At 42.4% G+C, this 106179-nt stretch overlaps 10 protein-coding genes across 14 annotated transcripts in view; 5 read left to right on the top strand and 5 right to left on the bottom strand.

Moving 5' to 3' along the window:
- The window catches only part of adamts15a (ADAM metallopeptidase with thrombospondin type 1 motif, 15a), a 14016-nt gene extending 9319 nt beyond the window's left edge, over window positions 1–4697 (bottom strand). The window contains exon 1 of the mRNA XM_053442423.1: window positions 2976–4697. Within this exon, the coding sequence (XP_053298398.1) occupies window positions 2976–3905 (930 nt within the window). The 5' untranslated portion in view covers window positions 3906–4697. The remainder of the gene's footprint in view (window positions 1–2975) is intronic.
- Window positions 4698–7195: 2498 nt separating this feature from the next.
- On the top strand, window positions 7196–14579 carry stk36 (serine/threonine kinase 36 (fused homolog, Drosophila)). The gene is made up of 20 exons (XM_053442385.1): window positions 7196–7627; window positions 7708–7848; window positions 7938–8015; window positions 8356–8486; window positions 8583–8832; window positions 9408–9501; window positions 9623–9810; window positions 9897–10078; window positions 10167–10272; window positions 10415–10546; window positions 10638–10814; window positions 10905–10996; window positions 11108–11171; window positions 11287–11397; window positions 12101–12202; window positions 12314–12431; window positions 12535–12661; window positions 12752–12929; window positions 13136–13998; window positions 14304–14579. The coding sequence occupies exons 1-19, from the start codon at window positions 7544–7546 to the stop codon at window positions 13733–13735; spliced, it is 2955 nt and encodes a 984-aa protein (XP_053298360.1). The 5' UTR covers window positions 7196–7543; the 3' UTR covers window positions 13736–13998; window positions 14304–14579.
- A 632-nt stretch (window positions 14580–15211) lies between these two features.
- Window positions 15212–20075, bottom strand: atf5a (activating transcription factor 5a). The gene is made up of 4 exons (XM_053442384.1): window positions 19841–20075; window positions 18727–18981; window positions 17239–18415; window positions 15212–17149 (listed from the first exon to the last, which is right to left on the bottom strand). The coding sequence occupies exons 2-4, from the start codon at window positions 18866–18868 to the stop codon at window positions 16963–16965; spliced, it is 1506 nt and encodes a 501-aa protein (XP_053298359.1). The 5' UTR covers window positions 18869–18981; window positions 19841–20075; the 3' UTR covers window positions 15212–16962.
- Window positions 20076–25653: 5578 nt separating this feature from the next.
- phldb1a (pleckstrin homology-like domain, family B, member 1a) lies at window positions 25654–53158 on the bottom strand. Of its 4 annotated transcripts, XM_053441866.1 has the most exons (22): window positions 53018–53158; window positions 50674–50772; window positions 49933–50056; window positions 48857–49027; window positions 46981–47115; window positions 44495–45594; window positions 41283–41519; window positions 41061–41192; window positions 40344–40481; window positions 39675–39803; window positions 37980–38135; window positions 37786–37896; window positions 37567–37656; window positions 35757–35897; window positions 34685–34783; window positions 34525–34594; window positions 34132–34276; window positions 33709–33799; window positions 32352–32498; window positions 30828–31047; window positions 27205–27290; window positions 25654–26651 (listed from the first exon to the last, which is right to left on the bottom strand). In XM_053441866.1, the coding sequence occupies exons 1-22, from the start codon at window positions 53018–53020 to the stop codon at window positions 26511–26513; spliced, it is 3765 nt and encodes a 1254-aa protein (XP_053297841.1). In that variant the 5' UTR covers window positions 53021–53158; the 3' UTR covers window positions 25654–26510. The 4 variants fall into 4 exon arrangements, with proteins under 4 accessions (XP_053297841.1, XP_053297843.1, XP_053297844.1 ...); XM_053441868.1 differs by lacking the exon at window positions 39675–39803; XM_053441869.1 differs by lacking the exon at window positions 40344–40481.
- A 5770-nt stretch (window positions 53159–58928) lies between these two features.
- LOC128457058 (histone H2AX) lies at window positions 58929–59541 on the bottom strand. The gene has a single exon (XM_053441572.1). The coding sequence runs from the start codon at window positions 59482–59484 to the stop codon at window positions 59056–59058; it is 429 nt and encodes a 142-aa protein (XP_053297547.1). The 5' UTR covers window positions 59485–59541; the 3' UTR covers window positions 58929–59055.
- A 431-nt stretch (window positions 59542–59972) lies between these two features.
- c2cd2l (c2cd2 like) lies at window positions 59973–76989 on the bottom strand. 2 transcript variants are annotated; one of them, XM_053442319.1, is made up of 15 exons: window positions 76709–76989; window positions 75968–76412; window positions 67649–67744; window positions 67313–67432; window positions 66642–66752; window positions 66011–66124; window positions 65819–65912; window positions 65597–65729; window positions 65396–65460; window positions 65025–65146; window positions 64191–64362; window positions 63997–64089; window positions 63443–63576; window positions 62551–62764; window positions 59973–61851 (listed from the first exon to the last, which is right to left on the bottom strand). In XM_053442319.1, the coding sequence occupies exons 2-15, from the start codon at window positions 76331–76333 to the stop codon at window positions 61601–61603; spliced, it is 2085 nt and encodes a 694-aa protein (XP_053298294.1). In that variant the 5' UTR covers window positions 76334–76412; window positions 76709–76989; the 3' UTR covers window positions 59973–61600. The 2 variants fall into 2 exon arrangements, with proteins under 2 accessions (XP_053298294.1, XP_053298295.1); XM_053442320.1 differs by having other exon boundaries at window positions 76721–76989.
- A 1440-nt stretch (window positions 76990–78429) lies between these two features.
- dpagt1 (dolichyl-phosphate (UDP-N-acetylglucosamine) N-acetylglucosaminephosphotransferase 1 (GlcNAc-1-P transferase)) lies at window positions 78430–82918 on the top strand. Its single transcript, XM_053441052.1, has 9 exons — window positions 78430–78902; window positions 79039–79159; window positions 79246–79459; window positions 80036–80182; window positions 80402–80486; window positions 80617–80805; window positions 80917–81004; window positions 81593–81748; window positions 81834–82918. The coding sequence occupies exons 1-9, from the start codon at window positions 78736–78738 to the stop codon at window positions 81897–81899; spliced, it is 1233 nt and encodes a 410-aa protein (XP_053297027.1). The 5' UTR covers window positions 78430–78735; the 3' UTR covers window positions 81900–82918.
- Window positions 82919–83465: 547 nt separating this feature from the next.
- hinfp (histone H4 transcription factor) lies at window positions 83466–87400 on the top strand. The gene is made up of 9 exons (XM_053441250.1): window positions 83466–83916; window positions 84435–84661; window positions 84881–84992; window positions 85157–85309; window positions 85405–85482; window positions 85895–86015; window positions 86108–86246; window positions 86342–86466; window positions 86551–87400. The coding sequence occupies exons 1-9, from the start codon at window positions 83757–83759 to the stop codon at window positions 86879–86881; spliced, it is 1446 nt and encodes a 481-aa protein (XP_053297225.1). The 5' UTR covers window positions 83466–83756; the 3' UTR covers window positions 86882–87400.
- A 137-nt stretch (window positions 87401–87537) lies between these two features.
- Window positions 87538–90182, top strand: si:ch211-117m20.4 (sushi, von Willebrand factor type A, EGF and pentraxin domain-containing protein 1). The gene is made up of 4 exons (XM_053441251.1): window positions 87538–88621; window positions 88721–88888; window positions 88963–89163; window positions 89353–90182. The coding sequence occupies exons 1-4, from the start codon at window positions 88414–88416 to the stop codon at window positions 89364–89366; spliced, it is 591 nt and encodes a 196-aa protein (XP_053297226.1). The 5' UTR covers window positions 87538–88413; the 3' UTR covers window positions 89367–90182.
- A 6737-nt stretch (window positions 90183–96919) lies between these two features.
- Window positions 96920–105902, top strand: abcg4a (ATP-binding cassette, sub-family G (WHITE), member 4a). The gene is made up of 14 exons (XM_053441695.1): window positions 96920–97148; window positions 101622–101739; window positions 101860–101992; window positions 102075–102125; window positions 102738–102883; window positions 102985–103108; window positions 103338–103452; window positions 103526–103659; window positions 104601–104699; window positions 104793–104961; window positions 105042–105142; window positions 105220–105378; window positions 105459–105577; window positions 105674–105902. Exons 1-14 carry the CDS (start codon window positions 96920–96922, stop codon window positions 105900–105902), a joined length of 1926 nt encoding a protein of 641 aa, XP_053297670.1.
- The last annotated feature ends 277 nt before the right edge of the window (window positions 105903–106179 follow it).

The following is a 106179-nucleotide window of genomic DNA, read 5'->3' as shown; positions in this document are numbered from 1 at the left end:
GACGACCTTGAGTGCTGTGACAAATCATTCCTAGAATAAACCACAAAAACCACAATTGTTGGTCGTTGCAAATCTAATCCAGATGTGCTTGTGTGCAGGGTTCATCTGTACGTTTGGGCCATTTATGAGAAAAGAATTATATAAAACAACCCTGCAGGACAAATGTTGGAGAAGAAACAGCTATGTCAATGAGTTTGTTCTTTGTTTGGACGTATTTCCCACATCTGTAATGTATCTTTGTGTTTCTGCAATTTAAAATCAGTACGTTATCTCAGCAAAGAAATATGTGCATTTTATTTTGTGTACACATTTACAAGCTTTTAACTACTCTCCAGGCTGTTAAAGTTTGTGTTTTAGATGCATCTTAAAACGTATCGTAGCCTCTTCAAGCACTTTCTAAACTAAATGACTGAGGAGTGGAAGAATAGGTCTGACTCAGCAGCTTCGCTGACAGGGTTTATGACATGCAGACATGTTATTTGGGTGTATATATTCTTTCTCAACTCATCTATTATGAAAGCAAAAAGAAACTATGCTATGAGTTAAAGAGGTACCACCCCTTCTTTCAAGGGATACATCAGTCAGATTTACAGTTGGATTTAATCTTTTGGAGGATGGCTCTTGTACGTACAATGAACTTTTTGAAACAAGTTCACTTGCAACATTCTTAACACAACAGTCACGCCAGCTGCAGAATTTAAAGACAACCGCAATTGCCTCTGGACAACTCTGAGTGGGTCTTCATAAAACCCTACAAATTAGACTTTGGGCTAGTAAACAACATATACTGGACGTGCTTTAAATACTTATTGAAAACTATTGTAAACCAAAACAATACCACGGACTGAACTGACCAAAGTCCAAGTCATCAAGTCGAGAATCAACAGATTTGACTGTTTTGACCTCAGCTGATTCTTTCGATGGACATGTGTGCAGAAAGATATCCTATAAGCACCTTCTATGTAAGGTTAAATTGAAATATCACTTCTATGATCTATTTACACGTTTACTTGAGTTGTAACTTAAAAGCAACTAGGTTTTTTGGATGATGATGAGGGAGATGTTGAAGCATGACAAAACACTACGTAAATATTTATGTTTCCTGTTAGTTGTACATTCTTGAATGCTGCTCTTTGCACCTACACAGTCACAATATTTACCCAACTATGGCTATTCTGTTTTTCTTGCACTATTAATGCAAGAAGGTCCATCAGAAGAAATGTGTCTTTTTACACTACAGGTTTATGGCCAATCCAAGTGAATGCAAGGTCTCCTAAATTGACTACAGATCGAAGCCACACTGGTCAAAAAACCCACTGACACCCACTAACATCTGGCTTTTGTCTGCAGTGGGAACAGATACAATCAGCATTTACTCCCAGGTCAAATTACTCTCAGGTTATCAGCTCCAGCTCCTCTCGCCAATTTCTTCTTCTTTATTTTGGCAGTCTCTGAACGTTTGTGTACTCATTGTTTTTTGCATCAGCAACAGGGTTTTGTTTTTTTCTTCGTATCATGCAAGATGGAACCCTGACGGCAAGTTGGAGAGATTCTCAGTTTCCAGTGCATTTGTGACGTTAAGCGTGAGTCACCAAGGGAAAAAACAGAAAGGAAAACTCCGACTGGCAAAGAGAATGGAGTGCTTTGCGTTTTTGTTTAGCCATGTTTTAAAACCTGTGTATACCTGCTTATGTTGGTGTCAAATAGGCATAACCTCAATTCTGCTAGTGAAGTGAATGATCCCACAACCTGGCAACACCCTATATGTCTGCTTTCTGAATGTGCAAAAGGAGCCTTGCAGCAGAAAAAATGAATGAGAGAGAGGAAGTGCATGACAGAATGAAAAATGTGCTGTAAAAGATGCATCTGTGCAGGCTGACTGCAGCTGTGCAGAGCCGCCCCTCTGGAGCAGCTTGTTTCAGAGGTGGGGCGAGCAGGTGGGGGCATTAAACACAGAGGGATGTGACATCGCTGACATCAACATAGGAAACCCCCCAATCCCCCTTCTCCCTCCATCTCCCTCCCTCTCTCTTCAGGGGCCTGTTTAATGAGGAGCAGGCAATGTGGTGGGAAGGACTGGAAAACCCACAGCTGGAGGAAGACTGAGAGAAACAAGACACTTCCTACCAGTGGATCTTAGAAGAAACTGAAAGACATTATATTTGGTAGTTACAGGTCTAACTAGTGCCTAATTGAGGTTTTATATGATTATGTGTCATATTTTGGTAGTGACACTAGCCAAAGCTCATTCAACGCCTTTCATTCTAGGGGCTTGGATAGCATCTGCAGTTGAGCCTTTGGCTGCAGAGTGAGCATAATATTCAGTTTCTCAGTGATTGAATCTGCATCTGTCGTGTTGATCTGTCCGCTAAATTCCAATCTTTAATACCCCAGTTAGATCAAACTGGCCCACGTCCATCAGGCAGACGTTTCATCACAGTTCCGTGGGTTACACACTGACCAACGCATGTGAGCAATTTCTTCATCTCTGACCCTGTGGCCTCTGCCAGATATTTGGGAGTGTAGGGAGACTCTCCACTGCAAGGAGGGTTCCAAGTCTACACCCCCCTCCCCACCCCACCCCCTCTCTATCTCTCTCTTTGCATGCATGGCGTCCACAAAGAGCAATCAAGATTGTTGCTGTTTTCAGCTCAAGTAACTTCCTCTGGGACTCAGCTATTCACTGTGAGGTTGCTCCCTGATCTCCCCGAGGTGCAGAACATGTTTTGAGCGCAAACCAATTCACTGACCCAGCAGGAGTGATGGAGGGGAAGGGTGACATGTCAAGTCTTCAGCATTAACCAGTTCCCTCTGTTATCAAATCTAAACATACACGAGGAATGTTCGATCATCATCATAATCCCATTTCATTCGAGATGCATTTCTGTGCGTAATCGAACTTGATAGAAATGCGTTTTTGCTGCTCTGTTGTTACGTCACACTCTGCAATTTGAGTTGAAATAAATCATTGTTACCTGTCTGGTGAATAGTATTGCCGTGTCCCAGTAGTCTGGATGCTTGTCAACGTTTTTGTTCAGCTTTTTTTGCCAAGTGCAAAAGTTACGCAGCGTCATGGCTGCGTTCCCGGACACCTTGGGTCCTTTGTCCTCCTCGGTTATAACCACGATCTTCACAACTGTGATGCTGATGGAGTTGAGGATACTGGGGTGCTTGTAGAGCCTCGCTGCCACTGACATTAGTGTCAGGAGGTAGTGTTTGAGGTCATCTCCGTGGAATTGCGCCATGGACTCGTCCGCCACTACGAGCGTCTCCACGTATCGGGGGACGGAGGCGAATCGTTTGGCTCTCCCCATCCTCCTCAGCATCGTTTCGGTCACATTTCTGTGATCTGACAGTCGCTTGTATTTCTCCAGCGATTGCGCATCCTGGACACTTATGTCGCTATCCACTGCGCACCTCGAGGTCGAATTGAGCTTCAGGTTGTGGCTGGCCCTGCGCCGGATGATGTGAGCGCCTTCTATGCTCCTGCTTTCGTTTTGCACCGGGCTGATGAAATATTCCCATCCCTGGAAGCCAAATGCACCGTGTAAACCCTGACAGAGGCTCAGAGCAGCGTACGAGTACCGATCATCGTTCACATACCCGGAGTAGAAACACCGGCTCAGGTCAGTTGTCACATCGGAGCTGGAAAGCCAGACTGCGTCTTGGTTAGAAATGGAAGGCGCAATGAAATCAGAGTCCTGATGCAAATCGATCACTAACTCCTGCTGGAAAGCTCGTATCTTTAGGAGACATTTTCCACTGGGCACATGCACGTCGTTGTCAAAATCCCTCCTGTCATGGTTTTCCAATCTAACTGGGAAGCAGAGTTCACTTTCCAAGCAGCGCACAAGTTTTGGGAGTGAGACCACGAAGAAGAGCAGAAACGTTGCTCTGATAAACATGACGATGCCTACATTCAGGGAAGAATGCAATGAATGACGAGCGGTGGAAACAAAGGTGATGGTGAAGCTGCGGAACTCAGTGGAAGCGGTGACAGAAGAGCATGCAGAGCATAGTCCAGCGCGCAGGGACTCTACAGCAGTGCAGGTCGTACAAGTCCACTCAGAGCAAACTCCTCCTGGTCATGACCCAATCCCATCCTCCACCTGTGTGTGAGTGCTGAGTCGACCGCTGCCTTCTGAGGACTTAATGCATTTTCGTCATGTGTAAAAATATGGAAACTCAAGCTCTTTTTTTTTTTCTGGAAGGAGGAAGGGGGCCAGGCTTTAGACTCGTTCATTGGATGCATGCAGGCTTCTTCTGCGGCCACTATCACCATGTCCAAAGTTAACGCACTGTGGTGGTTGAGTTCATCTCACACTTCCAGAGAGAGCTTTAGACTTCATGCTGCCTGACTCCACGTAATCTGCATAAACCCGTCCAGGCAATCGCTAGGTCTTCTGTCCCCAATTTTAATGTACAACCAACAAGGATGCTATTATAACTTCCACATGTTAAACATCATAGAGCTGCAGAAAAAGCAAAGGACTATGCACTTCATCACATTCATATCTGACATCTAGTTACTAATTACGGAGCAGATAAAGATTGAAAAAATCGAATATGTTATGGTCTAAACCACCCATCAGTACATAGTTAAATTAGCTGTACTTGATAAACAAGAGTAAAATCACTTTAATATTCATCTATAATATAGACCAAAAGAAAATATACTTTACTATTATTAAGCACTCCGGATGGGGGCATTCTGCACAATGAGAACGTTGTTAATATGAAGTTCCTCCTCAGTTCAAAACTGTGTTTTAGTCTTTGTTACTTTGATTCTTCTGCCACCCCTTGGTATGAGGGAGTATCACAGCTTCTGAAAAGTCCTGCCCACGGATGGCTGCAGGGATTTACTCTAATGAACTGATGGAGAAACTGTTCATACAGTAGAGATAAACTGTGGACAACAGCTACTGTAACACATATTTCCTTTTTTTGATAAATACACCTTGAAACTGATGTTCTTGCTTTAAACACAAACTTTTTAATACAGACTAATGGGCCTCTTACTGTAGATAGATTAGTTAAAATATTAACATTTCAATTTCTATTCCATTATTTTAGTATTTATTTAGTCAGTTCTTTTCCATAAAATAACGAGAGTCGCATTTGATTTTGGAAAGATTCGTCAATCAAAAGTGCAAAATAATTATCTATCGCTCACAAAATGCTCCAGTGATGCATTTGGCTGAGGTAGGAAAACAAATGTAAGCCCCAACCATTAATATATCCCTAATGGTTTTTATCACACAACAAATATGTGAACAGAGCTACACTGATTTTGCTCATAGTGCAGTTGAACTTAAAGTTTGGCCATTTGGTGGCACTAGAGTAGAGCTCATGTTGAGTCCAGAGAGGAATTGGTTGAATCTGACAGCAGACACAGTTAATTTGATGCCATGTTTGGCTACAAAAAAACAAAATATATAAGCAGAGTTCAAGTTAGATTAACATTAATCTTAATTCTATAGTGTCCATGCATATAAATTTGAGTTTTAAAGTGTACTTCAGATGTCTCAAGAGGGTGTTTTGACCTTTATTTCAATCAATGGAGAAATATTCTTGGACAACTGGTCGAACCTTTTACTCCTCCTCTTGAATAATTTGATTATTTGCTGTGTAATTTTGATTTATGTGATTATAAATGAATAAACATTCAATACTTGTTACGTCCGCACAGATGTCTTTCAACATTTGCACCGATTTCTAAAAGGACAATTCATGGATCTTGATGGGCAAAAAGCAGGCATGTTTTAAGGGGACTGATGTTTACGAGTGTGTGTGACATTTGGAGCAGATCCCAATAAAAATGTGCAACTATTGAGTTTAGATGTGGTTTCATCAGGAGCCTGGGAGGTATTTGCTCTACTGAGAGACAATCTAGTTTGGGCCTACATCTGTCCCTACATGCTTACAAGATGTGTAAATGTACCTGATTCAAAACAATAGTTTTATTGTCTGCTCAACATTGATGTATAGTGATTGTTTTGTGAGTAGATGTCAGTGCATTGGAGCTGGAGACTCAAATAGGATGACAGCAGAAAGTTAGACAATTATGTTAATTATTATATTAATAAATGTTTCATCTAGTTTGAAGTTTTTATTTGCTTGCTTTGTTTTCAGTTGGCAGGGAAGCAACAACGGTTGCTAGGGCTAGGGACAGTTGCTTTGCCAGCTGACACTCGCGTCTCTGTGGTCAAATCAGCCGCCACAGAAATTCTACGGCGCGCATATACTGACATTTATGGTAAACGCATCCAAAGCGTTTTTTTCAAAATAAACTGTTGACACGGAGCATATACAAATTGCATAACATAATATCACTTGTCATTTTTATAAATAACATTTTGACGATCAATGTAGAGATTTTACAAAATAAAAGTCACATTTTAAGCTTCAAGTAGCTAATCTCTGGATATTTCAGAGTACTGTAAAAACACTTTGCTCAATAATTCCAGAGAGAGACTGATATGCCTGTGTTCAGGACCTCTCTGACTACCTACATACTGAATATTAAACATTTTGACTTCATAGATTAAGAGATTAAATTCTATAGAGTCTATACAATAAAAAAAAATATATATCCAGATGTATGAATTAGATATGTTTCATATTCAGTATGTAGGTAGTCAGATAGGTCCCGAACACAGGAATATCAGTCTCTTTCTGAACTTATTGAGCAAAGTGTATTTATAGTACTTTGAAATATCAAGAAATGAACTGATTTGATTGTACACATGTTGGACTTTACTTACTCTTAATCTATACAGTGAATATGTTTGATCTTTAGTATGTAGATAGTTAGAGACGTCCTGAACACGGGCATACCAGTCTCTCTCTGAATTTATTGAGAAAAGTGTTCATATAGTACTTTGAAGTATCCAGAAATTAGCTACTTGAAGCTAATAATATGTGACTTATTTAGTAAAATCTCATAATTGATACTGTCAAAATGCTATTAATAAGAATGACACAGGAAAGACGATATATACTTCTTGTGGATTTAATCCAAGAAATTATTTTTTAAGTATGGATTTTGTACAGGCTCCATGTCAACAGTTTATTTTGAAAACCGGACGTATGCCCACATGTGTTCTTCCTCTAACTTCGAGTACTCAGTTGCCGTCCCCTTTCTGGGCGGTTTGGATGCGTTTACCATAAGTGTCAGTGTATGAGTGCAGTAGAATCTCTGTGTCGGCTGGCTTGACCGCAGTCTGTCAGTTGCCACAGCAGATCCCGTCCTGAGAGAAACAGTTAGGCCTGAGTCAACTGAATAAACCACAAACAGCTTCAGTTGCTCTGAGACAGTGTAGCGGCAGTGACAAACACAACAGTCGCAGCTGCCTCCATCAGTGTGGCAACCGTGGCAGATGCCAAACAGTGGAGCGACAACGGCCGCTTCCTTCCAACAGCGTGGCACCTACCAGAGGCGGCTGACTTTACATATCAGTGTCAGTTTGTGTTGACACAGGAAGCGTCTCTACGGGTTACCGTGGCCATCATTTGAGTTTGCCCTAACTGACAATTCGTCGACATGAACTCGTACCGCGTCCAGGAGCTGGTGGGTGAAGGCTCGTTTGGTCGAGTTTACAAAGGGAGGAATACATGCACGGGTCAGGTGAGTGCAGCTGTTTGGATTCAAGTTTGACCGCTGCTTGTCTGTCTGGCCACTTGGTTTGAACCGTGCGTTTCCTCAAGGTGGTGGCCCTGAAGTTCATCCCGAAGGTGGGTCGATCCGAGAAGGAGCTGCGGAGCCTGAGGAGAGAGATCGAGATCATGGCAGATCTTCAGCACCCACACATCGTCCAGTTCTTCGACAGCTTCGACACGGAAACTGACGTGCGTGAACTGTCGTGTTTTAAAAACGCACTCAGATTAATATTGTCTCACAATCTTTACAATCCGGTGACTGAAACCCTTTGCAACAGGTTGTGGTTGTGACTGAGTATGCAGAGGGGCAGTTGTTCCAGATTCTTCAGGATGAGCGGAACTTCCCGGAGAGCCAGGTAGTCACTGTCACTGAACCGCTAGACTCCAAAACAAGCACGAGCAGGTTTATATGAAGATGAAAGATCCTTAATATATTGAGCAGTCAGACAAATAAGTGCCCTATAAGTCATTAAAAGACACTTAAAATCTAATTCTAAAACGTGATGGAAGCCAGCGTAAAGAAGCTTCAACTTTTCTTTTTAAATTTTATGTAAAGTGTCTGAGCATTGTTAAAAGCGCTGTACAAATATAATTAGTATTAGCATTGTTATTTTTTGTTAACATTATTATTATTACTAGACTAAACGTACTGTAGTTTTCACCTTAACCTTTTGCTCCCCTTTCCTTCCTTCTCAGGTGCGTGAGATCGCCTGCCAGCTGGTCTCAGCCCTGTATTATTTACACTCCCATCGCATTCTTCACCGTGACATGAAACCACAAAACATACTCTTGGGGAGAGGTGGGGTGGTGAAACTCTGTGACTTTGGGTAGGCACAGTATATAAAAAAAAAATTTGAAGCAAAAGCTATCTGTATTAACTCTTTCCACACAGGATAACAATACGTGTTGCAATCTTCCGGTAGGTTTGCCAGGTCGATGAGCACCTCCACCTTGGTGCTAACTTCTATCAAGGGAACCCCACTGTACATGTCTCCTGAGCTGGTGGATGAGAAGCCATATGACCACACGTCTGACCTCTGGTCTTTGGGCTGCATTCTCTACGAGCTCCACACAGGCACACCACCGTTCTACAGCAATTCCCTCTTCCACCTGGTGCAGCTTATCGTGAGAGAGCAAGTCAAATGGCCAGACACGATGAGCGGGCCCTGCACGGTAGGGTAACGCTACATTTTAACAATGTTGTGTCATGTCTGGATCAAATCCAACAGCTTCACTGTATGAAAATCTGATTTCCAAAAGAGCTGATATAACAACGTAAATAGAAAGTCTTATCAGTCCTCTTTACAGTGAGGTTACTCAGACAGGTTCTCGAAGACAGGATGTCCCCATAGTAGTCAGATATAAGCTGTTTTTAGACATAAACTCTGGAGAACGTCAGCACAACAGGGTCGAGACTTCGACGTGTATTGCAACAATTCCATTTCATATTTGCATTCATCATCTGTTAAACCGGTCCACTCTCTTGCTGTGATCCTCCTGCTGTGTCCTGCTGTATTCTAGCATGGGTCAATTCAGACCTTATTCAGAGTTTTTACAAGTGGGCGCACAAGAGAAACGCTGGAGAAGGTCTTGAGCACTGAACTGGGACATTTGTCTTCTCACAGATAATTTGAAATTCAGAGCACGTCTGAAAGTGACTATACTAAGAACATAGCCCCAGTATCTTCGGTTGTAGACCTGCTGAAGGGGGACAGAATACATTGACTTATCTAATATTTTCCCTGCAGAGTTTTCTGAAAGGTTTGTTGACCAAAGACCCTGAGAAGCGGTTGTCATGGCCAGATCTCCTGCACCATCCCTTTGTTGCTGACTGTGTTCTAGGTGAGGCTTTAAACTTTAAAGAAATTGTGAAATAAAAAAATAAAATCAAATGCATTGTATTAATCTACCTTTCTCAAATAATTCTGATATTTTTTATCCCCATTTTGATGTGTTGGTAAAGTGTTGGCAGAAACAAACGTTATCAGCCCTCTGACCATCCCACCCAGCCCTGACATGATGGCACTTAAACTTCAGCAAGTGGCAGCGAAGACTGTACGGACCCCTGGACGTAGTAGATTACTGCGAAATGACTCGGAGCAGAGGGACAACAGTGGCCGAGAGAAACCAGTAGATTGTGGTAAAGCTAAAGTGAGAAGCCAGTTCATTTTCCTTCATTGAATTAGTCCCATTGAAATCCATGGGGGAGCTTTAAACGGTTTTGTTTACATTACTAGGTTACAAAGCATGGAGTGGGAAATATAAGGGTCGACCCGGCAAAAGCGACAAAGCTCCGCAGAGCCACGCCCCTCCCCAGTGATGGTTCTGTAACCTCAGGTGATTCTGTCAGAGCTAAATCCGGAGCTGCCAATCAAGTCCTCAACCCAAAGACTCATGCCTGTGTGAGATCAAAACCCAGGTATTTATGGAAGTTTGGAATAGAGATACAATATATAACCAGTGCAGTCTTAAGTGTGTGATCATGGTTATGGGTTTTTCATCTGCAGGGGTCAGATCAGCATAGACTACGAAAAGGAATTTCTGTCTGTGAAGGTCGGCCCACAACTGCTGAGTAGACGCAATGTCAACAAACAGACCAGTCATAACCAGCAGGTCAGTGCTTTTTGTTTTCTGGTGATATAAAAACATTTCGTATTTAGTGTCTTGTTCCATTATATATGTATACATTCTCTTGCACTGGCAAATGTGCCCTTGTTATAAATGTAGTGTTTGCTGTCTTGTCTCGCCCTTCCAGAATGCGGACAGTGTGGAGTACTGGGAAAAACTGGCCCAAGAATCTGAGCAGAGCAAGCAGCAGAGAGAGCAGTTTAACTACAAACCCATTATACCTCAACTTAGAGCCAAGATTCTGTTTTTTAAAATTCAGGTAATTAGGTAACATTTTCAACTGTGCATAAATCAACACTTCCTCAGGGAGAATTTTTAAATTAATCTCTTCTTTATTGTTGTTTGGTTAGTTAACAGGTGGCGCTGTTGAAGACGCATGGCAGATTCACCATCCGCTGAAGGTCTTGCGCAACCTGCTACAGACCCCTGACCTTAAGGAGTCCAACTACATTGGCCAGGAACTGGGACTACCCCATGTCCTCTTGGACGTTGTCCACGTTACTGTAGAAAACCCCGACTACATCCCGGTTAGATACATATCACTTAATCATGAATGCATTGTCAAGCATCAGTTCACAATATTCCTGAACTTTCTGGTATCTGTCTTTTCTCCTCAGCGACCGTGGAGTGTGTCAGCACTTGGAGAAATGATTGCAGTCATCATGATCTACTGGGATAAACACCCCGACTCGATAGAAGAAGATCACAGGTGAGTTGTGGTCTTAACTGAAGCTGATTCTGTTCATGTGTTGAATACTGTGTGTCTCATACAGCACAGTCCTTCATCTAATGCAGCTCATCAACTGTTCTCTTACTCTAGACTGGAAGAGTTCACCAAGCCCTTTCTCGCAATTCTTAGTCAACCACACTTCTTCCCTTTGTCAGTAAGTACCCACTCAAGTTAATCCAAAGGAGCTCTGAACCATGTTCACATATCATTGACTAAGACTCTTGCCAGTTGTCTGATATATTGTAACTGTGTCTACTTTTGTTTTTTAGCCTTTGGCTGCGTCTGTTTTGTGTCTGTTTACACAACATAACGTCGATGTCAAAGCTGATGTGAACAGTCTAACCTCCCTGCTACAAAACCTGCTTTCGGACTCATATGAGGTCAGTGTTGGGATGTAGCAAAGTATTTTTACATTTACAATACTTCAGTAACTTTTTAAATGTGTCTGTACCTGGGTAGATTTGATTTCAGGGACTGTTTTAATCCACCACATATATCAGCAAACATCTGTACCCATCTGCATTTTCACAATATGATGTGTTACATGTTCTTATTGCTTTATATACTTTTAAGAGTAACAAATAGCAAGAGGGGATTTGTTGCACTGATCCAGTCAGATCAGACAATTAGACCCCGCCTCCAGCAACAGCATCACTGGTGAAGAAGAAACCCCTGAAATGGATGTAGAAGAGACCAGTGGCTGCTTAGATTCTGCCATCAATTAATACGAGTGTTTTCAGCAGTATCAGCAGCAACATTCTCTATTATTGTTTTATGAAACAAAATATAGAGTTAATGATGTAGTAGACTGTTGCATTAGCGAATATAACACACTAGGGAAGTACTTTTAATACCTTAAGTGTATTTAAAAGCAAGTATTAGAAGAACTTTTACTCAAGTAAAAAAGTAACATGGCATTGCTACTTTTACTTGAGTCCATATTGGTTTAACTTGTAAAATGTTTGACTACTTCCTCCAACACTGTATGAGGTACAGAATCAGTGATGAGTGATTCATTTACTCTTCAGTATACTTTTATAAGTTTTTGATGCAAAGTTTAAAGTGATCCTCCTCTGTTTGAAGTGCTTCCCTCTCCTCGTGTCTCGTCAGCCGCTGCTTCCTCTTCCCTCTGGCTGGGGCCTTTGTGATGGTCTGCTGTCTCTACTCCTACACACACTCTCTGAGGTCAGACAATACCTGTGATGTAATTTAAAAAAAATTATGCGATGAATCCCAAAAGAAGACCTTTAATATTTTCCTGTGTTTTCCTTTTGATGTTTCTGTTTTTTGTAACAGCATGAAAATGGCTCTGGATCTTCAAGTTTAGATCCAGTTGTGTTTCTGGATTTGTGGAAAAAAATTGGAACTTCACTAGCACAGACAACAGCAGTCACAGACTTCTGTTCGGCAAATGGTAAATATATTCATCACATGAGGTCCAACCAATTAGAACCACAGACTGTACATTAAGATGGCTACATACATAATACATTTCTGTTGTTTTCTCTTTGCATCAGGGCTGTTTTCCTTTCTGTCTACTGCTTTCTTCCTCTTCACCGGGGATCCACACTCGTGCATCCCTCTGTTTTCTGAGAGGGGATCGAGATGCGTATACACTCTAGGTCGGATGCTGGGCACTGACTGGTAAATGACTTTATCTACTGTTTCATGTAAATGTTCGAGTTGCACAGCCACTCCACTCAGAGCTAACGATAACCCTTTTATACCCTATAGTCTTCATTTGTTTGCTGAAGATTGCAGTCCCAGGAGATTGGATCTGAGTCGCCACAGCATGACCACATTGAGCTGCCACTTGCTGTGTTTTCCATTTGCCCTGGACCTGCCTTCACACACTATGTCCAACATACTCCAGCTGTATGACAGTTGTGGTATTGTCGAAAGCCTGACGCAGGTTCGAGCCTTCCCATTCCTCTAATAAAGACCTGGCTGACAAACTCATTCTCTGATGCAACACAGCACAACTCTTGCTCACATCAGACACACACTACTGTACATCTAAATGCCTCTGTACTTTTGTGAGAGGATTGTCTTGTTTGTTGTTGGCTGTTTGATGTGACAACTTGTCAGGATGTTTATTTTTTTTTCTTGCTTTGGCAGGTTATTCAAACTCTTCCTCCTCTGCTGTTGGAGCTGCCTCTCTCCCTGCTGAGCCGTTTGCTCCTGTGTGACCCAGAGCGCTCTGTCCCCCGCCTCAGTAAAGCCGCCTGTGGTCTGTTCTCACCACCCAGGGACCGACAGCTCACTGCCTCCAAACACCAGACTCTGTTAACCCGAACTGCCAGTTCTCTGCTCTTTGACTTGCTGCAGCAGGATGAGCTGTGGGACTCTGCAGTGGAGCTCTTAACTCTTCTGTCCCAAGTAGCCCGTTGTTCGGCTCGGCCTGCCAGCCTTCAGCTTCACCTGGACGCCTCGGTGCTGCACCAGGCGCTGGCTCACCCTCATGATGGCGTCAGGGCCACCACGTGCATACTCTTGGGCAATCTGGATCCGTTCAGGCCTAATACCCTGCCGCCTGACATTTTCCAAAGCATGATTGGCTGTCTTGATGATTCCTGCTTGTCTGTGCAGCGAACAGCTTGTAGGACAGTGGGCAACTGGATGGGATGTATTGCAGCAAGGCCAGGGTTTAAAATGGACATGGACAACAAGGTGGGGCGACGAGAAGAAACAAAGCAGAAACAAATATTCAGACAGTGAGCCAGCAGGAGATCTGGAAACGGACGATAAGGAGGGGGGAGGTCGGGCGTCAGTGTATCATCACTGACACTGATTCCCTCACACGGCTCCACTGTTGCGTGGCCCTGGGAAACCTGCTAAATGTTGACGGCGCTGTGTCCTTGTTAAAGAAAGACGTGTCCAGTTTACATCTGAGAGCTTCATGCACGGATTCCCATAATGCAGTGACATGAGCTGCCATAGCAACCCTGTGCCTTTACAGCGAGCAGAACACAATCCGTCAGGTAATGAAAGGGACAGGGGACAGTATAGACAGTAACGTTGAGTCGGTTTCTGGTTTGAAAATTTTTCCATGTCATTTTCATGTTTTATTACAGAAAGTACACACACATGAGCTTTTAGAGTATATTTTTCTTTTTTACATAAGAAATTTCACACTGAGATATTTCTTTATTAGCAAAATGTCAATACGTCGTTGCATCTTCTTCCTCGAGTTATTGAAATATCTGTTTTCAATCTCTCACACTTTTGTGAACGTGTGTGAGCACTTTAATTTCAAAAGTGACTTTTCTCTTGTGTTTGTTTGAAGGTCCTGCTGTCCCTCGATGCCGGTGAGAAACACCTATCAGCAGTTCATTGGACAGCTGTGATTCAATCCGCTTCATGAATGATGGCAGGGTGGTAAAAAAACACCCTCACTTCTTACTTTACAGCAGCCCGTGACTTCCTCCTGTCTCAGAATGATGTGGATGAGGATAACAGACAAAAATTTGTTATGTTTTGTCATTTTTCTTTAGTGTCTTATTTTATTTAAAAAATATATATAGTTTCGAGTTTAAATGATGCGAATAAAAACTAAACTTGTGTGCTTTGTTAACTGAAGTAAATTTTCACGACAATAGTGGGTCCAATTCAATAAATGGAAGTGTTGCACAGAAATGATGGTAGAATTTCTGTTTAATTAGAGAGGACTATTTAAGAATTTCACAGTAACATAAAACATTCAAGGTGCCAAGATGACTGACAGATTTAAAGGTCTATACTCTTTATTTGTTTTTCCTAGCCAAAAACAGGTTTCAAGATTGAAATGACCTGATTTTAACTGTCATAGAAACTGCGCTTAAAACACCACTATTCATTTTCGGGAGGTCGGATGTTAAATAAGTGAAGTCCATCTGAAGTTCTCATTTTGCAGCATGGGCTAAAAAAAAATTGTTTTAGTGAAGATGGATAAATGTGTTGGTTCCTCTCAGTGAGTGTGTGGGATTTGTCCGCGACCAGGCCTGCGAGCTCAGGTCAGACAGGAGAGGGAGTCCGTCGGGCTCCGGAGGTCTGAACTTTAACCAGAGGAAAAATTGATTTAAAAATCTTTAAAAATAAAACTTCAAATTCTCATTGTGGTGGCACCTCATTATTTTGTAACTGAGTGTTATCAGTGGCAATAATCTTTTTTTATTTTGCTCTGAGAGAAAAAACGCAGAATAAAACACAAGGCACTGAGTTTGACATTTTATTTTGAAATGGAGAAAAGTTGACGACACACAAATTAATATGGATAAATAATTAAATTAAATAAGATTACAAACCCCTATAATGTGCTTTTAGATTTGCTGTCATCAGGCTACACGTGTATTTGGTTTTCACATTCACAGTTGATAGTACACCGCAGGGCGGGGAGGAGGAACAACAGTGTGACACCAGTTTTTGTCAAAAACTAAACAAACAATACAAAACAAATGTCTTCAATACATTTGGAAAATAAAATATTTTTTTTAGAATTAAGCGAGAAAAGAGCTGGGAAAATAATTTAGATAGAATCCTTTCACACCAAAGCCAACACTGCAAAAGCTTTGACAAACACTCTAATGAGATTTTTCTTTAGGTTTCTACAAAGAAAAGGCTGAAACACTCCACTCCCTGATACAAAAGTCATTACAAATTAGTGCAGATCAGCCAGAGGCCTAGAAAACGTATTGCCTTAACAAGCAGTTTAGAGAAACTCATTTCTGAAATCCTACATTTTCTATTCCAGAGCGAAAAACATGCAGAATGAGATTGTTAACTACTACCACTACTTACAATATTTGTACATGTGGAAAACCCTTTCTTTCCACTGGGAAAACCTTTAAACCTGTCAAATCTTTCCCACGTTAAATGAAGAACAGAGGAGCTATTTTACAAGTCTGTAATCTCCAAATGTCTACTGCTATTTGTAAGGATGTAGGATAAGATGCTGCATATCCTGAGTGGCAAGAAAGATTGTAGACATTTTTATGTGCCAGAGAAAAATATCACAAATTACCACAAAACGATAAGATATCAGTTTCCACCTTTGAGACAGGAAAATATTAAAATAGTTCTCATTTGGTGACCGAATTTATATTTTTGGAAAACATTTTCAAGCTTTTTTTCAAAAAAGGTTATTATGTCCCATGTAATGCAAACATCAAAAAAATCAAATGGATGTAATGTTAACATAGCAAAGTAACATTTCCACCAAATCTAGATGCTTGACCTTCACTGGATAAAAAATGACAAGCTTGAAACATACAAATCCCATCGAGGAAATAAAAGTTAGGGCTGCATTGGATCTTAAGTAAATAAAATTGTGCACAAAAGAGTAACAATAATAAAATACATTTTTGACAAGTTATTTTCATCATCTGTATGTCACCGGATCCTTCAGTAAATACATTTATAATTTCAAAACTATCACATTTGAAATATCGTCCTCTGTTCAAAGGTGGATTTGAAATTACTCTATAAAAATATTTGGTCTGAAAGATGTCTTTAATAAAACGATGCAGTTGACACAACATATTCGACTACTTCTACTACTGAAAAGGGCGACACAGTCAATGCAATTAAAAGATTAAAGTAGGAAAAAATATAAAAATTAAACGCTATTGCTGACATCAATTCCAATTCAAGGCTATCAAAAATATTAAACCTGCATAATAAATTACAGTAATTATTCAGAAATAATTTGTAGATTCATTCGGTGTGAGACCTATTCAAAATGATTGTCGTTTTTAAGCATTGCAATGCCACAGTGCAGGCTCAATTGATTGGAGTGCGAAAGCAGTGGACGCATTGGACAGTGTTAATTTAAGATGAAAAATGAAAATCACATTAGCGAAGCATGCAGTTACCCCTCTCAACGTGGAAAAACAACGTTAGAAACATTCAAATAAGCTCCACATTTTCCCTGTTATTCCCTTTTTAGACGGACTTGCTCGAGCTCGGTGTTACGCTGTTGTGTCCTGCTTCAACCTCTGGCTACGGGCTTTGTAAACTTCGATCAGCAGATCTTTAACGTACTGGATTTCACGTTCTACGGACTCTGCCTTGTCCCGGAGCTCCCGGTTCCTCCCTTCGAGGCCGTGCAGCTGTTCCTCCAAAATATCGAGCTCCGCCCTCTTTCGCTGGCGATACCTGCGTTCAGGAGAAGAAAGATTAAATGGAGATTTTTTTATGCTTATGTCCTTTTTATGTTTGAAATTCAAATTGAAACTATAACTCACCTGTGAGCGGCAGTTTTGTTCTGATCTCTCTTCTTCTGTTTGCGTTCCCCGCCTTCACCCGGGGTGATGTCCAGGTCGAACTCTGCGTCACAGTGGTCTTCCTTTAGCCTACATGCTTGTCTGTGCCCTGACGACTCCAAGTCCAGACTCTCCCTGGCCATTAAAAGACACTCTGGGGCCTGATCCTCGAGGAAATTACAGTGTAGATCATGTTGCCTTAACTGCAGACTCTCTGATTTAAGCTGTTCGTTGACACTGCCTAAGAAGCTAGGATAGGCCTCGGGCTGCGGTGGTGGAAGATAACAGCCCTCGTTGCTCTCGGTTTTCCAACAGACAGAAGCTTTTGTCACCTCTACGCTGCTCTTGATACTGTTCAGCATGTCGTTGCAACCAGCCATTCCACTGACCTCCCTCATGCTATACATCAACAAATCCTCTCTCTTGTGATGGACATCCAGGGATCCACCAAAGCCAAAACCTCCACCAACAACTTTCCCCCCGCCGATAACATCTTGACTGAAACAGCAGTTTTTGTCCTCTTTGGCTAGAGCAGCACATCGTCTGACTTCAACTGCACTACCCAGGCAATAGTTCTTTTCTACCAGCTGCTCGTCTTCTCCACAGCAGTAATTACCTGACAGGTTCACCGCTGAGTTACCTGAGTTGCTTGCTTTGGAACTGTTATCATAACCTTCACTGAACCTCACACCATCAGGGACTCTTTTCCTACTACACCCACTGGGGCGACTGCAGCTGTACGGGGCGTGTCTTGGAATTTTGGATCGCCCAATGGGCCCGCCACAGATACTCAGCAGGTCCAGTTCTCCTGTTGCCAGGGTGACAAGAAGTGGGCTGGTGTCCGATTGGTTGGGTGTCGAGTATGATGCGTATGGCAGCTGACCGTACGGCTGAGGACCCGCCGGCAGACTACCCCCGTCGCATTTCCCTAGCCTCTGCCCCTTTTCGGGCACTGGCTCGGACAGGAAGTAGTCCTCTAGTTGGGCGAGTTCCTCCTGCAGCAGAGAGGTCATGACCTCCAAGTCAGAGGGCACCTGGATATCATTCTGAAGGGGTGAGGGGGGAAGGGAGGCATTGGTGGAGGAGGGAGGGGAAGGGGGGTTTGGGAGGTATGAGGAGAAATCCACTTCTTCCGTCATCCAGTCAGTGAGACCATCACCTATTGAAGAGGGTAAAATATTGTAGTCGTTACTAGCTGTCGGGTGAAGAAAAATGTTACAGCAAAAAAAGTGTTCGTAAAAAATATAAAATAAACATCAGTCATCCAACAGCGCACGTCGCAGTTTCCTAATCCCTAATCGAGTAATAGTTCTGCAAAGAAGATATATTTATGAATAAAGTTAGAAACTATCGGTCGCGTATATTAGACAAAGCTAGTTTTTACCTACTGTTCGAGAAGGACGTATGTGCTGCAGTGCCGAGCCCACCTGAAATGAGAAAAATATAAAAAACGTACTCACTGCAACTCACCAATTAAGTGCTGACTCTCCTCTGACACCTCCCCCCTGCACCCCTGTGATTGGCTGTGGTTAGCCTGTGGGTGAGAGAGAGCGAGGGGGTCTGCCGGGCAGACACGAAAAGCCTTCCAAACAGGAGCTGATGTTGCCATCATTCTGTCTGCTGGTGCCGCGATTCAGGCCAAGTCCAAGTCCAAGCATGTGCTGAGAGCAAGCGGGGTCTGACAGATGGGCTTCAGAGAGCAGGGCTGGGTGAGCATAATGAAACCTAGAGGACAAACGGAGAAGGCGTTCAGAGACAAAGAACAGATCCAACTTGTTCAGTCGACGTGATGGAACCAGGAAAATCACTCCTGACGTTTTCGGTGACTTTTTTCCGCATGGTTCAGCCTGTTGTGATGAAAAATGAAGATGTCATGTAGTAGGATGATGGTCTAGTGAGCAATCCTAAATATACACATTTATAGATGGAACCAATGATTTCAAATAAAATTTAAATAAAGAAGATTAAAAAAAGATAAAATAAAAATGGTCAGAAATAGCAGTGAGTGATGCGGAGGTGAGAGCTGTGACCTGTGGGACTTTGAACATCCCCAAAGGAAAATGCACTCAAAGCACGTGGGACCTAGTGACGCTGTCAGGGGCCCAACTGTTGATGAGGCTCCAGACTCACAGCAGATATACAGCATATCCCTCTAAGTGAGACACACCCTGATCCTTAAAATCGGATCAATGCAGATCAGCCGCTCCCAATTACATGTTCCTTTTTAATCAATTACACCGGTTTGATCACTTAAGCTCTTTAAAAAGGTCAATAAAGTGGTTTCTATGAGAGGGGACAGAAAACTGAGAGTGACAGAAACGTGACGCCGTCATCCTCCATCGTGACATCACTTCTAACACAACACTCTGACAAGAAGACGCAAGAAGAGACTTTGACCCTAAAACCAAGTAAACAACACTGGAAGGAACCACAACAAATAACAAGAAACTATTCAGACAAATTCAATGACTTGAAACAGAAGTTACTGTAGAGAAACCAGCCAAATAACAAACTCCTCCACACACACACAAACACAGACACACGCACACACACACTGACACAACAAACTACATCCACGACTTACTCCATTCTTGCAGGAAAAGGTGGAGAGCACTTGGGGGTGCGTTGCTGGAGCAAAGCACGTTTTCTTCTCGGGTCCTAAAGCTTCACGAATTCAAAAAGCCATTGCCGTCGCTGTTGCCGTTGTTGTGTGTTTTTCAGCTCGGGGGAAAGATCCGGGAAACGGCGAGTTGTTGCTTTGTTGTGTTCGAGCAGTAACCTGAGGAGCAGCTTCATCGTGGGGAAGCATCACTTCACTCACACCTAGCAACCGACTGCGTCACGGGGACAACACCAGATCGCTCCGCCCACTCCCGCTGAAGGACGTCCCACCACCTGCTCGCTCGCTCCCTGCTGCTCCGCCACAGAAGTTAGAGAGCTGCCTCCTCCCGTTAGTTTCTAAAGTAAACCCGTCACTTTAATGACCCGTCTTACAGCGAGTGGCCATTGATTCAATCACTGTGCTAATGTTGACACAACATGGCGATTTCTGTCCACTCAGCTCCTGCTAGATAACAGGAAACACCAGAGGCATTTTGTAAGCACATGTGACATGAGTTACAAAATTATGCTATAGCGGAAGTAGATTATTGCCTAGAGTGTATAGATGGTGAAATATTATGAATTTAATTATATCTTCTGATATCAATTAATCAATTTAATAGTTCGATTTCAAAGAGGAAAGTGTAAACAAGACCCGTTGCGAGTTTATAAATAGAAGTGTATCCGTGGTAATCTGGCATGTAATCAGATTACTGTAACGTTTCAGTTTGTAATCTTTTTTCTCTTGTGGTCCTTTGTTGCCAAGGGAGACGGCATGGAGGGCAGATGCTTGTCACAGAGCAGACTCACACCCTGAAAGTGACGTCACAACCTGGTTTTGGTTTACGTGCAAACGACCCTCCAGCACAAACCAGTAGAATTCAGATGCTTTATAATAAGGAGGCATGGTGTTGTTTTGGAAGGGGACTATTTGATTCACAGCACTTTGTTGTTCAGGTCTGTTGCATCTCCGTTGCATCAGTGGTCCACGCTCAGAGCCGATTGGCTGCGCGTGCTGAGGCTTCCTGGCTGCCATTGGATGGATTCTGGTAGATGTGAATTGTGATTGGCCGATGCTCGGCAAGGCAGCCAGAGCATCACTGTGTTTTTTTTTCCTCCTGCAGTGCAGAGTGTGCACATGTTTGAGGTAAACAAACCGGGCGTGGAGCTCAGTGCTGCGGCTATGTAGAATACAACAGAGCTTGTTTCTTTTCTTTTGACGTAACAACATGTGGTCAATAAGTATTTTAAAATAAAAGTCTCTGATTATACAGTAGAGCAGGTAAATAGGTGTAAATGAAATGAATTATGATCTCACTTTTGATTTGCATTTGTGTGTTGATTGAAAATATGTTGTCGTCATTGAAATATAGTCCAGTCTGGCAATAACTTTATTAGGCTTTAATTATGTCTAAATTGTATTTAATACATCTTTTTGCCACATTCACTCAGTAGTCGTCAGCTCGTAACTTCACTGAGACTTTGTTTGATAAAATGACTGAGTCTATGTACAATTGAAGTTAAATCATCGCTCCATGTTGTCGACTCTTTTTTTTCCATTGCTAAGTTAGTGAGACCCATTCATTTATTGGTAAAGACTGTCAATAACAATTATGTGATGAATAAAGCTTTGTTTTTCTCCTTCAGCTGGGTGAGTGTGCTGCTCTCCTGTTGCTATAGTAATAGCGGACACTGCCCCCTATTTTAGACTTGTTTTCTGGTAGCTGTTGCCATGGGATTTGCATCTCTCTCTCTCTCTCTCTCTCTCTCTCTCCCCCCCCTCCCTCCTCTCTCTCTCTCTCTACCCCTCTCTCTATCCCTGCCGCCTATTTTCCGTACCCCTCCCGGTCCAACCATTCCACCGACTCATTTGCTGAGTTGCACGTCTGTGACATGATAATTTGGCCCCAACTAATGGCCTTATTTCCAGTTCTGCTGAATTTGCATGTTGATGGGACACTGTAGCGTCTAATGGACTTGTTCGCTGAGCGATGAGTTTGTGTATCAAGTGAAAGTCGGGACTCTTTTAACTTGAATTGATTGCACATAAAGACATTATCCAGAATGACTGCAGAGGAGTTTTTTCCACTCAAGTGAAACACGTCCACTAAATAATCTACAGAACCTCAGTATTTGTAGATTAGACTGAATCAGAGTGAAATGTTCTGTTGTTTGTGTTAATCCGAGTCATTTAAAGAGACGGCTCTGTTACAGGGGAGCTGCTCAGCAAATCGCCCACCGTGTGATCGCTGAGTTTGGAGCGATTTGTAGAAAGGCAACCTGATGCAATCTGGATAAATGTGGTCGTAATGGAGACCAGATTGAAACAGCAGTAGTTGGTGAAGTTGAAGGGTCTCCCAGGAAATCGCTGACGGCTCTCTCCGCCTGTGTTAATTGGTCCACAGAGGGCTTCCTGTTTGTGCATCATAAGAATAAGTCCAAGGTGCTGCAGCGTTTCCCTGTTGTCTCCACGATCAGGTTCAATTTCCCTTTTCATCATTCAGGAAAAAGTTGTGAAATAAGTCAAAAAACCTTTGTTTCTCTCTTTTAATTCTCGTCAAACAAATCATCCAAACTTATTTGCCGCTGAACGAAATGAAGGATGTCAAATTTGGATCAAACTGAACATCAAATTATATTTGAGGTGTTTGTTATCACGTTTCTTCAGCAGCACAAGGGTTGCCCATCAAAATTATAACCAAAATTTATTGTCTGAATATTGTGTGTGAGCCCAGAAGTCAGAAAAGTCAATGCTGCATGCCAAGCGCACGTATGGCGCGTTAGTGAGGGTTACACCATCATTTCATCACCATCTCCCTCCGAATTTATTGTCCTCAACTTTTGCCCCTCTTTGAACATATGAGGAAAACACGGAATTCACTTACAACTTGTGAATGGGAGCCGCTCGGAGGGGATCATCTGTGGCGGTTTTCATGTTTGTGTGTTCAGGCTACAGCTCATTCTCATTTGTTTCTGGTACGAAAAGTGATAATCAAGCCTCTATAAAGTGACAAGCATAAGATACGTCTTTTATTCATGAATGTTTATACAAGGGTAAAGTGATTTGCACAAAGCCATGACGGATCTGAATCAGTCAGTCACATAGTTGTGTTGATTTTACCGTTCCTCAAGGACTTCATGGTGAAACAGACGTGTGTACTATGAAGGACGACAGCCTCTGTTGTGTCTTTGTTCTGGGATGTCAGTTTCTAGACCATCACTCTGAACTCGCTCCAACTCCTGCAGACATTTTCATAAAGGTGTTCAGGACACATGAATCATAGACTGATGGACACTGTAGTTAAACAATTGAGTGTTATACAAAAAATAAGGTTGGAAAAAACATAGAATTTAAATAAATGACAAATGAAGCATAGAAAAACAGAACATCCTTTACAACAGAGTAATCAGAGTTTGAGGTACATTTACTGATCGTGTCTCACTTGTGCCTCTCATGTTGTTTTTAGCGAACACGTCTCAAACATGGCGAACAGGTCCCGGGGGGGTTCCTCTGTGTCATTCGCAGCACTCAGGCTGTGTCCCGCCGCTCTGCAGAGTCGTTTAAACCCCAGAGGTTGGACGTCTGTCACCTTTCAACTTTTACACATCTTCATTCACGCAAGGCGCTCCTCCACAGTTTATACAGGGGTGCGATGTCACAAAGTACATTTACTTTATTACTGTACTTGCATACATTTTTTATGTTTCTGTACTTTAGGTAACATCACGCTGATTGAGTCCGGACTGGCTATACACTGATACAGCTCTAAATCTAATTCCTACTTTACTTAGCTCACAAGAAAACAACATGTCTGAGGGCAAAGGTCAAACCCATAAAAGTGACCGAGTGGCAGACAAGAAATTCTGAAAAACCGAGCTGGTGTAATCGATCATTGTCTGATTTATTGGCATTTAAATTTAGAGTGTGAAAAATATGTTGTGGTCTAAAAACTGGACGTTATAAAGACTGAACTCACACAGTGTGATAGTTCCAATTTTCTATCTGCAGTGAAATTTGGGAGCACTTCCCTTTCATTGCTTTTAGTCAATGAAATAAAAAGTAGTTGGCTGCAGCTGTGGTTTTACAATTTTTATTTTTGTTGGCTTCATTAGGTCAGTGCTGGCGCTTCTCTCCTCCGGATATTTTTCACATATCATTGTTGTTCTTGCCACGAAACTCTCCCCTCCCCAAAAAAACATGTTTCTTCTATTACAATTTAATGATCTGTATGCCACGTACCCAATTCTGAATTAATGACTGTCATTTTACATTCTCCTTCAAAGAGAGCGGAGAAGGTTTGTTCAAAGCGGTGCACATTAGGAGCGGAACTTTCTCCGCCGCTTCAGATGCATTTAGATTTATTTGGAGGCTTTCATCTGCCGTGCGTGCGTGCATGTGGACATGTTTAGGGCTGGGCAGGAGATTTTTTTTTTCCCCTTTAATCTCCTAAATTACTCTGAACGCACATGTGGATATGAAAACGTAGAAATTACAAACGTCTGTGGTGAAATGTTGTGACGGGTGAGGGAGCGCGAGGATTTGACAGGTGATTTAACTATGAACTTGCCCTCCGAGCCGAGAGACATCTCCATTTCATCAGAGCGCTTGAGCTTGTCTTCAGACGAGGTTAATATCCCCCCCCCCCCCCCCCCCCCCTTTAATACTGACAACACCATGAGAGACCTTCACTAATTCAGCACCTGCACCATCGTGCTCAAGCTCCGGAGGCCTCAGGGAGAGGCCGGTCTGCATCTTTAACCGTGATCACCCTTGGCTCATTAATATTTCACCAACAATAAGGCTGGGTGTCACACATGCTCATCACCACGGTTATGAGCTCACGTTGATCTGTTTATAATTCAGACAGGCGCACCGGCGACTCAAAGACACTGATGATAGCAGCGTGTGTGAACGTCTCTCCCAAGGTCAGAGGGACGCGGATGTTTGGAGCGATGTCAATGAAGCTGCAGACACTTCTGATTTTTTAAACACCTGAATTGGATGCTCATTTGAATCACTAAAACACTTACACTATGGAACCAGGGATTTTTATATTTCCAGTGCTGAGTCTAATCGGCACCTGTCAGGAGCCAAGGTGTGTTTCAGTGATAACATCTGTTAAATATTTCAACAATCACCGCTATAAAATAATTTAACGGCCCCGCTCACATATTATCATCCGTCTGCACCTGCACATCTCTATCATAGTTTTGAACCGAGGGGGTGAGAAGATAAATAAAACGTGAATATATTTTTAGCAAGCAATTAATATTTAAAAAAAACTTGTTTATTGAGAATTTGTGTAAGACGTCTTCTCCGTGACGTGTTTTTCCCCCCCCCCTCACGTGAAATTTCTCGATGTTGAATCATACATGTTAAGTTGCATGTAATTTCACTACATGTTTATTTTTCCTTCTCGTTTTTTAAATAGACTATAGTTCAGGGCAAGACATCAAATGAATTACACTGAGCCAGAAACACATGACTTCAGTTCTCTAACAACAACTACTACAGTTAACGAGTTAATGAGATCATTAACTAATTCCACTACCTGACTGTGGGTGTGTAAATAGAGGCGTTGTATTGTCTTGAAGCGAACACCTTTTGTGTGCTCTCCATTTAACATGAAACGTGTGGAGCGTTTAAAGGCTTATGAGGTTATGTAAAGAAAGATGGAAAAAATGAATGACTTAATTGTGAGAAACACTAATTAAGGAAGGAGCTGGTTTGTAAGTGCACGTGTTCAGTTTAGCCGATTTGTCTGGAACAAATTAGTTTGTCAGATAAACAAAGCATCAGATGCATCACATACTTTTATTCATTAGATATACACGGTAGTTTTACAATATCATTACAGGACTATAATATATGATTTCTGTTAAAATGCAAATATGTTTTTTTATAATACACATGAATGCTATTATTTATCTGAATGAAAAGCCCTTATAATATTGCACTGTATATTGAGTGATATTAAAATTTGTATTGTAAAAATCAGATAAAAACATTTCATAAAGTATTTGGCACCAAGGCTGCATAATATATGACTCTTTAAAAATATTTTAAGATACTTGCTACAAAACTCTGTTTTCCTTTTAGTGTTTTGGACATATTAAAAGATACTTTTTTAATCAGAAGGTTAACAAACTGCAGGGAAAGTACAAATGTATCAAAAAGAGAGAAAAGTAAGATTAATACTGCACATGCACAGATCGGCTTCCGAGATGTAAAGAGTTTGAGCTTATGTGAAGTAAGAAATATTCCAAGTGTTCCTCCAGAAACCTCCCGAAATCATATTGTAAGTATTGAAAATACATTTTGGTAATAAAACGAGTTTAATACGGTTTTGTTTCTAGAAAGCTTCCCTTCATAGATCCAAAGGCAGGTTGCTCAGTCTCAGTCCAACTTGGGAATTCTTAAAAAAAAAAAAAAGCACCTATGTCAAGACTCAGCCTTCATTTGCACCAAGGCATCAGGCTTCTTTTATATGAGCACCAGATCAAGTGTCTCCTCAGACGTCCATCCGGGACACATCTGCCGCGTGTCCTCTACTCCAGCCCCAGCAAGGGAGCAGCTCAGGTTGCCTCGCAGGTGTCTCAGTGCTCGCTCAGTCCCCATCATCCTCCCAACCTGTCACCCGACACATGGTCCCTCAGCTCATGAACTGCGTGTAGCCTTCAGCGCCCGTTACTATGACATCCATCCAGATCCTCATGGCCTCCGGGGACGGGGCCACCATGTAGTAGAGCCGGTCGTGGGTTTTCACGCAGAAGGTTAAAGAGGGATTGGGGCTCTGGAGGATCACAGGGGGACAGAGAGGGAGACGTTATAGACCAGAGTCTGCAGCTGCACCTGTTGCACCTTTTTCCTCCAAGACGTTTATCAGAAAAAACTACATTAAAATACTAGCTGACACATAATTGTCTGTTTCAAAATAATGTTTGTAAATAGTCTATACACTTTGGGATAATAAGATAATAAGATTAATTTATTGAGGTTAAAAATTGCAAATCCATCCAAATCAATTCAGAACCTGCCAATTTGTATGTCCCACAGACATTCTTTATTCTGTAATTATCATATCTTCTATTTAAAAAAAAAAGAAGCTAAATTATATTGTTCAAATAAGCTTTAACATTAGTAATTTTAAAAAGTTAGAGCTGTTTCAAAACCTTAATTTATAAATGATGGTTTCTAAAACAGAACATCTGTGATTTAAAAATTACTCTATATTTCCCCCCCTAATTTGATTAAAAAACATTGTGAATCTAAAGCCCTCAGATTTGATTCCATTCAATCTATGATCTATTAGTACCCTATTCTAAAATAGAATAGAGAGTGTTTACCTTGGTGGCACTGCGTAGGTGATCATAATAAACCTCTTCAATCGCCTGAAAGTAAATGAGTCCTTTCAGCTTGGTCTCATGCTTGTCTGAGAGGAGAAAAAGAAAAAAAATATATTAAGAAACATTATATTACGTCTTGTACTGATGCAAGACCTCTGCCAGTCTGAGCTCCAGACAGAACAACCAGCCGCAACTGTGGGAATACAGTTCATGTTTGTTTTTGGACAGATTGTCAAAGCCTGAATTCCTTTTAAAGCAAATATTTATCATTTCATAATTAGGGCCGTGGATCCCAAAAAACGTGTTTAAAATTTCTACGTTAATTTTAGCCGTTTTATAATGAAATAAAGGCAACTGTAGAATAATCTCACACTAGTAACAGCTGACTGTGATCCAATGGTGGACAGTTTAAATTAAAACCAGAATCTGAATACGTAAGAAAAGCACAAGGCGAGAAAAATATATTTAGTTTCTTACTGGAACAACTGCTCAGGTCAAACTGCATGTGAGACGAGGCCTAATAGATAAATTGCTATGTAATGTCTAACACAGTTTCCAACAATTTACAACGAGTCTCTGCAGAAATAAAAGTTGTATGATCTGCTCATTTATTCAAGATAAGATTGTTATTTACCTAAAATGTGACTTTAGGAAGGATTCTGGGTAAAATCCAGGACACTTATCTTCTTGCAGATGTCTTATTCCCCATCAGTCTTTAAATTTATGATTAAGCAAAACTTTTATTAATTTAATCATTAACAGTGATTTCATTTCAATAAGCTGAATATTGCCCTCAGGAGTGAGCAGTTCAACAGTGAATAGCATATTTACTTGAATGGATGAGTATTGTTTGTTTCTGCCTTAATTGGTTTACTTTTCAAAGTAATATTGTGTCTTTTTAAGTTATTTTTTCTCTCCGTCTATTCTACCAGATGTAAAATTTATATTATTTGAAAAATGGTGGCAGTCTGAGTATAACAGAAGAAGAACAAGTGAAATGTGGATGGGGAAACCAGATATGAAAAAAGGAGAAAGGTGTTTAACCCCCACTTTTCCCAGCAACACACATACCCCATGAATAGGTATGAGCAGCAGTGGATCAGAGTAAAAGTTAATTAAAAGTGCAGGTCTATTTCAAGCTATGCCTCAAGTCTTTGCCATCCTATTAATTTGACTTGTTTTCTTCAGTCGTACCCTTTTTTATTTTTGTCCCCGCTGGCGAGGTTGAGATCTTTTGTAAATCTTAAAAGGAAAAGCCTCTTTTGGATTTGATCTTCAACATTTTCCCTTAAAGCAGGTCAGAGCTCGTGTCCAGTACACAGGGGTTTGGTTCTCTGTTCACGGCATGTACCTATAAGCAGTTTTAGGTCACTCCAACACTGAGGAGCTTCATGTTTCCGTAAATTTGGTGGATGGATCTCAGCGGATGCAATCGCAGGATTGATGTTTTTTTTTTCTAGTTTGAGGCTAAACTAAAGGCGTTTGAGTGTGAAGGAGACTCTTTTCGTCTCATCTCAGATCAATTTCTTCAAATTACCTCAGTTTAAAGAGTTTCTGTCTGATTCGGGTCTTATTCAAACAAACAGTGGCCCTTTTCTTTCTGTCTCCTCCAGTGCGCGCTGCGGTGCCCGGCTCAGAAACAAACACCCAGCGACAATTAAAAGGCAATCTTTTGAAATACGTTCAACACTTTCTCTCGTTCTCCCTCTTCCATAAGTCAAATCTGCTTAGTAATGAGATAAATGTTTTTGAAATGTGAGTTTCGTTTTATTAGTCACGAACAAGCCAGGAGCTAGCCTCCTCCCCAAGAAAAACACATCCAGAGAAAGTATTGCATCTTATTTCATCACCATCATCACCACCATCATCTTCGTCAGGAGTGAGGGGGTGAAAAGGCTAGGCAAGAGAGGAGAGAGAGGGAAAGAGAGGGGAGCGAAGAGACGAGGGGCGTCAGTAATGAAAATATCCTCGGATTGTGTTTCGAACTTTGTGTCTCAAAATGTGACGGTCAATTATTCAAACTAAATGTTCTCATTTCAAACGTCGGGGACAGTTTAGATGTGAGTTGCCAACTAATTTACAACAGCGAGGGCGGAATATTCCACTTTGTGCAGCATTATTCACTGTTTGGCTCCTGATGAATAAAGAGAAGCGAGGACAGCCACTACTTAGACAGTGAAAACAAGAAGTCAGGACTCAGCCTCGGGAACAGAAGGAAAGTTTTCAACAAAAAGTTTACGCATTGGCGGATTTAGAAATATTCGAAGTCAGGGGCCACAATTTACATTTAAGTAATTTCTTGTTTACTGTGAACTTTGAGCAAAACCACACATCATTAAAAACTTAATAGAACTTGAACATTTCTTTACGGTGAGTTTAAAGAGTTCATTTCAGTAATGAAGTTTAGTGGAAGCTCCGTCAGGGACACTGTCTTCTTGTCTCCTGAATCACATGCACAGTGCTCACTGTCTCTACGCTCCCATCAGCTCATTCTCTCTCTTCGTCCAATCACAACCTGACTCCCTCGCCTTGAGCAAATCTCATGTGAGCTGTCAAACTTTTCAAATGTTCTGTCTCCCTCCCGTCATTCAGCTGTCAATTATTCCAGGTGCCACCTCCACCCCAAACCGTCCAATCAGAAGCCTGCATGAGCCGTCCCAACTTCTTGCTCCTTCCTCATCACCACCACCACCAAGTGTGGAGGCTCTTTCACATCTGAAGCATCTAATTCAGAGGACTGGTTCCATAGTGGTCTACTCTATAGGCTCCATAGTCTATTCCTCCGGTTCTCAATACATTTAATTTGATTCTGATTAACGCATTCACACTGGTTTGTCTCCTTCATCCTGTTCAGTCCTGGTGGTGCAGAGAGAAGTTTCTAACACGAGGAGAAACTGGAGGCCTCAGGGCCATGACAGAGGAAGGAGGGGGGGATGTTTTTACTCGAGCTGTTCTGCAAACGTGCAGATTTTGAAATGCACTTTGATGTCACATGTCACATGTTGACAATACAACTTTTCTCAACTGATTTTAAAAGCACAAGTTCTGGTTTGTGGGGTTGGGTCATCATTATGAGAGCTCAACATATATTATAAACATAATTTCTTATAGAGGAGTTCCAGCTATCAGGAAGAAATATGGACATTTCATTTTCACATGAGGTGAATTGACCCACTTTTCCAAAGCACTTGAGACTCCTGACAGAAAGAGTGAGTTCACACAATCAGGCAACCAGAACGAAAAATACATTTCATTCTATGGAAAGACACATATCTGAACATCAAGCGTGTTTAGTGTTTAAAGGGCACAAGAAAGAATGTGTCAGAGACTGAAAAAAACATCATCATATAGAAAGATTTTGACAAAAACGTGATGCCTTTATTATATTCAGGTTTGTTTGAGGATGTAAACAACATTCTGAATCGTACCTATTAATGGGACTGCATTGTGCTGTGGGATATGATTTGTTCGGTCACTTTTTCCAGTAAGGACTTTTGTTTTCACCCGTCCATTTTACCGGATTGATTTCCACAAAAACTTAGTGAACTGATGTAGTGTGTGTTTTTTATCTATTTAGACAAGCTTAAATTTAGCCACATTTCGGAAATAGAATGTATCCTCACCCGCGTAATAACAGAAGTTCCTCTTGAGACGGTCAAAAACGAACCAGCGTTTCTTCCAGGATTTGATTTTGCCGCCCATCTTCACCAGGTGGCCCTTACACATCTTCTCGGTGAGGTTGACGAAGGGGCAGGTGTCGATGCTGTGGCCGGACGACTCCACGTGGGCTCGCAGGTCAAACTCCTCCTTACGGTTGGGCAGGTAGCGCGTCATTGGACGAGCCTGTGAAGAAAATGTTTCATGTTGATCGAGCACATGTTGGTTGAGCACATGTCAGGGCCCAATATGTTGCAGCCCAATTTTAAGTAAAGAAGGTGTTTAGGTAAATGAATCAGGGAAGAACACATCAAATTTCGGATTCATGGATCTACCTGAAAAAAATGTGATATTGATATTTATGAGTGTGTGAAATTTTGCGCAGCTATAGATTTGGAATTTAAGGGAACTATTGGATCTTACTGAGTGACATTTTAGTTGTAGTTATTAACACGAGTAAAGATTTGAGAACACTTTCAAGTTTCAAGTCAAAACAAGTCTTGGAGCAAGTAAGGTGTGATGTTTCTCTTTCTGTGACCTAAACCAGTGCTGGCCACTTGGTATAATACTGATATACTGTCATATACTGCTTTCATTTGGATTTGAAGGATAGTAAATCTAATTTCTTTGTGTTCATCATCTCCTAAGGGAGTTACCTTTGTGCGCTATAGCCTCTGATTCTGCTGTATAGTGTTAAGTGCTGCTGTATAGGGGGTTCTCCAGAGTAAAAGGAAATGTGCAGTGTCTGATCATTTCACTGATGGAAGTGGTAAGAATGCACAAACACAGTGAGGGCAGACAAGGAGCTGAAAGACATTAAATAGCGGCGGGAGATGTTCTGGGTTCAGTTTGAGCAACAACTTTCACATTAGATCAGTTCATCACCTGTTTTATTCCACTTTCTTTCACCTTGAGAGCATCTTTCATTATTTTCATTGATTTCTCAGAAAATAATAATAATGGAGGAAAGCAAATTAGGCACTTTTAAGGGTATGATATTTATGGGTGTTTGCAATTTCATGCAGATTCGAATAAAGACCTGGAACTTGTGAATTTAAATGTGGTTTCCTAAAGGACTGTTGGGCCTTGGCACAGTCTAAGTGCTTTTTTAGTTTGATTTGTTATTGATAGTAAAAGTGTTTTCTAGAACTAATAATACATTGAGCTATAGGTGTGTTGATATTTGATCATATTTGTTTACTACTCAAAGAGAGAAGCTGGTAATTAAACACAATTAGATTAAAATGTGATGTATATCATACATGTTTTTTACTCCTCTCAGCCCCATCCATTTCTCACTGCTCTTTCTCTCACCCTCTCCTCCCTTCCCTCCCTTCTCTCCCCCTTTGTCTCCCTTCCCTGACAGTCTTTGATCTTCTCATCCACTCAGCCTCTCTTTAGTGCCTCGCCTATCATCCTTTCCCCAAAGTCTCCCTCCCTTCCTCCCTCCACTTCTCGCCGCCGTCATCTCCTCCCGCTGCTCCACTGACCTGGGAGAAGTGTTTCTCTCTCATCTTCACCTCCTCCTCCACCAGCCTCTGCCTGTGGGCCGTCTCGTCCAGAAGCCTTCTCTCGGCCTCCTCTCGCCTCCTCCGCTCCTCCTCCAACATCTGCCGCCGAGCCTGCACCTCCCTCTCCTGGGAGCGTTCGGAGAGGAGAGAGGGAGGAACAGATGGGGGAGAAGGGAAGAAAAATAACAGAGAGACAGGGAGAATATGTTAATGGTAGGCAAATATTGCGATACAAAGTGGATGACTGTCAGAGGAGGAACATGAGAATTCAAGTCCCAATCCAGGGTTTTGTAAAATATATCCCTCAAGTTTGTGTATATAGAAGCTTTGCTGATGTAAAATGATCCTTTGCTGTTTTCAGACACTTTCAACAAGATTGTTCAAACACCGCTCACAACTTCACTTTGCCTGATGATCACTGATCACCCTCAGACTGTTTTTAAGACACACAAAACTTTTACCGAATTCCACCTTAAGTAGACTTGGTAGGTTTTGTGATTGGATGATCATATAACATCTTTTATAGAAATCTGTCTTTTAAAAAAATTATTTCAAACAAACTAAAAACTCACTGTGTTGTTAAATTATCATTTAGATTTTTTTTAACCAGTGAAAGATTGTTGTAGTTTTTAGAGGGAACATCAATTTTGATGAGTTAAATATATTTTTGGCATTTATTTGTCGATTAACAAAAATAGTAATAAAAGTAAACCTTGTATAGCAGATTTTAAGACACAGTTACATAATGGAAAATTGAATCGGTTGAATAATATATATCCTGTTGGTATACACTAACGTCTTACAAATAATATTCTGATAGACTTTTGATAATCCATATCAGGATATCATCATAACCATAAAAATACGAATACGATAAGTCATCCTATAGAGAAAATATATTTGTATACACGCGTGTAGTGTAAAACTGTGTAAATGTTTTCCACTAGCACAGCTTTTGTTATATTACTTATTACCTTATATCCCCTATCAATTAATTTATCAATCTCATTAATCCATCTTCAAATAATCAATTTAATAATTTAGTTTGAAAATGTTGGTTAGAAACTATTGAAAAAATGCCTGCTCTAATTTGAAGGAGATTTTTTTTCATAATCCTTGCTAAGATAGCTTGTAAGTTTTTTTGATGTTTTATTTTGAAATGATTCAAACTATCAATCATCCAAGCAGTTGCCAAATAATTCTATGTCCATCGACATATTGATTAATCCACTAATTTAAATGATCATGGAGATGATGTTTTGGACGCGTATATTTAATAACTGACGTTCAGTTGTGTTCAGGTCCAAACTCTGCAGCACCAAAGCCGGTCACTCACTCTGTTCTCCACCAGTCGGGCTTTCTCCTGCTGCGCCTCCTTCAACATCTTCTCCATCTCCTCTATCCTCTGGGTCTCTAACCCGCAGGCACTGCAACACACAGAGGGGAGCAGCCTCTGATGACACAGCTACATGACACAAGGCCTTGGATGAAAAAAGTACACAGACATGCCCGGAGACCAAACACAGGAGACAAAGGTTTTTCTTCATGAAAAAAAACACTTTCTTTGAGTCTTTGAACTTCACAAAAAAACTTGAAGAGGTTGGCATGGCAACAGACAGTGTACTTGTAGTCACGGGAGCAGACGTGTAACGGAAACATGATGTCACTGGGAAAAACAGTGACCCTTCTCCTGGAAGACAGGGCAGACTGGAGTGTTCCCATGGTAACAGGGCCAGCCTCTGATTTCCCAGTCTCTCACCTTTCCGGGGTGCAGGCGGAGTTGCCGGTGGAGACGCTGGTCTCCATGCTGTCGGAGCTCTCCAGACTCAGGGTGTCGTACGCCTGGTTTCCGCTCGGTGGCGACTGGTGATGCAGGATGGAGTGATGGACAGTGGGAGACACGTCTGTGCGGGCAGAGAGGCAGAGGCAGCCGTCACAGACTTGCAGTGCCCTCTACTGATGGTGCCATGTCACTGCTACCAGTTGGTTAAAATCATATAATCAGACACAGATCATGTCAAACTAAGTGGAACTACTACATGTTCCTGAAAAAAGGACCACAGCTTTCCTCTGGTTAAAGTCACATGATCACACCCAGTGAAAGTCTCCACTCTACTAAATGAATCAGATGAAGACTGAAGGAGTCGAGTACCTTTGCTCTGTACAACCATCTGCCTCCTGGACTCCGTGTCCAACATCTCTCCCAGAGCTAACTGTAACCCCTGAGAAACACACGTGGAGGGCATCACACTGTGAACTACCTTTAAAGCATTCATTTAGAGATTACCTTTAAAGTCAACAGACAGACTCACCTTGGTGGATGCATTTCTCTCATGAGCGCTGGAGTGTGGCAGGGCTGGGGCCCATGACGCCGCCAGGCCAACCTCGCCATCTGATTTGGACTTCAACAGCTGAGGGGAGAAAGACAATTCAGTTTTTTTTATTAAAAAATGTTTTAATTTGAGATTTGAGACCAAAGACAAAGAATTTTATATTTGACTTTTTGGGTGACTGGAAAATCTGAACTTAGTAAATGTATAAAATCCTGCAAGTAAATGAACGGGGTGGTCTTGATAGTTGAGTTCAGCACCAATCTGACCTTTGACCTCACTCTTTCCGGTTCTCAGCTGATCAGTTAGTGACTTGGGTCTGTCCTCCCAGTTGCACCTCTTCAGCCGAGTGCAACATTGACAGACTGTCGTGATGTCAGTCATGTGAGCTGAAAGACTTCCTTATCCTGCTCACTGTATTTCTAACAGGGCCTTTCATGTGCTTCACTTTGTGGCTTCGTAATCTAGTACCAGATTGAACATTAAACTTATATCAATGTCTCTCCTTGACATTTCCTTTTCAAACCATATCTGTCTTTGTAACAGGAAATACATGAACTGTCTACTAGAGGGCCGCCTAGTTTCAGGAGCAGGGATGCATTTGGCCTCTCACTAGCAGTATTTAGCAAGACACTGAATTACAAGATTGAAAAGAAGCTACATTAAAACATACATGTTGCAGTTGTGTACATTCCAAGCTGCAGGAGGATCTGAGAGCAGATGGACGTGTTTTAGCCTGGTTTTGGATTAAGTATAGTATTAAGATATTATTTTATTTCCTCTATGCAAATCAGTTTATTCCACGTTGTTTGTCTGAATTTTTGTTTGATTTATTTCTTCTATATAATGTACTTGTTATAGTTTTTTATAACTTTTAAAATCTATTATATGGAATTTCTTTGTGAGCATTTTTATTGGTCTTGTCCTTTCTTGGCTTATCAGTCAATAGCTGAACCGCACTAATCTGAATGAACGTTGCTCCTCAAATAGAATTTGTTTTTTGACAGAGACAGACATAAAGAGGCGAGCAAGAGAGTGACAGTGGAGATTTTACCTGCCCGTGTCTGCGTGCGGAAAAAGACTTGGCAGGCAGCGGTGGAGGACACGACTGAGCCTCTCCAGCCGCCATGATGTCCTGGTACCAGCGCTCGAGATTAATAGGAGGCATTGCATTCCTGCTCAGCTCAGGCTGACTCTGAGGTGATGAGAGGCAACCAGCCAAAGAGAAAAAAGAGGAAGCGGGTAAGCAAGAGCATCAGTAAGAGAAGCATCAGGCGGGGAGGAACGATCGTTGTGGATCAGCTCGGATGGCATTCTCAGATCAGAAATATAGAAACTCATTAAGCATCATGAACTGGGAGAAAAACAAACCTGTGCAGAGAGAAAGGAGGAAGGGCCACATGCAGCTGAGTGGCACGAGAAGACAGATTCAGAAGAGGCAATGTGGAATGATGGAATAGAGGCAGAGGAGGAGGGATTCAGTCTCTGCATCCCAAAGATCTGACTTAATTGACTGACTGTGATGTACTCCTTCACACAGACAACATACACACACGTGAGGGAGAAGAAAGTGGAAAAGAAAGTTAAGAGGTTGGGACATATTTCGAGATGATATTGATTTGCTTCTGTGGTTTCAGTATTTAGCACTTAGATCAGTCAGAGGAGGATGTGGACAGTGTGGCAGGAAGCAGGCGGAGTGTCTACCTCGCATGGCAGAGCTGGAGATACAGAGAGGGAGAGGCAGTGGAGAGCAGCAGGGGAGGAAGAGTGAGGCTGCACAGAAGCATTCCCATACATCTTATAGACATCAGACAGCCTGAGGTACTCCTGCATCAACGGCCAAAAGAGACATGGGATGAGAGGGCAGGAGACAACAAACTGTCATCGCCTAGAAAAGTCATGCAAAGACTCACAAAGCAAACGGGAAAACATCGGAACTTATTCAGCCTTGAAAAAAGTTACATTTAGAACGAGATGAATATATAGCAGCTGCTTCAAAGTCTATTACCTCTGCCAAGGAGGGTATTTCACCCATCTTTTGTTCTGTTTGTTTGTGAGCAAGATTACACAAAAAACAACTAGGCGGATTACCATGAAACTTGGAAGGATTTGGTATGTGTCAGGGAAGAACCCAATTAACTTTGGGGGGGACAGATCCAGGGTTCTTTTGTCAAAATTTTCTTTGATCACTCAAAGAATAATTCATAAATTCTGATGGATTAAATCATAGGATTTTTAACAGACTAATATTTATGATTGTGTGTAAATTATTGCACGTTCATTCACACAAAAACTCAGATCTAGTAAATTTAAATGTGGTTTCACATTGCGACAGTTGTGCCTTGGCGGAGGTATGCAATTTTCTTTTCTTTTCTTTTTTTCATCTACCCCTATGATGTTAGTTTATGTCAAAGAAAACAATTCTTCGATCTCCATTCAATTTAGATGGAATAACCACTAATTTGAAGAATGTATAATCCTTTAAAGTTTAAACAAACGTAATATACAGAGAATATTCACACTACAAGCTCGCTAATGTTTGTCAGTATCTGCTTTGACACCATCATGCCTATTTGTATTGCAACAGCACAGGCACGTTTAGGATTTGTTAGTTTTTGTTGGGATTTACCTCTTGTAGTCTAACAGGGTAGAGTTCAGGGGAGGGGAGGTGAGAGGAGGAGGAGGAGAAGGAGGCAGAGGAGGGACAGGGGCTATCAGGAGGACCGTCCACATAAACAAGGTCAGGTTCGCTGATGTGAAGCAAATCCTGTTTAGAAAGTTCATCTAAGTTTGTGTTTTCCTTCCTTAATCCACTTTTTCAGTAATTACTCTGCAGCTTAGAGATCACACGTGTTCACACCCACCTCCTTCATGTTGCTGCTGGGCTTCAGGTAACTTCTCTCTCCGCCCAATGTGTGGTGCCTCTTCTCCAGAGCACACAACCTGTCTTGTTCCTGGGAGGCAGAAGGAACATGAATAGATGGATGCATTCACCGTTTTGTTATGGCTACCAGCATGCCTTGCAGCCCTATAATGTGTTAAATACAATGAAGTTGTCACAAGGCTCATTATGAGCAGCTGACCTTGTGTAACAGCTGCAGAGCCACCGCCCTGTCTCTAACCATCCTCTCACAGTCCTGCGCGGCCTGTAGCCCCAGCTGCTTCACCTGAGCCTCCATTGTGGCCATCTTCTCCTGTGAATCCACGTATGTCAAACTGTCGGGTCACACTCACATAGGATTTAATGATGGTATTCTATATGTGTGTGTGTTCCCACCTTCCTCCGGGCCACGCTGCAGTGGTACTCTGCCCTGTCTTGGAGGAGCTGCGAGCTCTGCGTGTCCTTCTTCTCCTCCAAACTGCTCTCCTCCTCCAGCTGGCAGAACTCCAGCTCCTCAAACTGCTTGGTCCCACACTCCACAGCTTCAGCTTTCTGTCCGCAAATACACACACACTGCATGAAACCACTGACATCACTGAGTCATTAAAGGATGATTGATGACAATAGTAGTACTAATGAAAGGTTCTGGCTAACTGCTGCTGTCTGTGTTTGCAAAAATGACAGTTATCCACTATTAACTGTAAACCATTAAAACAATATCACCAAGTGTTGCAAGTGATGGTCCCAACTGAAATGCTGGAGAGAAAGTATTGAGAGAAGGACTCAAACACGAATTGGTGTTAATGCACAAGAATAAAAACATAGGAAACAACAGCCTCAGCCTTTAAAGGAGACATATTAAGCTCATACTCAAGCTTTTCGGGTTCAGAAAAGGCACCACTTTGCCCAGCACATCTCTTCAGCCTCTGTCTGAAATGCTTGGTTTTAGCTCTTGTCTCTCTGGTTTTAGTCCCCTCCCAGTACAGCCCAGTCTGCTCTTATTGGTCAACTGGTTCACTCTGTTGTGATAAGCGAATGTAGGAAATGTTTGTCCTTGCTCTCAGTTTACCTGGCTTTGCTTTGTTGTCAGATTGGTCATTGCTCAGGCCAACTGTGTCATCAACACAAGATTTTGTTCTCTTGCTTAAGGCGCTGTGACTTGGTGTCGTGTTCTCCTTAGCGATAGGTGTCACAGTTGAGAAAAATACAATCAGACACCTGGAAGTATGCAAAGAAGTGGAAGAGGACACACAAACAGACTGGTGGTGGCACCGGCCTATTTCCTTTAATAGGCCGCACAAGACAAATCAAATAAGTTAGGAGATGTGCTACCAACCAAAACTTTGATATGCGTCAGTGGTGGTGAAGTTGTTTCTGATGCCCGCTGCTTCACGCAAGGACAGACACAACGAGCCAAAACATATTTTTAGGGGGTGTCTCCGACTAGCTGCTTGGCATGCACTATGCAAAAATCGGGCATTGTGCTGTCATGGATTTCCCTTTACTGCAGACTCTGGGCTTTTTAACTTTGCAGAGCTTTTACAAACACAAGCACCTTAACAACACACTAGAGGAGAGAAACACTGAAAACGCATCATATGTCTCCTTTAAAGTTCACGAGGGAATAGCAACTATTTCATTCCATCAGTTTTGAAAATGTTCTGCTTAAAAGCAAGAAGCGGCTGCAGGTGACATGAATAATAATCAGTTTTCAAAAGCAGGAGGCATGCAGACCTTTAGAGCAGAGCTGTTAACGTTATTAATTATGATAATTAATACTTATTGCAACTGGCAGAGTCAAGCATCGAGAATGAGGGAACAGCAGCAATCAAGCAGGACTCTAAAGCTGCTGCTGGAGGAGCAAAAGCGTCAAGCTTATAAATGGCTCTGACATAATGAACCTTAACAAGTTCAAGGGCCACAGCAGAAAAAGAGGAAATGCCGCCTGCAGGTTTATGAGTAGCTCTGAGTGCTTCACAACCAAGTCAGTGTTATGTCCGTGGCTGTTTCTGTGCAGGCAATACAGTACTGTGGTATTTGGTACATTATAACTCACTGTTGCCAGCCAGTGGGCTGCGTGAGAACACTGACCCTGCTGAGCTGCTCCTGTAACTGTTCCCTTAGAGACAAGGGGCACTTATCAAACTGCCTCTTCAGCTCATTGTACTCATTCCTCTGCTTTTCCAGGGCCTTCCGCTGAGCCGACACATTAGCCCTGCCCTAAAAACACATGGAAACACACACACACACACACACATGTACACACACACAAATTGGGTCCGCATCCAGACACACACCACCCAGGGGAGAAACAAAACAAAAATCACAGACATCTTCAGTCCATGCAGCCAAGCTTTAACCCTAACAAGCCAAGGCAGTTAAAGTATTAGTTGTAGCAGAGGTTAGGTTTGCAGGAGTGTTAAGGATTTATTTTTACAAAAATATATATGTCTGAATCAACATTTTAGTACGACACACATCCAGCTAAAAAGATTCACACTGTTTTTGTCTTTTCAAACACAGGAACTGCCGGACACCCCGCAGAGAGAAGACAGCGCTTTGTGTTTCAGGACAGACATGTACTGAATGAGCGGTGCAAGTCAATGGCAATATCGAGACTGTTTGCACATTCGTGAAGAGGTGAGTTTTTAAATTCACACACAGAGACTGAAGGACACGTCCAACATTCACGTGCAGGCACCAGTGAGTGATCCCACTGTGGTTGACAGTATCACATTCCTCTGTGCTGGGGACACCTACCTCGTCCTTCTCTCTCTGGACGGCCTTGTCCAGCTGGCTGAGTTTGAGCTGCAGCTGAGAGATGATGTCACTCTCAGCGTCCACCTGCTCCTGCTCTGCCTGCCTCTCGGCCTGCAGCAGAGCCTGCTCCATCTCCGCCTACAGACGAATACGCTGAGTAAATGCTCGGTGAAGGTAAAACATCCTCCTGTCCTCTCACTGTGAGGGTCAGTGGATCCAATCAGATACAAAGTTTTTATGTGTGTGTTTGTGTGGAACCTATCTTAGTTTTTGACCAAAGACCTTACGTTTTTGAAATTTTGGCCAGTCTTTACTTTTTCAAAGGGCTATTTGAGGGTTAAGACTTGCTAGGTTTAGTTTAGGGTTGGGGTTAGGTATTTAGTTCTGATAGCTAAGGTTAGGGGTTAAATGTGAGCTGTGAGTAAATTAGGGTTGAGCATGAATTGGCCGTTGTTAAGGTGAGGGATAAGGATTTGTTTAGGCTGTCCACAATGAATGAAAGTCAATGCAAAGTTTAATTTTAGGTTTGGGTTAGGGTTAACTGAATAGTAACTATAGTTAGGGACGTTAATTAGTCACGTTCATCAATCGGATGTCCTCTGAAGTCATTGAGACATAATTGTGTGTGTGTGTGGGGGGGGGGGGGGGGGGGGGGGGGGGGGTGTGGGTGTGGGTGGGTGGGTGGGTGTGGGTGTGTGTGGGTGGGTGGGTCCTGACCTCCTGTTTGGTCTCTTGTAGCTGCTGCTCCAGTTCACTGACTCTGTGTTTCAAGTCATCAACTCTGAACAAGATCCTGCTCCTCTCCTCCTCCACGTACACGGGCTCCTGAGCAGCCATCAGCTCATCACACTGACACCAGATTCATGAAAAGAGATTTGTCAGAGAAATACCCAAAACATTGATATTCTCTCCCTCCATGTGTATGAGTGTGTTTCTTACCTCTTGGTGTGTGCTCTCTGTGCTGCTGGACTCCTCTCTCTGGGTGTCCTCATCATTCGGCCTCGCCCTGTGAGGCCCGTCTCCACCCTGGAGGTTCAGCCCGTCTCCTGTGCCTGGGCCGACTCCCACAGCGCCCCCCAGCAGCCCACTCCTCACCATCTCGGCCAACTCCACGGCACTGCCCTCCTGATTATACTCTGCACACAGATTGAGGATGGTCTCCAGCCTCTGTCGCTCCTGAGAAAGACATGTGAGACGTAAGCGTGCCGTCCTACGTCATAAAGCTCATGTTGCAGAGCTTTGAATGTCCTTGTGTGACTTTGGCCCATTTCAGCAGCTGTCCCTCCGCCACTGGCACCGGACCACTGTAACCTGACCGTAGGAGGGGGGCCGAGGTTTGTCTCAGGAGGGGGTTCATAGTAAAAAACCGCGAGAGTGTGAGTTGTTTATGAACACAGAATCTGACAGACTGTGATAACTGTCAGAGAGACATTGCTGAATAACAGTATCTCAGATTACACTGTACACCAGTTGTTATTCTGATCAGAGACACTCCGAATGTCTCACACACTCTTGTTTGCTGTGTCTCCACAGCCTGTCGTCTCTCCTCACTCTAAACAATGGGATGCTCGCTGAAGTCTGACAATAATTAGGAGTCTGGCACGACGAGGGGCCTCATGTTGTTTCAACAACCACCAGCATCTGTTTGTCTGGTATTTAAATTACTCTGTAATTTACTTTAACTGCAGGATTCACACCTTAGACTGTTGTTTATGCTGTTGTTAATGTCCAAGTCATTCCTTGATGAAAAGCAGCAGTTATTCATCTGAAATGCAGGTTCATTAAAACCTTGACATAAATATATTTATATTATAAGTTATAGAGATGCTGTAAGAGTGATTAACCCTCTTTAGCCTCTTCTCGTTGGAACTGATGCTAAAATGTACTTTTCTATTACCTCTCCTCTGCTTTAGCCATGATGTCCTTTACTTATACTGAGAGATGAAGATGCTGACCAGATTTTTAAAAGTCTAGCAATATCAGTGTGTGTAGGTTAGATTCAATAAAGTGAGAATAAAAATAAAATCCTGCATATCTGTGCCAAGTGTGCCAAGAGAGCAGTGTCCCACATATAGAGCACTGGTTTCACTGACAGGAAATCCTTTCTTTGTCCCTCTCATCTAAAGGTCTACACTTCATCATCTATCATTTTTCTGCTGTAACCAACAAATCCAGAACCTAATCCCAGACCCAAATATGGTTCCTCGTGAACCAGCTTTTTTTTTTAATCATTTAATGTATTATATGAGTGGTTATACACTATTTATATATAAATGTGACAGGAATAACAGGGAAGCTAGAGCTGCCCTGCTAAAAATGAGCCTCAGAAGAGCAGAAGCAACCGCCAAGGCCCAACAGTCCTTTAAATTAAATCAAGCTGCCCCAAATATATCTCATAGATGTCAGTTCCCTAAATAGGAAGACAAATTGAAATGTCACCGAAACAAAACCCAAATGTAAAGGAACCTCATAAAGAAATATACTGGATCCACCCCTGATCCGGATCTACAGCAAAATGTGATTTCTTCTCTGATCCATATCATATATGTCCGGTAGTTTTTGTGTAGTCTTGCATACAAAGTGAACCTCATGTGTGACTTTCAGCCCGGAAAAAAACAACAGGGGTGAAAACATAACCCTTATTATGATTCCATTAACTAGCAACGTAGCACAACAAACACTGAAAAGCCTGGAAACCTCTGATACATTGATTTGATTAGTCCATTTGTCATGTGTGGATACTTTTCCATACCAGCACAAAAAAGTAACATAATATGGCTACCCCAAATTGTTATCATGCAGAAAAGTGAATTTGTGAGATTACACCTTAAATCGAATCAACAAATCAACAGGGGAAGAAATATTTGTAATTTTTTGGAATTTGCAGAAGTGATGTTGTACTGTACATCGTGTGCACATGGATGACTCAGCAGGGCAGATTAGAGACACAAACATCCACAACAGTGCACCACGTTGTCAGTAACTCTCTTACCAGAAACCCTTTGGTTCCTGAAATAGTCCTTTGACACGGAGAATGTCCGGGAATGACCCCCCCCCCCCCCCAACCCCACCCTTTCTGTTGTCCCTTCAGCTGTCAGTATAGAAGCAGGCCGGGGTAGGGGGGTACAGAGAATGGCGGGTGGCCTGCTGGGTGTGGATTGAGGATGGATAACGTGTGCAGTAGGAATATAAAAGAGCCTTCAGCCGGGCAGTGGCAAACTTTGAAAGTAAATGCCATTCGTCGTTTTGGTAAATATAGTGCTGAGCAATAAGCAGCCACGCCCGCCGCCCTGGACCTTAAGGCTGGTGGAAGAATGTTCACCCCGTGTCTCTCGGACCAAATGTGCTGACGGTAACGCTGCGGGGAGACGAGCCAGTGGACTTGTGCCAGGAGATTTGAACAAGATATCTGAATGCCGACATGGTGTCTGTGTACGCCATCAGTCTCAGCGTCTCCTCCACTCGCCTTTATTTAAATGTTCTTTAAAACCCACGTGGTTGTCAGGCCTCATCAATATACCTGCTGTGTTTTGTTCAAATTGTGACAATAAGGTTCCTGACAAAAACGTAAACAATAATTATCTAGATACATTATTATTTACTTTAGCAAACAGAAAGTGAAGTCTACAGCCAGGTACTGTTTAAGGAACTTCAGGGGCCAAAGACAAAGGGACCTGTAGAGCCCAAACCTTACATCGAACCAACTTAAACTGGTGACTGATTTAGTTCCAAAGTGGCTGATGAACATATTTCAGCAGATATCAGGATGAAGTCTAAGATATTTATTTTCTCAGAAGTGCACAGAGCTAAAAGCTTTGCTGATGTTCGATAAAATGTTTAAAAACGTGGTTTTGGCGAACTGTTCATATGCTCGGACAGCTGTGGCTCCGCACCTTTCACCTTGTTGTAATGTTTTCCTCCTAATGGGCCAAAAGTAAATTTGGGGGGGATTTAATGCTCTGTATACAAATTCTGTCCATACACAGGATAAAGTAAACATGAAGTCATAGAGCCCATACCAGACCAGCAAATATTTTCTTTACGACTTCCGAAGCAAAATTCACATCAGCATCCAGATGTGGCCTGGAACTACTCCCTGAAGTTATTCTCGAGTCTACTTTGAAGTCATATTTAAAAGGCCAATCACTCACCAGTTTCTCCATTTCCTGCTCACGCAGCCTCTCCTCTCTCTGCCAGCGGTGGTATTCCAGCAACTCGTCCTCATTGTCGCTGATCTCGGAGATGCTGTTCTTTCGCTCCCGTGCATATGGCTTCATTAGGTTGTGTTCCTTGGTGGAGGATCCAGTCACGTTCGAGCAGGAGGTTTTCCTTTGGCTATGAGGGCTCGCCAGAGGAGACGTCCCCAGACCTGATACCATGGCACCTCCTGGCACAGGCCTTAATCTCCTGCCTTCAGGTTCCTTCTCCAACCCAGAGAGAGGTGATGGACTCTGGGAGTACAGCGCCCTCATGGCCTCTGCTTTTGTTGTGAGTTTGCTGGGGCCCTGGGGGCTCTCGGGGTGAGGCTTAGCAGCGAGGCCTTGTGTGGCGAGGAGGGAAGCTGAGCCCTGCGATCCTGGAGTCCCCTTGCCAGACGTGTAAGGGCTGACAGGAGGAAGTTCTCTCAGGCCGCTGGGCACAAGCAGCTCTGGAGTCCTGAGCCTTTGAGGGACTTCTACACTGGTGACAAACTGACCCTGCTCTCGCATGGGGCTGGGGGATCTGTGTTGTAGAGAGGAACCTTTTACTCGAGGGCTGGGGGGAGCCGCTGGGGAACATTTAGCAGATGATGATTTGGGAGTTGGCTTAGAGCTGTCTGTGCCCTGTCCTGACCCTGAGTTCGGTGGTGTGGGGGTGGATCTTACATTCCTGAGAAGCTTTGGGCTCTCCTGGACTCTGTGACCACCGCCAGCACTGCTTGAGGCGACAGACAGCGAGCTCCGCGGATTGGGGACAGGAGTGTGGTTGGTGTGAGCGGACCGGGCAGGTACCGGAGGGGCTATGTCCCCAAGGTTCTGGATTCCCAAGGTTCTGATGTTTTCATAAATGCAGTCCTCTGTTGTGGAGCTGTTTCTTCCATTGAGCATGTTTGGAGCAGACGGCTGAGGAAGCGGCTGTTTCCCAGGTCCTGATGACGAGGATGATGTGTTGACCATCAAGGAGCACTGGAGGGTCTTGGCAATGTTGTTGATATTAGAGCTGCCGTTGCTTGAAAAGGACTGATGGCTGCCGTTAAACACACTGTGTGAGTCTGCAGAAGGGAGACAGAAACACTTGTGCATGAGCATTCCGGTTGAATAAATAAGGAGGTCACACACAGTTAAGGAGACAGTTGTAAAAACACACACCAACAAACATTTGACATCCGCCACTCCTCAGGTCAGTATTGCAGGACGAAGGAGGGTCGCTCATAAAAGGAAAAACACACATGCCTGGATACGTTGTTGCACACTCCCACAGTGTCCCGATGGCCCACTTTAAATAGTGATGAATGTCTTGGAGACAACGCCGCCCTGTATATGAACCAAACCCAGTGATCGGGATGATGTGCTCCTCACTTGTGTTGTAATCCTACAGGGATCTGGAGCTGCTAAATATAAAAGCTGCAGCCGTGTAGCTCATTCAGAGCAGATGAAATCAGGGCCTGGTCAGGAAAGAGTGGGCCATGCATGCACACTGGGCAGGGCGTGGTGGCTCCCACTGCACTGTTCCGGCTCTGACGGCCAAACCAGTAAGGTCAGGGGAGAATGGCTTCTAAATATCATCCACAGCAAAAGGAAGCAGTTGCCACAATTATATAACATCATGTAAAAAAGAAAGAAATTATCCAAAAGCTGGTGGCAAAGATTATAACATTCCTCAGTCACAATAGGGTCACACACTGAGCCCAAACTGCAGATTTAAATGAACTAGATCACAATAATGTAGGCCACAGATAATTAGTTTAGAGCAAGGATAATAATATACGCTATCACAAACCTCCAGACCGACTTGGCTTGAGACATGGGAAACAAGAGCTGGTAAAGTTTGAGTCAGATTGGAGACGTCAGATTATCTCACCATTCAAGTGTTTAGTCATCTTTCATCAGGGCGCTTGGTTACTGAACCGTTTTAATATTTGTGAGGATGTCATCCTTTAAATGTATATTTTAGACATAGAGTCGGGTTTCAAAATTGGTATCCTATATATCCAGAGAACAATGCCCAACAATTCTCTGCACCTGAACTACATGAGACAATCCCTGATAAGAACTAGAATGGTACTCAGCAGAGCACATACCTCAGTCCCGTTTGGTTAAGCTGCTCCAAATTTCACACACATAGATGATCCCTGGTTTTTGGATAATCTTCCTTAAAATCAATCACCATCCAAAAGGCAGGGGTATAAACATAACATTCTTGTTGGAGGTAATAAAGGAAGCTAATGCAACTAGTTTTTACAGAAATGTGAAAGGAAGGACAACATGATTCTACCAGTTCATGTGACAGCCTAAAGCATTCACTCTGCCCAGAATAGCTGCTGAAGAGGAAAGTGTGCAACCTTCATACACACAGTTGTCCCTGAGCAACTTATTTCTGGAACACAGGAACTGTTCAGTCTGGAGTTAAGATAAAAGTACATTATAAATATCTTTACCGGCAGGAAGAGTTTTTGTGGTGCTGAGTTCCCTGCCTCCTCCTCCCCCCCCGGGCAGCATGCTCTTCATCCTCACGGCCTCCTCTGGATGGTTGAAGCGGAAAAAGACAGACTGACCAAAACACAGCATGCAGCCTGGCAGGAGAGAAGAGTGAGTGTATAGGACGCTGTTAGGGGTGGTTACAAGTGTCAGAGAGGAAAGTTTTTACACATCACCATAAATATTCTACTAAAAAAAAACTGTTGATGCAGTTAAGTGTAAACACAAGCTCTAACTCAGACTATACCCAATTACAATTTGACACAAATTCCCACTTACACTGATCTGCAGTCAGATTTTATTGTAAGTTCTGTTAGTATGCAAACAAATTGTGATAGTTACTGCATCCAACAGTCAGTACACTCTATTAATAATAATAACACTCGCAATGATAAAAACCATTAAAAAAATAAAAACACTTGTAGGTTAAAATAAGAGAAGAGCAATAAAAGTAGATAACTGTACAAATCATGAATCCATAGATGGGTTGATGGACATAGAGTAGTCCAGATCTTGTATCAAATTAATTAACCATTTGTTGACATTTTACATTTCAGCTTTACATGAAGCAAAATTGCTTTTGATTTAAGACTGAACATTAGTATCATAATTTCCAACTCTGACATGTGGTTATTGTTCGTTTGGTAAACTGGAGACCTTGCAATTTACAACAAGTGGTTTGGTTATTTGTGAGATAAATGTATTCGGGCTCCTGAACACTCAGTTTAACTCACGTGTGCAAAACCAGTAAGTCAAATCAACTCTTTCTTCTCTCTTGCATTTCCGGTGGCTTTAACGAATGCCTGAAAATATTTCCTGCGACTCTCACGCTTCAGTCTCTTAATCCAAGTTATAGATCCTCCACAGGGACTCCAGTGTTAACTCCTTCCCTCAAAGTGAAGTCAACATTGTTCCTGGTGGTATAAGTGAAGCTGTTTCCTCCGCTCCTGATTTGTTTTGCTCAGTGTTTCGTGATTGTCCTGTGAATGGAGCAAAGCCTGAGGTATTCTGGTTGAGCAGCTGCTGCCTCCTCACACGCCGGCTGATCGCCCCGGCTTCAAATGACATTATGGTGTGGCTGCTGGCTCAGATCCCATGGAGAGGGGACCGAGGGGGTTGGGACTGTTGTGCTTCTTTTTTTTTTACAGTATAAGTAAGCACATTACTAGAAGGACATGGGACTGTTTTGCTATTGTGAAGCCGGACAGTGTTTTTATCCACTTCCCCTTCAATTTAGACGCTCAGCAAAACCAAGTTGTGTAGTTTTGTTTAGTTTTTTATTTGTTATTTGTTATTTATCAAAATTATCATAATGTTATTGATATAAGATTAAATATCAACTAGAATGGCACTCATTGGAGCACATGTCTCCACCAAGGCAGGTTGGTGGAGACATGTGCTCCAATGAGTGGAGCTTGTTGAAACAGTTCCCTCAGGAAATCACATTTAAATTCACTAGATTTGGATTTTTGTTTGGATCTGCACCAAGTTTCAAACACTCATAAATAGCATTCCTCTAAACGTGCCTGATTCATGAATTATTCTCTGAGAAATCAATGGGAATGTTGTTAAATGCCGGCGCTCACAATGTGAAAGAAACTGAAAGGGATATCCTGAATATGCTCTCTGATCCGAATCAGCTCCAAAAATGTAACGGATTCCTTCTTGGGTCATGGTCCACCCCATTATACAATTTCATGGAAATCAGTTCAGTAGTTTTTTTGCATAGTCCTGCTAACTAACAGAAATTTTGCAGATGAACCATAACCATGTTCTTGGCGAAGGTAATAAGCTGCAACGGTAACAATCATATTTCTAAGTCTGTCACTGTGGTACCTTGTGTTAGGCGATAAGGTCTGGTGATGGGGAGGCCATCCACAGCGCACTGGTTCCCACATGGGTACAAAATGATGACGCCCGCCTCATTTTCAATGTAGCAGTGCTGCTCTGCGATGCCGTGGCCCTGCAGGGGGATATCTGTGCCCCCACTGCCCAGTGTGGTTCTTCCTGCAACAAGAGAAACATTTTCTCAGTATCAGTTACCGGACGTCCAGATGAACATGTTAAATAGTTCAGTGAAGTATTCTTAGGTTGAAGCCAGAGACGTCGGGTGCTCAGAGGTCAGAGCCTCAGGGGCAGGGGAGACGTCTCTAACCTGGCAGATGATTAGCATCTCATCGGTGAGAATTAATACTAAGTGGTTGCTTTTTTGATGTATAGTAATTTCCTCAGTTCTAACCCTACAGTGTCTGAGTACAAGAGATGTAATGCATCACAAACAGTATTTATATATATTTGAAAGCACAGATGATACAGCACACAAAAAAACTCCTAGAGGGCTTTTTTCTTTGGAGCTACAGTCACGCCCTCTCCATTCTTTCCCTATGTGGTGCATAAACCAGTGAGACAAAAGGTAGATCAAATACTGTGGCACAATATGAGCAACAATAAGAGGGTTAGACTGCAATGTGTCATCGCTTTTTATCAATTCATCACTCGTGACTAGTTGTGCTGCTTACATATTAAATAACCACTGACTTGTTTTAAATATTGCGTATAGCTCACTTCCTTTGTTGCCTCCAATAACAAAAGTTACAGATCCTACATAGTCAGTACAGACGTGTCTGACAAACAATAGTGAAGCCTCGACTTTGCTGATCTTGCAGCTCCTCTTACAGTTATCTTTAAGAAGTAATTATGCAATGACAAGACAAGCACATTTAACAAGTTGTTTGTGAGGATTCAGACCAACACAATAAGACAACTGTAAAATGAGGGGCACATTATGTTTAGTGAGTATCAGTTTCAATTAGTATTGCAAAATGTATTTTACCATTTCGACGAAGCCAACACTGTTAAGTACCCACTTATCCACCCAACCCACAATAGACACTACACTAGAAGTCATTCACCTTCCTGCAGTGGAAGCAAAGTGATGGCCGTGCTCAGTCGTCCACTTCCCAGACTAACCAGGTGGGGGCGTTCTGCTTGGACTCTCAGGGACTTGCCAGTCTCGATCAGGTCTAACGGAGTGCCCTGTCAAAACAAAGAGAGTCTCAACACTCTGGAAGAGGACATATACATTCTTATTATGTCTTGAACAGAATCTAATGAAAATTAGACATATAATAAGATCTAAATATTTAAATGTTTAAATAAGTTAAGTAGTGTATGTACTTGACTCAAAATTGTACACTTGAATATTGTATTGTAAATGTTAACCTAAAACACTGTGAAGGAGACATTAGTTTTGAGACCATCGACAGAACATTTCAGCACAGAGGTTATATGAGGTGCCTGCATTGATACTGTGGCTGTCACATGATCATTAATATCCACCAGCTACATCTAATGATCCGAGGAAATCAGGCTCATGAACAAGCAGCCCAGATGGCTGGAGCTGGAGGAACAAACATGGTATGGTTTTAATGAACAGTTGTTTCATGCTAAGTCAGAAACACGTGGTACAGAGGAACAAAGCATGGAAATAACTGGAGATTATCAAGCAGCATTTGGTACTTAAAAAAAAAATGCAGAGGTAACTCATACCAGAGTACACAGAAGACTTTCATTCTTTTCAGCATGAAAATAACAAGCTGCTTCACCCGAGATGCTACAATAGAAACAGTCGCAGCGGATTTGCCCCGGCTCACCTGTAGGACCTGGTGCGTCTGTCCCCCCTGCTCCACTTTATTCCTCCTCATGCGCTCCATGTCTGCCGGACTGTCAGAACTATCTGACACGTGAAGATCCTGCAGCACACACACAGAATGAGAGATGGGATAGAGAGAGGAGCTTGGGATGAATGGGAGCTCTGGGAATACTGCTACTACAGTTGTACTACAATGGGAACAGTGCTTTCCTTAGAAACCCTCCTGCCCCAGTTATAAGCCCATGTGACCAAACCATTATACTGGGTAATTGTTTCTCCAGAACAGGCCGAACATAGTGATCCGTCAAGAAAGCTGGCAGTGGTTAATGCCTCAATCTAAAAGACATTACTGTCATATATGTTACAGAATGCACACAAGCAGGTATTTGACAAAAGAGCCTGATATTATGTGTGTATCCTCACAGCAGCAGGAGGTGTGAGTGAGCTCTGCAGGTGCCTGACACACCAGGGGCTAGATCACCACTTCCTCTGAACCTGATGAGTCACCCTGACTCACTCGCAGATCTTATAGTCTATACAAACACAAACACACAAACACACAAACAGTTCACAGACAGATTGGATCCAGCTGTCTGCTCATCGCGCTCACATCAAACGAAAAGGGAAACAACAGACCAGCAAAGGAACCAGACGTGTCTGGAACAATCACAGACACATAAGCAGTCCAGATGACTGGCCTTATTTTCCTTCTAAAAGACGGTATCCACGTCTTTCACTATCTCCCTCATGGGTGGGTTGCTTGTCCTGGCATCAACTAAGAGCAGCTGAGCATTCCAGGCAAAACTGAAATCACCTACTATCCAGTGACTGTTTTGTCTACTTTTAGCCAGTCGGAACAATGAATTTTGTCAAGACCTGACGTGTCATTTTCACAGATTCCCTCACTTTAATGTGTGCGGTGGCTGTTGTTAACCTGTTTTTTTTTTGAATGGCCAGTTCTCTTGTCCTGTTTTAATGTTCCTGAGCCATTTCAGAATAATTTCTTGTCCTTTGTCCTCCTCAAACAATTCTGCAATATTCTGTCACTTCTGTGTGCTGGACGTTGTGGTTAGAGCTTTTTATAAATAGTCTATGGTGCAGAGTGAAATTAGAAAACTTTGTGTTCTTTCATAAAATGAAACTAAATTAGCTTTCTTACTGTTTACCTGTGTAGCTTCTATATAAGTTGAATGATTTACTTAACTGGTGTTATTTTTTCATGTTGCTTATGATAGAGGTCTGTTATGCAATCGACACAATCTTCAGACCCTTGTTGTGGAATGAGTAGGTAGATATCCTAAATACAGTGGCACTGCAAGGTGTTGAGTTAGCTTTAGCACAGAGCCTCTACGATGCGACTGAATGGATGAACATGATTCTTTTTTTGAAGTTTTTCACTTATTTGGTGTTTTGTTTGTTATCCGATATCACAGCGGGCTTTGATTTTACACCAGTCAGTCTGTTCCAAAATTACCACTATGAACTTGAGCTTATACTGTTTGAGTTATCCTGACATCATCTCTGATAAGAAAAAATTCTGGAAAATAAGATAACCCCCTAAAAAAAAACATCCTCAGCCGTCATGCTCCAAGTTTAGCCCCGTCTCTCTGAGACAACGGGGCGTTCAAGCTGTGTCTGATGTCACGCCAGAGAGGGCTGCCGGGTAGAAACTATACATACATCTGACAATCACGTCCAGTGTGTGTGTGTGTGTGTGTGTCTGTGTGCGTGTGTGTGTGTGTGCGTGTGCCTGAGTGTGTGCGAGTACCCAGTGACATGGAGAACAGACCATCCCTCTGTTCAACGCTGCCGCTGGACCCCTCATGCCTCTGCTGTCAGCCCACTGTCTGTCAACACTAGCCCTCTTTCAGCCACGCACTCAGACACAGGGCCGGAGAGTGGGCAGGGTAATGTGCCTCTGTCTGACTGACTCACACACACACACACACAAACACACACACATGCTCCTGCTCCCACAAGCCTCAGGGATTGAACGTACACACCCAGGCTGGAGAATAGTTTTAATGCTCACAAACGCAGGCCTTTCCACAGCAACCTGTCATTACAGGGGCAGTTATGCCCTTCGGAGTTGCCATGAGCTTCTGAAAATAGACACCGCCAGCCACACAGTCTGGGCTGCTACTTTTAAAGAGAAAGGACTTCTGCTGAGAAAGCAGTCAAATCACAGGAAGTCACTAGAAAATGCACCTTTAAAACGATTAATAAAATAGAAGAGAGCGCTGTTTGATCACGGACAACACAACAGTAGAGAAAAAAACACACAAACTGCTGCAAATCACCACCCGGCTCTTTCACTACTTCCCTGACAGACATGCAGCTCTTACCATTTCTCTGCTCTTACAGAATCCAGACAGCAGCTAAAAATCCATGAGTTTATCTGGTTCGATTATTCATCCACTGAGCGGCGTCCACATTATTGTTTATGTCATGCTCCCAGCTTGTTTCATTCACCCACTGAGTTCCCGTGCTATTTCCCTCCTCCCAACCCCTTCTCCTCCCCATCCCGGTGCAAAGTTACATCCCCAACAAAACCCGGCATTGGCACTGCCCTCCAGAACAAGTTCTTACCTCTGACTCCTTCTTTTTTTTACACTTCTTCCTCTCATTGAGGCAAATAAACCCACAAGTATATCTGTTTACTCTAACAATGAACTTTAAACCTTAAAAAGAGACGTTGGGTCAGAGTTCAAATCACTCCCTCAAGGTTCCCACTGATTGAAAGATCAGATGGACCACACCAGAGTATCGCAGGAGGCTGGAGGCCGAGCCCTGCCCTGCTGTGACTCTCCTCAGTGTTGGCTATTGGTAAAGCAGGTGTTAACAGTCGGATCCAGAGAGGAAATAACATGTGGTGTAGGAGTCAGAGATGGAAAAGACCTTGTGTCTTCTGACTTTCGTCTCCAATCTCTCTCCCACTTATGCAACAAAATCTGGAAAGAGGGGATTTCCACTCTGGAAAACTGTTGAATTACAATTTGTGACAGTGTGACGAAGCACGGTGACTTACGAAATGTCTTCACTGATGATGGGATAGAGACAACAATGTTCCAGAGGAAGTGAGTGAAAACGTGAACTGTCTTTTTCAGACTTCCCATAGGACTTCAAGACAAGCCGAGAGAGGGAGAGAGTGGGAGAGAGAGTCCACTATTGATCTCTCGAGTCTTTTCCCATGGTCGGGGGCCAGAGAGGAACGATGGAGGAAATGAAGCAGATGATGAGTCACTGAGGAAAATAAAAACAAACAGAGGCAGCTAAGTAACCAGATGGGCTTCAAGTAAAGTCTGTATCGAAGTTTGAATTCCTGAGTCATTCGGCCTTAGTTGCAGAGAGGACGAAAAAATAGCTGAATGTCTAAATGGGGATTTTGAATGTAGATTGGTCATTCTAGCAAATGTCAGCATCCACTGACTTTGGAATCATAGGTCTTTATAATCTATTTGACAAGCAGACATCTGTGATGTGCTGTTTTGTCTCATCTTGTATTGTCTTGTTTCTTCTTGTATAATTTGTTGTTGGTCCTTTGCTCTTGGACTACAGATGCAAATTAGCTTGAACATATAATCTGGTATGATGCATCATATGGGGACATGTCACTTTTAAATCATTCAATAAAATAAAAATAAATGAGCAATGAGACCTTATAAGTTACAGAAACATACGATTTTATGTAATATCAGCAAAAAATCATCCAGGCTATAAAAAGAAAGTTCTTATTGTGGGTTTTCTGCTGTTAAAACATATATCTTCAGATAATTTTTAATGACATCTTAGTTATGTAAACTGATTATTGTTTAAAATAAATGTATCTTTGCCGATTGCTCTTCAGTATTATGACGTTATGTAACCTGTTCCTGGCTGTAAGTGTTGCCTGCACAGTGGGATGATGGGAAAGGTTCACGTCTGCTGGAAGATTTGCCAGATGCAGCGTCAGTGTTTGTATTTGTCGATCCCACCGGTGTGAGCATTTCTCACAGCTGTTGAAGAATGTGTCTGGTGAGAGGATGAGATTTCTCAGCTTGTGTCGACCCTGCAGCTACACTCTGATATGAACTGTCTAAAGTGCTTTGTGAAGCAGATGTTTGCAGTTTCTGCAGCACATCTGGACATGACATGACAGAGAGGCAGTTGAAAGAATGCAAGATAGTAAGAACAAGTGGTGTCTCACTCAAAATATGTACAATTTGCATTAAAGCCCTTTAAGCTGCTCACTTTTTATGTTTTTTATTACGTTTTGATGTAACATGTTTGTGTCTGTTGTTGTTTTGAAGAGTGACCTGCACCCATGTCTGTGGGGAACCACATTTCACTCCCCTGTGTGATGTTAAGTGTAATATAGAAGTGATAAATTAAGCTGCATCTGAATCTTTTTAGTCGCCTTTCTCCTCTTATGAATCCACGTGGACTTTCTCGCCCTGATCGCATCCTCTCAAGCAGAACTTCCTCTCAGGCCGGCCACAAATCCTGCCTCTTCCGCTGACACTGACAGACCAAAATATCACTTTTGCCCTGAACTTGACCTCAACTCAAACTTAGCCATCCAAGTGGTGGTGGCGCTTGTTGGTGGAGCTTGTTGACAAGCTGGGAGGAATGCTGCATGGGAGACTCAACCAAGGACAAGACATACCCTCATCCTGAAGGAGGAGTGATAAGAGATAGATTCACAGATGTGTTCCATCGACAACATGTGCAGCACAGACCAGATGGTTGCAAAGCACTGGGGTACAATATGTTTTTCAATCTTGAAAACAGAAAAGTGTTTTTAAACAGTAACAAATGAACTGTTCCTGCACATAAATAGTCAGATCAATCATCTGATTTACTCTGCTTCGTGTAACACCCACATTCTTACATGTGGCAAAAGTTAAAATACAATGAAAGAAGAATATAAAAATAAGATTGGTCCTCAGATGAATCATAAATAATGAAAACCAACAACAGGAAGCTGCAGATATTCCCAAAACACTTTTCTTTGAGTGTCACACCAAACAGTTATCACTTAATTTCTTACATCTGTCCTCTCTAAGTTTATATGATCAAGAAAACACATTAGAAGAATAAAAACACATCAAATGAATGGACGGTTGTTATAATCTATTTAAAATATACTCACTCAGGCTCATGTGCACCTCAAACTCTTGTCAGGGGAAATACTTCATCAACCTGTAATTCCACCAAAGTGCATTATTAGACGCATGAGCCCCTGAGGCAGCCTGATCTCATACACACATGAAAGAGTCCATTCACACAGCCTTAATCTCTCTCTCTCTCTCTCTCTCTCTCTCTCTCTCTCTCTCTCTCTCTCTCTCTCTATCTGAAACCAGAGGTCGAACACCTGCAGCTCCCACTGCTCTTTAATAAAGTTATGACTGGAAGACGTTGATAAAGGATCAAAAACAATCAAAAAGAATGTAAACTCTCTCACACACTGTCCATAGTGAGGGAGAGGTAACTGGGTCATAATGGGCTGCAACCACCATCCTAACCTGCCACAATAACCCCCATTATCTCCTCCTCTCTCTCTCTCTCTCTCTCTCTCTCTCTCTCCCTGAAACGCACTCTCAGACCACGAAGCAAATATTTTAGTTTCTAATTACCCAGGCTGGCTCGGCACATCAGAGATGAGGTGTCATTATGGGAAAAGTCTCCCAGTCCTCTCCACAAGGATGGAAATATACTGTAGTTTCTTCACTGCTCGATGTTCTCTTGAGTTCTTTTCAAAGTCAAACCATCCAGAGGATCTACACACATCTTTCTAACGGGTCCACCCCTCTTTCCGGCCCTCTCTCTCTCTCTCTCTCTCTCTCTCTCCACTTATAATTCCTTCTTTTTTCTTCCCCTTCATTTGAATCTACCCACGCTGTGTCCCTGCATCGCTCTGTGAGAAAAGACAAAACGTGGAGAAAAGTGTCACCAGGATGAGACTCATTTAGAATTAGAGAAAGTGCAAACATGATTTTGCATTTTGAGGTATGCACAGAGACTTCTAAAAACCATCAAGTCAACACTTGTACCCCTCTGTCTCTGTTTCCTGCACCGAATTGCACAAACACACACAAAATGTCCATAATCTGATCAAAACTGCACATCTTTTACTTGACTAGGCCACAAACAGAGTGAGAAGAGCGAGTGGTGAATTTAGAGCCTTTGACAGGGTGCCAGTCAGGAAATTATAGTGATCACAGCCAATGGACACTCCGGTTTTTCCTCTCAGGCTGGAGTTTTTAGCCTGGCTGTTGGTGTTGGACACGTTGTCAAGGCCCGAGTAATTGGTTCAGCCTGTCCTGGGTTCAGTTCAGACCCAGTGCTTCACGCTGCTTTTCCCACTAATAAAACAGTCAAGAGCAAACAGAAATATATGCGTGCTCTCCTCCTGTGGAAAGGTTATGGGCGAGTTTGGCTGCACATGTCTGGGACGTGATGAGGAAAAAAAGGGCATCTGCACCACAGCTGACTTAAACAAATATGTCATCTTGTATAAATCCCACAAAGAGTTGTTAAGTAGGACTGTTGGGAGGAGTGGTGTCTGCTCGAGATTCCATTTAAAAATTAAAAGATGTTTTACTGCTTGTCATGACACTAAAGGAAACACACACACCACATGAACACGGCATGGACATCCTGCAGTTTTAGATATGAAACAGCTGACACCTGGTGGCAAAATCAGTGAAGTGCACCTCCGACATCATGATTGCATCATTGGCCCTGCAACTCATTGAGTGTGTAGTCTGATTAAAGTACTGCAGAGTTGTGTGGTAACCTGGGGAGCAGCGCTGACATGTGGTTTGTGTGGCCCACAGATGGGTTTTTTTTCAGCAGAGGTATAATTTGGTCAGAGGAGGTTTTGTGGTTTGTCCTGACCTTGTATATTTTTATTGACTGCCTTATTTCTGGCCCATTTGGATGATGGGATTTGTGATTTAAAGAGATTATTGAGGCTCAGCTAAATTATGCTCCTTGACAATGTGATGGATTTTGTTCTATTGAGTTGTGTATTTGATCAGATATCACTGTGCTCGCTCTGCTAAATTGGCTGCAGGTGTTTATAAGAGAAGGATCTCAGTCATGGTATTTACATGTGCACATAGGAAACTGGACTTGCTTGTGTTTTGTTCTTCCGAGTTTGGATTTCAGTGACCGGATCTCAAGATGCTAACAGGACACTTTCAGACCTGTACTTAGTGCTGTCCCCTTGTGATCAGATAACTAAGGGCAGATGTTGTGAATGAGGCCTTGAAGATGTTTTACATCTCATCCAAGAGCCGTATTCAGGTCTAACTGGGGAAAAGACCCTTTGACCCACGGAACCTCAACGAGCTGCATGTTTAACAGAACGACCCTCAACATGGGTAGCAATCAACTGAAGTTTGATACCGGAAGCCCCCCAACTAGTCAGTGAGAACAGATGTGCATTTGTAAAACTCTTGAAGGATGCAAATGTTTGTGTTGACATGTAACAAGGAAACACCTGGAGCCCCAAGCGTCAGGAGCCGTTAAAGTCTTTAACCACAGAGATGCACAAACAGGCCGAGAAAGAAAACCCCTGAGATGCTGCGTCTCTCTTGCTGTGACTAAATCCTTTCAGACTTTGTAGATGCATAATTAGGGAAAACATCAATTCATCATAATGGTAATTTCTGAAGCATGTGGAATGTGGTGCTTTTATTTTGTTCACTGGTGAAAACGGATGAGACAAATATTTACACAGCAAAGCCTCAAAATGACTACACTTCAGGTTGAATTTTTCTTTACCAGGTTAATCTTATAAACAAGGAAATGAGTTTGAATAAAGATTATAGACTACGCACTAAATTGAAGCCCTAACGCTTATGCCACTAGCTGGGCAGAATGTGAATTAGTTAGTTTGCAATGTCATGTAGGATTTGTTTGCCTCATTTATAAAATAAGACTTGAGGGATTTATAACCAACTTGCACCAAAAAGCAGTCGTGCAGGAAGCACGTGAACGACAGTTTGCTGGCTCAGTTGCAGATTCAGGCCCATGGAGCACATGCCTGCTGGTAAGTAAATCTTCACTGGACACGAGATGCCTGCTGAGAAGCGTTGGTGCATGTGGCAGGAAGCAGATCCTTACTTTTAGTACAGCCTAACATATATTTAGAAATCATAAAGTTGTGGTTTATATGTATATCAGCAAAACACCCACCGGCTAGACTGTAACCACACCTCCCCCCTTTACTTGCAAGAGGTCTACCATCACAACGAGGGTAACAAGCACTTGTATAAAAAACGTTTATTAAATTAAAAAGTCATGCTCAAGAGGAACACAAGGACAGACTGCTCTTTAACGGAGGACTGGGTGGCCCTTAAAAGGGCCTTTGGGCTGAGAGTTATTAGCCGGCCAGCTAATACTCCTGGGACTGAGAGGAGGCCTTCTTTCCCGCCTTGCCGGAGCTGGGTGCGGACTGTCCGGTCTTCTTGGGCAGCAGGACGGCCTGGATGTTGGGCAGGACGCCGCCCTGGGCGATGGTGACGCCGCCGAGCAGCTTGTTGAGCTCCTCGTCGTTGCGGACCGCCAGCTGCAGGTGACGGGGGATGATGCGGGACTTCTTGTTGTCTCTGGCGGCGTTTCCAGCCAGCTCCAGGATCTCGGCGGTGAGGTACTCCAGCACGGCGGCCAGATACACGGGAGCCCCGGCGCCCACTCGCTCGGCGTAGTTGCCCTTGCGGAGGAGACGATGGACACGGCCGACGGGGAACTGCAGACCGGCTCGGGAGCTGCGGGTCTTGGCCTTAGCGCGGACCTTGGCTCCGGTTTTTCCTCTTCCAGACATATTGGTTAGTTCGCTTCTTTTTTCTCTCGGTAAAAAATACTGCAACACACCAGTGTTCAACCAGGATATAAACCCTTCTGTTTGTCCCGCCCTACAACGCGATAGGTACTGAGGATGGAATTAGCTGTGTGTGATTGGCTGTCAAAGGTCAAATGGAACAGGAAGTGGGTGAGTATTGGCTCGACTGTTCTTACGTGAAGCCAATCATGGTGGGTTTTACAAAAGAAAGGCGGTCGTTTTTCTTCCTGCGTTTTGTGATAGGGTCATGAAACAGCGGCTGAGACGGAAGACCAATCCAACGTCTTCCCTCCAGCTTCAAAGTTTTAGGCGCGTTTAACTTGAGTGTTGAAAGTATAAAATAATATCTAAAAGTGGTGTGTCTGTATATGAGATTAACAAATGTTGAAAATGTACATTCCAATGAAGCTGAAAATCCATAACTCCAAAAATAAAAAAGAGTCACAAGTCAACGCAGGTTCACATATCGATTGAGCTTCAAAAATAATTTATTTGCAATAAATTAAACATTTCAAATATTACAACAGAAAATAAAAACATTTTAAAATGTCCAGCAACTTCCTGTTCACATTCCAGCCACATATCATGTAGTGTGCCTTGAGTCAACGAAGTGGCTTTGTTCGTTTATTCAGCATTTTGAATTGGTTTTATTTTTGTGAAGCACATGGTATATGATCAGTAGAATCCCTTTGACAGCGTTTGGCTCCACGTTTTCTCGATCCCTTTTAGCAGCTATTCTTTTATTGATACAAATAAACATGAAAATTTAATTATTTAATTTGATCGCTGAATTGATGCAGATGATTGAAGTATTTCTCTTTTTTTCTGACTAATCACAAATGTCCAAAAATGTATTTTTAATTTCTGTTTGCCTCATGAGGATGCAGTATATTTCATTATATCTCTTGTTGTTATAGCAATGTATTTCTCGCCCTGAGTGGTCCAATATACCCGTTACCTTGTCATTAACTCTGACAATCTTGTTTCTTGCGATGCAAAATGTCTCAAAGTACTTCCCTGCGGTCGCTCATGTGAGATTCAAATCTGTTTAAAAAGAAACACAATATGATAACAATCCTAAATCTTACAGACACGATAAGTTTTGTAAGGTTTAGATTATAATTAGGAGCCGATCACAGGTGCAAATGTCACATAATATACCGTATTCAAACTTGTTCCACTGTAATGATAGTTATTGCAGAAGTAAAAGGTCAACATGGAGCATCAAGTTTACAATGCGCTTAACTGCACATTTCACTTGTGAGAGTCAACACTAGATACAAAGTGAGCAGGACTTGATCCTGTTTTTCTTCCTGACAGAATACTGTCTTGTGGAGAGAGTAGTGGAGAGAAGTTTCCAAAGCAAACTAAAATGCATTTCTGAGCTTCACTTCAAATGAAATTCCACAGAAAGTACCTTTTTATAAAATATAAAGCACAATAAATATAAGATCTTTTCTGCTTCTTATGTAAGATACAACATTTAACCACATCCTAAAACCAATTTATAAACAATCATGAATGGACATTACAGCTAATTTAAGACACATTCTTGTTAACTCACTTAAAACTAGGTGATAAAATTACATGTGCATGGAAAAACACGGCAACGTCTCTAATTTACAGGATAATTCATATATGATGAGTCATTTTCTTGGAGAATGGAATGAATAGCACTTGTTTGATGCGGACCACATAATAAATAAATGACATTTTATACAACCCAGGAACGAGTGCAACCACTAATGTTATACTGGCCTTTTAGTTTAAAAGCTTGGTCACAATCAAACACTCTGGGCACACAGCATTTCATTGTAGTTATTTTGCTCACTTCACTCAGCAGCGGATTTCTCCTTTAAATAAATAAATAATCACATTTAAACCTCAGCGATGTGATTAAACAGGACTTCTGTTCTGAAGGTGCGATAGGTTGACTACAGAGGAAGGCCCTCCCAGAGGAATCCTCCTTTCAACATTTACAGGTGATAACCCTCCGGGGGCTTTCAACCTGACATAGTCTGGACTCGAGGTTTAGTTCTGACAGATCCGACAGAGGCTTTAAAACAATCCTGTTGAGTTAGGATGAGGCCATTGATGATCAGTTATCCAGCGGGCTCGCTCCTCCGTTGGTGGCAGAGCCTTTGTCTTTTGATTTGCCTGATGAGCGGAAAGAGAAGCGCTTGATGATACGCCGAGAGAAACTTCCGGACTTTTTACGGGAGAGGGTTGCGTCAGCAGCAAAGTTATTGCCAATGTTTGAGATGTCTTCATGGGATTGGCTGAGGCAGGATTCCTTCTGTCGATGTCTCCTGCGGAACAACATCTTTGTCCCGCTCTGCAGAAAGCCCACTGCAGGAAGCAGACAGACAGAAGGGACACTGTGACCTTGATGAACAGCAACAGCCAATGAGGAACCAGTAACTACAAATTGAATTAATCACTTAGCCATTCAACACCACTCTTGTTTGTTTTGGAGTATGTATCAACATGGCCTCTAGAGGGCGGCAGTGTAACTTTAGAGTCAGATGTTCCCTTTTTAAACAGCCTGTTCAAATTTGGGATGTTGCATAATGGGGGCAATGTTCTTCAGCCTTTATGTGGCAGCAGAGGAATTCACAGAGCCAGATTTATGCTTGTGAAAAGGAAGGGACGTGCATGATGGGACAGGGCGATACACTGATAACAAGCAGACATGCTAAAGTCCCATCCTGGAGCAGCATGATGCAGACTTGTTCGATTCAGTGAAAACAAGCAAAAGGGGCAAAATGTGGGGTTCTCCTTAAATACAAGAGATCTGTATAAAAGTGGCTAATGATGCTCAATTGAAGTTCTGAATGTAAATCTGATGCATTTGAAATATATTGACCTGTTTAATAAAATAACAGTTTTAGTATGTTTTACAATAACCAGAGAAGGGGCAATATGCTAAAATTCTGCAAATATAACTGAAAGTTTACCATTATTGTAAGGCATTGCTTATCAGCTTCAGTAGAAATAAAATCACAACCTCAGATGATTTTATTCCACAGACAAAACTGCAAGTCTTACCTTTGTGGTCTCTGAGGCTGCGGGTTTCCATGGCACCAGCGGAACCAGTATCTGATTCCACATCGTCCACAGACGGACGCTCCGACACGTCGGAGGGTGTAGTTTCACCTGGGTCCTGGTGATGCCCCGCCCCGAAGTGGTTCCCATGCATGGCGGCATCCATGGCTGCAGCGTAGCCACTTGATAATGCACAGTCGTCCTCTGAGAGTGGAACCTGACGGGTGTTAGATACTGAATCAATTTACATCCTTTCAAAAATCTTATCTCAGAAGATGAAGGGGTTAGACAGGACAGAGGAGAGGAATAAGTTAAGTTTGTAATTTCTTATTAGACACTTAACCTAAAAATGCTGCTCAAAACACTTTATCTGATTACCCTTGTTTTAAAAATACACACTTGATCACCAACATTTGTACACCTTGAACATCTCGACACCTGCAAATGTCAGGTTTCAAGTGTAGCCTCTTACACGTGATATACTACTGCAGGATTTCAGGGAAATAATGAGGTCAGAGGCCTGATGCTCCTCTAATGTGGTCCTACAGGGGGCTGCGACTGTGGACTAAATTTAGATCAAACTCAATTTGTCTGGTTCCATGTCTCTGTATTTTAGAATCCTCATAATTATGTTATGTTGGTGAATGATTCCTGTACTACAAGTGAAGTTTGGTTAAAACAAAACCAAGTCGAAATATTATTCTAATTAAGAAATGTAGCTTTGCAGGTAACTTGCATCCTACTGATAAGTGAAAAAATACAGAAAATTACATTTTCACATCAAAATACATTTTCCCTTCAAAATAATTGCACTAAAATAAACACACATTTGTTTTACCACTGGCAAGATAAATTCCACAAGCCACTGCCTTTTACACAGTTTCCATTCTCTGACCTTTGACACGCCCGAGATGATCAGCGTGCTCCTTTTTGTCGGGGTCTTCCGATCTAGTTTGGAGGCAGACTCCGTCAGCTGGCGAATGGCCGTCTCTGCCACAGGATCCAGGCCATTTGAGAGCCGATTGCTTTCTACGCAACAAAAAAGGTAAATATGTAAATCAGCACTATACCAGAAAACTGCAATTTGCTGTTTTAAAAAATGCACCTTCGCATTAATACTTTTTTTGCAGCGTGATTTGAAAATGTATGGTTTGTTAGAAATACATACAAAAAGAGATGTATTAAACTAAAACATTAGTATTTTGGTGTCTAAGAGATCATGTAAATAAAATTTGTCTAGACTTTTTGTGCTTTGTGATGTAAAAGCATGTATTTTCCCTGTGTAATCCTAATGTTAGAGTTGAAGGTTTTTGAACTGGAGAACCTGCATAGTTCATGATGCATACTGAAAAGTGCCATTCTCTCGTCTCATGTTACACTGCAGCTTCTTGCTTATCCTACTTTGCATCTGTTATGTCAAACCATGTCTGGCCTTTCGGTCCGACTCACTGCTCTGGTTGGGGGTGGTGCCGCCATCAGACAGGATGGTGGGTTTCTTCTCAGTCACCTCCACTTTGGAAGGGGATCGCAGAGGGGATTCACCTGAGAGGCGTATACATTTTTTTTCATCGATAATGTGATCCCAATATTTGATCCCTTATCATGCATCTACCCTGAATTATTACTTCTCTCAGTAAACCAACCTGGACTGCGTTCCACTTTTAGTCGAGACTGAACGGTCGTGACCGTGGTGATGATGGTTCCATCTGGCATGATGGTTCGGTCCACGTCAACTTTCTTGGTCGGGGTGAGCGAGGAACGAAGTGGCAAAGCATTGTGGGTGCTGCGCGGCTCCTCTGTTTCCACATACAGCAGCTGGTGGAGTTGAGAAACAGTTCGATTCTACAACATTTCATGGGGCTTTCACATATTTCATTTCACCAATAAAATGTGGAGAGTGGGTGGGCAGTTCATCAAACAAGAGGGGACTGTATTTACGAGGTAGGTGCATTATTTAAACTGACATTTGGATCTGCAGGGACAGTATTGGATGACCTATGAGTGGGTACAACAGGTTGCTAGAGGAGATGTTATCTTGTCTCCTGTAGGTTATTTTTCCCTCTTTGGTTAGAGAACTACAGGTATTTTACAGTCATTGAAACAAAAGCAACTCTCCGCAAGACGGAAGGAAGGCATCAAACTGGCTGGGAAAAGGCCAGAAGAGATCTTGACACCTATTTCAGGCATGACAGTTGACAGTTTCAGGGCTGCCTCTCCTTCTGTCTCGTTCAAGGTTGGTTGATGTTCGATTACAAACTGAGATGTAGCTGTACACTTTAAAACCTTGCACTTATATATTGCACTTGTAGCTAATTATATGGTTCTTGCTATTCTAGGTTTGTACCCTCATGGTGGAATGCCCCTATTGTAAGTCGCTTTGGATAAAAGCGTCAGCTAAATGATATGGAATGGAGTGTAAATGTCTTTGAAGCAGTTTTCTATCATTTTCTTGAGATCTTTTATATCTTGCCACTCACTTCTGCGGTGATAGTAGTGTGTGGTGCCAAGCCGAAGCCGGGGCTTATTGACAGCGTGTGTTGTCCACTGAGAACTTTGCAGCGGAGATCCAAGGCGATGGAGGCGTGACCCGGCAGGAATTCTACCCAACAAAAATACATATTTGTAGAAACAGCATGAAAGCCTTTGAAATAAACTGGAGCTCTCGAGTCGGCACAGGAGAATCTCCTGAAATTGTATACATCCTAAAACGCTGACAAAGAACATTACCATAAGCCTGCAAGCAGAGCATTTTAAGCGAATAGTGATTTTTTGCTTAGCCAATCTAAACGTTCCTGCTGATCAGGTTTCTGACCAGCCAATAGAGAATTGATGTTGAGTAATGCCTTACGTTCCCTCTTGCCATTCCGCTCCAGAAGTCTGACTCTCAGCTCTTTGGTGTCTGGCCTGAGCTCCCTTTAACACACAGAAACCAGCTGTGTTAGATTTAAACTTAAACTTCACAAGACAAAAATAAACAACTGCTTCATTTTGGCATGACTGTACACAATGAAACATTAACAGCATTTTGACGTCACAAATGCCTTCGTACAGAGTCATTTCTTCACTCCAATCCAGTGGAGTGTTGGGGTCGCCGGGCACAGGCAGGAAGCAGGTCGCCCTCTCTGTGGAAGGTGGATCCAAACTCAGGACACAGCATAGCTCCTCTGATGTTGACCACTGACCTGCAGACACACAGCAACACAGTGTGTCGTCTTTGAAAATCAGCGTGACGCCGGACGGAATGATCTGACTGCAATGGAAAATATCTGACCTTTGCTTAAGGTCGCTCGGAGCTGCCGGAGCTGCAGTCGCCGCACCAAGACACTCTGGGAGTTCAAGCCCACTGATAGGAGGTCCATGGTGGCCTGGGGGCGTTCAGAAAATGTGTGCAAATCTTAATAAGTTTAAATATAGGATTTGTGGTACAGCATCCAATTGTCAGAAAACAATTCGTTTTTCTCACCGAAGGACTGGAAGCACAGGTCTTGAGGTTGAGGACCATGGCTGGCTGAGTGCTGAACAGAGTGTCCTCTATCAGTCCCTTAATCATGCTAAGGTCCACGCCACCCTCTGTCCCCTGAGAAGAAAAAAGTAGTGACTGATCACTCTTTTTTATCTCTGATGTCACTTTAACTTGTAATAATATCCATGAGGGACAAATCAAATGTTGCTGCTGCTGCTTTCATCTAAAGAGTTAGTTTTTCAAAAAGCCTTGCGCCCTTGGGCCAATCACAGCAATTCCCAATAATTCCTCTTGGGAACAATTTACAGATCTGTCTTCAGTAATGAAACCTAGTGCAGTTTTTTCTTTATTTACTCTGTTGCCATCTCAAGCAAAAAGACAATGGCATGAACATTTATGTAACAGCATTAAGGAACGGCATTTCCTTCATGACTCATGATGAGTTTAACAGGGGAGTAAGTGACTCATAAGCAAAAAATTACATGATGACTGAGATTTATGAATAGACTTTGACTGAAAGCGTTAGCACGGCCTCACAAAGCTTTGCATAATGTGTATTTCCTTATTATTGGACATATGGAACCTTCCAATATGTAAAGAGGGTAGTGGTTCTAATAGCACATGTTCTCACTTGTCTCTGCAGCTTGCGCGGGGACACGCTCAGAGAAAATGACGGCTGCTTGTTGAGAGTCCAGGATATCAGCAGACCCTCATCCTCCACCTCCTCCAGACACACCACCACCTGTTGGAGACAGACGGGGGGAGCGAGGTTGGAAAACATATTAAACTCTACAATAACTACAATATTTCAGTTTGGGCACATTAAGCAGAAAAACAGTAGATGATACATAACATTTAGTGGATGCTTTATCAGAATCAGAAATACTTTATTGATCCCTGAAGGGATATTGGGTAAATTGGTTTATTTTCTGACAGTGCTGTATGATAAAGGGAGTGAAATGCACATGGAAAATCTTTTCTAAAATGATCACTTCTTTAGTGACATAAGAGAGAAAATCAAACCTCACCAAGACTGGAAGCAACCTGATTTATGGGAAACAGGTTCTTAGCTCTGTTGAATACTGTTGCAGCCACACAATAACTAGAGTAACACAAAGCTTATTCAAGTTCTGTCGTTAAACAACAATGACTGTGATGGCACGAAAGGATTTAATGTGATATGTGTAAATTTTCACATTTGAATAACGATGCAAATGTTGCTCTGACTTTTTTAGTGGTGTCAGAGGCCTGCCCTCAAACGTGCAAAGGTCACGAAGAATTCCAGTGGGTGTGTTTTTGTACCTTTGTCATCATAGGTGCAATGGTGATCTGATAGGTGTCCATGGAAACGGCAGCAGGTGACTGCTGGGTGACAGTCACGGGAAATGTCACACTGTCCACCCAACAGTTACAGTGTAAAACCTGTGAAACAAAGCACGCTACTGAAATGGGGTAGGGTTGTTATTAACAGTGCTGCATCATAACGTCTCTAAGATTAAAATGTATCCGGGTTCACCTTAATCTCGCACAATTTGGTCACCGATTTTTTTTTTACTCGTCCATTGCTCCAATTAAAATTCACTGGGTGACTGACTAAAGATGTTAATCCCTGGGTTTATTGAAAATGCATGAACTCACCATTCTGTCTGTAGACTGGTCTGTGCAGGTCACGCTATCTATTGTAGAGGCAGCCGTTAGCTGTGGACTGCTGTCAAACGTGATCTGGATGGAACTCTGGGAGAAACAGAGGAAGAGAACAAATGTCCTGAATATTACATAATGGATGGAGCAGAGGAACTTGGGGACATGACATGAAAGAGTTTTTCTGCAGTGATGAAGCCACTAATGATGCTGATTAGCAGTTAGTCATGGTCCTTGTAGATCTTATTCAATTAGTAAATGAAACAGCTGCTGTAAAATGTATATTCAAATGCAAATTAACTGAGGATTTCATGAATTTTAATTAGGTTTGGCATCAACCGTCAAAGAAAAAGTAATTGGTTATCACTTGCATTAAAAACTTATTGTATATTCACAATCACATACCATGAATCCTTATATAGCCTCATTTTTGGGTGCCATAATCATTGTTGAGCTCACAATGCATGGCTCACATTACAACATATGTTTTGCCCAAGGGTTGTCACAAGCAAGTTAATCTGAGTTTTTGTGATAATCCAGAAATTGTAATTCACCTTTCATCAAACTGCAGCCTGCTCGGACTTGCGTTAGTCAATGCTTAAGTCACATTACAGGACCCCTAGCAAGACAGCAGAACTGTGGAAACACTGTGTTTGTGCGTGTTTGTGCGTGTGTGTGCGTGTGTGTGCGTGTGCGTGTGTGTGTGTGCGTGCGTGCGTGCGTGCGTGTGAGTCCACGCCTACTGAGGGGGCATTTTGGGAAAGTGGGGACCACTCTTTGGTGGACTGTTTGGGGGTGAAGACTTCGTTTTAGGGTTATTTTTAGAATCAGGTTTAGGTTAGGGTTAGGGTAAAGGGCTACGGAATGCATAATGCCAATGAGTGTCCTCACTAAGATAGCTGTACAACCGTGCGTGTGGGTGTGTGTGTGCCAGAGTGCCAGAGGATCCGTTACACTGGATGGCTTTAACTGACTCAGGAGATACAAGTGAGAGAAAACAAATCCCCTATTGTCAGGGCATATGTTTCAGTAGGTCCAAGTCCAAGCTCTATCAAACACAACGGAAAAGGCAAGGCAGAGGTGAGAGGATGATGTAACAAAGTTTATGGTGTGTGTCCATGTTTGTGTGTGTGTGTGTCTGTCAGTGTTCCAGCCAAAAGGGCAGGAAGCTGAGCCAACTGCGATGCCGCAAGCTTGCGTAGATTCCCTGGACCAACACTTCAGTCACATGACTACACCATACAACCGGCTGTGTTTTCGCTCTTGTTGGCTGGAGCCTCCAAACCTACTCAGTCACCCAACCATTCATTACACCCACTGTAGTGCCAAACAAATATGCTGTGATGTATTTCCTATTGCAAGGCTTTAGAATAACACATTAACCACAGGGTTGTCATCACTTGCAGTTAAACACAACTGCCGCATTTGTAAATAGGCATTAATAGAGTAAAAACAACATTTGTTTTTATGTCCATTCATTCAGCAACAAATCTGTGTGATGAGAAGAAAATTGTTTTGAATTTTTCTAGATGATTATTTTTGGTGTTTTACGCTCATGAGACAGGTTGGAGTTTCGATACATGAAAATATGAGCAGACAGAGTGGAGCTGGGCATGCATTTATGGGCCCTGGTCCCAGAATCAAACTGAGGACTTAGATTATAGAGTGTTAGATTATGACCTCCAACCCAAGGAGATTATGTTTTCAACCCTGTATGTTGGTTTATTTGTTTTGGTTGTGTGTTTTTTGTTAGCAGGATTACACAAAAACTACAGAACAAATGTCCATCAAATTTGGTAGAAGGATAAGACAAGAGAGCAGCCATTAGATTTTGGCATGGATCAGGGCGGATCCAGGATTGATTTGTTTTCACTTTGGGCCTTGCTTGGCAATGCACTATACTAAGTAAATTTCTAGTATGGTAGTTCTTAACTTCTAGACCATCATAGGTAGTAAAAATTGCTCGATTCAAAAACAAGTTATAGTTTTTGTATCAAAAAAGCTAATCAATGAAAAAAGAAGCGGACAACTTAGGGATATGCAGCAGCACATACTTGCCAAGATATGTCGGTCAAAGTCTAGCATGCCTGAGAGGGTTGTCATATTCTCAGTATTCTGTTGTTTCCGCTATTGGGGTGCTGATATTTTGGGGGTTTAGGTGAAGTGTGGCCTGAAAAGAATGTCCAATAATATTTTGGGTAAAGCAATATCCAAAAAGTCAAAATTTGATTGTTTTTCTATTAGTGCAAAAGGAGTTGTACATCATTGGCTTCACAGGTAGCCATCTGGTGCACTGTGGTGCTGTTTATCCTACTGGTAATGGCTCCAAGCTGGTTTTGTCATGGAGAGGCAGATTTGTCCTTGTGAACAATCGCTGTTTTAACTGAGTGTGTATGTGCAGGGTATTTGTGGAAAGAGACCGTTCCTGAGGACATCCATGTTGTCACTTCAGGTTTGTCAGCGTCGCCGCCTTGGGGTCTGACTGGCTGATCGCCTCTGAAAGCATGTGGGTCAACCAGAAATACACTCCCACCCCCTGTGGCTGTAGTTGACCCTCAGCTTCCTCTCCTGTGTGTATCTGAGGTTCAGATGACGGCAGTGTTTACATTTTGTGGTAGATAATAATTAATAAGAAGAATACACATGGTTGTTATTACTTGTTGTCAGAATATTAGCAGTGCCATTGTGACTATATTAGTATGCTGTCAGCATTAACACCATAAACATAGTTATCATTACATGCTATACATCAGAATATTAGCAGTGCCATTTTGAAAATTTTAGCATGCTGCTGTTGGTAGAATTAGCCTCACACTAGCTAGCATAATTTGAAACCGATAAACCCGTGCACACAGACTTTGAAGTCCGTGTGAATGTCAGTTTATTTGATAGCACAGTATCCTGTACTACTCTTCATGAGCTATAGCCAATACCTGGAACTGCTAAATGTGAATCTATCAAATGCAGTTCATCATAATAAGTTGGTACAAAACTGCAGAGTCACCCATTGTAAGCCCTTATCATCTACCTTTACTTCACACTGTATTTAAGGTAGTGTGTATCCATGTAGTGCATTATGTATGTGTAAATCATAAGTGCTGAGTAAAAGGAGGAGCCTTGAAGATTTAATAATGCAGTAAATTTGTTCTGCTGCCGTTTAAAAGCTTGGCAATGTGAAAGCAGCGACTGGGCGATAAAAAGACGAGTTTCCTGTGCTATCATAGCAAATGAGTGCTGGGTGCTGAAAATCCCCGGCCTTTCGGAAGGAATCTACTTGAGCATAATGACGGAGCATTAATCATCTACCAGCAGCCGCTCGCAGTCAGTCAGAGAGGGAAGACATGATGTGTGGCCTCATGCTAATCACCAGGTTCTTTATAAATGCAGTTCTTGAATGGACAGGGAACTTCCTTCCTTGCAGGCGCTCTCATATTCTCTATTACGCCTCCTTCTCCCGCTCACTGAGCCCAGTGACGGTGGCTCGACATCATGTGTCAGCTGCAGATGCACACACAGTCTGATGATGCTCTTATGATCCGAAGGTATGGGCAAGGTCAACAAGTCCGGGGCCTTCAAGCCTTCACTTGAATCCAGCCAGAGGCATCCGAATAGCTCCATATCAAGTTCAGTCTGCCAAGGCACGATTATTGTGAGAGGCTCCTGCAGTGATACTTTAGCAGACAGACATTTTCTCGACATAAACAACTGAGTCATGGAACAAGCTGCATCATGGGATACTGTCCAGAGGTGCAGTGGGAGTCCACGAAATCAGATGTGCTGTTGTGCTGCTGCACAGATTAACTCTGTACATCTATTCATATTCATACAGCTAAGATCTTATCACACATGTACACTCACATTTGTAATATTAATTTAAGTGTTTGAGGGCACACTTGTAAATCTAGTGAGAATGCTATCTCCGAGGAAATCAATGTTTATTCTAGCATGCCACTTGTCAGACATGAGCATATTTGTGTTTATGCATCGTGAGTAGGTTATAAAAGGCACTTGAACCCATCTGGGCGCCTGTGGGAGTGTTGGTCTTAACATCAGGTGTCGTCAGATGCATTGTTAGCACATTACTGAGGCAGCGGAGAGCAATTGGAAGTGTCACCAAGAAAAACCTGCTCTGGATTATTTCACTGTTATTTTAAGGGCAGATTGTTAAATCAGTAAAATGCGCTGGTGACAGAGACACAATTACATTTGTTGTTCACGAGGAAAATCCAGGTCATGAAAGTGATATCTGATCTTATGAGCAACAAAGAACTAAAGACCATCATGTGATAGGGCAGACTACCAGTTTACACCTTAGCTCCTTTCCATCACCATATGTGATAGAAGAGAAAATAATCCGTGTAATATGTCACAGCAAACTCCTGAATTTAGAAGACTTTTGCCCGTATTTATATATTTGTATTCGTAATATAATCTTATTTAGTTTATTATTTACTCTTTTATATTGTTTATTAGTTATAGCCTTTTGTGATGCATTTTGCAACATTATTATTAAGGTGCTGCACAAATAAAGCTCATTATTTTCATTATTATTATTAGGTATACAATCAGATCTTCAACAAATATTTTCAAATCTTCACGAATAATCAATCTTTCCTTATTTAACTAGGAATTGGAGTCAAGCTGCACCAGATATCATTGATATCAGTTTCTTAAATGTGTCTTATTTGTTGTCATTACCATCCAGGAGTTATTCTCTGAGAAAACAGTGAAAATGTTTGAAAATGCAATGTCGCACGATGTTAAGATGAGTGGAATAGAAATCCTACATCCGTCCTCTAATCCGCACCAAAATTTAATGGGTTCTTTCCTGACCCATACCACATCCTTCCACAGAAATTCACGGTAATCCGTTCAGCTGTTTTTGTGTAATCGTGCTTAAAATACAAACATACCAACCAACCAACAACTAGACAGGGATGAAAACAAAACCTTCTTGTCATCCGTTGTTTTGTCATTAAAATGTGTGAAAATAAAACAGCTGGAAACAACCACTATCATTTCTAAATTACTTGTTTGGTCCAGAGAACAGTTCAGAACTTGAGAAGATATTTAGTTTGTCACTATTATTCAAAATAAAGAAAGACAGCATAAAGATTTGAGAAGTTGGAATGAAGCCGGTTTAGCCATTTTTGCCGGGAAATCATTCTAAATACCAACTGATGATGAAATAGTTTCCAATTAACTTTATTTTGACTGACCAATCAAGTTAATGAAGGATAGAAATTAATATTTGCAGTTTTTGCACAGAATTTGGGATCTGATTTCCTGTTACACTGCCAGGTTTAATAGTTGTCTTTATCATGATGGGTTTCATAGTGTTTCTCTGTTGCCTGTGCAAAAACAATGGAGCCTGCCGGGCAAAGGGTTTGCTGAACCCCGTTTGATGCCCATGCAGGCTCATTCAACTTGCCTTTCCTTTGGTTAAATTCCCAACATAATTATTTAAAGACCTCTGTCAGCATCTCTCTTAAATGCCGGAAAAGTACTTAGGTTAATGCTATAAAGGATTTGCGGGCTAATCCCCACATGATGACACCGAAGCCGTATCTTCATCGCGGCGCGCTCCTCCAGGGAAGCTCATGTTTTGTCCGATGTAGAAACATAATCATGAAATGCAACTTAGAGGCGAGTGTGAGCATAGTCTGGGCAATCGCTCTAGTCGTGTCTGTTTTCCAAGTGGCCACAGCAACATGCCTGGCGGGTGGCAGTTGCTTCGTAAGCAGCAAAGTATGCAAAGTGACTCGCTTGCGGGCATTTTCTTTTTTTGCCATATCTCGACAAAGCAGCAGGTATTTCCAGTCATGTTTGGAGGGAGCAAGTGAAAAACCAGAATAGAAAGTGAACAACAACTTACTGGGCCAACAATTACTTTCACATTGAATGCATGTGATGTTGAAAGGACCAAGCATGTGACCTTCAAGGGCAATGCCATCATTCACTAGGCCTTGCTAGTGCCTAGATTAAGTTCTTTATAGGTATATCTATTCAAGACATGCAAGACAAGAGTGTGATGTGAAAAGTTTCATTAACAAGCACATTAGTGATTTGCATGCACCCCAGACACATTTAGAAAAACAGATTGCTGCGCACACAGACGATGACAAGCAGATATTTCTTTGTGATGAGTGAGCTCGGGAAGCTTTGGCTCACATTCACAAACTTAACACTCAGACAGACCAACATGGACAGCTATGCTATAAAAGACTGTTTTCTACAGCATTAAAACTACCTTTATGTTATTCTCCTGGGCTTTTTAAAGCACTTCACAAGACAAGGTCATACTGTCATATAAGCCCAGAGACTAAACCTTCAGAGAATGATGTTGGGAAACACACAACCCTGTCTAATTTCTCTCTATGAAGGTTAACTCCAATGATGTGCAGTTTTTGTTTTGATAGCTGAGAACCACAATGGTCCCAATAGATCAACTAATTAGGCCCCTAGACTGTATACAGAGATGGATGACGTGTCTTCACCTCCTCCCACTTTCTAGAAATGAAGCCAAAATATCCCGGGTGTGATTGCTGCCATCATGTGCCGATTTGGAACCGGAGTCTGCGAAATAGTAATTGAAAGATGGAGCCGTGGAAGCTGCTCAGCTTTCAATTGTGATGCCTCAGCTTGCTCCTTGTATGATGTTGGAGAACAAACAGCAGACCTTTGTGTGTCCTCATAGACACCACTGTCCTCTTCATATTCAGTTAAGCCCCCAAGAGCTACACAAAGCTTAAGTCGATTGATAAGTACTACTGATTGATTGAGTGAACTGGGATCATAAATTGGTGAGCAAGTTACACATCTATCAACTAATTCCAGAAATCTCTGTCTGTCTGTGCGTCTTATATCTCTTATATCATGTGTGTTGTTAAGGGCCCAACGAAGTGCAGTGCGCGATTTCGTGCACGTGATACATTCAATATTAATACAATTTGAACAAACAGGCAACCCGGCACTGTGTGAGTCGCTGCTGGGACTCAACGTCAACTTAGGTGATGTTGCTGATCACAACAACAGCGTGTGCACAACAATGGCTGCGTTTACGACAACGGCAACTACAACGGATTCTCCAGCTCAGGGTTCTCTAAGCTTCACCAAACTTTGAACGCAGGTTAATTTGACAGTTTAAGATTAAAAACTGTAAGCAGCATCACCGCAGGCCAAACAAACCGGCAGGTCTAGAACGGGCACTACCCTGGTCTTTCTAATTTGTCTTTCAGTGTTTCTCTGGTTATGTACTCATTTTGTCATTTGTCTGACTTTTAGCAGGATACGCACAAACTACTCAACAGATCTTATTGAAACTTGGTGGTAGGGCGGGGTGTGGGCCAAATAAGAACCCATTAACTGACTGATATCTATGATTGTTTGCATTGAATATCCCTTGCATGTTTGACGGTCTTTCGCACTAGTTAAGTTGCCAACCATCATGTTAGCATATCTTCAGTTGTGTACCATGGCGTCAACAGGTTTTTAGAAATCTTCTAAATCACAAGACACCTTCTGCTAAGGCAGGCCTAGGTGTATGTCCCTAACAGCACGGGGCCAAAGTGTTAACTTGAACATTTGAGGGGACGCTTTCAATCTGCCAAGGCGAGCTGACCCCTAGAAATCAGAAACGACTGATGTGGATTGATGCCTTTAAACTCCCGGCCAGCTCATGTCTAACTCAGCATCAGCCCACACACACACAGACCGTTTTCACATGTGGGGGCCGAGGATCCATCTCCTCTGCAGTGCTCATTTAAACCTCTGGCTGGGTGGCAGACAATGATTCAAACACATCACAGTGACAATTTTAAAAAGGAGAAAGAACTTTAAAATATATGCTAAGTCTTTAAGACGTGTCTGACACTGACCACACTGGATCGGTGTTGTAGCATTGCTTTAACACTACCGGTGAAGGTTAAGAGCTGTGACAAAGGTGAGTCAACTATTCTTTTGTCACCTCTTCCCACTGTGATCAAACGCAGCCATGGGTATCAGACTATTTTTAGGAGGTGTGGGTGTTCATACCGTAGCTACGCTCACTGGTCCTGCCTCTCCGCTCTTATCTGCATTGATTCAGAGCTGTTACGCAAGTCTCTGGCCCCCATCCTCTTAGACACTCACGCTCTCACACCTCCACCTCCCTGCCTACACACACTTCCACACATGGGCTCACCAACTGCCTTTGCTTTAACTATTTATGCTCCTGCTTAGTGGTAGTAACCCAAGGCATTCTCTTCCACACACTGCCACCAGCAGCTCCCCACTCCTCCTGTTCACCACTACAAGATCGTAACTGGTCCAACTCACCCCATGCCTGCAGGCCTGCTCATTCAGAGCTTTGACCCAGGTCCTCTGCCAGTGCTCCCTGAAGGACTTGAAGGAGAACAGGGAGGTCAACAATCCTTTGACACCGGCCTCAGCTGCGGCTCCTCCATCCCGGCCCGGGCGGAGCTTCCTTAGGAAGCCCCACACACCCCCGCCCAGGCTGTGGTGGGGCAGCGTGAAGCAGAGATGCTGCCGGGCCGGTGCTCCCCTGTCCGACCCAGGGGTCTTCCTCGCTCTCCAGAGCCGCAGTGCGCTCTGCAAGTACTGGATCAGCCATGTCAGCACGATGAGCAAGGAGGCCAGAAAGAGAGCCACCACACACAGCCAGGCCAACTCCTGCAGCTCCATCACTGCCTCCCTCTCATGTCAGCAGGTCCGGGTGGAAATATCAGGAGGTGTCAGTCAGAGCAGCTCAGCTCCCTTCAGCCTGTGAGAGGCAGTAAACACACACTCAGCCCTCCTCATCCGAACGGCATAGACATGTTATAACTGAGGAATAACACTGAACACACATGGATGATGCACGTCAGCTGCTTGACTTTCATTTGTTTCTTATGGGTCACGGTAAACACGGATAATGCGCGTGTGAAGCAGAAACCCACGCACTGAAAGATGCGTAAACGTTACACACACATCTCGGATATTTTGAACCATGCGTTAGTAGAGCGGACGATGCGCAGCCGGTTAATGGATGAAACTCAGATGATGAAGCAGGAAACCTACCGTGTCACTTACACGCTCCGGGCTGCGGGCTGCTGGGGATCGAACGCACGGCATCGTCAACGTGAAACTGGATTCCTTGCGATGTGCAGCGGTGCCAAGAACAAACACACGCGTCCCATCATCACTGTTCTCAGCGATGTTTGTACTGATGTTACTCCGGCGTCCCCTTTCGATATTGAAACGACCCCTTTGCTCTCTGAGGCTACAGAGGCTCCACTATGTCCGCTGTTCGAGCCCTCCTGCCCGCTGTTCCGTCTGCACAGCTACCATCTGACAGCTAACAGGCGCGGCCTAAAGGGGGCGCTGCAGCTGACAAAGCGCTAGAGCAACAAGGAAGTTAAAAACTCCACCTTCAAACTAAAAGCACACCACCAAAGATGTCTAAAAACATCTAAACAATCATAAGTTTGACATTTAAGTCTGATAGGTCCTTTTTGCATAGGGCAATCAGAAACCTGATATGATATTGCTTAAAAATCATAAATGTTTTGATTATCCCTGCCATATTATGTCACATAGCATAATATATATTAATTTAATTCTGTTTTCATATATAAGTTAGAGAGAAAATGACCAAATAATGTCACAACTACAAGACCAGAAATATAGTAAATATATTTGAAACCGGTAAGTTGTATTTCTTATAAATTTACTAAATTAGAAAGTAGTGAAAATTAAATTTTTCATTTATTTTGTGTTATTTATTTATTTTGTTACTTATAAAAAAGGATTCACTTTATTTCATTTTAATTTATTTAATTTATTTTTTCAATTTAATTTAATTTAATTAATTTTTTCTTATTTATGTATTTTTTAAATTTACATAATTTAAGATATTTTGCAATGAATAGGTGGTTGAAGTTCTTCCAAATGTAGGGGTTCCATATCTTGCCAAGGACACTACGACATATAGATGTGGAAGGGTGGTGATCAAATGACCACTCTACATCCCAGGCCACACCGCCCTGGTATTAATATTAGGGATTGGATTACACGCTCATTCCCATGAGAAACTAAGCACAGGAAGAAGAGGGACACATTATTTTGTGTGTCTGTGTCATTCTATGCTTTTTTTTTATTCACATTTCAGAGAAATCCATTGAATTTTCTACTTTACTACATAAATTGGACAGCCTTTCTTAAAAGTTATTTTTGGATTTTTGGATTTTAGATACTGGGTGATTTAACATGCTTTATTTCATATATTTCTTATGTTTTTGTCAATTTGTTTCAGAATTTTTGCTCCAGCACAAAATCAACTGGATCCATTAAACCCAGTTCCAAAAACCTTGATACGTTTGTTGATGTTTTACTAATATAATGCATGATATTAAGTCAATTTGTGTTAATCAAATGTTGACACACAAATCTAATATTGGTATATTATTTTTGTTTTGTTTTGTTCAACTTGTTTTGTACTAATTGTTATTTTTGTAATAAAAAAAGAAAGAGTGTTTTGATTTATCTTAAAAAAAAATGTTCTGACAGTTCACTTCCGTGTCAACACAGGCTCGACACTGACCGGAAGTAAAAAAGTAAATGATAATTTACGTGTGAGTTAAACGAGGGCAAGAGTTTTTGTACGGCAGCAATTCCCTTGTTATGTATAAAAAAACAACAGAACTGTATTAATTAACCACCATCAACGATTTATCCTAAACACAACACTTGTATACATCCAACCAGAACCATGAAACTCTGCCGAAGTTTTGTTTTGAAGAGCTGAACAGGAAGTGTCGTCACAGGGGAGAGCTTAACAGAGACGTGGAGTTCAGTCACTTGGAGGCGTGTGGACACAAACCACCATGAACAGCCTGTAATGAAACTTGCTATGGATCTCTACTGGGACCTGTGGACTAATCTTCCCCTGACAGAGGTGTGTTTTGCTCTGAACATGGCGCAGTGACATGTTGTAGCTCCGTGAAGACTCCAGCCGAAGCTCGTGCATCGATCGTCTGAAGGTGGGGGGGAAACGTCAGATTTAGCTGGAAACATAAACTTGATCTGTCGGACGCTGACTCGCCAATATGCCGGGAAACACGGCACCGGTCCCGGTCGTGCCGCTGGTCATCAACTGCATCATGTCCTTCATCGGCTGTTTGGCCACATTGGTACTCATCCCTGCTTTTAAAGACCACTTCATCAAAGCCAGGTTGTTCGGAGTAGACCTGAACAAAACATCAAAAAAGGAAGTGTGAGTCATTTGACCGTCCGTCCTCTGATGGGTTTTTCGTTCACTCTGGGCTCTATATCAGCTTTGGCAGTCATTGTGCTCTTTTCCAGCAATAAGTCTCGCTATTGTTTCTCTTCCTGGTCACGTGTGTTTGCAGCCCAGAGTCGCAAGGAGTCATCAGTGGGACGGTCTTCCTCATCATCCTCTTCTGCTTCATCCCAGTGCCTTTCCTCAGCTGCTTTGTGGGAGACCAGTGCATGGGCTTCCCTCACGATGAGGTGGGTCGGCCGATGTGGTGTTTTTCCCCCATGTTGAACGTGGTGGCCCCTGCAGCTCTGACCTCTGGTGTTGTGTGTTGGGTCAGTTTGTGCAGCTGATTGGTGCCCTGCTGGCCATCTGCTGCATGATCTTCCTGGGCTTTGCCGACGACGTGCTCAACCTGCGCTGGAGACACAAGCTCCTGCTGCCCACCATTGCCTCGCTGCCGCTGCTCATGGTCTATTTCACCAACTTTGGCAACACGGTCATCGTGGTGCCCAAGCCCTTCAGATCCCTGCTCGGCCTGAACTTGGATCTGGGTGAGTTGTGCGGTTGTTTGCAGAACTGTTCTTGTAACCAAGGTCCGTTTACCCTATGATCAAATTGTCCAACTCCCCCTGAAGGATCTGAAGATGCTCCCAGTGGATTCTGACTGATTTATCAGTTTGCTGATATTATATGTACCTTTCACAGACATACCAGTATCAGCATTAATGCACCGATGTTGCCATAATGCATAAACATAAATATAAATAACAATATGATAACGGCATCTCAGGAATCATTGCCAACTCATAGGCATATATATATGTATCAGAATCAGAAATGTTTTACCCCCTAACATTGGTATCAGCCCTCAAATATCTTCATCTTCAGGCTTTAGTTCCCAGGCCAGATGCCGAATCTATTATTCCTCCTGCATTTTCTCTGTCTGGCATCTCTTTTAAAATGAATCACATGAATCTTGAAAGAAAAGAAACCTGCTTTTCACTGTCTTTGGTTTTCTACATAGAAACATCAGCTTCACTCTGCATTACGCTGATTAACACACACATTTTGAGGAAACGCATTATACCTGTTATCTAAACAAACAATGTGAATTCTGATCCCTGCAGGTATTCTCTACTACGTCTACATGGGGATGCTCGCAGTATTCTGCACGAATGCCATCAACATCCTGGCCGGCATCAACGGCATCGAATCAGGTCAAGCCCTGTTCATCTCCGGCTCCATCATCGTTTTCAACCTGCTGGAGCTCAATGGTGTGTGTGGCTGCTTAGTCCCTCCTCCTCCTCATTACAGATCTCACTCTCCTATCACATCGGATACAGAGTTTATCACCTATTTAAGAATGAATAGGATAATTTATGTTTTGAAAATGTGGATGTTTTGGCTCCGTAGCTCACCTGATGCACAGATATTCATTGTAACATACTAAGTTACTAACACTTGGTCTGGGTTCTGGTTTTGTCATTTTTCAGGAGATTACCGCGATGACCACGTTTTCTCCCTCTACTTCATGATACCATTCTTCTTCACCACACTTGCACTTTTTTACCACAACTGGTAAGTTAAGCCCCCCCCCCCTCTTCATCTGGTACTGTAGGTATCTGCTCTATATTTAAAAGTGCAGTGGGATACATAGGTGTTCTTGAATGTAAAAAAAATGTCTAACTTGCAACCTACTTTGCCACAGGTACCCCTCATCTGTCTTTGTGGGAGACACTTTCTGCTACTTTGCCGGAATGACTTTTGCTGTAGTTGGCATATTGGGACACTTCAGCAAAACAATGCTGCTGTTCTTCATTCCTCAAGTGTTAAACTTTGTCTACTCCTTGCCTCAGCTTTTCCACATCATCCCCTGTCCCAGACACCGGCTCCCCAGGTAACACACTGCCTGAGGTGTTTTTCTCATTAATTTATTCTGATTATATTCTCCAATTGTTTTAATTTGTACCCTTTTTTGTCTTTCTCCCAATGTTCCTGCAAATAATAGACTGAATCGAGACACAGGCAAGCTGGGCATGAGTTACTCTAAATTCAAAAGAAAGGATCTTTCTAGTTTAGGTCTACTCATATTAAAGGTAAAGCTCTCGTTTTTGTGTAATCTTATATACTTTTTCTTGTTTGTTCTGATAATAGGTAAACCCTGTTTTATTGAGCTGAAACATTTCCCTGCAGGTCTGTAAAAGTGGAAAATCCTCATTGTGGAGGAGTTGGTACAATCAGATGATTGACATTTTTTCTAATAATTTACATAAATGATTCTTCAATTGTCAAGACTGTTGTTGATCCTTTTTTTTTTCAGTAAAGACTTGTGAATATTGCAAAAGTGAGACTATACCTTCAATACCTGAAAATAAAATGCAGTAAAACCAAAAACAATATTGCTGGTTGACTAATTAGTCTCACAGACCAGTCTCTGATTAAATGTGAATACCCTTAACAATTAACCTGATAGTTAGACAGCAAATACATTTAGTTTCACTAAATAATTTTTACAATTTATTCACTAAAATGCGAATGAGAGCTCTGACACCAGGTTAACTATTAACAAAGTGCATGTAGTGATGAGTGGTGTAGGTGGGTAAACATGTGTGTGATGCAGATCAGTGTCAGGCTTCCAACTCGCTTTATTGGGTAATAACAGAAATATGTTTGATCCTCAACAGGTGGCCGAGTTATTGAAACTGCTCGAGGTGCAGAGAGCTGAGGAGGGAGATGATGACTTTATTGAGTGCAACAACATGACTTTAATAAATCTGGTTCTGAAATTGCTCGGCCCCATCCATGAGAGAAATCTCACGGTCATCATGCTCACGATCCAGGTATACCAGAGCCGCTGTGTCCAAATACACTGGACGTACATGAATGCTTCCCTAGGTGCTCATCTCTATCTCGTTTCTCCTTCAGGTGATAGGCAGCGCAGCGGCTTTTGGGATCCGTTATCATCTGGTGCGTCTCTTCTATGACGTCTAGACCGCTCTGCTGGAAACATGAGCGAAATCTGTCTGAGAAAGTTGTTTTGGAACTATTTAAGAGGCATCTGCCTTTTTAATAGGTTCCATTGTACCTCGCTTTTACTCTGCCTCAGACCGGACCTGCAGGAGGGACTCAAGGTGCAAGGATCAGTGCTGTGTTTCCCTTTGCCAGAACATTTTCACATAAAAGCATAAACGGCATCAACCAACAGCTCTACTGTTTATCATCCTCGTCTGAGTTTCACTGATTACAAGCATGAACATATGTCTAGAATTGTCTTCAATGTCCTCCCTGAAAGCACATTTTGTGTACTGGGTTTTTTAGAGGACAGAAGGAACCTGTGAGGAAGAGTCTTGGTCTTCAGGACAGACTCCTGAAATTTGATGACTGAAAAAAAAACTAGACGTTTATGGAGCTATAATTGCTCTGAGAAGATTTTAATTTATATTAAACATAGTAGTTCATTGCTTGAAGGTGCTGTTGAAGAAAAATGGCATCGGGAAAATGTACCCATTCGCGCTTCGTTTTGCTTGACTATCAACTCATGCAGCAAAGGCAGTGCAGTGGGAAAGTTGGACGTCTTTTTGATTGTTGGGTTTTTACCTCCGAACAAACGCACACAGAATGGTGAATGTGAAGAAAAGATAAGACTGTCGGAGTCTGATGACTGTTGCATGGAATTAGGTGGAGGCAGGTAAACAAAGTGGAACAATAGAAAGGATAAATGAGATTATTATCGCTGGTTTGTAAATTACTAACTATATGAAAGGTGAAGGATGTACTTACTTCAATATTTAGAATTTATTGATTTCTACCTTTTTTTTGTTTTATTTGGTACATAACTGTATTTTTTATGACTGATATGCATATACCCCCCCAGAAAAAAAGGTTCAGCATCACCAATGTGAAGTCAATTGGCACTGGACTATTTTGTTTAGGAATGTAACTTCCTGTGAGAATCGGTTTACTGTCGGGATGGAAGGCTCAACTTCAGAAATAAAAACTGAAAAAAGTAATCTGCCATCGTGTTTGGATTTAGTGTTCATGTAACTTGTAATTTCTGTAAATTTCTATACATAATGACTCAGTAAATATAAAATAAAGACTTAGAATCTCAAAATAATTACTTACTATCTCATAATTTTGACTTTTAAATCTCATAAATGTGACTCTTGATCTCTTAAAGATTCCATGTGTAAGATTTAGGTGAAAGGGATCTATTGGAATTGAATATAAAATAATCTTGGTGATGTTTTCACTAGTGTGTCTCATCTTTTATATTTAAATACTTAATTTTTTCATCAGAAGCAGGTTCTCTTTACCTACTGAGGCCGCCATGTTTAGTTCCATAGTTGAGTCAAAGTATACAGTAACTTATGACTTAAATTAAAAAGTATATAAGTATATTACAACAGACGAAATGAAGTACTATTCTGTGCAAATTGTTCCATTGTAATGAAATGATTATGGAAAAATCTAAAGGGGATTTTGAGGCAGAACCATAGAACGAAACATAAGCGCACCGGGAACTATTAAACACTTGAGCGTTGTTTCGGGAGGACTTTTATCTGCACTGCACACAGCCCGCGTAGTAAAAACAAACAGTTGTTTACATCATGTCAATGCTTTTAGAAGGTTATTGTGTTGAGGCTGATATCCAAGGTAGAATTTGACTTCCTGTGTGACTTCATTTGTCGCAGAGCTCCAGGATAGAGCCTGTTAGCTTGTGTTAGCTTGTGTCACAGCTGCTCGGTGTTTTTAAACCTGCTGTTAGCGAAAAACCGCCAGGGCTCAGCAGGTGATGCTCACACCTCGGAAACAGCGTCTGTAGCTTCGGCCTGACTCATCAGAGAGATGCCTCCCAACACACGGATCCAGAAGAAAGCCCTGAAATTTGAGTGTGAGTGGGGCCCGTGTCAGGAGTCCTTCAGTCGGATGGAAAACTTCTGCAAACATGCGGAGGGTCACCTTAGTGCTGGGAACATGGCGGAGGAGGACGAGGAAGAAGCAGAAGGTGAGGAGACAAATGTTGCCATTTAAATGTAAAAGGGACATTTAATTGAGGAGGGTAGTCAGGAGGTAGTGGGGCACTGACATGGCTCTGCAACAGATTGAAATGACTGAAGTTCTAGTGTCATTGTGTCAAGTATCTTATTGAATAGCTGAAGACTTCACTTGAGGCAGAAAGACCAACAAAACAAGTCTTTGCTGGTGTTAATCAAGCATTCCCATGTCCCAAGTCTGGTGCTGTCAGAGGTTTCTCACTGTTAAAAGGGATTCCCCCCCCCCCCCCCCCCCCCCCTCCCCGCACACACACACACACAGTTGCCAAATTGTTGATGATTGTGGTAACTGTTGTGTTTCTCAATAATACTGTGAGCTCACGACCCGACTACCTGCCTTGTATGTTGTTATTTGGGGCTATAAAAATAAAATGTAATGTCCTTCCAGTGCACGCTCTGCGCTGTTCAATGATGCCCCAGGAGAGGTGATTACTATTCCTTATGCATGGTCTCTGCTTTTTGTGCCAAGGGGAAAAAAACTGTCTTTGGAGAGACTGCGGTTTCTGCTCACTGGAGGGTCCTGAGGAGTTACGGCGGCATCTCTTCTTTCACTGTTACCACACCAAGCTGAAGCAGTTGGGTCAGCAGGTGCTCAATGCTCAGCCAGAACTCGGCAGCTGCTCCATCGGCTTCCACAACCGCAACATCATCCCTGAAATCCCAGACAATTTCGTCTGTCTCTGGGAGGAGTGCGAGGTACAATTGACCACCGTCTACATGTGTGAATCTTTTACATTTTTTACATCTGTTAAGATAATGTTAGTGGAAAGTAATTTCTATTTGATGTAATTAGGATCCAGTGACATGAGATGAATCGAAGGATTTCTTCCGTTTCAAAAGCTGTGAAGTAGATTTTAAACTTGAATGTCTCTCTGCCTATGCATTGATTAATATTTTTTTCCATATCTATCCAAGCAACCACCATATGAAAACCCTGAGTGGTTCTACCGCCATGTGGAGATGCATAGCCTGTGCATAGATATACCAACAGGAGACTGTGAATTCCTAATACGCTGTGGATGGAAAGGTACATGGTTCATCCTAAGATTTTATTTTAGACATGTTGATGAATCTGTAAATCCTATATAGTAAATTGATTGTGTAAAAGGTTTAAAGGGATAAGTGACTATTCTATCTAATACTAAGCATATGAGATTGTTTAGTACAAGTTCTGCACTTGTCTCTCCTCAGACTGCGAAGCCACTGCGAAGGGTCGTCCTAAGATGCGGGAGCATCTGCGCAGCCACACCCAGGAGAAGGTAGTGGCATGTCCAGGCTGTGGGGGGATGTACGCCAACAACACCAAGTTGTTTGACCACATCATACGACAGAGCGCCATGGAAGGTAAAAAGAAATGTCAATCATGACAGGATAACGGATAACATTTTTAGCAACATATTTAGTTTTATAATTTAACATTCTTGCTTTTTGGGTTGTAGGTCAGAGGTTCCAGTGTTCTCATTGTTCCAAACGTTTTGCAACAGAAAGGCTGCTGAGAGACCACATGAGGACCCATGGTCAGTCATTGTCACAGTACATTTTTCTCATCTCACTCCAGGAATGAAAAGTATTTCCAAAAATATTTTGCTTTGAGTGAGGATGTTCTCAAATAGTATTAACAAATAATATTTTAGTATTAAGTAGTAGTTTACTTGATTCAAAGCATGAGATGAGCAGCACTAAATCAGTATGGAGGTGGACTGACTTCAAAACTTGTGGAAAGGAAGTCACACCCTTAAACACCAGACTGCAATTTTTACAACCTTTAGCTAAATATTCTCAAAAGCGTGCTCAGTTTATTATATTAATCATTTTCCAAACCGTGTCGTGCATTTTTATATTGATCTCCACCTTTAAGTAAACCCCCCCCCCCCACTGATGATCACAACAAATCTCAACTCGCATTTGTCTTTTTCATTGTCTGTACAGTGAGCCACTACAAATGCCCGCTCTGTGACATGACTTGTCCATCACCCTCCTCACTACGCAGCCATATCAAGTTCCGCCACAGTAACGAGAAGCCATACAGCTGTGAATACTGCGAATACAGGTTTCACATCCATTGAAACAGCAGCCGTTTTTATTGACGTTAGCTTGTGGACACACACTTGCATTGAAGTTTTCTTCTTTTTTGATTTTTAGCTGTAAGAATCTGATCGATTTGCGTAAACACCTGGATAGCCACAGCAGCGAGCCGGCATTTCGCTGCGATGATCCCGCCTGTGGTTTCACTTGTCGTACCTCCACCACCATGAAGATTCATCACAAAAAAGAGCACGAGGTGAAAGGGGGAATATACATTTTTGAATTGCACTCTTTCCTTTGTGGAATTTTTATTTAATAGATTTTTCTGTGATGTTTCTCCTCCATAATCAGGGCAATTTTATACCTCGCTACAAGTGCCATGTGTGTGGTCAGTGCTTCACCAGGGGCAACAACCTCACAGTCCATCTGCACAAAAAGCACCAATTCAAATGGCCCTCTGGACACCCCAGGTTCAGGTATGTCTTGCAATGATCCGTCTAGTAGCACTGACTTTGAGACGTGTGGAGTATTGAACCACTGAAAACCTGGTTTTCTCTCAGGTACAAGGAGCACGAAGACGGCTTCATGCGGCTGCAGTTGATTCGCTACGAGAGCGTCGAACTCACCGAGCAGTTAATGAGGGAGAGACAAACCAGGCAAGGGGAGGAGGATGAGGATGGTGGACACAGTGAAGGGCAGGGGCTGGAGGAAGAATCTGCAGGTGCAGCTCCTGCAGAGTTGCAGGTGGAACTGAGGGGGGTGTTGCTGGAGGAGCAGAGGACTGAGCCGACCGATGGCGCTGAGGAGAGCAGCCAGGAAGAGAGCGTGTTGTACGTTCTCACTGGAGCTTTGTCACAAGAAGAGGAAGACTCGGCCATGGTGACTCTCTAGGATTCTGCTCCGAGCAAAGAATGCAGAGGTTTTGACCACCACAGTCCTGAATGCAGGACATTCTGTCATCAGCTCTGCTGTTTCATGGATGGTGTATGTATGAAACATCTTGTGGACTCCCTGACCCTTTAATGAGGGCTGGTGCAGAGATGTAGCTATGACCAATTAAAATGTGTTAATGAAGGGAAACATCCTCCAGGGTCCTGACCATAAGCCTATATTAGGTAATAACCCTTTTTATCTCTTTTTGTTTGATAATATTGAACCTGGCTCTATTTGCTTTTCAAATTAAATCATTGTTCTGCAACATGTTCAGATGGTTGAATACTAATGCTAACAGATCTAGTGGATGATCAGTCTCCTGTAGATGGGAAGGCTGTCCAGATTTTCAGAAATGCATCCACCCCACATTAATATTAACCATAATGTGTGGATCCAGCAAAGAAGACCAACCTCATGATCTTGGAAAGTGTATTTTCAAAATTGCTTTATAACTTAAATAAACTTGTTTCACAAAGAGTTTTTAAAAAATCACTTTTTTGTATTAGCAATTAAGTGTTTTTAATATGTTACACAATATTTCTCTGACTTCTATCAAGTCGTCTTGAGGAATATGCAGTGCCACTGCTTTAGTTGCATTACGGTGCCCTCTGCTGATACAATTGCTCAACTTCAGCTAAAAAATGTTTTGCATAAATTAACTGTTCTAGAATGGAGATGTTATCAACCAATGATGTACAAACTGCGCTCACAGTATGTAAAAAGATATTAGTTGAGTCAAAGTCAAGGTGTGGACTTTCTAGTATTGTCTAATTTTTCTAGATTTATTTTTCATTCATGTGATTTGAAAAAGAAAAGTAAATCTGGATAGACAGTAAAAAGGATCAATTGTGTTCTAGCTAATCTACTTAATGTGTTTTTTTAAATCCATATATATTTATATTTTTGTTCTTTCCACTAAGGTCATGTTATAATTACTTGGATTTATTGGCAAATATTTTAAACAGCTCGGCTGATTAGGTGATTTTGAATCATAACAAATCTTTGCCAAAGCTGTGTGTGTCCAGTCACAGCATGATTTAGAGGACATGGTGGCAGATTAGTGTAGTGAAGAAGATTAGGCAGCGCATACAGCTTAGTTCAAGTGTTAGTTACTGCTCTCTGCTCCCTCATTCTGCAGCTTGGATACTCACTTCCACTAACTCCATGTCTGTTGACCTCGCAAAGCTGATGATGTACAGTGTTAAGGTTCATGACAGGTCTCGGATCCCTCTGCAGATTTATCACAGGAATTGAGTCCATCAGTCATGGGCGCCGTGAGGTTTCACCCTCTGCTGCTGTTTTCCCTATTTGGATTCTTCCAGGGAGGAATTTCCCAGCTGCCTGAATGGACTGAGGAGGTGGAAGGTAGTGGTAAGACCTGGTAGTATAATGTTCACCGTACAGCTTAATGGATCCCTATATAACAACAATCACATTAATAACAAAAGTAAAACCTCAGGAACCAAAACTGTCAATGTTGTCCCATTCTAATGTTTGAGGAGGTTGATTCAAAAGTTGTTTTTTTTACTGCAGGAGAGACAGAATGGATTCCCCAGCCAGACTTCATAGATGACATATACTGGTCAGGGTCAGCGCCCCTTTGTTTAGGAGGCTGTAAGGCGCTGCACCAGGAGCTGAGGAGGGACCGCTGTGGAGACTCGAGCTGCTGCTGGCTCGGCTACAAGTCCCTGTGCAAAGGTAAAAACTTAGACCACCACACTGTTTGAAATGTGAGTCACTGTCTGGTCTTGTCAACCTTGTTTTGCTAACTTGCTCATCTTTCCTGTTTGCGGGCAGTGAACTGCGGGAAGCCAGCCGTGGATTATAACGGTGCGGTGTACGGTAACGACTGGTGGGTGGGCTCTGCGGTGAGGTACACCTGTCGCTATGGCTTCATGCTGGTGGGAAACCCTACCAGAATTTGCCAGCCTAATGGTCTGTGGACGCCGAAACCTTCGTGCCTTCGTGAGTAAACACCGGCATGAAGGTCGTGTGACCCCTTTCAGCTCGGCATGGGATTCACTCTGACTGTCTTGTAGGAATGTGTCAGCGAGGCAGCGTTGAAATAAGTGAGAGGGAACTGAATGGGACCTGCAACTCCACCTGCGCCTATAAGAGCTACTTCGGCCATCCCAAACAAGGCTGCAGCCGCATAGACAACTGCAAGAAGAAGGAGAGCGGCTGGAAGCGTTTCTTTGCACAGTGCGTCCCCTGCATTTGTGACTGTGCCCTATCATGTGGTGAGTAGTTTCCTCGCTATACCCATAAACATACCGACTTATTGACCTCGAGATATGTGAACATGTTGCAATGTTACCTCGGTGTAAAAACACTTGAATGTGGTTTAATTATTGAACTGCAAGCATTAATTTGGTGTCTGTCATTGAGGAATGTCATGCAAACTACGCCTGTCTCTCTCTTTATTTCAGCATCTGCAGGCTAGGGTATGGAGAAAGCCCAGGGTTGACTGTACGGTGAGACCTCAGACGAAGAAGAAATCCACACACACACTATGATTCTCCATCTTTAATCTCTCTGGCACACCCAATTTCTACTTGAGAGTTTACAATATGACAAGAAGATGGCAGTCAGTCATTAGGTGGTGAATTCTGAGCAAATCAGAGCTGCTGATCTTATCTGTGGGATGGTAGGGTGGCGAGACAAGAAAAGTGAGGGGAATTAATGTTCAAACTTTGAACAGTCGTGTCAAACTTGGGTCAAACAATTATTTGATATTGTTAAAAAAATTTTTTTATAATTACCTTAAGTGCCAGGTTGTGAGGTCTGTTATCATATTAATGTCATTTCGGGAGGGCAAATTATCAGGATTTGGGGGTTTAGACAGCACTCATAAGGAATTATCATTTTATATTTAATCTTTAATGTCACAAATTTAACCTCTCGATTGTATTGAATATACTTTATTTAATGTGTGTCTGTAAACATGCTTGGAAGGTAGAACTAAAGGAGAGAGGGGAGTGAAATCACAGAGATTAGTGTCTCATCTACCTCCTCTCAGTCCATCTGTCCTGGAGGGAGCTGAAACCTTAATCTTGTTACAAAGGGAGGAGCTGTGGTCAGAGATAACACAAGTGCTGTAGAACTCATAAGCTATGTGCTAACTATTTCTGCTGACAGGAAGAATGCTATATGTTTTGATATTCAAATTATTTTTAAGTGGATAAATGGCACACAAAACTTTGTTGTAAAGACAAATTGTTATTTTTATATAGATTGATGGTGTATATGTGAAATGATGTCTGGTGAATTTTAAAGGAATAAAATGAACTAAAACTAGCACAAGACTATTTGAACTCAATGACAAATTTTATATGAAGTTTTAAATGCATCCACACACTTCACAACCACTTCATTTGATTTTCATGCTCAGAAACTTTTGTTAGTTCTTATTTCCTTTTAAATCCAGCTTTTCCATTGACTTGTGCTTACATTGCTGATAATATGCTGCTTATAATGGTTAGTATAGCAATAACATAATACCTCTCACCTCCCAGTGTTATTTATTCCTTTTTTCGGAAACAATTATAGTGGAGCGTGCAGTTTCTGGCCTGTTGTATTTCTTAATATTTATATCCAAATATATGATTATTGTATAGTTTTATATAAGGCTTTCTTTGGCTACTTCTTTCTACTGGAAGTTGCACTGGCAACTTGTCAAAGGTGTACCCCGCCTCTCACCCAATGTCAGCTGGGATTGACTCCAGGATTAACGGTATAGATAATGGACGCATGGATTAATATATATTTCTATTAGCATTTAAAAAATATCTTAAATAAGCCTCTGTCACTCTTTCATTATTTGCTCAGATGTTTGATTCTTTGCAAACCAATTTGATGGAGTCTGCAAGATTTCCAGCAGAGTATCCGTGTATTTGGTAGATGACAATACTCCTGAAAGCCAGCAGGTGTTGCTATTTTGTTTATTCTCACAAACAGCAGTCAGCAGCAGCAACAATAACACATGATGCAGAGACGGTCATATATGCAAAAATGAAAAATAAAACAAAGCTTGATCCTCTTCCAGGTCTGACTCCAAAATCCTTCTGCTAAACGTGTTGAGGCCACACGCTGAACCTGAGGATGATGTGTTCATTTGCTTTGGGTTTGTAGCAGCCAATTCCTGCGATTAAATAAAAGACAAAAGTGTGGATCAGGTATATTTATGATTTAAGATTTAGTGCTGCTCAGTCGCTGAAGCGCTCTTAGAGTAAAACAAGATAATGTGGGACTATTCATTCAGCAATTTTCTCCATAATAATCAAAGAGGCGCTCATTGTATTACCAAACAACAGACTGTAATTATGGACGGGCAGAAATAGAAAACATTCATTGTCACATCAATGCAGTTTTTTTGAATAATCGCACTGAAGAACATCCTGAGGCACTAAGTGAAAGGACAACCAATTCTCCTGCTTCATTACAGCTCATTAAGTCCTCCACAGATACGTTGGGCTGAGACTCTGGGGAGGATTTACTCACCCACATCCAGTCTGCTGTACTCTCCTGAGCTCCCTGACAGGATCTCCCAGTACGTCTGCTCGCGCTCGCTGCCAGCCACTCCGTTCACGCTCTCCAGCATCAGTCCAAAGTCTGGGTCCTCCTTCACTGTGAACCTGACGGACACAAACGGAGAGTTGTGTGGACATGTGGAGTTTCTTTGAGAGCAGAAGTGATCTTAAATATGCAGGAGAACCAGCCCGAGCCGGGGACGTCATGGGGGGGGGGGGGGGGGGGGTCTTACTTGAAATCCTGCTGTGTGTCCTGAACTCTCCTCAGAGCGCCCAGCAGCACTCCTCCCTCCACCACAGAGCTGGAGTAGGTCTCAGGGGTCATGTTAGACAGGTCATTCTCCACAGTCAGAATAATTGGAAGAGACTCTGGACCTGTAATATCACATTGTTGGTATAGCAATGTATTTCATGATGCACTCACTCACACACACACACACACACACACACACAGAGTGAATCTTTCAATGTTCTATTCCTGGATTCTACTCTAAATTCACCCGTGCTCATGAGAGTTGCTTGTGGGAGCAGCAGAAGGAAGCCCACGGAGAAGAGAGCCGTCGAGCTGAGTTCCATCCTGAGTGATCTTGTCCCCTCTGATGTGTGTCTGTAATGACACGGCTGCTCTGTACTTATAGGACGCCTAACCCCTCTTCTGGGAGCACACTGCGCTTCTCAGAATACCTCCATTGATGCTGTCACCTTGTCAATGTTCAGCAGACGGAAAGTAAAACTCCCACGAGTGTTTGCACTTATCTCAAAAGGGGCGACAGGTGCGGGCCCTGTTAATGTGCAGTTCATGAAAAGAGAACACCGTTATCTCTGACATTGATTAATGATCATTAGTTCGATTGAACCATCTGCCTCCTGGTGTTTTCTCACACATTCAGGCACAACTGAGAATTGTTGGCTGCTTTTAGATGATTTAGAGTTTGTTTCAAATGTGAAATTATTCTCCAGACGATGGATGAAAGGTCATCCCTCTCTCTCTCCCCAGCTCATTTTATCATGCAATCTGGATTTGGCCTTTGCAGAAAAAATAACAGATTGAAGCACGACCACTTCATGTGTCCCTGAATACAACACACTTGCACATTCAATCTCAGTTAATTACCGAGATGAGTTTCAAGTTAAGTAAAATTTCAAGTTTAAGTTAGTCCACAGAGGGTCAGTGGTACATTTAAAAGTGTTGGACAAGAGGGACATGTCAGCTCGGCAATGGTGTCACTGCAAGTGTACCTTCTGTAAGTATATGTAGGGCGTGTTATTGGACATTTCTCACATTAAATCAATTATTATTAACATTTATTCATTGTATTATTCACAATTATCATTGTATATATACATTTATGTTATAAAGAAAGAAAACCAAACATGTGCCTTTATTATTTGGACACTGACACTGATTCATCGCCATCAGATGAAGATGTCGTATAGAACATACTAAGAAGAAGACATACGTTAGTTAAAAGCTCTACTCGTGTATTCATAGTGTGATGGATTCGCTGTTCCTGGTGTGTGGCACATCATAGCAGCTATGAGGAGGCACAGTGAGGGGGGTGCATGGCTCGCTGTGCTCGAGCTGCTCCCGCATGGCGACTCTCGTTATTAGACGTGTCTGATGAAGAGGCGCGGTGCGGTTGGCTAAAAGTGGTCTTGAGTCCCTCTCAGGGGTGATGTAAGACATGTAGGCCCCGGCTTGAACGCGAGTAACCCCGACTGCTCTACCGAAAATAACCCGGGCACTGCAGCATCAGCACCAGGCGGGCAGCTGCGCAGGTGCGGCCTTTAAAGAGACAGACCTGGATGTCACCAAAAAAAGATCCTCCTCACGTTTACACTGACCGTCAGTGGCAGAATGAAGCCATGCTGATCGTATGACCCGGATATGTGTAAACAACAGTGTTTCTCTTGCATTAGTCCCCTTTCATCTTGTTTACTCGTGGATGCGCATCAACCCTGAGTAGTCCCGGAATAGAAAATCAAATTGTAACATGTTTAAATTGGCATCAGTGACACAGCCTCTGCAGATAATCTGATTTTACAGTGAAGCCATTCCAACTTTTAGTTCATGAAATCCTTCAAATGTGTCTTTTAGATTTTCTTAATGTTTTTTTTTTTTTAACCTAGTAAGACTGTATTAATCTAAAAGGTAAGAATTCTGAGGAGCATTCGATCAAAACCAAAACAGCAGATGTAATGTATTTGTCCCCCTCCTGTAGCATCCTGCCAGCAACGCCCTGCAGCCTGTGCATCCATGTCTGTAGCCTATCCTAGACCGACGTGCGCACCACACACACACACACGCATACACGCACAAACCGGTCCAGAGGATAACGGCGGTTGCTGCTGTGTCGAGCTGGTGCTGATGCTGCTGCTGCTGCTGCTGGAGGATCTGCATCACTGTTTTGGCTCCAGATGTGAAGACTGTCCCCGCTGAATGAAGATGAGTGCGAGCGTTTCAAGGACGGATGGATTTAACGAGAGGGAATATTAATAACAATAATCATAATTCCAACAAACATGCTGCCCTGACGATTCTCCTCTCCGGGATGCGGTCATAGTTGGAGGCCGGACATGGTTTTAATCTCATGAGTTGCTGTAGCTGTGGTGGATGCGGGATGATGTGCGCCGCACCCCGGGAGAGATACTAGACAATTGGAGGAACACTGCGCGGGCCTTGAACGCATCATAGCCGATCCGGATTTTGTATTTCATTTAATTTGTTGTGGTTCCTGTGAGCATCTTGTTGTCTGTGGCTGACTGGGACTGTGTTTTGGTGGTGGAGGAGGGGGACCTCCTAAATGTGGAGGGACTGCGTCTGAGAGGATCTGTTGCTCCCACCCAGAGAGGAGAGCCAGGGCTGAGCTGCTCACCTTCTCATCTCTACACACAATAATAAGTATGTGAATGCGTGCGTGTGCGTGTTTGTGTGCGTGTGCATGTGAGTGCGTGCGTGTGTGCTCAATGCAACTCAAACACTGTAGAATACTGACAGAGATGCTGTAAAGATGCCATTGGGAGAGGCTCATTTGTGAGTCATCCGCCTCAGAAAACTGCTTCCCCGCTTCTCTGTCCATTTTCTGTACTTTAGATTGTGTTTTTGTATTTTCTCAGCCTATAGATGGAGTGTCATCCTTTCATTCTCATCAGTTTGTTGTTAACAGGTGCTTTTTGAAGAGCCAGGGGCCTCCTCCATCGGTGCAGAGCCCGGAGTCCACACGCAGACACACAGACTGACATACACCACTGCAAAGCCTGTACATTTAATAACCATATTTCATCCCTTCAGCACACTTTTACTAGGGCTCTGTGTTTGTGTGTGTGTGTGTGTGTGTGTGTGTGTGTGGCGTGCGTTCATGCTCACGTGTCCTGGCTTTGGGGCCGCACATGACAAATCATGGAGAGGCCTTCATTTTCTGACTGTGAGACCATTAAAGTCAGCAGAGCTTATGGAGGCTGGTAATGGGAATACACTAATGGCAGTATGATCAATACAAGCCATGGTCCATTTTCTTCACTTGGTTCTCTTCACAGGAGAATATTCTGTTGCACATAGTACAGGTCATAGATCCTACAAGACTGCATGAGGCATTGCATGGCAGCAGAAATGTTTGTATACAGTGATTACATGATTCATGAGGAGTGTTATTCTCCCACATTTGCTGATAGGGATTTGTATTCTCTATTTTATTTTCTCTGCAGTGTGATCTCTCAGATTGGTCATATATGTTAGTTTCCGATAGGGTGTCACAAGATTATCTTTTACGAGGATAAATAAGTACAGCTTTGATAAAGATGCATGAGTGGATGAGTAAATATAAACAAAAAGCTTCAGTTATTAATTTCGTAAACATTTTTTCCATCGCCACAATCTGTTTATTCTGTAATATTATTCTAGGTCTGCATGTACATAAACATACTCACACCACTGACTTTTGCATAAAAATAAATGATCAAACTACAGTTTCCACATTAGTCTGGATCAGTTTGAGGTATTGTCTAGATGTTGTTTGAATGCAGAAGAGATATTTTCTCTAGTGTATGTTTAAACCATTATGTTTTGTATTCAAAATATGTTAAATACAGGGGCTGGTCCAGGGGTGAATTCTGATTGGCCCAAGAAATGTCCCTGTCCTGTCAGTAGTTTTTTTTTTCCTTTTGAATAAACTAGTAATTTACTAACAATACTAACAATTTTTTTTTGTTGGTACACGATGTGCTTGAACAAGGCTTTGCTCAAAGTTATAGAGCTGACAGTAAACAAGAAATTACTTACACTTGCACCTTTGCACTGAATCAGGAATTGTGCATGGATGTTATAATCCATTATAATTGGGCCCTCTGGGTAAATTGTGGCCCCTGATTTAGAAAAATCCTAGATCCAAATCTGTGGAATTTGACTGTAGACATTTAACTTGTAATTGCATGGGATTTACTCATACCTAAAGTCCTGATCTAATCTTTTATTAAGTTATTTCTGCAGTATTTTGTGTTAAAGATTTACCGGCTTAAAATGATATCTTCAGTACATACAGAAGCAATGTGGGGTTTCAGTCTCCGATAACCTGAAAGCTAATGGATCAGCAGGCACTATATGGTTTAACAGCCACTTCAGACAGGCCGACTTATCGGGGAGGAAATTTAGGTGAATCAGCAGTAAAGTGTGCTGCAGGACTGAAACCAGACCCCGACCCCTCACACTCTGGATCTCATTCCCCTCAAGTAGCCAGTCCATAGAAGAAAGTGTAATCAGATCATGTGCAGCGCCTTGTTTTTAACATGATGCCTGTAGTCGTCCTAAAATCATTCCTGCAACAGATGCTCTGCGTCCGCACATCTGGTTTAGTGGACACCAGGGAAACATTCAACCAATCAGACAAATGCTGATCTTGTTAACTTGGTCAGTTAATTTCACATCAACTTGCTTACTGTAGTGTCTGTCGGGATTTGTGTCAATGAATTTGCTACTTTTCCACCTTGTAGTATTGTGTATGATTTACAGTGCTTTTGTTGTACTTCCCGTTTTTTTTAGTCTGACATCCGGATGTACTTTAGACCAAGAATCTTCTCTTTTGACAGAGCGCTCTTATAATAAATTCATATATTAGAGTATGGACAACTGAGGCTCATTGAGATAATTCTATTATTCACCACTGAGAATTAGAAAAAATTCAGTCTCTTTAATCAGACACCTCTGCAGAATATCTTCATCAATTCTTATTTAATAAGATCCTAAAGCACTTGATATGTGTCAACCACACTCTAACAATTCTGTATGTTTATATCAATAGAGATGGAAGTTTGAATGATTTTTTAAGTGAAAAAGTGTAGGAAACTGTAGCATTATGAGGCCGGATTGATGGAGAACAATGATACATCTTCTTGTGAAGCAGGAGAGAGGAGGTGAGCTTTAAAAACAAGTTTTAAATCTGACACGTGTGTTCTCCCCATGCAGCCTTTCACGATGGCCGAGAAGACGCAGGAGCCGGGCTCGGTCAGCATTCCCATGGAGGAGACCAAAGCTCTCGCCGGAGCACCTCAGGAGGCGCCGCTGCTCGTCCACCTGAAGAAAGTGGAGAACCACATCACCGAGGCCCAGCGCTTCTCCCACCTCCCACGTCGCTCTGCTGTGGACCTGGAGTTCAATGAGCTCTCCTACACCATCCGAGAGGGTCCCTGGTGGAGGAGGAGAGGTACTGAACGCTCGCTTCACTATAGTAGCCATGATGGATGAGCAGGAAAACAGCGCCTATGACGATCAATAACCTGAGAGCAGGAATTTCAAAGGAATTTAAAAGCCTTTGTGAGAAATATATTTCCCCCCGTGTTGAACTCTTAAACTTGACTGGCTCTATTGTTCTGACACATGCAGCCCAGCCCAGTCCTCAAACACACACACACATATACACACTGACTCCCCGCATGTTGCAGCAGTCAGTGTTCCTATAAGCTCTGCTTCGCTCAGCAGAGTTTAGACATAGTTAATAATTTACACTTGCAGGTTGGCAGGCTGCACGCCTCTCTTTTCCCTGGGCTGTCTGAGAGTAGGCGGTGGCAGCGAGTCAGGCCCATGATTGATCCCGCTCATGAAATATGGACGGCATTTAAACTCACCGACTATGTCAATGACGAGTCTCCAACCTTTGGCCATTTAGCTAATCGTCGACCACACCACCCTCTGTAAACGGTTGTGCTCTTGTTGTGCTCTGTGTGTTTAGCAGGGCGGGGTATGTGTGTGTGTGCGTGTCCGTGTGTTTGTGTGTGTTCGGTGGGGGGGGGGACTTCAGAGGAATTCTTTATTGACATTCGCCACATGTTATTCTTAGGAGAGGCCCTGTTTGATGCATTGCAGGTTGTCTTGTGTTATTTTCAGCCTTGTGTAATATTGATGTGCATTATGAAAGCCTGACACAGGAGTGTTTGTTCTTCCACTCAACGTATGGAGAGCATTAATGGCTGGGAAGAGGAGCAGCGGGGGGAATCTCATGCAGGGGGAAGCTTGATGTCGAGGCGCTTGCCTCAGCTCATCGGGCTGATGATGTGTGAGCAGGAAGTGTCTCAGTTTTTATTAATTAAATGGTTCCTTTCATCAAGAGGCTGGCTTTCCATTTTACTCTGAGAATCTCGTGCCTTTCACATCCTGCTCCTGCCTTTCCTAATACGTTCCCTTATCTATTGATGGTGCGGGGGGGCTGGAACCACCCTGGACAGATCGCTAGTCCACCGCAGGTCCAACATACAGAGACAAACAACCATTCATACCAATTGTCTCCAACATGCAAACGCCACACAGAAAGACACATGGATTCAAACCAGGAACCTTCTTGCTATGAGGCATCAGTGCTAACAACCACATCACCATGGTACCTCCATACTCACATAAAATGAAAATCCAAACCTTTATCTTTATTATTATTGTGTTGTCTCATATCTGACATAAGCTGTAGATCATTCTGAGGGGCTTTTTGTCCAAGCTCAGCTCAGAGCTGATTCTTTGCACTTCCTGTTTCCCACCCGATCAAAGCAACAAACAGGTTTGATCCAACCGACTGTTGTTCTGCTGTGATTATTTCTCCTGGAAAAAAATATTACTTTATGTTCCGTTGAGTTGGAAAGTTTTATATGTAATCGTTGGAGAGGGTCGGAAGGAAAGACGAGAAAGAGGATGACGTGTAGCACAAACCCTGAGCCTTAAACCCATGATGTCATCTTTAATTTAATGTGTTTTTGTCTTTGAGTCATGAGACACGCTGCTTATGAGTCATTTTCAAAAAGGAACGACGGGGTCCATGTTTGATTCCACTCTTATCCATAAATCACCACAGTGTGAATGTAAGACTTGTTTCTTTTTATTGTAGAAGGGCTCAGGAAGGTCAGCTGCTGCACAGGCTGTCCTCCGTCTGAGTTTGTTATTGCAGGCTCCTCTCGGCGAGGGCATCCATTTATCCCTGTTAGGATGAAGCTGCTGTGAGCTTGTTTCATGTTGAGGGTATTCTCCTCCCGAGGGAGACGACTGGTGGAACACTAACCCGGCAATGAGAGGGGGAGGGCAGGATGGGAGGGAGGGGAGGGAGGGAGAGCAGGGAGATGTTTACATGCCTTCAGGTGATTACAGATCTGCATTTTGTTTATTTAGCGCCATTGCGTCTCTGCCACTCTGTGTATTATTTGAGTTGGTTAGGGAGAGAATTAGAGTGATCATATTACAGAGATAAAATCCCAGCTTATACTTAGAATGCTCTTGCTCAGATTTTTTTAAGAGCCTCAAAGATAAACATTTTGTTGATTCTCTGTAGAGGACATTTGAATTTGACACAGCAACACGAGAGAGAAGCTACGCAGCAAAAAATAAGAATGGCAACAGGATCTAGAATCAAATATATAATAAACTAGAATAAAAATAAATATTCGGCTAATGTTCGGCTGTTCTATGAATGTTTTGTGATTGTGCAGTTTGTCAAAATTCTTTGTAATATGCAATATATAATATGTGAAAGCAATCTTTTTTTAATGGTTTCAGTCTTAGACTGTGGGTGAAATTTATGACTGGGATGCAAATCCATGTAATCCCTGTATTGCAGAACAATTTAAAAAATTTACAATTTACCAGATTTGAAAAGACACTCAGCACACGTAGCGCACAGTGATGTGTCTTATATTTATCTTTTTATTGATCATGTTATGTTGTGGACAGTGTGTTAGGCCAAGGGTAAAACTGAATTCAAAGTAATGCATTAGCCGTATTTATCCTATGACGAATGGCAGCAGTTTATGCAGAGCCTAAGTATGTTATCAATTTAACTGCCTCATGTGAGAGGGATAGACCACAGTAAAATGTTCAAGGACATCAATCAGATTATACTGCTTCATTTTGTTAATTTCATTTCTTCTTCTTTTTTGTTTTCTGCTCACACAATTTCCCAGGTTAAACCGAATGAAACAGGTCGTCCTGGTTTATGGAAGTATTATAATTCCATATTCCATTAGGCAAGTGATGACCCCCACCTCAACCGTGACTCATAACAATTTGTCCAACACTTAACTCTGAGATCACCAGTGAGATCAGGCTCCCTCAAATCGACTGTCACATCCAGTTAAACGTGTGTGGGGACAGTGAGATGAGTTATGTACTCTGCGGCTCTCATGAGACCGGGTGATCAGGATGTAGCGGCAGTCTCGCACAGATGAGACCATTGCTATGCACGACCTACAGCACTGGGTTAGACCATCAGTATGCACCGCATGCCAGGGCAGTGCTGCTTCACTGACAGCATGCCGCTCTGCTGTCTGGGTGGGGATGTCTGATGTAAAAACACTGCCAGGGAGCAAGGCAGCTTACCTTGCTCATAGGGTTTACATTTTGTGGGCTGGAAGCTCTGCTGAGACCCTTATTATACAGCTGGAGACAGGGAGAAATGTCCCTGAAGGGGTATGTGGTGACAATAAGGCAGGATACATAACCACAGCCTTTTTGAACACTCCATATGTGGAGGGGTTCAGAATCTATGTCAGTTATTAACCTGTTGTTTCACTATTTCTGCTCAGCGTCAAGAGCCGCAGTGGTTAGGAAAATGCATCAGGAGCAAACACATCTAAGCCATCTGCATTAGCAGGCTACACCACAAACAGTTTTGAAACCGCTGCAGAGAAGTAATACCTGTGGTTTTTCTGCTGGCGCCACAGAGGGCATCATGAATCCCCCTCTATTGCTATTTCCTTTTTTACTAAATGATAATTTTCCAATACAAAACACTTCAGCTGCACATCTGACACCCAGCTCTCGTTAAATGCAGTGAAATAGTCTTCACATCCAATTTAGCTTGAATTTTCTTACATTGACCTTTCTTACATTTTCTCACTAACAAGTGAGAGACAACACTAAAGCTTCATAACAGAATAGGGACCTTGCAGTGAGTTTTAAAGTAGCTCAATAATACATATTTCCCCAGACACTGATAACATCTTGTCTTTAGCTCCCATTTCTAGCATTTCTCGTATTTTAATCCAGTGGCTGCACAGTCAGTGTAATCTGCTAATAAGGATGATGGTCATGTGTGACATCACGTGTGTCTGACGTTTTATGATTGACAGCATTCATACCTTTCACCCTGAGTGCTCATGATAGTCAGATTTACTCGTTTGTGTCTTCCCTCCTGCTGAAGTGAACCTAGACTTGAACTATCCATTTAGAATCTGTAAACTGAGACCAGTTCATTACACTCCCGTTCACTGTTCCTGGTTCATGTTGTCATAGTAAGGAGGATATACAGTTATATGGAGAGCAGATGGCTTATGGCTGTGAAATCACCACAGGGTAAAGGAAAAATTGCAGCCCTCAATATTTGACCTATATTCAATCATTGACCTTAATCTTATTTTTAACCGCCTTTTTGTCAGATAAGCAGCAGTCAAGGTAGCATTATGCTTAGTTCTTCTTATAGGCTAAATATTTTTATTTGTAAATGTTCAAAATACACCTTGGAAATATTTTCTCAACAGTGTAGCCTAGATTTGTTTCACACAAATGGTCTAGAATAAGAAATATAAAGAAATCTATAAATCGTGTCTGTTTTTCCAGCTTATCCTAATATATGGCATACAAATATCCACGTAAAGTTAATATATCTATGACAGCATAAACAACTGAGCATTTTCTTCCTACTCAGGTTACAAAGCCCTCCTCAAGTGCCTGTCAGGAAGATTCAGCAGCAAAGAGCTGATTGGCATCATGGGGCCGTCTGGAGCCGGGAAATCCACTCTGATGAATATTCTGGCAGGGTACAGGTGAGATCCCTAACCAGATTATCTGCTCTCACATATTCTTTTCGTTCACAAGATACTTTAAATTTGATTTAGTGCTTGGAAATTGATGGCAGTATAATTTTGTTTTCTGTTTGGAAACAGGGAGACGGGCATGAAGGGTAAGGTCATGGTGAATGGACGCCCGCGGGACCTGAGGACCTTCAGGAAGATGTCGTGCTACATCATGCAGGATGACATGCTGCTGCCACACCTCACTACCAGGGAGGCCATGATGGTGAGCTCATTTGAAAGAAACAAAGTGATTCCCGGAAGCTCACTTAGTCCTTTTAGTCAGAAATCATGTGTTTGTCTTTCAGGTTTCTGCCAATCTGAAACTGAACGAGAGCATGCAGGTCAAAACAGAACTTGTAAGTTTGAAACTATTGCTGCCATTGCATTGTACATATATAATGTTTCAAATTAATAAGAAAGATCATTTTATCATGATATTATTACATTAATATGTTGACATGCCTTGACAATGAAGCATATCCATGTGGAGGAAGTCATGTGATATCAACAGCCTGGAATATTACTATTCAAAATGCTACAACTTTACATGAGAGCATGTAATAGTTTGATTTTCAGAAGTAGGCAAAACGACACAATTTTTAACACAAATGCATAATGAGGCTTGAGCCCTCCTGCAGCCTTTCTCTGTCTCCCCATTTCACGCTTGCCTGAAATGTCCTGTTCTGTCAATAAATAAAAAATTACCCATAAAAACTTTATTTGACCTGATCCAAATTATTCCACTTGCAGCCATGATGAAAGCAAATAAGAAATTATCGAACATAGGACATCTACCAACTTGCCTGCTGCCGGCTCTCTCTGAATAACATCACAGCATTCTTCAATATGGCATTATACACTTCAAACATACCATGATAGCATATTTTCCACATTGCCCACTTCTGGAGTTGTATACTGTATGTGTGTTATCATGTATTGACTTTCATCTGTGTGTGTGTGTGTTTGAGGTGGATGAGATCCTGACTGCTCTGGGTCTTCAGGAGTGCGCTCAGACACGCACCAACGCTCTCTCAGGGGGTCAGTGTAAAAGACTGGCCATCGCCCTCGAGCTGGTCAACAATCCTCCCGTCATGTTCTTTGATGAGCCCACCAGGTAAGATACCACACATCTGAATCTGTGTCAACCCAACATACATCTGGACTAAATAGCTTATATATGTATATATATATGTATCACCTTGTATCCTGTCCCAGTGGTCTGGACAGCGCGTCCTGCTTCCAGGTCGTTTCCCTCATGAAGTCTCTGGCTCTGGGAGGACGGACAATCATCTGCACTATTCATCAGCCAAGTGCCAAGCTCTTTGAGATGTTTGATAAGGTAACCTGAGTGCTCATAGTGCCGGACACGTCTGGCCCCCCATTAGCTGCCGCTCAGGCCAGGACGTGAAAGTTGCCATGATTAATTTTATCCAGCTGACAAGCAGCACAGAAGTCGATATCCAGGCCTGTTGTTTTGTCAGCTATTCATACATTATTCAGGGAGTCAGTGTGTTGGAAACTATGTTGGATGCCCTGTAACCGTGTTCCTCCTCCTCCTCCTCCACCAGCTCTACATCCTCAGTCAGGGTCAGTGCATATACAAGGGAACGGTCCCTTACCTCATCCCTTATCTGAAGAACCTGGGCCTCCATTGCCCCACGTATCACAATCCAGCTGATTTCAGTGAGTCCATCATCTCCCTGTGATTGTGAGTGTGTGCGAGTGTGTTTGTTCTGACCGTCCTCTCTGTTCGCAGTCATTGAGGTGGCATCAGGGGAGTATGGAGACCTGAATCCAGTGCTGTTCGAGGCCGTCCAGGGTGGTCTGTGTTCCGAGGAGGGGAAGAAGAACTCCAAAAACGATCCGTCCTGTCCCTCGCAGTGTCCCCCTGTAAGTTATACTCGCCCTCTCACCGAGCACCACACCATCATGTCACTAACAAAATCCTTTACTGATCTCAAAAAATTGTTTGATGTCAGGAAGTTGCAGAAGGTTTTCTCAGTTCCCTTTAATTGTCGCTGAAGAATCAACAGCATACATTAAAAAAGTGATCTACGTTTGAGAAATGACGCAGGAGCCATATCTCAAATCTACATCGGCAATCTAACAAAAAATGTCTTCACCTCTGCTGTGCTTTGCTCTCAGTCTCTCTCAGCTTCCTCTCACTCAAGAGAATCAGCTAAACATCAAAACTGTATATGCAAACCACCAAGTGCACTTTGTGTTGCAGTAACTTATATACTGTGCACTGGCAGCTTGGGCCTTACATTTTACCAGTTTATTGATTTAGCAATTTCAAACCTCTTTAGACTCATTTGCTTGAAGTATTTTTTCCCAAAACATAAGGATAGTTTTCTGATCTTGTTTACTGTGTCTTTCTTCATCTTCATTGTTGGCCATTGCCTGCAAACCATTGTCTTATTTTGTCTTGTGGTGTAATATGTAAAAAAAATGTTGACCAAAGTGACACTGTGCTTAAACTTCTCAACTTGTAGTTTAAATATCTGCAATTGTTCATCACCACCTATGTTTCCAGTTTTTTGTGCTAAGATAAGCTAACGTCTGCTGTCTGTATGTAACAGACAAACATGAGAAGCGAAGAGTGTTGTCTTGGACATTTTGAGTCACCTCCTCATGGAACTGATTATTTACCTGGTCCACAGATGACACATTTCTTGCATGGCATACAAAACAGACATTTACACATCATGTAAAAAAAATCTAATCTAATAATTTATGACTATTTGCCTTCCTCCACTGAACAAACATTTATTTTGGAGAATGAATAGGGGTTGATTCCTTATCTATTTCTATCTGTCTTTAATCCACAGGTAATAGGAACTCTGGAGAAACACAGCTTTGCCACCAGTACATTCACACAGTTCTGCATCCTCTTCAAAAGAACCTTCATCACAATATGCAGAGACACGGTGAAATAACTTTTATGTTAAACTTTAATAGGAAAAACAAGGTAAGGTTGAATCTTGACGCTCTCTTTTATGTTTTTTTTTTCTCTTTTCAAGGTGCTTACCCACCTTAGGGTCATGTCCCACCTGTTTATTGGAGTGCTGATTGGTTTGCTGTATCTCAAAATTGGAAATGATGCCAGCAAGGTCTTCAACAACACCGGTTTCCTCTTTTTCTCAATGCTGTTCCTCATGTTCGCTGCCCTGATGCCCACTGTCCTAACCTGTAAGATGCTGTGTCTGTACCACATTTGTGTTTTTTGTGGTTTAAGTGAAACATATTTTAACGCTGCTGCTGCTCCACAGTTCCTATGGAAATGTCTGTGTTTTTGAGGGAACATCTCAACTACTGGTACAGCCTGAAGGCCTATTACCTTGCCAAAACGATGGCAGACATACCGTTCCAGGTAATGTTCTGCAATTTCATACTTTCATAATACTAAAAGTGTGACGACTATAAATTAATGACACTCCAACTTCACAGGTGATTTGTCCAATCCTTTACTGCAGTATTGTGTACTGGATGACGGCACAGCCACCTGAGGCAGGTCGCTACCTACTTTTCATGGCCTTGTCTACATCCACAGCCCTGGTAGCGCAGTCCCTGGGTCTCCTTATAGGGGCTGCATCAACATCTCTGCAGGTTGGTGTCGCTGCGTATCTTTTGACAAGATATTTCACTGAGGGATATACTGAGGAAAATGCTGCTTATTTGTTCCACAGGTGGCAACGTTTGTGGGTCCAGTCACAGCCATACCTGTCCTCCTCTTCTCGGGCTTCTTTGTCAATTTTGACACCATTCCCAAATACCTCCAGTGGAGCTCTTATGTCTCCTATGTCAGGTACTGTCAGATTTCTGAGATTAACCATTGGCTTTAGGAATGTTCAGGCTTTCAAATGATTCTCTTTCAATCGGTTCATGTGGTTCTGTCTCTCAGGTACGGCTTTGAAGGGGTGATACTCTCAATCTACGGGATGAACCGGTCAGAGCTTGAGTGTCCGGACTTGCAAGTGTGCAAGTTCCAAAAGCCAGTAGAGGTCCTGCAGCTGCTGGACGTGGAGGACGCAAAGCTCTACGTGGACTTCATTGTGCTTGGGGTTTTCTTCGTGCTCCTCAGATTGGCCACTTACCTGGTCCTGCGCTACAAAGTCAAGTCGATGCGTTAAGTCATCCAGAGGCGACCGCTGGTGGATTCGGACGCTCGTAACATATCCCGGCAGTGTGAGATAGTAAGAAAACACGTAGTCTCTCTTTCACTGTCTCGACTTCACACACATTTACAAAAGACGTACACAAATCCAGCATGTGCAGTCATCCCACAGCTGCTCTGCGTCATTACCCAAACTGTACACTACAATTACATCTTTCGTTAAGGCTTGAAATACAACAAAAAGGAAAGTTTAGACTGTGACGAATGGTGTTCTGCCCCCTGCCCATTGCTAG

The sequence above is a fragment of the Pleuronectes platessa genome, chromosome 15 (assembly GCF_947347685.1).
Source record: "Pleuronectes platessa chromosome 15, fPlePla1.1, whole genome shotgun sequence".
NCBI classification, from domain to species: Eukaryota; Metazoa; Chordata; class Actinopteri; order Pleuronectiformes; family Pleuronectidae; genus Pleuronectes; species Pleuronectes platessa.
This window is presented reverse-complemented; position numbering and strand designations above follow the sequence as displayed.

Bases quoted from the DNA above. Each gene is read 5' to 3' on its own strand.
- stk36 (XM_053442385.1), top strand. From the start codon at position 7,544: ATGAACTCGTACCGCGTCCAGGAGCTGGTGGGTGAAGGCTCGTTTGGT. The intron at 10,079-10,166 runs GTATTTATGGAA...TTTCATCTGCAG, and splicing joins TGTGTGAGATCAAAACCCAG to GGGTCAGATCAGCATAGACT. The intron at 10,273-10,414 runs GTCAGTGCTTTT...TCGCCCTTCCAG, and splicing joins AGACCAGTCATAACCAGCAG to AATGCGGACAGTGTGGAGTA.
- atf5a (XM_053442384.1), bottom strand. From the start codon at position 18,868: ATGATGGCAACATCAGCTCCTGTTTGGAAGGCTTTTCGTGTCTGCCCG. The intron at 18,416-18,726 runs GTGAGTTGCAGT...CCTCTTCAATAG, and splicing joins GGAGAGTCAGCACTTAATTG to GTGATGGTCTCACTGACTGG. The intron at 17,150-17,238 runs GTGAGTTATAGT...TCCTGAACGCAG, and splicing joins AACAAAACTGCCGCTCACAG to GTATCGCCAGCGAAAGAGGG.
- phldb1a (XM_053441866.1), bottom strand. The intron at 31,048-32,351 runs GTCAGTGGAGCA...TTTTCTTCACAG, and splicing joins GAGAGAAACACTTCTCCCAG to GCTCGTCCAATGACGCGCTA. The intron at 26,652-27,204 runs GTAAACACTCTC...GTGATCCTCCAG, and splicing joins ACCTACGCAGTGCCACCAAG to AGCCCCAATCCCTCTTTAAC.
- LOC128457058 (XM_053441572.1), bottom strand. From the start codon at position 59,484: ATGTCTGGAAGAGGAAAAACCGGAGCCAAGGTCCGCGCTAAGGCCAAG.
- c2cd2l (XM_053442319.1), bottom strand. From the start codon at position 76,333: ATGGAGCTGCAGGAGTTGGCCTGGCTGTGTGTGGTGGCTCTCTTTCTG. The intron at 66,753-67,312 runs GTACAAAAACAC...TGTCTCCAACAG, and splicing joins TTGCACCTATGATGACAAAG to GTGGTGGTGTGTCTGGAGGA. The intron at 62,765-63,442 runs GTCAGAGAATGG...AACACCCGTCAG, and splicing joins TCATCTCGGGCGTGTCAAAG to GTTCCACTCTCAGAGGACGA.
- dpagt1 (XM_053441052.1), top strand. From the start codon at position 78,736: ATGCCGGGAAACACGGCACCGGTCCCGGTCGTGCCGCTGGTCATCAAC. The intron at 79,460-80,035 runs GTGAGTTGTGCG...TGATCCCTGCAG, and splicing joins CGGCCTGAACTTGGATCTGG to GTATTCTCTACTACGTCTAC. The intron at 81,749-81,833 runs GTATACCAGAGC...TTTCTCCTTCAG, and splicing joins TCATCATGCTCACGATCCAG to GTGATAGGCAGCGCAGCGGC.
- hinfp (XM_053441250.1), top strand. From the start codon at position 83,757: ATGCCTCCCAACACACGGATCCAGAAGAAAGCCCTGAAATTTGAGTGT. The intron at 84,993-85,156 runs GTACATGGTTCA...GTCTCTCCTCAG, and splicing joins AATACGCTGTGGATGGAAAG to ACTGCGAAGCCACTGCGAAG. The intron at 86,247-86,341 runs GTGAAAGGGGGA...CTCCATAATCAG, and splicing joins ATCACAAAAAAGAGCACGAG to GGCAATTTTATACCTCGCTA.
- si:ch211-117m20.4 (XM_053441251.1), top strand. From the start codon at position 88,414: ATGTTTGAGGAGGTTGATTCAAAAGTTGTTTTTTTTACTGCAGGAGAG. The intron at 88,622-88,720 runs GTAAAAACTTAG...GTTTGCGGGCAG, and splicing joins CTACAAGTCCCTGTGCAAAG to TGAACTGCGGGAAGCCAGCC. The intron at 88,889-88,962 runs GTGAGTAAACAC...ACTGTCTTGTAG, and splicing joins GCCGAAACCTTCGTGCCTTC to GAATGTGTCAGCGAGGCAGC.
- abcg4a (XM_053441695.1), top strand. From the start codon at position 96,920: ATGGCCGAGAAGACGCAGGAGCCGGGCTCGGTCAGCATTCCCATGGAG. The intron at 104,962-105,041 runs GTAAGATGCTGT...GCTGCTCCACAG, and splicing joins GATGCCCACTGTCCTAACCT to TTCCTATGGAAATGTCTGTG. The intron at 105,379-105,458 runs GTTGGTGTCGCT...TTTGTTCCACAG, and splicing joins CTGCATCAACATCTCTGCAG to GTGGCAACGTTTGTGGGTCC.